This window comes from Gigantopelta aegis, chromosome 14, assembly GCF_016097555.1.
Source record: "Gigantopelta aegis isolate Gae_Host chromosome 14, Gae_host_genome, whole genome shotgun sequence".
NCBI lineage: Eukaryota > Metazoa > Mollusca > Gastropoda > Neomphalida > Peltospiridae > Gigantopelta > Gigantopelta aegis.
The window spans coordinates 28,260,903-28,381,998 of record NC_054712.1 but is presented as its reverse complement, the minus strand read 5'-3'; the positions used below and the strand labels follow the sequence as shown (position 1 = coordinate 28,381,998).

Below are 121,096 nucleotides of genomic sequence, written 5' to 3'. Positions count from 1 at the left end.
TGGGAAAGTGCATACAAAAGATCTCTTGCAGCATTAGGAAAAATGTAGTGGGTTAGAATGACCAAATGTTTGACATCTAATAGCCGATGATTAATTAAGAAATGTGATCTAGTGGTGTTGTTAAACAAAACAAACTTTAACTTTATAGTTTAGTAACAATTCTGTGTCGATTTAAAAATCCGTACATTGTAGGCCTATGCAGGCCTTTAAAATATGTTTGGGGGTTAGGGGAAGTAGGCTATAGGCCCCTATAATGGAGCAGCTTTAAAAATTAAGCTGATAAACAAGACATCCGAGAGACAGATTAATGAGTCAGTTTTTTTCTTTCTTTCTTCTGCCCATGTATGCCTACGACAATGTATCTGTGGCACTGCCCCAACCTTGAAGCTGAGTAGGGCCAATGTGTTGCCTTCCAACCGGCGATCTAAGTATGGTCTTGAATGTAGCTCATAATTATCCATCTGTGTGTCCTTTATAGCAACCTCGCCCACTTCTGATATGATAGCATATATCATGTACCGTACAGCCTTTGACATGGCAAGTCTGGCAGTGTAAAAAGATACTACATGCATGTTCTCTGTCGTCTGTTGTTTTAACTCATTTGTGTGGTGCTCCCACAGGTTTTGGAGGAATCTTAGATCGACTAACAAAAGGCAGTCAGCAATGGCGGCTTCTATGAGTTCGAAAGTTTTGTTGTCATGTTTTTCCACACGGTAATATTTCATATAGTGTTTTACTTGTTTTTATGTGTATTGTATATGGCATTTATCATAAGTAATTGCGAAACGTATCACGAAACAGTACAACTGTTACTACAGAACTGAAATGGCGGGATATAAGAATAAGAATAATTTATTTGCATAACACCCGAATATGGGCAGAGCAAAAATAACAATATAATATACATTTATCTGCAGTAACAGTAACATAAATATACATTAATTACATGAACAAACATCTGAATCAACAAATACATATGTAATTTAAGCCTTAATTAATATTTAGGTAAAAGCAAATATTGTCAGAAGTGCAGAGCCATAAAAAAAACCCCATCAACTATGGCATTCGTGAATTATTTTTCACGAATCCACACCCCCCCCCGCACATTCTCCATCAGCCTATACAGACGTGAAATGCAAACAATCTGAAATCACTTCCAACTCATATGCTTTCACGCAACTTAAAGCATCTCTTTACAAAATTGCAAATGATAGGGCATAATTCCGGAATATTGTTGCGTGTAAGAAATAAGAATTTTTCATTATTAGTCAAAAAAGAAAAATGTGATTCTTGTTTTATTATTTTATGATGTAAATCATTTCTAAAAGCATTATATACAGGGCACGTCATAATGAAATGATATTCGTCTTCAACTTCTAGGGGACAGTTGGGACAATATCTCTCATTCGCAGGGACAGGTGGTTTCTTGTATCTTCCCTTTTCAATCATAAGTGAATGTGAACTTAAACGAAGCCTACTAAAAGCTTTTCTGCTTTCATAGTCTTTGGTATATAATAAATAGGACTCAACTGAACTCGAAATTTGTTTGAATGACATATATGTGCGCATTTTATTACCATATTTGTTAGAATTTTTGTTTGATGTTAGCTGTGTTGTAATATACTGCAAAAAGTACTGTTCGCATTTAATTACGATTTTACCTAAAGTGCATGCAGTCGGTAATTCTGGAGTTGAAGATAGATGCGTAGGAATTCCAATTAGCTTTGCAGCATTAATAAGTTTAGCTACCCACGACGGTTTGTTATTCTGAGCTGACTTTGAGCTATCAATAAACGCAGCAGTTAACAGTGGGTTGTTTGAAGTCTGGATATGTAATACATATTTAAAGGCATTAATAATTATATCATACGTCAGTGGCAATCTTCCTAATTCTGCTAATGCTGCAGCATTACTGGTATATTTATTGACCCCCAAAACCCATTTACAGAATTTTATGTGTACTTTTTCTACATCAAGAGTAAAATAATTTGTGTTACAAACTTGTGGTCCCCAAATTTCACTCCCATATAACAACACTGCTTTAATTAATCTCAATCTGTTAAGACTTGAAACTTTTAGGACAGCGCAGCTCGAACCTTTTAATGAGGAATCATTTCTGTTGACTTACGTAAAATCCTGAACATGGCACACATCAAATTTGGTATATCTTGGTTCAACTCTCTGGCCTCCTCGGACGGCGAGCAAGGGGCAACAGTAACGTTTTTACGTACTGGCAAACAAGAGAGAAATATGTTTCATTGCCAACACACACACACACACACACACACTCCCCCCGGCACACACACACAGCCCAACTTTTTACAATAAAACTCAGAAAAAAGACAGGTAAGTAACAGTTGGAAACTTAGTACTTATGTTTTAGAGAAATTAATGAACTTTTTTTTTCTATACAAAAAATAAATAAATAATATGTGTGTGTGTGCAAATCATAATTTTTATTTCATTTCAATTAATTAATTAATGTTATTTTATTTTTTGTATTATCTTTAATTTCTTTTATTTTATTTGATTAACTTTAATTTATTTTTACTTTTAAGTTATTTTATTAACTTTAATTAATTTTTAGTTTTATGGTTTTTGTTTTATTCATTATGGAACGAGAAATGACTTCACCGATCCTTTTCCGCATACAAGATTGCTCCGAGTTTCATTTGCCTCCCATAATTCACAGCGCATTTAAAACACAAGTCATACAGTCGGTCGTTTTTCCTTTAATTCAAAGTGAAGCTCGTTTCAAAGTAAGTATTTCTTAGTGTCCATATGCTCGAAATAGATCACAGTACACGATTTGGGTGGAAAAACGTGATGACAATCGTTTTTCTTTTAGTTTGACCGCAATTCGGATTGAATTCTGTTCCGAGCAAAACTGCTCGGAAGGGCACTAATGGCGTTGTTCGTCCCCAGGATTAACTTTAATAGTGCTTGCACTTGTAGACAAAGTTAATCTTGATGAACTAAGGCAACTACATGAACAAATATATGTTTCTTAATTATGTACAGTTGCCGAACACTTAATTTATAAAAAAAGTTTAAAGGAAAAATTCAATTCATCAAGCCGTTTTATCAACACACATCGCTCACACTTGATGTCAATACTGATAGGCATTACATTCATACCTGCGAATAGTTTGTAAAATAGAATTTTTTTAATGAATTGATTCTAAATTAACATAATTTATATACTCAAAACTGTTATGAATGGATTATGAATACTATTCACTACAATAGAGGCACAAAAATGTAGCATATCTTTTGCAGATCGAATATAATAATTGAAAACAAATTCTAACAACAGGGGTCTTAAAAATCGTAAAAATAAATAAATTTGGCCTTGTTGATCTGGCATGTGTGAGGTCATGTGACACGCACCGAAAGTTAATTCATCTTTCTCCATTTTAAGTCAATTTCTACAAGTCATGTGGACCCGATATCGGTAATTTTAAGGAATAAATAAAAATGACTTAGTAAAATTAATGGTTTTAGGGGTTTGTAAAGTTTTGTATTTAGATACTGACTTTTCTCAACTTTATTGTTTATAAAAATGTTCCTGAAATGTGAAGAAAAACCTCATAAATGAACGACATGTCGATGACAACAATTGCGCGAACCGTGCACGAGAAACAAAGTGAACGAAATTTGAAGTATAACACAGTTAGGGACATTGACGATACCCCCCCCCCCCCTTTCAGTGGTTAGGGTTAGTCTTTAGAGCTTTTGATATAGAGTTATCGAATAAATATATAGCGATAGTATCATAAAAATTAGCATTTTGTATGGCTTCTCTAATAGTAGTAATACAGTATTCCCTTCATTTCAATTGCAGAGTTCCCTGTAGATTTGCCAGGTCTTGTAGGTTGGTGAGAAATGTTCACTGTACATCAGTGATAGCAACGCCAGCTTATGACAAAGAGTTTGAGGCTGCCAAAACTAAGCTGAACAGTCTAAAAGAAGATCCAGGCAATGAAGTCAAACTTCAGATGTATGGCCTCTTCAAACAGGTAAAACTTCTGTTATATGTATACTAGCCCGAGTAATCTTACTGTAAAATAGCTAGATGGACATTTGGACATAAATACACTCTCATTACAGTCAGAGACCACCAAAAAGTAGTCAAAGATTTCCGCTCTAATACCACAACAATCCTGTGTTTGACGTCAAATACATTTACATTGACCATTTTCGAGTTCCTTGATTACAAAAAAATTCAGATATTACTGATTCACTAATACACACACTACAGAAAGAAACTCGACAGCACCCACATCCTGTCTGTGGGATGGCAAGCCATGAAATAAGTGGCCGGTCACGGTCATTGTCCGGTACAAATTTGTAACTTGTCAGGATTTGACAGTAACAATGTCGATTGTGCTGGTCACCATGTCCGAAGCTCGTGTTGTAGTAAAAGCCGACTGTTTTGGAGTCGAATACACTTAATGCATCGATTTAAAAAAAAAATTGATTGCGAATGAAACAACACAAATGTGTACCAGTGGGATTCGAACCGGTTCGCGGGGAACTTGACAGTCCAACACAAAGTTCATCTACAGTCCACATACCCGTTTAGTAGGATTTTTCATGGTCTCGATTTTGCAGGAACTCACATTGTAAAAAGTGATGTCACGCATATTAGTAATTGACCTTTCGTACTTAGCATATATTTCCTATGGCGTTTTCGTCTAAAGTTTGCAATTCAGATTACCTCGTGGTTAACAATTAAAGGATGTTGAACAAAATAACTTCAGTCTTTGCTGTAAAAGAACAGACAGGTACCGATAATGACAAATCAACTGTCCCTGTTCCCAGTATCCGCGACGTGCAGCCGCCGATTAAATCGTGCCCCAAAAATTCCCAAACAATATCCTGCAGAGTAGTATCTTAAAATCTAGCACTGAACTAAAATGGTAAAAGGAGGATTTAGTTAAAACAAATGCCTCTTTGTGGCTACAGTTTGAAGAAAACTCCAAAGACGAGGTTACACTTATGATGTGCTCGCTCTACAAAAAGTTTCAAAAAGAAATGCAGTATAATCACAATTTTTCGGACGCATGGATCAAAGGGTCCACAAATCTGCATGCTAAAGTTCACTCGGCAACCAAACATATAGAATATTACCACAAACAAGACACTGATGACATTGAGTCAGATCATTATGAATCTGAAAGTTCAAAACAAAGTGATAGTAACAACAGTTTCATGGGTTTCTTAAGCCCTATCCTAACCGGCCGCGAGCGATTATTTCAGAAATCATTGATTTTCATTGCCACATCCTAACTGTACGCACGCGGCGCGACAGATTTATATGGCGTGTCGCACTCGTGCGGTTAGGATACAGCAATTGAAATCCATGATTTCTAAAACAATAGCTCATGTAGCTCGCAGCTGGTTGGGATACAGCTTTGCCAGAGGACATATATTAATCCATCATAGACTATTAAGTACGTAACAATAATAAATGTCATCATTTGGTGACTATTGCCTTAATTGCTGCATTGGTTATTTAGTAATTAAATTATATCAATTATTAAACAACATAAAACATAATTTATTTTATTTTTATTTGCAGTGCTTTGTGACAGGTACAATTTCTTTTATGTCAGGCACAAATTGATTGGTGCAGGACATTGTGTCAGGCTTGGGATGGTGCAAAAGATCACTTGCTACTAATGATAAAATGTTGCGTGTTTCCTCTCTAACACTGATAAAATTACCAAATATTTGACATCCAATAGCCGATGATTAATGAATCAATGTGCTTTAGTGGTGTCGTTACACAAAACAAACTTTTTTTGGTGATTGTCGTATTGAGACGGCCCCTGGAAGACGGAATAGCTGAGTAGGCGATCATGTGATGCAACGTCACGATATAGGTTGGCGAACTTAGAATTCTGCTGTCCTGAGTTTGCCGAAGCTTAGCTGAATGTGGGTGCTGTCGGGTTTCTTTCTGTAGTGTATTAGTGATTAATATCTGAAATTTTTTTTATAACAAGGAACTCGAAAATGGTCAATGTAAATGTATTTGATGTCAAGTATAGGATTGTTGTGGTATTAGAGCAGAAATCTTTGACTACTTTTTGGTGGTCGGCAATTGCCCAAACATTACATAGCGGATTTATGTCCAAATGTCCGTCTGGCTCTCTTACAGTCAGAATACTCGGGCTATATGTATACATGTATGGTACACAAATCAACAACGGCATGGAAGGGTAGGTCTCTGACCTGTTTTGCACTGATTATGTGGATGACGTAAAGTTTTTGGAGTTCTACAAGTTGTTGCACTGGTATAATGGCTGACTAATTTTTTTTATCAAATTCATCAATAACAACTTTTAAAAACAAATAGAAAAATGTATTTTAATTTGATGCAATAAATTCTTGTAGTGACGTGGTTTTAGATTTTACTGATTTGGGCACAACAGGTTTTGTTGTTCGGGGTGTAGCGAGCTCTTTTTAGGGCAGTACTGTTTATTTTGGGCACAACAGGTTTTGTTGTTCGGGGTGTAGCGAGCTCTTTTTAGGGCAGTACTATTTATTTTGGGCACAACAATTATTGCCTTGACTTTATTGCAATCTAAGGAGCTGAATAATATATCTTTTATTTTTATTTTAATCTCTGTGATTCTGCAATTTTTTATGTTTTGTATATAATTTGGAATTTTTTTGCTCACTTAGACAAAACAACTGTGATTTGCTAGTTGTTGGGTCATGTGCTTTACAGAATAAAAAGATATTTCAAGAAAATAAGAACCAACCCAATTGCCAGATAAGCCAATTTCTAACTTTTAATTACAGATTGGCTAATGTTTAATAAACTATATCTTGACACTTTTTCCTAAAAACACCATACATATTTTTAAATAAAGAAGCTTTCCTGGCAACACACTTCAGACAATTGTCCCAGACAGTGGTTAAAGGTTAGTCAGAGAGAGGTAGACGCAGTCCCTTAACATTTACTCCACTGACCACGGAGACATGTAAAGTTAATATCATCTCATGTTTTTTTAATCTTGGAGACATTGACTGGAGATTTGTGTGGCTGATATCGGATGTTTTAACCCTTGCTATTTATTTCAGGCAACAGTGGGAAAATGCAATACTCCAAAACCTGGAATGATGGACATGGTTGGAAAAGTGAAATGGGGAGCATGGAACACTCTGGGAGATATGTCGAGGGTAGCCTACTTTCTACAATGATAATGTTCTGTGTGTGGTAAACATTTTGGACTTGTTAACAAGCTAAAGAGAACCAGGCTTTGGTACAGCAGTTATTAGCTATATGATACATCTGGGAAACTTTGTAACCCGTATTAAATTTGTTATCTTGTTTCTTTAATTGGTTATTTCCATTACATATGGGAACAATTCTAGAACGTTTATTGAGATTACTAGAAGGTTACCACATGTCAAGATGGTCAAGAACAACATTTCATTCTACACAATTTGTTTTGAAAAAACCCACGTCTTGACTCTAATCTAGTGGCAAACGATTAATTAGTAGTTTGTTCTAGTGGTGTCAGTGGAAGAAAACAAACAATAACTTGTTTGTCTATAGGAAGGTGCATATAAAAGATCTCTTGCTACTAATGGCAAATTTTTAGCAAGTTTCCTAAGACTACATGTCAAAATTACCAAATGTTTGACATCCAATAGTTGATGATCAATAAATCGGTGTGCTCTAGTGGTGTCATTAAACAAAACAAACTTTAACTGTCTTCTTTTCTTTTTTTTTACCTTACAGGATGAAGCTCAGAAAAAGTATATAGAACTTGTCAATGAGCTGGCTGGAGCCGTAGCAGAAAGTGAAACTCCGACTCAGACAGGCAAATACAGCACACTCATTGTAGAACGAGACGGCAAGACGTTTAAAATCACTCTCAACAGACCTTCAAAGAAGAACGCTATCACATACGAGGTAGGATTATAGAAACTGGCCCCTGGAAATTAATTTTAACCAGCTAGAAGTAGAAGTATTCCATGCTGATAGGGTTTAAACCTGGTAAGAGTTTTTACATATTCTGTACCTACTGGGTATTTAACGAGTTGGCATGGATAAAATATTTTGACAAGCACATCAGTGTGATTGCAGTTCATTAGTTAATTACCAGACATTTTCATGCATATTTACGGTTTCTGTCTTTTCCCCAATTGTTGTAATGACAGTCTTACTTGCTGTCAGTCTTACTCAGTATCCTCTGCAGAGGTTCTAGAATACGGTGGCCCGATGTCCGAGGCCAGTGTTTTTTGGATTTGGGCCAGTAAAAGTTACTATGTGTGATAGCAAGTGATAAAAAAAAGAAAAAGAAGCAAACTCTATGAAAACAAAAGAAGCATCTACAAGTCACTTTTTTTAATTTGCTGTCACATGCAATATTTCACTAACAAATAGTTGGCCACCAGTAATCTTTGGCCCATCCATGACATCAATGTAACTTTATTTTAGTTATAAAGTGTAAACAATGAAAAAACAAAAAAGTTCATTATATTGCCACCATTTATTGTTTTTTGCACTGAAACCCAAACATTTGTTACTCTAATACTAATATTAGTACAGTGCAAGCGTAATATGCAAAACGGTAACCAGTCTTTTTTTAATTTAAAGGTTGCAAGCCACCATTGACTTTTGCAAAACTTTAAAAGTGTAAATTATTAATTTAATTTATAAAATATCTCATAAATTACAAAAAAAGAGAGTAAATAATAAAAATTAAATACACAATAGATAAATTTAACAATTTATCTACACTGAAAAATTACTAATTTGTTGTGGGATTGGAGTTTGAATGCTATAAACTGCAATACATACACAATTTATAAGTGATCAAATATATATATTTTTTAATGCTGTTAATTGTTGTAATAAGTAACATGAATTGTTTTTATAACTTGTTTTTACTAAACATACCATAAAATATACCCAATGAGCATGTTGTCTAAATTGACAAATTGATTAAACATGATCTTAGTGTGCAAAATGTACATTAAAAAGTTAATTATTTTAATTTACTGTTGTTTTTTTAGTTTTTTTTATCAACAGTTAAAATTGGGCAAGTAAATTTTTCACCATGGCCAGTGAATTTTCAAATCCAAAGGCCCTATGGCAAGTGAATTTTAATTTTTTTTTTAAAGCCCTTGCCTCTTTATATAAAGAAAATTAATTTTAGTGTTTGGTATCTATGACATAGTTATAATTAGTTGCGAAGTATATGACATATAGTCAAAACTAAGTGGTGTTTAATTTCCAGGTGTACATGTTTATTCCTATCATCAGCACCCATTTATTCAATTTAATCATTGCTTTGGATTTTGTCACCTTCATGAAAAGCAAGTCTATGCAATTACTATATATACATGTGGTGAAAATATTTATCCATTGGTTAGATGATATTACAGTACTTAGACTAATACCTTTTTTGTGTTTAATATGTATCTTATTTGCTTATTTGTAATATTTATGGATGTCGTACATAGAATGAAAAAGAATAATGAAATTTGTGTAGTGTGTGTCTGTGTGTTTGCTTATGTTTGTGTGAGAGAGAAAGAGAAATGCCAGTACCCTAAATAATATTGTCTTGCTTTATTACTTTTATGTATACAACCCATGTTTACCTGTGGCATGGTTTGTTTAATCGTAAACAAGGGGCTGGGTATAAATAAATAAATAAAAAAAATTGCAGAGAGCAAGAAGTTCAAATTAAGCCAGTCCATACAGCCTTTTAGATTATATAAAACGGACCTCTCCAGTTGGAAATAGTAGACAAGTTACTCACTGCTCTGATATTAATTTTAGGTGAAACATTTCAAATGAGAGCAGTATGATGCAACTATATAAAAAAAAAAGCAAAAAAAAAAGCATCATAACAAATAATAAAGCAAAATGATGAAAGGTGGGTGCAGAACCGCTCACCACTTAAATTTGAGGAATAATTTTCTTGTAAAAAGGTGAAATTAAATGTTAAAGCACAATAAAACAAGTGAGTTTTTTTCCCCAGATGTACTCTGAATGGGTGGCAGCATTAGAAGAAGCGGCTCAGGACAAATCTGTAACAATCGCTGTGATAACAGGTAATATCTACCACACAACCACCCCTACAAATATATAACACTCGCTGTGATAACGGGTAATATCTACCACACAACCACTCTTACAAATCTATAACACTCGCTGTGATAACAGGTAATATCTACCACACAACCACTCTTACAAATCTATAACACTCGCTGTGATAACAGGTAATATCTACCACACAACCACTGTTACAAATCTGTAACACTCGCTGTGATATCGGGTAATATTTACCACACAACCACTCTTACAAATCTATAACACTTGCTGTGATAACAGGTAATATTTACCACACAACCACTCTTACAAATCTGTAACACTGGTTGTGATAACAGGTAATATTTACCACACAACCACTCTTACAAATCTATAACACTCGCTGTGATAACAGGTAATAGCTACCACACAACCACTCTTACAAATCTATATTACTCTTTGTGATAACAGGTAATATCTACCACACAACCACTCTTACAGATCTATAAAACTCGCTGTGATAACAGGTAATATTTACCACACAACCACTCTTACAAATCTGTAACACTTGCTGTGATAACAGGTAATATTTACCACACAACCACTCTTACAAATCTATAACACTGGTTGTGATAACAGGTAATATCTACCACACAACCACTCTTACAAATCTATAACACTGGTTGTGATAACAGGTAATATCTACCACACAACCACTCTTACAAATCTATAAAACTCGCTGTGATAACAGGTAATATCTACCACACAACCACTCTTACAAATCTATATTACTCTTTGTGATAACAGGTAATATCTACCACACAATCATTCACAACACCACTAATCTAGTGTATGTTGATTCATTAATCATCGGCTATTGGATATCGGACAATTTGGTAATTTGGACATATAGTCTTACAGAGGAAACCTGCTACATTTTTCCATTAGCAGCAAGGGATCTTTTATATGCACCATCCCAAAGACAGGATAGCATATACCACAGCCTTTGATATACCAGTTCTAGGGAACTGGCTGGAGAAATTTGAAATAGCCCATTGGACCCACCGACGGAGATCAGTCCTAGACCAACCAAGCAACCGCTTTTTAACTGTGCTATGTTCAGCCCCGATCAATTCATTGTCTTTGTTGGTAAAGGGTGCGGGGTTGGTTGAGTGCTCACTTGGGGTGCTTGCATCGCAGGATCAAACTACGTCGGTAAATCCATTTAACTGATTGGGTATTCTCATGTTCCAACCAGTGCAACACAACTGGACAAAGGCCGTGGTATGTGCTTTCCTGTCTGTGGGGAAATGCATATAAAAGATCCGTTGCTGCATTAGGAAAAATTTAGCAGGTTTTCTCTGATGACTATGAGTCAGAATTGCCAAAAGTTTGCCATCTGATACCCAATTATTAATTAATCAATGTGCTCCAGTGGTGTTGTTAAACCAAACAAATTTTGTGGGTAAAGTGTAGGAAGAAGTGACTTGACTGCACATAGTTGTTGTACAGGGTTGAACAAGCCCTCGTGTGTACCCCTTTCGATTTACTGTTTCACTTTTCTCGCTGGGTGCAAATTAAAATCTATTGACTGCACATAGTTGTTGTACAGGGTTGAACAAGCCCTCGTGTGTACCCCTTTTGATTTACTCTTTCACTTTTCTCGCTGGGTGCAAATTAAAATCTAATGATAAACAGTACCACCTTCGTTGTTTTTATATCCCTCAAAAAATGAAAAACTTCTAATATTTTGTAAAGAATTGCTGAATAAACAAATGACAGTAAGTAAAAATCATCAGTTGTGACCAATTAAGTCTGCAATTGAGGACAATTTTTTCAGTCAGAGATTGTCGGAATGATATAAAAAATTTTTTTAATTCATTGCTCAAGTAAAATATAACTTTCATTGTGTGTATCAAACATACAAGTGGATACTGGAATGGGACATAATACAGACTCTTTAAAATATTGTTAAATTACGCGTTGATATTGATTTAATTTTTTTCAGTGTGAAAAAGTGTGCATTTTGATATAGCAGATATATAGATATATATATATATAGTAGGATGTTGGAAATTAAAGAGTGGTGCAGAAAATTAAATGGGGGGAGGGGTGTCAAAACACTAAAGCATGGTGGCAAAATATAAAAGTGGGGCCAGCTGAAATGGAGCAGCGAGAACACTGTATGTTTAATAGTACAAATGTATGCATTGTGCACTGCTTTGGTAATTTCTAAAACATAGAATATTCATTTTCTATGCCTTCACTAGTCTAACAATGTTATTGTCAGAAATTTGCAATTTATGGTGTAAGAGAGAATATTACTTGTGTTTGCACCATTTAAATGTTAACCTTTATAATTTTCAGGAGCTGGTGATTTTTTCTGCAGTGGAAATGACTTGTCAAATTTTGCTAATATCAACCCTGCTGAAATTGGGAAAATGGCGAATCAGGCCAAAGATGTCTTAATGTTAGTACTTTGTGAATCGAGGAATAATTAAATTGTTTGTCAGAATTACAGTGGGAACATCACAATTGTCAAAAATTCCAAAAACATCTTTGTTAAAGGGACACACCCTAGTTACGGCTATTTGTTAACCATTACGGCGTTGTTTTTCGCTATTAAACCCCATTTTTCACAAATAAAATTGCACTTTACTTACATTTTATTATTTAGAATACACATTTCCATTCACCTGAAGTGCTTTTTGGTAATCCTGATATTTGTAAAACCACGAAATGCATTTTTTGCATTTTTTCACAAGACATTTTGTCGAGAGAAAAAACGTTAAGCAAGCGAGGTCCAATCTATTTTTAGAGGGGCTATTTCCATTTCAGTGTCACAGACGTTGGTATATCACGTGACCGTTATCATTTTGGTTCGGTTTGTTTTCTCGTGCACGGTTCGTGCAATCAACATCCGATTTGTTGTTGTTCATTTGTGAGATTTTTCTTCACAGTTCGTGAACATTTTCAGTAACAATAAAGTTCAGACAAGTAAGTGTCTCAATACAAAACGTTACAAACCCTTAAAACCAATAATTTTGCTACGTCTTACGATATCTGGAGAGGGGATACAACCAGGACAGAACAGTTGGAACATGTCCAGGAGAGGTGAAACGAACGCACCCCAAGTCTGTGAAATTTGTCGTGACGTAGGCATTGTTGTGCTTCGAGCGACATCTACCGGTGACATCAGAATACTCACTTTCAAAATTATTTCAAGCAATTGGGACATGGGGATTCCCATGGTATTCATCGAAAAATAATTACTATTTACTTATTTTACATATTTAGAACTGCACCAAACAAATTCGTGATATGCAAAGCATTTAATTTTGCAGAATTGTTGTCAAAAGTATTTACTGGTCTTGGGAATATAATGACTGAACTGTCAGGGCCAGCTGTGGCACTCGCCAAATTTGCCAATTGCAAATTTTAAAAACAACTGGTGAATTTTATTTTAATTGGACAAAAGAATTTGATGCATTAATTGACATTTTGTTCCAAAATAGCTGGGTATCTATAAGATTTGGAATTTTAATAATCAGCTAGCCCTGAAACTAATCTTACAATAGTAAACATTTACAGGGGACAGGTAATGTATCTGTAAAAGAGAAAACACTCCAAGTTTTCTCCATTTTGTTGATTTCAGGAAATTTGTCACAGCCTTTATCGATTTCCCAAAGCCTTTGATAGGCTTGATTAATGGTCCAGCAGTTGGGGTTTCCGTGACAACGCTTGGTCTCTACGATGCTGTATACGCGTCTGACAGAGTGAGTCGTAAACTAATGTTACGTACATATATTTTTAAAACAACCATAAGAGATATTTCATGTTGCAATCATTATCTGTTTGTAGTGTGTATTATTGGATTGATTTGTTCTGTTTGAAGGCCAGTGCATGTATACTGGACAATAAAAAAATCATGAATATTTTAATCTATTTATTTATTGCTTGACTACGACGTTCATCAGTAGAGCTTTTCTAATTCTGAATTATCTGGTGTCTGGCCATCAACTTATCCTTTGAAATCTATCTAATACAGTTTCAATAGAATTGTTCTGAAACATAATACAAATTACAATCATTCTGGGGCACTGTACACAAACTAATAGTGAGAGATTTTCCAAAAAAGTTTTTAAAATGTTTTTAAAATTTAAATTAATAATTTGAAAGAATATCTTCTAGACTTTTGATTAGATTGCTTTGAAACTTAGTACTCTGATTCTCTGAGGGCAGTGTTCACAATAGAGAGAGATATTTAGGAAATTTTGAATTTGTGAATTTCTATTCAGTTTAAACATTATAAATAGAAATTTAACATTGAACATTTAAAAGTATATCTTCTCTAAGAGTTTTGATTTGATAGTTCTGAAACATAGTATTATATAAGGATTCTCAGAGACTTCACAAACTAATTGAGAGATATTTTGAATTCTTATTAAATTTAATAAAATTTAAATACAAATATCACATTGAAAATTTCAAAGTCTATCTTCTACAGTTTTGATGGAATAGTTCTGAAACTTGGTAGAATGATTGATTCACTGGAGCAGTCTTCTCAAACTAATAGAGATATTTTACAATTCAGTTTTACAAGTGTTTGTTTTTTAGCTGACACTGTACCTGCAGTCCCAGTTATTTCAGGGTAGATACAGCCCTGTATCCTATATTTTAACCTCTACCACTAAAATTAACAAATGTCTGACACATTTTCTTAGAGGAAAGCTACTGCATTTTTTCATTGGCAGCAAGGGATCTTATATTATATGCAATTTCTTGTTTCAGCCAATGCACCATAACTGATATATCAAATATGTGTTATCCTATCTGTGGGATGATGCATATAAAAGCACCTTTGCTACTAATGGAAAAAATGTAGTGGGGTTCCTCTCGAAATTACCAAATGTTTGACATCCATTAGCCGATGATAGATAAATCGATATTTTCTAGTGGTGTTGTTAAATAAAACAAACTATAAAAGCGTGGTGTTTGTTTTAAGTAAGTTTTAGTATAGCAGGAGTTAACTATTGTTTGTGTTTTAGTATAGCAGGAGTTAATTATTGTTTGTGTTTTAGTATAGCAGGAGTTAACTATTGTTTGTGTTTTAGTATAGCAGGAGTTAACTATTGTTTGTGTTTTAGTATAGCAGGAGTTAACTATTGTTTGTGTTTTAGTATAGCAGGAGTTAACTATTGTTTGTGTTTTAGTATAGCAGGAGTTAACTATTGTTTGTGTTTTACCAGGCCACATTCCACACACCGTTCTCTCATCTGGGCCAGTCTCCAGAAGGTTGTTCTTCATACATCTTCCCCAGGCTTATGGGCCTGGCTAAGGTAAACATGTTTTATCCTGCAGTCACTATGGGCCGAATTTACAAAGCCTATTTATGTCTTACACACTTGTACAATGCTTAAACACCTGTTTAAGAATAACTGACTTTTCGTAATTCGGCCCTATATGTTTTGTCAAGATATAATGACTAGATCAATTTCTATACTTTCATTCACTGACCTAAAATGTAGCTTTTTAGGACGGAACTACTTTTACACTAGTTAAGAAATATTATAATGTTTGAAGCTACTTCTTTAATTTTCCATTAGATCGTTTTGATTTTTAGAAAATATCATGAAGACAATTTTTTAGTTAAAGGTCCAGGCTTATCGAAAACACAATTCACTATCATTTGGTATCTACATATATCTTTTACAATATATATGAAGTATCAATAAAACAAATTCCAAAATCTTTTCCCCCATGCTTGCCAAAAAACCTCTCGACTCCTCGAGCTAAGTCACGTGACCCTGTGATGCGCTATGCAGCATACTATGAAAGCATTATTGTGCACAGCCTTTCACACCTGACCTGACCTTTACACACATTTGATTTGGAATGCGGTTTTTTAAAACGCGAAAATATTATGCCAGTGAATTGAATTGTATGGATGGAATATTCTTTTGGAGATCGTTTTCAAAAGTAAAATATGGTGAACCATTGTTTAGTCTTTGGATGTATCAACGCTGCAGTTTTTCCGAACTTTTGTCAAATTGACAGTCATAGGGTTTGCGTAGAAGTGGTTCTTAAACAGAACCCGTTGCTAATGGAAAAACCTTCATGATGCAATAGGACTGCAGTGACCACTTTATCCCTGGTGATTATAAAAAACAATCTAAAAAACACCTTTCCCGAACTTTTAAAATTTTAATAAACAATATAATTCTCTCTTTTTTTTTATTCTTTTTATTTAAACTGAAAAAGAAAATCCAGAAAAATGCAAACAAAACAAAAGTTTTAACACCTTACTTAACATTCAGTCCAGTTCACAATTGTCACAAAAAATTAAAGTGAAATAAGATCCACGTGTTCACACAATGTACCCGAGAGAAAAATCCAGGAAGGTATTTTAGCCATACATGACAATGAACATGTATGCATCTGCAGTAATGACAAACTGTGCCACTCAAAAAAAAACACCGATTTGGAAAGCGATCATGTGAAGTGTCATGTGTGATAGTTTATTTTCATAGTAATATTTTTAACACGTCAAAATAAAAAAGTGCTAAAATAATCCTGGGACAACAGTGCAGCGTTTATGGGCTACAAAGTGCAGTCATGGGCGGTCTATAAATAGCGGGGTCACCGATCCACATCTACTACGCCGTATCACCGGACATGCAAATCATTTTGGATACAAGGGGTTGTCTGCATTTATGCACAGTTTTAAAATATTTATTAACTACAGACAAAACAATTTGTAGTGTATTTCAGATTGTGCACTGCTTCGTTAGTGAGAGACACGTTATTAAGTATTTCACAGTGTTCACATAGAAAATGGTCTTTGAATGCTTCGGTGTGCCTATACACCGGACAGCACTGTAGTCATTTGGCTCGCCAGATCATCGTTGTTGTATTCCTGCTCAAAATATCCAAACTAGCGTCCGTTAAGAATCAGCTGTTTTTAAAAAAATCGCTATGTTGACCCACAAACAGCTACATCACAGATCTGATGTGATACAAATGACTGGATCGGTGTTTTTTTCCCTCAAGCATTTTACAAAAAGTCACTTTATTAATAATTGGGGTGGTATTTTTATTTTTTATTTTTAACAATGTAATCTTTATGTATTTTTTATATATACCTTGTATTAATAATGTGCCATGAGCCTGGCCCTTTAAAAATAAGAAATAAATTTAAGAACTACTTGACAATGGCACGAATGGTAGCCTCAGCTGTGGGATGAAAAGTTGGGTGCAGCTCGAACTTTGACCCAGCTGGATGTTATTTGGTTTAGTACTACCTATAGGATGTAAAATATCAACCTTGTCTAGTTAATCAGTATTTGTCTCGGCAGATATTTTTCCATTTTTAAAAAACAACTTATGAAGATTGCCCTATATATGTTATTGGGCTGTCAACTTTCGCTTCCATGTTTTGCCAACAGGCTACCAGAAATGATAGGTTCCTATGACAAAGGATCATTATACAAGTATGCTATAGAGTTTCAGCTGTTAAAGATCATTTTAGTTGGTTGTTGTTGATCTTTTAAATAATATTTGATAAATTGTTTAATTAACCATGGATATTACTTAGCTCTTGTTTTCCATTTGTTTTAGGCAAACGAGATGCTACTTTTTAACAAAAAACTGACAGCACTTGAAGCATTTAATAGAAACCTTGTAACAGAAATTATTCCAGAGCAATCTTTTGTGGAGGAAACTGATAAGAAGATGAAAATGTTCTCTGAATTACCTCCACTGGTAAGTGAAGACATTATACGGTCATTCTACAGAAAGCATCACTTTTCAAAATACAAATTCAAGATAAAACAATTAAAAGATATAAATATTTATTGTTAACTTTTGGAAACTAGATGAACAAAGAAACATAAAATTATATCTGGCCATGCAGAACTGTAATCGGGCAGACACATGTTACTCTGTGAACAAGTTCATTATGTCATTGGTGTTTCTGGACAAGTGGGGGTAGTTAAGCAGTGTGATCTAATTGGTTTATAGTGATCAAGAGTACATGGATGTGTTATTTGGGTGTCCCTAATAATATATACAGGGTGTGCACTTTACAGTCGCCCGATCGCCCATGGCAAGTCAAAATAGCGTCGGGCAAGTCAAAACCGTATCACGTGTCGCCCACTTGGCGACTGGAAATTTCCACATATTGTATTATGTACGAAAATGCAAATAACAGATCAAAAAGTTATTTTTTATTTATTGTTTTCAGCTGGTTTCCTATTAATATCTGCGCAACCAAACCCCTATAGGACATAATAGCAACCACTTCCTCAGTATATCAAACAGTCCAAAACAATTCGGAATGCCTCGTCCGGTTTTGATTATGTATTCGGAAAACCTCGGCCACGTAAAAGTATTTTAACAAAATCTGCTTTTTCAACACACTCCTGCTTTCTCTTGAACTAAAGGTTGACAGGTCTGTTTACTAAGCCAGTTTTTCTCAGTCTGGAGTTTAAGCATTATAGATATGTGTACTTAAGAGACAAACAGGCTTTGTAAATTTGACCCACAGATTCTTACATAATATACAAAGAAAACATTCAACCAAGCAAGGTAGGATTTAGCTCAGTCAGTTGAGTGCTCACTTGAGGTTCTTACGTCACAGGATCGAACCACCTCGGTGGATCCATTCAACTGATTGGGGTTTTTCTCATTCCAACCAGTGCACTACAACTGGTCAAAGGCTGTGGTATGTGCTTTGTCTGTGGGAAAGTGCATACATATAAAAGATCCCTTGCTGCATTAGAAAAAATATAGCAAATTTCCTCCGATGACTACGTGTCAGAATTACCAAATGTTTGACATACAATAACCGATGATTAATTAATCAATGTGCTCTAGTGGTGTTGTTAAACAAAACAAAGTTCAACTAAGCAAGAACTATTTCTTTTCTTTTTTTCAATGCAGTAATGCTATTAATTTTCTCTTTTTAATTTTCTATATAATGGCAGATGCATAATCCGTCTAAGGCCTAGTTTATTACTGGTGATTCAAAACTTTGTTTTGTTTAACGACACAACTAGAGCACATTGATTTAATAATCATCGGCTATTGTATGTCAAACATTTGGTAATTTTGACATAGCCTTAGAGAGGAAACCTGCAACATTTTTTGCTATTATTAGCAAGGGATATTTTATATGCACCATCCCACAGATAGGATAGCACATACCACAGCCTTTTGAATACCACTCATGATGAACTGGCTGGAATGAGAAATGGCTCATTGGGTCCACTAAAGGTGATCATTCCTAGATTGACCGCCACATCCCGCCCCCATATGATATTCAGATACAAGAGGCCTCATTCAGGTGAACTTGGTTTACAGTGAATCCGCAATCATGTCGACATTTTCGAGTGTGAAAGCATTCTGTCCATGGGAACATTTTCTTGAGATAGTGGGGGGAGGGGAACAGTCACAGTCTGTAGGTCAGGTACATTTTCCTCGGCAGTTGATTCTCTCTACAATTTTAAACCATTAATGAGAAATTGGGTCTAATTCTGATGTTTCATTTTTATTTCAGACAATGCAGTCAGCAAAGAATATTATTCGTAGTGTCGACCGAGAGACTTTACACAAAGTATGTGAGAGAGAATGCAACTTGCTCGTCGAGAGATGGCAGCACCCGGAATGTATGAACGCCATTATGAACTTCTTCACGAGGAAGTCAAATACATAATAAAGAAAATTTTCAAAGGACTCATTGACGATTTACAGAATTTTAGTGTTAAAAGATTGTTTGCATTTCTTGAGGAATACCAGTATTTGAGAAGCTTTTACTCAAGCACAAGTTGCTTGGTGGGGAAAATATATTTTGAAACCCAGCATATTTTGTAAAAAAAACCCCCAAAAACCCTTAATAGAAATGCTTATAATGCCAAATTACATGCGATTATTACATTATATACACTTTGCACAATATTTAATTTTCTAAATAGATATTTTTTACAAGTTTGGTTTGTTGTATATCGGGTATGTACATTTGATAAAATATGTATAAAATATGTATTTAATATTTACATTAAAATCATGAATTGCACTTTGTCTTCGAATTAATCATATAGAAAACCAACAAATGATACGGTGGAATATGAAAGTATCATGAATTTCAACATCTAAACATCACAAAGCACTTCATGATACATACAAAGTGTTTGTAAGGTGGTTCCTAAATTGGTTCTTTTTGATTGGCAACAATATTTATCAAATTATTTAGATTATGTGAATGTAAAGTTCCTTTTGGATGTCAGTATATATTTATTCATAAACTGTGTAGACAACAAATTATGGACATTTCCATAAGAGCCACACAGATAAAGAGGAAACCCGCTGTCCACTCCATTGGCTTCTCTTTTTGATTAGCAGCAAGGGATTTCATTATTTAACTAATTCGTACTTCTTCATAAATAATATTTTAATTGTTAAAAGGTCACTTACGACTACCGTACGGTATGCTTTGTGGAACGGCTGTAGTTTATGGTGCCAGTTGTAAAATTCACCAGAAGTCACTACAATTAACCTTAGCTACAATTCTTTTGTGGAACGGGGCCCAAACAGATATAGAAATGTTTTATTTAACGACGCACACACATTTTATTTACTGCTATATGGTGTCGGACATGGTTAAGGACCACATAGATTTTGAGAGGAAACCTGCTGTCGCCACTACATGGGCTACTCTTTCCAATTAGCAACAAGGGATCTTTTATTTGTGCTTCCCACAGGCAGGATAGCACAAACCATGGCCTTTGTTGAACCAGTTATGGATCACTGGTCGGTGCAAGTGGTTTACACCTACCCATTGAGCCTCAGGGTTTGGAGTCTGTATCTGGCTTAAAAATCCCATGCCTCGACTGGGATCCGAACCCAGTACCTACCAGCCTGTAGACCGATGGCCTAACCACGCCGTCACCGAGGCCGGTTGACGTGTAAGACACCAATTCAATGCTATGTGGGTCTAAGGAAAGTGCAATCCCATACAGACAAAAGTATAAATAATAATTACACTAATTCATGTCATAATACCTGTATTGCCTCCCTTTTAACAAAAACTACTATATTAAGCCATCTTTTTATGTAGTAATTTTGTTAAAAAACACAGTATTCAGTTCAAATATTTATTATGGGTAACCAATGCATTTTTTGCGTATAAACAACACTAACTGCATATAATCCACACAGCTGATAAGATTGGTTATTTTTTCATTCATAATAGAAACAGTCGAAAAAATGAATTTGTTGAAAAAAATCTTACAAGAATGCATTTAAACATTTTTCTAAATGCAACATTTGTTTTATCCTATATTTAGTGTACTCTCGTGTTTCAGAAATCTAAGCCAAAATCATGGTCCACATTAAGTCAAACCATTAAAAATAAAATCAAATACAACTGCTACATTAGTTTAAATATTTGATTTTCTTGTCGGAGAATGAACACATTCTGCCACCAATTGCAGGACTTGTATAATTTTTATACAATCCACTAGCCAATGAATCAGTGATTTTAAACATTTACAAGCCATGATTAAAAATTCACTAGCCCTACTGTACTTTAAGTTAAAACAATTTTACTAATTAATATTAATAATCGGATATGTCACCTAAAGAGGGAGATAGAGCTTAAAAACACTATCATTGGGTGGTGGTGGTGGGGGCATGATATTCATATTTACAAAATAGACTTAACTGCAGCATTTGACAAATTTCTTTTCACTAGCCGTCGGGTATGACGATAATAATTATTTACTAGCCCAACACTGAAATTCACTAGCCATGGGAGTGGGGCTACCATAATCTAGAAGCCCTGAATTGCACCGATTACTTGTATACTAGTCACAAGTTAAGAGCCAGTATAAATATTCACCCTACTTATAAAAAAGAAAGAAAAAAGTTACAGACATGGTCAAAACATTGCAAATGCATCAGCCTTTTCCTCCGTTTGGTCGCAGGTAGAAAGTGTATTGCAAAACTGTTTTTGCCGACTATGCAGGGTACCTGCCTGTTAACACTTTTGCATGTTTGAAATGGGTAGGGTGGGTATAAACTTTGTTGGAACCTAGCTTTTGATAACCATGCCAACAAGTGGTAATCCGAGATTGTGGCCTGTGATCAGAGTCCTGGTATGGTTGAACGATGGCGTATCCATGCATGAAGTGGCAAGACATCTACAAGTGAGCCGTTCTTTCTTCCAATGGAAGCAAGAGTGATTCTGTGTCACTGGCAAACCGACGGAGAAATCCCACTCCAGTGTTCCTGTGTTCCTTAACTTGTGACTATATATAATGCACCTCTTGTGGTATGTGATGTACATTACCCACACAATTAAGCAACAGCTTATTTTTTCAGATATTAACCATATAAATGTAAGTAAAAAGGGTTTTATTGAACAAGAAGATGCAGACTCGTATATACTATATGTATGATATGTAAAAGAACTTGGGTCACATGTAATTCCAGCTGACGCATACGAGTACTTTAGTGTGTTATTTACACAGTGTTTTAATACATCTCAATATCTACTGTAATCACCGGCTAGTTTGAAACAATGAACTCCACAGGCACTTGACAAAGATTAGTAAACATAAATAACATTGTTTTATATTGGTAAATTTTATATATTTTTATAATATTTTGCTTATACTATCTTCACACATGTCAATCTTATAGCGTGTATATAACATGTATGTATGTATTTGTAACCAAATTTTTTATCCCTACTATATATATATAATAGGGATAAAAATATTTGTTACAAAATATACAATTTACTAATTATGAGATAACCATATGGAGTTTTAAAATTTGCGGGTGTTGTCTATTTGATCCCGCAAATGTCATTTTTGTCCGAAGGCGTTAGCCCGAGGTCAAAAATGAAACATTTGCAGGCATCAAATAGACAATAACACTCACAAATCTAAAAACTCAATATGGTTATGTCCATTGTAAACTGAATCGTTTTTCTACGGAACTAATTGTATATTTTGTATTTCTTGAAAAAAATACCTGGCTACAATCTAATCTAACTGTAGACCCGTGAATCGTCAACCTGGCCTGTTCCAGTTGCTAATGACGTCATTAGCTTTCCGGGTGTTATGGTCTATTTGATCCCGGAAAAAGAATGTAATTAACCAATCACAATACAGAACACACTCACCATCAGTTTACAACATACACTAAATGTATTTGTGTATACCAATCTGGAAATATGTCACATTGATTTACCAATATACAACAATTTTATTTATGTCAAGTGCCTGTGCAAATTTATCGGTGTCAAGTGCCTGTGCAAAACTCTACAGTTTTCTAGAAGCGAAAACACTGTTAATTACAATATGGGTTTTTTTTAAATTCATATTCAAAGTAGGATTGAGCCTGTAGCCAACTGCAAATTATAATATACAAAATGTTTAAATAACATTATATTAGGCCTATAAAAATTTGCATAAATTCCATACTGACCTTATCAAAGACAAAAAATCTGTTAATATTCCAAATTTTTAAAATTGGCTAAGTAAAATAATTTCCACTGGTGAGAAATTAAAGGAAAATAAAACTACTGACCCAATTATAAACAGCTACAACCTGCACTGCTGAAAATATTATCATGTTAATCTCCAGTGGATTAGTTTTCTTCAGACCATTTGTTCACTTTGTGACTTCACTTGTAAGTAAATATATATCTATAAAAATACTAAAATACAGCAAATATAATGCTTGAACAAATTATATAAATCATGTATTTACAAATATGCCTCTAAGTATACATGGACGAACTATACACTACAGGGTAATATATCACAACCATTACATATAGGTTTCTAGCACACGGCAAGCACACACTACTAACACAAATCAATATGGCTTCTACAGTAAACAATTAAATAATATTGATATGTCATGTTGGGAACCTCTAAGTAAATAAAAAATAAGTAATTCTGTACTTATACTAGAATCTCTATTAACTGTATTTTTTATTTGTTGGAGACTAGTTTAGCATACATGTTCAACACATGAACATGCATTATTTGATTAACAAGCTCAAATTTACAACACAAAATGTTGATACCTTTTAATTATTGTCTCTTAACATGTTCTCATAATTCTTATGCAACAAAATAAAAATAACATGGAGTACTTTTTTGTCCAAACAATTTGGCATTCTCTGATCTTGTTTGAATCTATCACGTTATAAAATAGAATCTAAAATTATGAAGAGCCTTTGCTATTACATTCCTCCAATGACTTATATCCATGGCAATACATGTATTACTAATAACAAAGATTCTTTACACAATTCGGTAATATGATGGCATGCTATATTAACGGAGTAAATTACCAGATTATTTGTTTTTAACAATAACTTTTGTAGCAAGCTCATGAACTGGACGGAAGATGTAACACTTTGAAAAGCACTTAATGATTAACAAAAACTAAAATTATTTCTCAGAACACCAATAAAAACATTTCAACACATCTATGTGCCATAAAATCTTGAAGGCCTTTTAATTAAAGTCTGTAAACCGTATTTGAGAATAAAGAATAATAAAATATGCCATCAACATTAGCCGTTACTATGGGGCATTTTCCAAATTGGTCAGCCACAAATAGACAACAGACAAGCATGTCAAAGCCAAGGACTGGTTGGTGAAGTTAGTAAAATTAAAGAGACCGTCATGGTGTCTGAACAGAGGAAAATAAAAGTCAAAGAACATGATTTATGTTCTTACACCAACTACAGTTTTAACATATTTTGTGTTTAGAGGTAATAATTCATCATGTTCATTATCGCTAATAGTAAATATTATTTTTTTATAATATTATATCAACTTAGACTCCACAAAGTTGAAATTATGTTTATGATTATTAACACACTGTCGCCAATATTGTCTGATTATTCAGTTAAAAACTGTCGCCAATATTGTCTGATTATTCAGTTAAAAACCAACTGAACTCTGCACACATTAAATTCTGGGACTCGATCATCATACGTTTCTCACATTATTTGGTCCTCCTCTCAACCAACTGAATCAATAGCTGCATCGGCAACCCGTATTTCATCCTTGCCATCCACACGCACGCTATTCTCTGAATAGTCATAATCTGTGATTTCCAACTCGGCTTCTTCAAGTTCATTTGGCGGTGGACACTTCAAACACTTGGGCTGGCTGATGCCATAGTCCAGACAGGTGTTGCCAATACACTGGCAGCAGCCATACTCGTGGAACCAGCGGTACTTGGCGGCGCCCATAGACATGCACGAGGCTTTGCACTTTATGATCGACATACACTGCGAGAAGAAGGCCACAGAACAGTTCTTGTCTGGGGAATCTTCATTGTCAATGTACGACGGTTTCTTTTTACCTTCCTCGCCTGCAACATAAAACATTACAATATTAGTATTTACAGAGATGTACTGAATAAACCGACTTCCACCTCTCTTGTTGGTTAAAATTAAATACATGATTTAGATTGTGCATGTCTGGAAACTTAAACAATATATTTTCAAGTATTGGTACATGTCTACAGGTGAAAATATTAAACCATTAGATCAACAGAAAACATGAAGAGTAATCCCATGATTTGATGTCATTATTCTCACCAATAGCAATAGCATATCTCAAATCCACATTGAGACTGCCCGGCTTGAAGTACAGTGTATCTATGTGTCTAGGATAGGAGAAGGTTGTCCAGCGGTTTTCTTCATCTTCCATCTCTGTGAGTACATCAAACAGTTCAGGAATTGGGTCATTCAGGTCCTCTATGGAGCTGGTTTTGCCCAAGTTCATGTTTGGATCAGGTTTCGGACAAAGACCTGTGAAACAAATCACATACAGTAGATCAATATGTACAAATAACATCTGTTAAGTTGATGATGTATTATTAGGCTTTTAGGTGATTTAAGATACAGGTAGGGCTGCTTACCCCTATTGCAATTTCAAATTGAAACAAACTGTTCTGAGTTGGCAGCAAATTTTACGATGTTTTCAAATAACAGTCTGTTAAATGATTAAAATCACACATCAAACACATTTTCTTTTTTAGAAAGGCTTTATTAGTCTGGAACATGTTATAATGGCAACAAACTCTAAGACAATTTCTTTAATAGGGCGGAATATAGCCCAGTGGTGAAGTGTTCGCCTGATGCATGATCGACCTAGGATCAATCCCCATGAGTAGGCCCATTGGACAATTTCTCATTTCAGCCAGGACTCTACGACTGGTATATCAAAGGCTGTGTCAATTGGATGGTGCATACATAAGATCCCTTTCTACTAATGGATTAAGTTATATGAAGGGTCTACAGGAATAACATGTGATGTCATATTTTTAGAAAGGTGTTATTTTTTAATTTACAACTCTGCAAGCGTTGAATGTATTTATGCCTAAGAAAGCATAATTTATTATATAACATTTGTTGAAATATCTTAAAATATCAGTGAAATAAAAGTGTTATCAGTCAATCAGTGACAATAACACATTTTAGAGTAAAAATTTCACTATTTTACTCTAAAATGTGTTATCGTCACTGTAGAAAGTGTTATCTTCACTGTAAGAAAGCTGGAACTATTTTGCTGCTGGCATTTTAAAAATAAAGGTAAATTGACAAAAGTTATATAATAAATAGAAAATTTCATGTTTTTTGTCAAATATGATTTATATCTCATCTCGTGACGTTTGCAATCATATCACACTCGTCACACTAGCCCGACTCGTGAGATATGATTGCAAACATCACGAGATGAGATATAAATCATATTTGACAAAAAACATGAAATATCCTCTTATTTACCAACTGCTTTTAATGGCCTACCATAATTATAGGTTTTTAATTTAGTGTGTCATTGTGACCTTGACATACATGACCGTTTGGACATCATAAGTTATTCCTGTGGACCCTTCATATTATGTCAAAATTAACCAAAGTTTGACATCCGATAGCCGACAATTAATAATCAATGTGTTCTAGTGACGTTGTTAAACATTTTGTTCATTATCACAAAACAATTTTAAAACATTAAACAATAGTTGCTAATCAATTTTCAGTTGAACAGAAATATTAATTAAAATTTTGCAAACAAAATGTTTCCATCACCCATCCTCTCTCACTCCTGCTCTTTCGAAATGGAGAGGTCTGCAGTGCATGTAAATATCTTGTCGTCCACGGCATATTATAAAGATAAAGAAGACTGTATTAATTACCGACACAGGAGCAGCATTCGGTGAAGAGGTCACTGAGACAAACAGAACAGTCTGTGCAGCATGTGCAGTTCCTCTTGTTACTCATATTACACTCGCAACACTTGATGAGCATACACTTGCTGACACGACTTGCGCACACCGCTTCATTGCACGATGTTGCGCTGTGTAGAGTAGCTAGCAGGGTAGCTATGCCAGCAACTACCACCAATATCCACTTCATATCTGGAAAAAAACAAAAAAAACCCGCTGAATTTAAGGTACATGCAACTACCATATACCGGTATTGCCACCCCAACACCAAACAGGGTTTTTGCCCTAAAATCATGGCAATTAATGGCAATATAGCTGGTGTGACATTGTAATTTGAAGATGAATCTTAGTAAATGAACTGATTTTTCAAATTGTATCACAAAGTGTATGAAAAATGTAATCAAATTTCAAAACATTTCAAACCAGATGTACCTAGTAATGGCATTTATGGTCTGTTTATATTATGTACCCTCAAATTATTTTCTGCCAAAAAGCTTTCCAATCCGGTATCAAATTAACTGTGCTCGTATTTTTACCCCCAAGTGCTCACTATATATTTTTTTTTATCTAAGTCTAGTGTATATATTTATAGCTTATCACTTATGACAATAAACATATCATAATATAGAGCCCAAACAATTCATGGCACACTATCATTCCATATCAATATTTTTGTTTTTTAATTATTATTATTATAATAATATAAACAAACTTAAAAAGATAAAATCTCACAAAAAATCCTATCTGCATGGCTTTTGCCCCAAAGATGAGGCGGTAAACGTTGTGCCCAAAATCAACAAGCCCAAATTAAGTGCGAACACGCTAACCTCAAAACATTTCACCTCAAAATCAATGGAATGTTAAGCTGTAATTAAATTTAAACAAAGAGTACCGGTGAGGTACATGATACGCCCTTCAGGAGTTTGATGGAAAACCATAGATATTAATAAATATGTTACAGGTATGATTCTATTCTAATTATGTAATATTTTTGCAATGGGATGGATGAACAGTTTGTTTTGGACCAACTACATGTGAGGTTTAATGGTCCTGTCTGCAAGATATGATCCGGACAAGGATTTACTGTTATGCACAGTAGACAGTGAAAAGTAGGTCACAGTGACCTAGTAATAGTACACTACACATCGCCATCCCCAAGTTGTTCCTACATGTGAGCAGGCTATGAACTTAAGTTTTTTTAATCTAATAGCCCTCAGTAAAAATTGGTAGCCCCATAACTTTTAAGTTTGATGGAAAACCGTATCTATATTAATAAATATGTTACGGGTATGATTCAATTATAATTGTGAAATTTTTGCAATGGGATGGATGAACAGTTTGTTTTGGACCAACCACCATCCTAAGTTGTTCCTACATGTGGTTTGATGGTCCTGTATGCACCTGAATGCAAGATATGATTTGGACAAGGATTTACTGTTATGTGCAGTAGACCGTGAAAAGTAGGTCATAGTGACCTAGTAATAGTATGCAACAAACCGCCATCCCATGTTGTTCCTACATGTGAGGTTTGATCTGTATACAAGATATGGTCTGGATAAGGATTTACTGTTATGTTCAGTAGACCGTGGTGGTGGTTTAGATTTTTGTTTTCCATACCATGTTTATCCGTCCTTTGAGGCCATCTTTAAAAATATTTAGTTTTGTCTATTTCTGACCAGTAGTTTCAAATGTGGGTAGGTAGGTAGAGATGTTTTTTTTTTAAGGCCTAATTGCGTAATGAAGGCTTACGAAATATTATGTCACATATGAGACACTTCATTCTGTCACATATTAATGTCGTAGTTTTGAATATTTCCCCCAGATTCTGTTTAATGATTTAAACTAAAAACTTTATTGTTCATTAAGGGTTATCATGTAGTTTTAATAAGTGTATATTTCACAGTATAATGATTTACAAAAACCCACCCTAAAACATTTTTTTTCCTTCTTTTTGCGGGAGGTTATCGCGCAAAGCAATAGCAAATGATGAGAGAGGTTTAATTAAAAATAATTTGTAAGAAAGATTAATATTTTTAACAATGAAAACATTTGTCAATTTATACATTTCTTTAACATAATAAAATAGATATTAATTTTGTAAACAATAATCTGACAATTTGCATAGGTAGCCTAGAAGGAAATAAACCGCAATTGAGTTATGGTTTAGTTTAGACTTCAGCTGGCGGCAAATAGTCTTGATCATACAAAGCAACCGTTATAAGTAGGCGAAAAAACAACGGGTCATGCTGTTGACTGTCATAACTGACTACGAATAGATAACCCATGACCCAAATGAAAATTCCATGACCTGCACAAATCATGTATATCTGGGCACTAAATTACATCAAATTATTTGTATTAATCTGCTATGTTAAAACAAATCCTACCACTGGCAAATGTACTCCCTTTATTTCACTAAATCACACAACTGCAAATACCTGTTTTACCCTCTGGCAGAAACCATGGTAAATAATTGGGAATTTTCTGTGACATTTGCTTTTGAGGTGTCGATGTTCAGTACTGTACAACGACTTAATAAATCCCTGAATATGTATCCAATCATAATTTTTTATATGATATATTTAACAAATGATACTTTTTAATTTTTTCAACTTTTAAAACTTAACATTTTGTCTAAAATTATGAAAAATAAAAGCATACAGACATGTTGTTTGCTCAATACAGAACTCGGAACTATTTTGACAGGGGTTAAGGTAAGTAGACCAGTTTTTATTTTAATGTGGTAAATCTTTGTAATAATGCAGCTAATGTCGATGTCAGTATTCCAATGACATCACTTAGCTACTCCTTACAATAGCCATGAACTTGGTACATTATGTTTTCATTTTCTGAATGCTGGACAAATTTCAATGCAAAATTGTAGGGGTGTAGAAATGGAAAATATTTCACTAGCCCGCCAAACCAAAACCAACTAAAATTTACTAGCCAGCCAGAATTTCTACCAGTCTGCCAACCTATAGAAAATATACTTTTGTTTAGCAATATTACTGGCGTAGGAAGCTGGGGGGGGGGAGGAGAGAGAGCGAGAGAGAGAGGAGGAGAGCCCCCCACTTTTCTTGATCCAGTATCAGCATGTGTGTGTGTGTGCATATATGTGTGTGTGTGCCCCCACCCCCACACCACCGTATACAGTATATACATGTATATTTAATGACAAACAAATTAAGGACACTTGGTAAGTTATCAACATTATGCGGCAAATGAACGAAATCAGATCCCTAACCTTGATTGACAAATCAATACATGATGAAATATTCTGATCAAGACTACGTTATTCACATTTCTTTCATATAGATTTACAAAATTCAAGTGACATCTCACAAGTATTTAATAGAAGAATCTATTCAAAACACACTGGCAACACACTTTCAACATAAACAAATCATTATTTTAAAAGAACTACTGACCTTTGACACGCCCTGTTTCCTGGGAATTAGGCTAAATCAGAACCACTATCAAAACGGAACTGATTTGGATGTAATGGTACCTCAATGTAATAGTAAAAAATAATATCTTGTAGATATATACTACTCAAAAGAATTTAAGGGTCAAAAATGTATAACCAAATAAGTTTCAGAGTGTATTAGATTGATGATGTAAACTACACCAATTTTTTTATTTATTGTTCCATATTTACAAAAAAACACAAATAAACATCACTGTATACAATAAAGTCACATGACATGCTGTCAAAGTTGAAGGTTGTCAAACATGGATTTTACACATTAGAACATTCATTTAATAGTGTGTGAATCCACCCCTGGCGCGAATACACTCAACACATCGTTGCCTCATGCTGTTGATCAGACGTCTGAACAACTCTTGGGGAATGGCCTGCCACTCTGCCATAATAAGTTGACCCAGATAATGAAGGTTGGCCGGAGGGGCATGGTTATCCCAAACTCTCCAGCCTAATTCGTCCTAGGCGCCTCTATTGGGGCCAAGTCAGGCGAATATGCTGGCCAATCCATCCTGGCGATACCTTGTTGTCTGAGAAAGTCTGTTACCACCCTGGCGCGGTGGGGTCTGGTATTGTCATCCTGCAGAACTGCCCCGCCGCCAATCTGCTGAAGGCCTGGGAGAACCAACGGCCGGATAATCTCATTCAGATAGCGGATTCCATTCAGATTGCCATCCACCACATAGAGGGGGGTCCTGTGGTGGATAGAGATGCCGCCCCACACCATGACAATGCCACCACCGAACCGGTGACGTTGTCTAACGTTAACGTCAGCGAAGAGCTCCCCAGGACATCTGTAGACACGAACCCGACCGTCGTTGAACTGGAGACTAAACCTGGACTCATCAATGAACATCACTCGACCCCACTGAACACGTTGCCACCGCAGATGAAGCATGCACCAGTCACGTCTGGCCGTTCTGTGACGTGGTAGGAGTGGTGGTCGAACAGCCTGGCGACGGCAGCGTAGATTATTGGCTCTTAGACGATTGTGTATGGTTTGATCAGACACTCGAGTTCCAGTCGCAATCCGCAGATTGTCACGTAATCGGCGTGCAGTGGTTGTGCGTTGACGTAGAGCCATATTGGTGATGTAGCTGTCCTCTCTATATGTAGTGCTTCGGGGTCTTCCCGAACGTGGACGATTTCGAACAGAATTCGTTGCTTGGTACCGTTGCTACAGTCGGCCAACAACACTCTGACTGACACCAATTCTCAGAGCAACATTTCTTTGCGTATTGCCATCCTGAAGCCAAGCAATAGCCCTTCCTCGATCTTCAATAGTCAGTTGAAGTCGTACCATTGTCGAATTTGGAGTGTGCACCGTACACGAACGCAAGCTCCAATTATACGGAAATTCAGCATTGGGAACATGAAATACACGTGCAAAGCGTGCAAATGAAGCGCTTTGTGAAAAAGTAAGTTATGGGCACTTAGCAGACCTTTCGCTTTCGCCCTAATTTACGTGCAAATGTAAGCATGTTTTCGCCATTAGAACTAGTCGACAGTGTCAATGACAGTGGATTTTAATTCATTTATGGGTTGCTTAGACCCACTTTCGTTAAAATGGAACAATACCATGCGTGACATTATGGTCTAGCTAATATAATTGACATTCAGAAAATAATGTCGAAAATATCGTCTGACCCTTAAATTCTTTTGAGTAGTATATATAGATTGTGGTGTGCTGTTTTAATCAACGCTAGGTTCAATTTTTTCCAATTTGGTTCCATTTTTGTTTGGGCTGTTTTGGCATGATTCCATTTTCATTATAACCCGTTCCCGGAATGTCGTGCTTGTGCAGTTAGGAACCCTAAGTTGTTTATTGGCAATGCGTTGCATGTATTATTGTGTGTTTCGACATAATTCTAAAACGTTTGTTTGAATATTTTGGAATTCTTGCATGACTGATTCAATGCAAAAAACTTGCGGATTCAATGCAAAAAAAATAATGTAATAAATTAAAAAAATATATATATAAAATTATAATGCACCAGGGTTTCTGCCAGAGGGTAAAACGGGTATGGCGCCATACCCAGAATTTTTTTTTAAGTTAACCTTTTAAGAAAATTAATTACTCTTATCATTAACTGTGTGATTTTCTTAACCCTAGCCCTAAACATAACCCATTTTCTTTCTAGGGGAGCCACCCCCCCCCCCCCCCCCCATAACCCTGTTGATTGTGGTTGCATTCAATTCCATAGCGCCATACCCAAAAATATCTTTCTGACAGAAACACTGAATACAGTCAGTCAAAAAAAGATAGATTGCCCATCAGACTGGTAGTTGCATTTTTAAATTCGTCTGTCATAATTTTTACTCGCATTTGGCAAGCAGGCCTACTTTCTGCACCTTTGAATTGCTTTTGAAAACGTCATGGGGAAGAATTCCGCCCATTCCCCCTACCAAATATAATTCTGGGTTAGAGTTAGCGATAGCAATAACTAACATGGTAACGGTTGGAACTCTTTCCCAAGGGTGCAAAATGTTACCTCATGGGAAGGTGCTCGATTTAAAATTAACTGAACTTCTGAAGTTAATTCCGCTACTCAGTCTACTATGTCTATCGTCAGTGTCACTGTCGGCTATTGACATCTTTACAGCAATTACATTAATTGTGCTATAACACACTAACGACATTAATGCAGAGCGGCTCTAAGATCGCTCTACTTAAACTTTAGTTCCAGTTAAACTGAAATTTTTAAATTGCATGCTTTTCTACAGTCAAAACTCACAGTGGCTGGGTGGGCCAACAGAATGACTGTTTGAGTTCTGATTCATCAAGAAACAATGTAAACCCAAACCATAAAAAAAGTAACATAAAACAAAGTATAACTAATTACCCGTTTATCTTGGCATACACTTAGTTTCAATAAAAGTAATTAAAACAAAGAACTTTGGCAAGTTTTACCAAAAAATAAACAAGTGTCAATAACAGCGCCCTCTTCCCTTCAAGGGGGATAACTGAAATACAGCTATCTGGAACGTGTTAACAGTTTACTGACGCCACACGATACAAGAATAGCCAACTGGGGACGGGATTTAGCTGTCGATTGACTGATCGCTTGAGGTGTTTCGTCACAGGATCGAAGCACCTCGGTGGATGCATTCAACTGACTGGGCATGGGCGTACATGGGGGGGGGGGGTCGATGGGTTCGACCGAACCCCCCCCTGAAATCGCTTTTTTTATAATTTAATATATCTGACATTGATATTGAACATTATTATATTTACTCAACATAGAAATATATGCCCAATATCTCTGCAATCTATTTAGGAACCCCCCTTTTCAAAATCCTCTATTTTGGAACCCCCCTTTTCAAAATCCTATGTACGCCCATGCTGGGGTGGGGGTCACGTTCCAACTAGGGTACTCAAGTACTCGGAACGGCTCGAGTCTAGCATAACGAAAAGCAATCTCATTTAATTATATATTTTTTTACGTAATTTTGCCATATCATGTTTTCCGCCAATTACATTATAGGGCTATGAGATGGGGGGGGGGGGGGGGAGGAGTGTCGAATGCAATACATTGAATGCGATACATTGGGCATCCATGTTCAACGTTGGAATTAAGATACATAATGCTATTTCACTTTATTCCTTAGTCTCATTATCATCTAGTGTAAATAGCGGGTACTCGGGTCCGGGTAGAGTTTGACCCTCGAGTACTCGAGTCCAATATTTTGGACTCGTGGAGGCCCTAGTTCCAACTAGCTAATGAACCACAACTAGCCAAAAGCCGTACGTGCTTTCCTGTCTGTGGGGAAGTGCATAAAAGATCCCTTGCTGCATTAGGAAAAATGTAGCGGGTTTCCTCTGATGACTACGTATCAGAATTACCAAATGTTTCACATCCAAAAGTTAAGGGCAGGATGAAGCTCGTGTGGTAGAGCTGTCGCCCGAAGTGCATGTATCGCATGATCGACTGCCCTTCGCGATGTAAAAATATTTAACGTCAAACATATGATTGTTGTTTTGTTAGAGCAGGAATCTTTGACTGTCGTTTGGTAGGCAGCGATAACGCAGAATTTATATAGATTGATCTCTGACGGTAAGAGAGTATTGATAACCGTCCAAATAAAATGTCCGTCTAGCTCTCTCACCATCAGAGTACTCGGGCTAGTTGTTTCATGATTCGTTTTACTGCACTCTTAGTTATTTAGATCGATCTCCGTCGGTGGGCCATTTGGGCTATTTCTCGCTTCAGCCAGTGCGCCACGACTGGTATATCAAAGGCCGTGGTATGTGTTATCCTGTCTGTGGGATGGTGCATATAAAAGATCCCTTGCTGCAAATCGAAAAGAGTAGCCCATGAAGTGGTGACAGCGGGTTTCCTATCTCAATATACGTGTGGTTCTTAACCATATGTCCGACGCCATATAACCGTAAATAAAATGTGTTGAGTGCGTCCTTAAATAAAACATTTCCTTCCTTCTTGGTTATTTCAGGATAGGTACGAACCTGTATCCTACATTTCAACCTCTACCACTAAATTAAATTTTGGATACAAAAAAAACCAAAACACTATTAACGTGTCTCTAACCTCTAAAGGACCAGTTTAACGGCACAACTAGAGCACATTAATTAATTAGTTATCGGCTATTGGATGTCAAACATTTGGTAATTCTGACACGTAGTCATCAGAGAAAATTCACAACCTTTTTCCATTTCCAGCAAGTGATTTTTTTATATGCACTTTTACACAGGCAGGTAAGCACATACCATGGCCCTTGACCAGTTGTGGTGCACTGAAATGAGAAAAAAACAATCAGTTGAATGGATCCACCAAGGTGGATAGATTCTCCGACGCAAGCATCTCCGTGTGGATCGATCCTCCGACTGAGCTAAATACCCCCACCCCCACCCGAAACAAAAGAGAAAGAAAGAAAGAAATGTTTTATTTAATGACGCACTCAACACATTTTATTTACGGTTATATGGCGTCAGACATATGGTTAAGGACCACACAGATTTTGAGAGGAAACCCGCTGTCGCCACTACATGGGCTACTCTTTCCGATTAGCAGCAAGGGATCTTTTATTTGCGCTTCCCACAGGCAGGATAGCACACACCATGGCCTTTGTTGAACCAGTTATGGATCACTGGTCGGTGCAAGTGGTTCACACCTACCCATTGAGCCTTGCGGAGCACTCACTCAGGGTTTGGAGTCGGTATCTGGATTAAAAATCCCATGCCTCGACTGGGATCCAAACCCAGTACCTACCAGCCTGTAGACCGATGGCCTAATCACGACGCCACCGAGGCCGGTACAAAAGAGAAGGATCAGATGCGCGCCCTAATGGGCCCAACCTCTGGATTTCACACAATATTGGTTGTTTAGCAAGTCTAACAACAAAGGGAAATAACTCTAATAACATTACTGGTTTGTGCGTGTTGTCAATTTTACGAAAGTAATGTTTTTCCTTTTAATTTAGGGTATTTTGCGATGGCTACAGCTTCAGAATCATCCACGTTTAAGTGTTCGATTTGTCTTGATATATTCGACAAACCTGTCGATATTGGATGTGGTCATATGTAAGTTTGAATCACAGATATCACACCACAGTTGTAGACTTTCAGTTTGAGTGGAACTAAGTTACTGTTACTAAGGTTAAAGGTCCACGACAGTCACTTTTCGGACCCTTGTTTTGGCTTCGTACACAATAAATAAAACCTATTCAACAGTACTGTTTTGATATGAGGGTATAATGTCCGCCCGTGCTTATACTTGAACTGTTACTAGAACGCCTTCGCGTTTTCCATGGAAAAGTTTCCCATGTCTATTAATACTAATAGACTAGTCTAATTGTCCGAACCAAATTGTTAACAACTACGAAAAATTACTCTCCTACCTTTAATTGCCGTTAGATTTCCTCCAAAGTTTGTCCAGACACAAATCTTGAAAAAACCATTACAATGACACAGATTCAACATACCAGATGATAACCATGTCACCTATATCGACTTCGCTGAGAGCGCATAGGGGAAAAAGCATGTAATTTTGTATCAGCTGCCATTTTGACTTTTTATGGAATATTCTTCAAGAGGGGTGAAAGGATAGGACTTAATCTAACAACGTCATAACATGTTATGATATAAAAACAAACGTGATGATGTCATATTATAATTTTTTATTATTATTATTATTATTTTAATGATACCACTAGAGATCATTGATTTCACAGTAATTGTGTCACATACTTTGGAGGCTTTCACCCCTCTTGAAGAGTATTCCATAAACAAGCAACATGGCAGAAGGCAGAAAACTGCATGTATTTTTCCCTATGCAATCTCAGCAAAGACAATATCGGCGACATCGTTGCAGTCTCGTGTGTGGAATCTGTATATTTGTAGTGGGTTTTTTGCAATTGGTGTCTGGACAAACTTTGGATGAAATCTTAACGGCAATTAAAGGTAGGAGAGTAATTTTTTGTAGTTGTTAACAATTTGGTTTGGATAATAGTTCATCAAGATAAACGTCTCCGGCATGATATTTATTATTGTGATGTTTATTGCTGTGTCATAACGTTTATCCATTGGATCGAATTTTCCACTTGCAATCACGATTTAATAAAATCAGGCATATGTACTTTATTTAAGAGTCTCAACACATACAACAACATATTTTAATAAATTTTAGACTAAAATTTTAATTACAATACCTTTGGTAACCTTTCCAGAATTAGATATTTGAATATGACACATTTTCACATTTAAAAGTTATTTTTATCCTGGCACATAGAAAATGCGGAATGAAAATATGGCGGAACGACAATTATTCGTATCGAACATTTTACGTACAGCCAATAAAAAGAAATATTTCAGAACTGAATGGTACTGATTATTCATTTTGTTATTTTTGTTTCTATATATGTGTTTTTGTGTGGGTTGCATTATATGCATTATTAATATTTATGCCATTAAAGGTTGTTGTTTTTTTTTGGGGGGGGGGGGAGGGGGGTATTATTCTTTTTTATTATTATAAAAAAAAAAAAATATTGTCAGTACAGGTCATTACTTATTTTAAGGCTTTCATTTATTTACTTTTTTAAAAGTTATTTCCTTTAGAATATTTTTAAATATTATTATAGGTCATTGGTTACATGTGTTTCAAAGGTTTTTCTCTTCTTTTTTTTTCCTATTTTTAATTATTATTGCAGGTCATTAGTTATTTTAAGGGTTTTATTTATTTATTATTTATTTTTGCTCTTTTCTGTTTTAATTTTTTTAGTTATAATTACTGGTTATTAGAACTTATTTTAAGGTTTTTATTCAATTTAAAAAAAAATATTATTATAAATATTTTTTAATAAACCTGCACAACCCCCAACCCCACAACCTAAAAAATCTTTGATTATAATAGTTTCATTAGTCTTTCATAATATTTCTATTAATCTTTTATAGCAAGTTCTGGGAAAAGGTGTGCGTGTGTGTGTGTGTGAAGGGAGGAAGGAAACATTTATAAATGAAAAAAGCACATTTTTATTTTGTTAATAATTAATTAAATTAATTTATTATTATTATTATTATTAAATCAATAATTTATTTATTGTTATTTTATTATTTATCAATTAAGTATTAATTAATTTTATATTATTTAGTTTTTATTAATATTATTAATTTATTATTTATTGATTTTTAAAAAATATTAATTAATTAGGGTGACGGAACATGCTCTTAATGTTGTTTTCGCCTGTGGCGATATTAATTGTGTTAGAGGGCCGTGTGCAGTTTCATTGCACTTAGCCCAGGTGGGCAACTTGTTACGTAATATTTCTGCGCGACGGTCCTCGAGCTGTACTTCTAATACAAACCCAGCCAAGTGCGGAGGCCATGTGGCGAGTAGTTACGTAATATCTCAGCGAGTGCAGTTTTTACAACCGTGATTTGGCGACGATGGCGACAGCCAGTCTGACGATCAGAGAAAAATATACCGACTCTGGGAGAGGTGGAATATCAGATGATAGGTGAGGTACCGCGTTGTACCCCCAGGCGATATTCGCTGTCTCTGAGAGTTTTAAATAAATAGCTAGGGTTGAGAGATATCTAGGAGAACCATAGGAAGGTATCCCGGGGGAACGTTGTCCGTTTGGACTTTGCTCTGTTGTATAACCTTGATGTGATTGATGTGACTTTTAAATATTTTAATACTGTATTATACCAATATTCTTTAGACAGTGTCTTCGGTCATCTGATGAAGTAAATCGTAGACTTTTTGTTCTAACATTATACGAGTATTTGGTAATATAAAGCTTAGCCAGTCATCCTAGAAGACCTAGGTAAACTGTAGGTTATTGTCTTTATTGTGATAGGTACCAGTATTAATTCTGTGTTACAAGGTTACTGAATGAGTAGTTAGGGTTAATTTTTAATTAACCAGTTAGGAATAGAGCTGTAATTCCTTTATTAATTAAGTTCCCCTGGAAGCGTTTCTCAGTTATCACACGTGTGGGTGTTGTGTCACGGTGAAGTGATTAGCATATTGTGTAAACTAGACACCTAGAGATTAACTAATTAAGTGATCAGTTCTGGGTTGTTATTAATTAACTACTGCGGCAGTACATTGGTCTGCGTAGGTTAATACAGATTCCAAAGTGTATTGTGTTTTTGTTGTGTTTTCTAGTGAACTAAACGATTACATATACTTTATATAAGATCTTATCTCTGATCATACCTAGACGAGCCAACGCGGGTATATAACTGCCTGTTACAGAGAGATCTAATAGATATACAGTTAGGAGAGATATTTGGACAATCATGTTTTATTCAGTTACGGGTATTATAGAATCCCCGTGACAATTAGTTTATTTATTAATATTTATTTTGTATTATTATTATTATTGTTATTAAACGTGATATTCCATTAAATGTCGTATATTGTGGAAGAAAATCGTGAACCTGAGACGAATAATTGTAAAAATAATCCTATTCCGCCAACACTTTTTAATCACATTTTTAATGTGCTTATAATGGCTAGCGGGAATATTCGAGATTTTGTTGGTAACTGAAAATTGGATTAATGCAGGATTACTATTTGGACAAACTGTCTATTTATGCGTAAAACGTAATTCGGGAAGTTTTCTTTATACAGTAAATGTTTATATTTATTGGTACATCTCATATTTTGCCACAAAATAATTAATTCCATGATTGTATCAATTCCGCCTGAAATCTGGGCGGAAAACGCACGCTTGTTTTTGCTGTTAAACTTGTAAACATCGGAGGTCCAACAAATGTCAAAATGTTAAAAAAACGGACCGTAGATGTTTACCTTGGTGAACTATTAATAGACCCGAGGTAGCCGTATGTGTTGCAAATGGCTCAACGACCAACGCATCCTTTAAATGAATGTTTTGGCATATCCTTCCAAACTGAACAGTAGACGAATCATCTAGTTCCATTGTGTTTATTTAATGTAAATTGTACGTCTGACACCGCACGGTCATCATTTATGGCAGAATATTACCTTGGACGAGGCTCTGGGTTAGTTCAGTAGTTGTCACCAAGGTACCTTCATTTCAGCTTGTGTTGTATTTTTGACAAATGTCAATTAAGCATCCAAAGTTAAATGGAAACGTTTATTTTGAAGTAAAGTACAGAACACATTAATCAGTATGTTTATCACTAGCTTTGTTATTATAAAGTTATTTGAGTTGCGAACGTGACTGGAATTCATTTACATCTCGTAGGCCTTTCCGCAGTGACATTAGCTGTTGGGTGTCAAAAAAGATGGTAGAGTGCTCGCCAAAGGTGAAAATGGGACTTAGGAACAGTCCCATTTAGAGAACCCTTCAAGGACTTTTCCTCCATCCCATTACTGGTATATCAAGGAAGGAAATGTTTTATTTAACGATGTACTCAACACATTTTATTTACGGTTATATGGCATCAGACATATGGTTAAGGACCACACAGATATAGAGAGGAAACCCACTGTTGCCACTTCATAGGTGACTCTTTGTGATTAGCAGCAAGGGATCTTTCATATGCACCATCCCACATACAGGATAGTACATACCACAGCCTTTGGATCGATCCTAAACCGACTGCACATCAAGTGAGTGCTTTACCACTGAGCTGTGTCCCACCCCTGATATATCAAAGGCTATGTGTGGTACATGTGCTATTCTGTATGTGGAAAATACATATACTTTAAATCATGAAATTAATACGAGCAAACTATCAACGCGAAAAATGTATCCGATGTATAGGCACCATAATTACTTTATCCATTTTAACCAACATCACCACCGATAATTAAGGAAAACCCAACTAAACAAAAAAAAATCTCACCCAACACAATCAGACAGGTCCATCTGTTGGAATTCTTTTCCTTTTTTTTTGTTATTAAAAAAATTATCATGTAATGAATAAGAAAACAGAAATGTAAAAGAAATGCCTTCTGGACAAGTGAAACAAATTTTAGTTATTGTTCACACTAAATACATTCACCTTGTTATTTCTGTGGTGCTTTTAAGAGGTTTCACTGAAAACAAATGCCAACTGCTTGAGTAGAATAATTATTGATGTGAAAAAACCCCTAAACAACTCTGCATTTTTTGTTTACAGTGTGATCTTTAAAAGTTCCCTTGGCAATGCATTTATAAAAATATGCATTTTAGTGTATACCTGTTCCAATGCAGTAATATCGTGACACATTATTTTCCTGATTTACAATACCAATACATACATACATACATTTTGCAGTTTGCGGGCGATTCGGTGCCACAGGTTCGAGTCCCAGCAACGGCATGGAACAATTTGTGAGGCCAGAAAGGATTTAATTATCCCCTGCGCCAGTGCGTTAATATCTATGTATGTAACAGTCAACCTCGACATACATACAATATATAGATATTCATACATCAATACATACTAGCCAGTGCCAGGTCTGCCCACTGTTTCATGCACGTAAGCGGGATCGACCACGTAGATTGTAGGCCCCATGCATATGGTTGAGTTAAAGAACTTCCTTTTTATGGAAGCTTCGATAGCTCAGAGCGTATCATGGTTAGTCTTGCAATTTGCGGGCAATTCGGTGCCACAGGTTCGAGTCCTAGCAACGGCATGGAACAATTTGTGAGGCCAGAAAGGATTTAATTATCCCCTGCACCAGTGCGTTAATATCTATGTATGTAACAGTCAACCTCGACATACATACAATATATAGATATTCATACATCAATACATACATACATACATACATATATACATATATATATATATATATAAGATCTCTTGCTGATATTTGGTAGGAGTATTGACCTACATGTATGTGAAAGCTGGTGAGTTCTTTTTTCACCATCTAAAGTTTGTTTTAACGACACTACTAAGAGTACATTGATTTATTAATCATCGACTATTGGATGTCAAAAATTTGGTAATTAGACTGAAAACCCACTACATTTTTCCATTAAGGTCAAGGTCAAAGGGTTTTACGTGCACGTTCAGAGCAAGCTGTTGTAGCGCACGCCTGTTGTGGGCGTTTTTTTTTTTTTTCCATTAGCAGCAAGGGATCTTTTATATGCACCATCCCACAGACAGGATAGCACATACCACAGCCTTGGATATACAAGTCATGGTGCACTGGTTAGGGCGAGAATTAGCCAAATGGGCCAACTGACGGGGATTGACCCTAGACTGAACACGCATAAAGTGAGTGTTTTACCACTGGGCTACATCCCGCCCCTTTTCCCTATCTCAGTGTCACAGTCAGTAATCACGCATTAAACACAAAATAGTACTAGTTTAAAAGTGAAATGTGCTACGGTGAAAAAAAACTTTTTTTTACAGACAGAAGTTAATACTGGGTTGTAAAAACAAATTTACTTTTTTCATTTTAGTTTTGGTACAGACAATAATGATTTGCTCAATATATTTTACCATTGTCATTGTTTTTCAGATATTGTTCAAAATGTGTTAGCTCCCTTCCATCGAGCCCCCCACAGTGTCCTCAATGTCGTGAAGTTTTCGACATCAGGCGGATGAGTCCAGCTGTGGATATTGAGATTCAGTTGCATTCTACTAAATCCAATTGCCAATGGTGTGGAAAAGATGTAAGACTTGACATCGTAATTCATTATGCAAGTTTCAGAAATTACCACACAATTCTACAATGTTAAATAGTAGTTGGTAATCAATCATCAAATTGATTGGCATTATTACTAATCAAAATTTTGAAAAATAAATGCTCCCTGATAATAAATTAAAGATCATCATAACAAGCAAATTAGTAAAGCATGAAGTCAATATTTTGTATTACCTGATCATCAAAAAGAACTGTACCGGTAACCCACGTTGAGGTGATAATAAGAATTATTCCTCTTGGAAGAGCTGGCAAAATCTTTGTCCCATTGAGTTTTGTGTTTTTGTTTAAATGATGTATTTTAAGAATTTGATAGCTGGAGGTGGGGTGGGTGGTCAGTGGCGTAGCCAGGATTTTATAGTGGGGGGGGGGGGGAACCCATATTGGGGGGCCAGTACACACTATTTTATAAAATTTAATAGTTTTTAAAAAAATTTGATTCGGGCGGTCCCATCCCCGTACTCTCCACCTTCTACATCATGCAGACCTGTCAACCCTCCCGGATTCCGCGGGAGTGTCCCGGTATTTGATCAAATCTCCTTTTACCTGTGCGGGAGACAGTTTCTCCTGTTAAATGACATTTTTGTAAGCATAAAAAAAAAATCGATCCTCTTTTGTCAGAATAACAGAAGGGAAGTAACTCTGCCTTTTTTTCTCATTCGGAAAATGTCGACTACTTTCGGTTTCCGAGAATGTAACAGGCCGAATTGTCCCGACTGTTTAACCTTTGCCGAAGTGAGAATTGTGGGATAGCCTATTTATATTGTTAAAAAAGCACATGGAGTTTATAAAATGAAGTGTTATTATAATGTTTGTTGTCATCGTAATGGCTACGAAGCGTGTTGCCGCTAATTCAACAGGCATTCTTGTTCAACTTTGACATTCAGTGTTGCCATATAAAAAAAAAAAAAACTATCCAATTTAGTTCTAATAACGCCTCTGAATTGTAAAATGTCTTCCCACTGGATTACATAATGCAACTATGACAAGTCTGAACTGCCAGACTCCCGAGTTGACAGCAATACACACGATGCATGTTAAAATCACATGTCACAGCAAGACAACGAAAAGACCAATTAGCTGTATAAACATACTTGTGTCAGTTAATTTTGTATGTTTGTGCGGTAAAATGTTGGTTATAAGGGTACACTTCAAGAAATTATTTTTGTACAATTAAAAAATGTTGTGTGTGACATTGACATAAAGTTACTCACGGAAATGGGTATAATTCCGGTATATTTCACACGATGTCCGTAATGAGGTTTTACTTATGATTAATGAAAATACAATGTTTATTGCATCATTATAATGATTTTAAATAAGTACCACGCCACCGTTCCTCATTATAGTAAAAACTGAATATTAATTTATAAGATTTATATAAATGTCTTTGGTACTTAGGTACACTAACCACAAATGATAATGTAACGCAACCTGTAAGGCTGTAAGTGTAATACCGTAAATGTACTAATTAATTTTTTTATTTCTTGTTCATGTTCTTAACATTTTTGGATAAAATATTTTTTTTTTTTTTTAAATATGTATTAAATCATAATAATATTTAAACTTAAAAAAAAAAAAAAAAACATTTTTTTTTTTTTTTTTAATGCCAAGATCTAAGGTTAAGAAGTATATATGACATTATAAAGTATTCATATAACTTATTGTAATAATGTTTTTTTTAAATCTTGCGATTTTGGGTTAAATTGTGTGAATTTAAAAAATCTCCTGCTTTTTGACAAAATCTCCTGCTTTTTCAACACACACCTCCTGCTTTCTCTTGACTAAAGGTTGACAGGTCTGTACATCTATCTTGCTTATATTCAGGTAAAATACTGCTGAATATATAACATCATTTACTAATACAAAACATAACTACAACCACAGTGTGTTAATAAACTGAAAACTATGATGGCTAACAGTTTATTATTTTTCGACTTAGATTGGAGATAGCCAGCATAAATTGAAGGTACTTAAATATTAAAAATAATTGAGAATACAGCTTTAAATATTAAAAATATATTTGAGATTGTAGCTTTAAATATTAAATATATATTTGAGATTGACTGAAGCTTTAAATATTAAAAATGTCCCCAAGATGGTAACTTTAAATATTAAAAATATCCCCGAGATGGTAACTTGAAATGTTAAAATTATCCCCGAAATTGTAACTTTAAATGTTAAAAATATCCCCGAGATGGTAACTTTAAATGTTAAAAATATCCCCGAGATGGTAACTTTAAATGTTAAAAATATTTTTGTGATTGTTAGGCAAAAAAAAAAGCCGTCTCTGGTCAGACCAAAGTTCATGAATTAATGCTGTGATGCAGCTTTTAAATAAATTGGGTTTTTTAAAGCATAGATTGCACATAAAGGTGGGTATATTTGATACTGAAATAAGGGGCATATTTAAATTGAAATCAGAATGCACGTCCTACTAGTTCATGTACGATGGCATTTTGGCTCCAAATGCGATTTTACATCATAGCAAGAAAAGCCTAGCAAAAATCAATATCATACCGCGGAAAATTAAAACAATTTTTTTTTGACGCACAAGGGTCAAAATCGACATGCATCCTGACTAGATACCAGAAATTTATTTTGTTTGGCCTTACCTTAAATATTAAAAATATATTACAGATTGTAGCTTTTATTATTACATATCTATTTGAAATAGTAGCTTTAAATATTAAAAGTATGTTGAAGATTGCAGCTTTAAATACGGTACTAGAGATGGAGCTTTAAGGATGACCATGTTTTTTTCTAGCCAGTATGCGTCATTTTCATGCCTATAGAAAACATGTAAGCAACTTGTTTTTCTCATTGTAGATGTTAATGACCCAACTGAGAAATCACAACACCAAGTGCTCTATGGTGGACCGATCTATTCCAAAGTTTAAGCCAATCAAGATGACTTCTCAGGAAATACCTAGGTTAGAAATTGTCAAATGGATTTTACTATAAAAAAATTTCACGACAGTACAGTATTTAGAATCCATATTCAGTTGATGATGTGTGTGTGGTGTGAAAATATGCAGGTACCGAACAATAGAAAATGAATTATTTTACATTTATTACCTGAAGCATAGATGGATGGATAGATGAAATGGATGAAAATATGGATGAATGAACAAATAAACAATGACAATATATTAGCTGTTGATACATTGAATGAATACTTTATTATCTGAAGCTGTTGCTATACCGATGTATTAGTGTATTATGATACCACTGCTGACGATACGATTCACGATACCATTGCTTGTGTATCGATTCCTATTCTGACCATGTATCGATTCATATATTAATTTCATATCGATTTACCACCACCAATTTGTACCGACACATACTTAATTTTTTCAAGGAAAAACCGTGAAGTGGACAGAGAATATCAATATGTCTATTATGTGGTGTTTCTACATTCAACTGTGTTTAATCAGTGTTTCACTATTATCATGTTTATTTCTTATTTTAAATTATTTCACCGAAGCTTCAACTTGATACGGCACTGATAATTAAAATATATTAACTTTAAGAAAGGCCTCAATTTAAAATAAAAAAATTGTAAACGATAAATTAAATTGGGCTGCACATTTTTAGAATTGTTAAAATATATTTCAGATCTCAGCGGGTTTCCTCTCTACAGTATCTGTGTGGTCCTTAACCATGTCTGACGCCATATAACCATAAATAAAATGTGTTGAGTGTGCGTCATTAAATAAAATATTTCCTTCCTTCCTTCAACTTCTTGTTTCACTGGGAAAAATACTGTGGATCGGGTATTGTGATACATATAGTGTTGTGGGTTTTGTATTGTGATAAATATCGTGAGGTAGGTGTATCATGACAACCTAATATAAAGTAATAATGAATGAATGAATGAAAGAATGTTGTGCAGTGACACCCTAGCTTAAAAACAATTCTGATTATTCATCTACTGGGCATCAAAAAAAGAAGAAAAGAACAAGTGATCTGACTAAAGACATTGTGTTGAACATTAAAATAGTGCATATTTGTCACTGTAATACAAGTGGTACATAAAGTGACCTGAAGGTGACATACCAGTATATAATGTTAGTGGGTTTTTTTACTATATATTTAATTTTCAGTCACCTTCCAAACCGGTCAACGTTTGACTGTCCGTATTGTAAGAAGGGCAACTTGGACAACAGTGATCTTGTGAAGCACTGCAATAAACACCACAAACATGACCCGTCTAATGTTGTAAGTGTCTTTATCACAAAATATATGTGGTCTGAAATGTCACTTATATCAAACTTTTCCCTGCTGTCCCAAACAGTGCCCTGCGACTAATATATCAAAGATTGCGGTGTATGCTGTCCTGTCTGTGGGATGGTGCATATAAAAGATCCTTTGGTGCTAATGGAAAAATGTAGCAGGCTTCCTCCAAGACTGAGTAAAAAAACAATTACCAAATGTTTGACATTGTGTCGCCAATGATTAATAAATCAATGTTATAGTGGTGGTGTTACACAAAACTAACTTTTCATACCAAATGTTTGACATTGTGTCGCCAATGATTAATAAATCAATGTTATAGTGGTGGTGTTACACAAAACTAACTTTTCATACCAAAGAAACAAGATGTAGCTCAGTGGCAGTTTGTTTCTTCATTCCAACTAGTGTGCCATAACTAGTACATTAAAGGCTATGGTATGTACTATCCTGTCTACAAGAATAAAAGTGCCTTGCAGTTCGCAGCACCGGGTCTCCTCTCTTTCTTTCTTTCATTCCAATGTTAAGTTAACCATATGACACCAAGTAAGCACAGTTGAAAATGTTATCAGGTGTTAAAACAATATTCCTTTCCTTTACTTGTCCAAATTGAAGTGATAATCCCACTGACATCATGACATCTCAAAAAATAATCTGTTCACTTCATCAGGTTTGAATGTGTATGTCATTTGTTCACATTTGGAAAAAGGTCATCTGAAAATTTTACATTATGTATGCCATACTTGCAAAACTTCTATTTATTTACCAGAAAATTTGCATTTAAGCCCTTGGGGATTTTTTGGAGAACAAAAGTTAAGCTCTGGACTTTGACTGCAAAACTACTAATTATGGTACTGTTCGTTACTCATAATACCATTAAATTTGATTATACTGTACTTCGGATGCATAAGGGAGATTATACCATAAACCATTATAAATATTGTGTTTAATTTTAAGCCCTAGGCCTGAATACAAAAAAAGCTAATTTTTAATGTCAGTGGCTAAAAAACAGATAGGCTTGAATAAGAATTCAAGGTAGATAAAAATAATTTTCACATTGTTTTGGGGAGTCATGTTATCAAACGTATATCTATTTTCCCCCCATAACTGATGAAATGTGTTTGTTTTTCCTGCCAGATTTGTCCCATCTGTGTAGCAATGCCGTGGGGAGAGTCGGATCGAAGAAGCGCTAATTTCATTCAACATCTCAATCTTCGGCACAAGTTTGAGTATGAAACATATGTGGTGAGTGCATACAGACTGTACACCTCAGCGCATTGTTTGCTTACTGACCATCAGGTTTCTTATAAACCAGGGCCGATATTTTCAAAGCTATCTTAGCTATACAATATTGTAAAACCATAGCAAGCTATGATGTCACTATGGCAGGTGTTGTAGTGACGTCATAGCCTAGTGGTTTTGTGATATCGTAGGGCTAAGATTGATTAGAAAATCTGTAGCCAGGCTCCTGATTCTTAAATGTACTAAATTCAATACATGAGACTTGTCTATACTGTAAATCAGGGAAATACTGTGTGTGTATAAAATTCATGTGGTTTGCATCTGATCTCATGTTGCAAAATATACACCTATGCATTATTTTTACTGTAGATACCAATGATTGTTTGGAAAATTTACACATTGCAAACATGCACTTTTGTCCAAAAATTAAAAAAAAATAATAGTACAATATTAATCCAGTTTACAATAAGTAGGTAGATAAATATCATACGAATCATTAAAGTATGTTTATGAATACAAAGCCAGGAATTGAATTTATAAAACATCCTAACTTAACGTTTATGGTTAGCAGTCAAACATTTAAAAGTATTTGGTGTCCATTTCAAATAAAAAAAGACATCAATATAGAAGATAAGTCATGGTAAGGGCAAAAGATAGTTATTCATGTATATTTTGAACTCTATTATTTGTACAGATTGTAATTACAACAATAGTTGTTTTATAGATTTGTCTGTTGACTGATGTGTTATGTACTGTATATCACTAATCTCCGTGTTTTAGGATTTCAACCAGGATGATGATGCTATGCTAGAGGCAGCACTCCAGGCTTCATTGAATGACTGATGTGTTGTGTACTGTATATCACTAATCTCCGTGTTTCAGGATTTCAACCAGGATGATGATGCTATGCTAGAGGCAGCACTCCAGGCTTCACTGAATGACTGATGTGTTGTGTACTGTATATCACTAATCTCTGTGTTTCAGGACTTCATCCAGGATGATGATGCTATGCTAGAGGCAGCACTCCAGGCTTCACTGAATGACTGATGTGTTGTGTACTGTATATCACTAATCTCCGTGTGTCAGGACTTAACCAGGATGATGATGCTAAGCTAGAGGCAGCACTCCAGGCTTCACTGAATGACTGATGTGTTGTGTACTGTATATCACTAATCTCCGTGTTTTAGGATTTCAACCAGGATGATGATGCTATGCTAGAGGCAGCACTCCAGGCTTCACTGAATGACTGATGTGTTGTGTACTGTATATCACTAATCTCTGTGTTTTAGGATTTCAACCAGGATGATGATGCTATGCTAGAGGCAGCACTCCAGGCTTCACTGAATGACAGATGAATTTTTCATCATCATGCTGCACTATTAGTAGAGATGATTTGAAGACAGATCAAGGCATGTCCTCATCTAGGTGGAAGTGACCTCTATTAACAAACATGACACCATCGTTCTAGATGGGCATCCAGGCATGGATTCGGATTGGATTCTAGGAGTCTCCAAACCCCTCCATGTACACACACACACACATGCGCAAGCACGCACGCACACGCACTTACAATTGCTCATTTTAAAAGTGCATTTTCCTAAGCCCAAAACATTTTTTTTCTTCTATTTGTTTTCATGTATAAATAGTTTTGGACCTCACCTGCAAAAACATCCTGGATCCATGCCTGGCATCGCAGCTGGGTTTACAAACCATGAATCTTTAGGTATAAAACATCTGTTGTTTAATATGAATAACTGTTATTCACAGACATTGTTTTAAATACATCTGCATGTGTACAGGACTCGTCATACAAATATGAACCCTCTCATTACCTATATGTGAAGATCTTCATTAGGTACACAGATTTAAAGACCTGTAACACACTTGAACCCTCTCATTACCTATATGTGAAGATCTTCATTAGGTACACAGATTTAAAGACCTGTAACACACTTGAACCCTCTCATTACCTATATGTGAAGATCTTCATTAGGTACACAGATTTAAAGACCTGTAACACACTTGAAACATGGGTTTTATCTTGGACTATATTAAAGTTTTTTTAAATGGCAGGTTTTTTTGCCGTGGACATTTTCTTAATTGCAGGGGTTGCATTAGGTGATGGGATGCCAATGTTTTCTAGTTCGTTACAGAAAACAAACTCCTTTCAAACTTGTTTTGGTAACACCTCTGTCTGTTGTTAGTATAAATTTAGGGAGTTGCCAGATCATCCTCGTGTTTAATACAGGTCTGTTTGTTTTTAAAACAAATCTAGAATACTGGTGAAAAAATAAAATCTGCTAAAACATTTAGGTATGGTGCCATACCCAAATACTATTTATTGGGGATGCTATTTTAGCCTCAGAAACTGGCAGACAACTGCTAATTAAAAAAATTATATTAAAATTGACTGTTTTTTCCTTAGGAATGTGGAGATGCATGCAACTGAATTTTGCATTTCTTTGATTCACGGACAAGAAGTCTGGGCTTACACATGTAGTTTATTACTATCTTGCATATTGGGTTGCAGTGTGTGTACATAGTAAACAGTAGCTTGCATTATTTCATTAAAAATCGTCTGTGTTTCAAATAGAAAAAAATGTCTACTCACCTTAGTCCTACATCTTCCACATTAACCAAGACTACTGAGGCCAAATTTATGAAGCCTGTTTTTTTTAGATGCAGGTGTTTAAGCATTGTAAATGTATGTAATTACACATGTGTAAGACAAACAGGCTTTGTAAATTTGGCGTATAATATCATTCAAGTAGTCTTGTAACACTGTTCAACAATACATTATATTTTATGGTGCATTTAAATGTTGCATCACAAATTGTGTATACAGTAAATAATGGTATGTACCTTTGTGTCAAACCTGTAAATGGATAAATGCAAAATATCTCATCAAATGTGATTAACCTTAAAGAAAATCCCAAATTATTGAGAGAGAAAAGTTTGTTTTATTTTAAGACACCACTAGAGCACATTGATGTGTTAATCATTGACACCACTAGAGCACATTGATGTGTTAATCATTGGCCCCACAAGAGCACATTGATGTGTTAATCATTGGCCCCAAATTATTGACAGATTGTGTTCTGCATGTTGTAATGCTGTACAATACATTGATGGTATAAGAAATAATAATTCTAATACCAAAGACCACACAGCTAAACACCTAATTTGCATCAGAGCTATATGTGGCTATCACATCACTATATTTTAATCCATACCTGTGATGTCACACTATTCTAGGTGTATATTATTTTTTAAGATTCATCACCTGTGAAACAAAGGAATTTGAACTTCTTACGCATTTGAACCCACTACTGACAGAACTTCTCAGTGATAGAAATACGCAGAATTTTTTTACTAGTCCACCGGACAAATACATCTAAAAATCTACTTGTCCATCAATATTTTCACTTGTCCAAATAAATGGTTTATTTTATTCAAGTATCAGGATGTTTGTGATTGCTAAACCACGAGGCACATTTTGCTTGTCCGAATAGATTTTCACTTGTCAGGACAAACAGACAAGTGCTTATTTCGAACACTGCTTATTCATTGTAATCATCAGATATGTAATTTAAGCCTCAAACCTGATACTAGTGATAGTAATGTATTCTGTCAAAGATTGTTGGAAACGTAAACGTAATGCCAGCAATCCACTGCTAAGGATTTCCTCACAGAATCGTTCAGGTTACATCCGAAAGGATCCTATGGTTTTGGGTTATTAGTTTTGTAAATATTTTTTGCCATTTTAACCAATATTTTATTTAAAAAGATAAAATAGTATTTAATTTAGCAGTCTTGTAATTTGTTGTGAGTGTCGGAAGTGTATTCATGAAAAATTGTTTTTTATATTAAGATGATGAGAATGGTAGGCAGATAGTTGAGAAAGATGAATGTCGTAAGTGTAGATTCCTGAAAAATAATAACTTGTTGGCTTGTGAATATTTCGTATGAATCTATACTCCCTCGTGTTCCCCATTACCAGGGTTTCTAGATTATGGTAGCCCCACTCCCATGGCTAGTAATATTCAATGTTGGGCTAGTAAATAACTACTATTGCCGTGCCCGACGGCTAGTGAAGTTTGTTTTGGTCAAATAACTCCATTTAAGTCTGTTTTGTAAATATGAATATCCTGCCCTCACCCTCGGCCCCACCCTCCCAATCTTACTGTTTTAAAGTTTTATATCCCTCTTCAGGTGACCTATCTGATTATTACTATTAGTAAAATTGTATTAACTAAAAGTAGGGCTAGTGAATTTTTAATTGTGGTTAGTAAATTTTCAAAATTGCTGGTCCCATGGCTAGTGGGTTTTCTAAAAATCCTGGAAGCCCTGCCATTACTTATAGTCCATCCCACAGGGGATGCCTTTTTTCATACTATGGAATTTACTAGAACTTATTGATTTCTGGGCCGATTGATTTGTAAATTGCACGCAAAAATAGGGGTTTTTTTGTTGTTGTTATTTCCAAAACGTCAAAACAAACTGAAATTATTTACATTTTTTTTTTTTATAGAATGATGGGATAGACTATAAGTGATTTGATCATTTAGAGGATATAGCAGTTGAATTATGTTTAACTTCTGTTCAGTAAACCATGTACAAGTTGGTGATTCACTGGGAAGTATATTTACCAAACATTTTAGTGAATAAACTACATTTTGTAAACAACAGTTGTATATAGTGTGTGTATATATATCACATGTATTTATTAATAATTAAAAACAATTCTGCAATTTGTGTTGGTCTTTTGTATTGATGAAACAATGTCACAGTGACATGTTTGCATGTTCTAACCAAGGTGGCATGAAGTTCTATGTTAGAGCGATGAGTAGGATGACTGACCTCCTTAATAGATTGAGTATGAGGTTTCCCATTCCAACCAGTTATCCATGACTGGTATACCGCATGCATTGCTGAGTTACATCTTATATGTGGTGAAGTTTATATTGGTGTTATTCAGTAAGAGAAGGAATTAGTGTTGTTCCATTTCATCATGTTGGTGCCATCTGATTAATTTACAGTTAAATCAACTTTAACAGCACAACCAGAGCACAGGATAGTTCACCTTTTAGTAGAAACTTGTGTTAACTGCATCCGTTCACTTTTGATGGGGATGCTGTATTGATTTCAGTTCATTAGGTTGCTTCTTCATGTAGACCGTGCTAGCTTCGTGCTGCCATTGTGAAGCTGTTGTGTCAGCAAGTTCTGTTCTGATCAACAATCGGTGTGTAAGGCGTCACGTCAGAGGAAGTAATTTAATAACATTGTCTGTGAACTCGTTACTCTTCCCTGGTTCACTAAAAACCTAAAATAAAAACATCTGGGATATAGTGTCGTAAGTTAATTGCCCAGTAATTAAATTATGGGCACAAATCACACATTTATGAATACCTATTCATTCATTTCATTTCAACTTGTTTCCGTGCTTATATCCAATTAAGGTTCAAGCACACTGTCCTGGGCACACCTTAGCTATCTGGGCTGTCTGTCCAGGACAGTAGGTTAGTTGATTGTTCGTGGTTAGCGAGAAAAAAAGAGGGTGTAGTGGTCTCACACCTACCCACGGAGTAGTTAAAACCCACTCTGGGTGGGAGTCTGTACCGGGCTGCAAACCCTATACCTACCAGACTTAATTTTGATGGCTTTACCACAAAGCCACAGAAGCCGGTTGAATACCTATCCTGACCTCTTACTAATATGCATACACTTGCCTCTACTTAACCAAGACCGACAAGATCATATCGTTCACGCATCATTTAAGTAAATCTAATTTTTCATAGTCTATTTTTTGTTTTCCATGTAAACTTGGGACATCATTTATATGTACATTATGCATTATAAGGAAAGCAATTACCTGAATTTACTCTGTGTAACCAAAGATTCAATTGTCCGAGGCGTGCCAGACTGTTCTGAACATCTCCCAGTCGGATAGCTCTAATTTACTCTGTGTAACCAGATATTCAATTGTCCGAGGCGTGCCAGACTGTTCTGAACATCACCCAGTCGGATAGCTCTAATTTACTCTGTGTAACCAGATATTCAATTGTCCGAGGCGTGCCAGACTGTTCTGAACATCACCCAGTCGGATAGCTCTAATTTACTCTGTGTAACCAGATATTCAATTGTCCGAGGCGTGCCAGACTGTTCTGAACATCACCCAGTCGGATAGCTCTAATTTACTCTGTGTAACCAAAGATTCAATTGTCCGAGGCGTGCCAGACTGTTCTGAACATCACCCAGTCGGATAGCTCTAATTTACTCTGTGTAACCAAAGATTCAATTGTCCGAGGCGTGCCAGACTGTTCTGAACATCTCCCAGTCGGATAGCTCTAATTTACTCTGTGTAACCAGATATTCAATTGTCCGAGGCGTGCCAGACTGTTCTGAACATCACCCAGTCGGATAGCTCTAATTTACTCTGTGTAACCAGATATTCAATTGTCCGAGGCGTGCCAGACTGTTCTGAACATCACCCAGTCGGATAGCTCTAATTTACTCTGTGTAACCAAAGATTCAATTGTCCGAGGCGTGCCAGACTGTTCTGAACATCACCCAGTCGGATAGCTCTAATTTACTCTGTGTAACCAAAGATTCAATTGTTCGAGGCGTGCCAGACTGTTCTGAACATCACCCAGTCGGATAGCTCTAATTTACTCTGTGTAACCAAAGATTCAATTGTCCGAGGCGTGCCAGACTGTTCTGAACATCACCCAGTCGGATAGCTCTAATTTACTCTGTGTAACCAAAGATTCAATTGTTCGAGGCGTGCCAGACTGTTCTGAACATCACCCAGTCGGATAGCTCTAATTTACTCTGTGTAACCAAAGATTCAATTGTCCGAGGCGTGCCAGACTGTTCTGAACATCACCCAGTCGGATAGCTCTAATTTACTCTGTGTAACCAAAGATTCAATTGTTCGAGGCGTGCCAGACTGTTCTGAACATCACCCAGTCGGATAGCTCTAATTTACTCTGTGTAACCAAAGATTCAATTGTTCGAGGCGTGCCAGACTGTTCTGAACATCACCCAGTCGGATAGCTCTAATTTACTCTGTGTAACCAAAGATTCAATTGTTCGAGGCGTGCCAGACTGTTCTGAACATCACCCAGTCGGATAGCTCTAATTTACTCTGTGTAACCAAAGATTCAATTGTTCGAGGCGTGCCAGACTGTTCTGAACATCACCCAGTCGGATAGCTCTAATTTACTCTGTGTAACCAAAGATTCAATTGTCCGAGGCGTGCCAGACTGTTCTGAACATCACCCAGTCGGATAGCTCTAATTTACTCTGTGTAACCAAAGATTCAATTGTTCGAGGCGTGCCAGACTGTTCTGAACATCACCCAGTCGGATAGCTCTAATTTACTCTGTGTAACCAAAGATTCAATTGTCCGAGGCGTGCCAGACTGTTCTGAACATCACCCAGTCGGATAGCTCTAATTTACTCTGTGTAACCAAAGATTCAATTGTCCGAGGCGTGCCAGACTGTTCTGAACATCACCCAGTCGGATAGCTCTAATTTACTCTGTGTAACCAAAGATTCAATTGTCCGAGGCGTGCCAGACTGTTCTGAACATCACCCAGTCGGATAGCTCTAATTTACTCTGTGTAACCAAAGATTCAATTGTCCGAGGCGTGCCAGACTGTTCTGAACATCACCCAGTCGGATAGCTCTAATTTACTCTGTGTAACCAAAGATTCAATTGTCCGAGGCGTGCCAGACTGTTCTGAACATCACCCAGTCGGATAGCTCTAATTTTCCACTATCCAGAGTACCAGTTTCTATTAACATGACTACCACTTCTTTCTTTACACATTTGTAAAAATTTTCACACATTAAATTTAGGACATCATTTTCATGGTCATGGCAGGTTACACAAAAGAGAAATGGGTTACTTTAGTTTTTGCATCATTCAGAAATGGCTTACGCAAATTTTCAGTTCTCAGTGGTGTGATTGTTATGAAGTACGAACCTTGACTGGTTTGAAACATGGTGCTGGAGGGACGAGGTCGCTGGGAGAGTAGAGTCGGTGGAGAGACAGCCACATCAGATCGGGCTCTAGCTGTATCAGGTGCTGCACACTGGTCATACTCGCCTAACACAAACCCAAAAGCAATTCTTTTAACAACACTTTTAACAACTTAAACTTTGTTTTGTTTAACAACATCAATACAGCACATTGATTTATTAATCATCAACTATCGAAAGAAAGAAAGTAATGTTTTATTTAATGACAACACATTTTATTTACATTTATATGGTGTCTGACATTGTTAAGGACCACACAGATATTGAAAGAGGAAACCCGCTGTCGCCACTTCATGGGCTACTCTTTTTTTTTTTTCAATTAGTAGCAAGGAATCTTTTTATATGCACCATCCCACAGACAGGATAGCACGTACCACAGCCTTTGTTTCACCAATTGTGGTGCCCTGGCTGGAACGAGAAATAGCCCAATGGGTCATCAGTTATCGAAGTCAAACGTTTGATAATTAAAGGAAACATTTTTCCACTTGCACTTCACATAAACGATAGCATATACATGGCCTTTGATATAGCAGTTGTGGGGATGGGATGGAGAAAACCCCAATTTGAGAATGGGTGCACCAAGGGGGTTCGATCCCACAACCCAAGCCCCTCGGACAAGCACTCTACAGCATAAGCTAGGTCCCAGCCTCTGCTTACTTCTAAACTGCATAGTTGGTGTCTTACATGTGGAAATTTTGACAGTTGGTTTAGACCGTGAGAGAGGAAAGAAATGAAGGAATATGTGATATGACATCTCAGCACTTGTTTAAAACTATGGCTAGTTAGTGTGATGGTTATGGTTATTTTGACACTTGGTCTAGATAGTAACAGCCTTTGATAACTAATGCAAACTACCACTCTTTATAGATTAATAACTTGAAAAGGGTTTCTACCAGTATTTGAAGTATACAGGTCAAATGTCTTTGAAATAGATGGTGACTAGTCACATTGTATTTTGACTTATTTTCACTGGAGCATCTCTGAATGGTGATCAGTGAGGACAACAAAGCTCCTACTGAAACTTGTTTTACTGAAGAAAGATGAGAGACAAAAATTAATAAGGAAGGATTTTCCTAAAAAAACATTGGAAGATTAGTTCTGTAAACAGTTAAACTGCCGTATCAGGAAGATTAAAACACTGGATCTACAAGATACTGAGATCAGTGTGTGAACTAGATGGGGAACACTGATCATCTCTGTAAGTAAACACAGGTCAGTAAAACTTCAGTCGGCTTTCTGGCAAAACATCTTTTGACATGCAATTTTGATTCTGTAACTAATTAAAAGGCATTCGACTTGCTAACTTGAATCTTTTACCACAAAGGGGTAATAGTCGTGATATTGGATGCAAAATATTATTATTCTGGTACAAGTATGTTCCTAGGTATTAATCAGTAGAGAGGTAAAGTTTTTTTTCAGACTACCTGCTTTATTAGTTACAGGGCACTGGAAGGGACAGTACATGAAGCTCAACTGGTCCACAGAGGGTAATCAATCCTACAACCCAGTGCACCTCGGGCTCTTGTTACTGTTCTACAAGCCACACACACCTGAACACAGAACCCCATGAAATTAGTTACAAATAATATAAATATTGTACAACACACATGAGGTTTTTCAAAAATAAATGACACCTGAAAAAACTTAATAATAATTATTTTATTCCCTTTGAAATTCAAAGATATATTCCACAGCACACATATGTTACCTCTTGCAATGGTTTGCACTGATGGACACTCAAATAGGGGAGACAACTCTTGGCCAGCTTCTCAACATCAATAACGGAAGCACCAATCTATAAAAACCATAATATAAACACGTGCAGTTTATTTATTTATAAATCCTGGCTCAAAATAGGAAGAAAAAAATATGTCCTGCCAAGATAAGAATAACTGCTGGAAATAAGGCAACATGGGAACATGGGTGGGTTTCAGAAGTGTGAAAAAAGTAAACATTTGAGATGTATTTTAGAGCAGTCTATAATTAAAGTAACAGAATCACAAGCTAAATAGCAGATGGGATGACGTTGTACACACATCTGTCTGTTTTGGTGGGTTTCACGGGTGAATTTCTGCTTCACAGATGAATTTCTGTTTCACATGTGAATTTCTGTTTCACAGATGAATTTCTGCTTCACATGCTCGGTCTTAAAAATATTTTCGCAGGCCACTATTTTGAGCCTTTCAAAATGCATGTGAACAGCCACAGTGAAATAACTGACCACTTGCATCTAATATATTAAGTCAATGCTATTTGATTATTATAACAAAAAATAGTCAAGTGTAAGTATATTTCACCTTTAGCATAAACAAATAAAACAAAACTGTTTACTACAAAGCTCTACTTTTAATATATTTAATAATTTAAAAAATGTAGGGAGAGGCCTTAATATAGGCTCATGCCTGTTGGCAGATCCCAAAACAGCATATTTAATGGTTAATAAATATTGTTTAAGCCAATATATTTAATACATTTAAGGATTGTCTGTTATTTCTGTCATCGGGGTATGAACAAAAACAAATCATCCACAAACTGTGAATCAGTGACGCCATGCTCACCTGTCGTGCTATGTATCCTATGTGAGCGAGACAGGCCAGCTGGTATTTGTAGTTGATGGTGTACTGGTAAGCTGGGGAAGACTTCACACTGAAACAGAAGCAAGGTCAAAGTCTTACACACTGAAACAGAAGCAAGGTCAAAGTCTTACACACTGAAACAGAAGCAAGGTCAAAGTCTTACACACTGAAACAGAAGCAAGGTCAAAGTCTTACACACTGAAACAGAAGCAAGGTCAAAGTCTTACACACTGAAACAGAAGCAAGGTCAAAGTCTTACACACTGAAACAGAAGCAAGGTCAAAGTCTTACACACTGAAACAGAAGCAAGGTCAAAGTCTTACACACTGAAACAGAAGCAAGGTCAAAGTCTTACACACTGAAACAGAAGCAAGGTCAAAGTCTTACACACTGAAACAGAAGCAAGGTCAAAGTCTTACACAATGACAACAGGAAGATGTGAATGTCATCACGAACAACTAACAGCATATGCTTGCATTTTTATATACCTGATATATACTGATGGAAAGAAATTATAAGGGAAAATATAAACAGTAACAGCAAACACTGACTACAACCAAAACCCTAATCGACAGTATCAGGAAGTTAAGCGCATTACTTGCAGTCAATACCTCTGTACTGACATTCAGTTCCACATTATATCTCTGCATTGTGTACAGGTATAACCATTCGGGCACCTTTCATGCATATCTGTAGCTTTGTTTGACACACAATAGTCAATGTGCATTTTTGTGCTGGGGTGTTGTCAAACATTTACTAGAAATCCTAAAATTAATGTGTCCCTAAATTAATGCGAGTGACGGTTGGCAGACTAAAATGCGACATGAAATTAATGCAAGTGGCCTCCCTATGAAATATTACTTTCCTAATAACACATGTCTGTGTACTTTCCAATTAAATCTGAGTTACAGGCGTCTTCATTGAGATCAACTCACTAACATGTCAGTGTATGCGTCAATTAACCTGTTTAGTCCCAAGTGTTTTTGATGAGATCAACTCAAAGCGTATTGTTGCAGCAATCATTTACCTAACGTGTATAGTTATCTAAATCTGGCTAAACATTAGAAGACATGTATCTTCTTTTTAAAATGTGTATGTAGCTATTTTGAATTATGTTTGTATATATTCTACCAAGAACTCCTGTTATCATCTTGTCACTGTAAATACCCACTGTACAATAATTCCTCATATGCTGTTGTTTGACGGCCTGAGAGTACAGAAATAAAGTTTCAAAGTTTCATGTACCATTACAACTGTATCTTCCTAAGATATGCCGACAAGTTGCAGTGAACTTGGAACAGTAAAAACAAAGAAATGGTCAATCTCAGGATTAGCATGCTAAAACCCATTTATGGGCGATGAATCTTTGTTTGTTTTAATAGTATGCGACACATAGCTTGCTGATTATTGCTAGGCTCTGCCTGTTGTGCAATCCTTTTGACTTTTTTCTGATCAATAAAATATCTCAAAACAATTATTGCTGGACAAAACATAAAAATAAATGTGCCATATTATTAATGCAAATAACACAAACTCACATTTTTCGCATTAATATTATGATCGCATTCATTTCAGGATCTACAGTATTTATTCATTCATTTATTCCATTCTAGCAGTGAAATAAATTTGATCTCCAATGCCACATATTCCTTGAGAAAACATATTATCAGTATATTCGAGGTCTGATAATCAGAACTCAAATTGGTAATTGGAATAATGCAAAGTAGTTGATGTGAATTGCAATTTTTTTTTTAAAAGTCTGATTTGATGAAGGACACACGTCTAAATCACACCGATTAATTAATCATCAGCTACTGGATATCAAGCAATTGGTAATTTTGACATAAGTCTTCAAAGGACATGTGCTACATTTTTTCTATCGGCAGCAAGTTATTTGTATATGCACTTTTCCATAGACAAGACAACACATACCATGGCATTTGATATACCAGTCTTGGGGCACTAGTTGGGACAAACAGAAAACCAATGGGTCTGCTGAAGTAGTTCATCCTATAACTCAAGAATCTCAGGTGAGCGCTTCACTGATTTGAACTACATCCCATCCTGCTACTTGGTAAAGTAGTGTCAGTAAGACAGCAGTTTTTCCAATCACTGACTTGAACTACATCCCGTCCTGCTACTTGGCAGAAGTAGTGTCAGTAAGGCTGCAGTTTTTCCAATCACTGACTTGAACTACATCCCGTCCTGCTACTTGGTAGAAGTAGTGTCAGTAAGGCTGCAGTTTTTTCTCTCACTGATTTGAACTACATCCCGTCCTGCTACTTGGTAGAAGTAGTGTCAGTAAGGCTGCAGTTTTTCCTCTCACTGAATTGAACTACATCCCGTCCTGCTACTTGGTAGAAGTAGTGTCAGTAAGGCTGCAGTTTTTCCTCTCACTGAATTGAACTACATCCCGTCCTGCTACTTGGTAGAAGTAGTGTCAGTAAGGCTGCAGTTTTTCCTCTCACTGATTTGAACTACATCCCGTCCTGCTACTTGGTAGAAGTAGTGTCAGTAAGGCTGCAGTTTTTCCTCTCACTGATTTGAACTACATCCCGTCCTGCTACTTGGTAGAAGTAGTGTCAGTAAGGCTGCAGTTTTTCCTCTCACTGATTTGAACTACATCCCGTCCTGCTACTTGGTAGAAGTAGTGTCAGTAAGGCTGCAGTTTTTCCTCTCACTGATTTGAACTACATCCCGTCCTGCTACTTGGTAGAAGTAGTGTCAGTAAGGCTGCAGTTTTTCCTCTCACTGATTTGAACTACATCCCGTCCTGCTACTTGGTAGAAGTAGTGTCAGTAAGGCTGCAGTTTTTTCTCTCACTGAATTGAACTACATCCCGTCCTGCTACTTGGTAGAAGTAGTGTCAGTAAGGCTGCAGTTTTTCCTCTCACTGATTTGAACTACATCTCGTCCTGCTACTTGGTAGAAGTAGTGTAAGTAAGGCTGCAGTTTTTCCTCTCTCTTTCTCAACTAAATGCTAAAATGGCTGTAGTTGAAAATGTGCTGAATAACTTTCTTTTTCTTCCAATTTATACTCTAATAAATGTTTAATACTATGGCTGGATACAATGTAAGTCACTCCTCCTCCTCTCTCAACCAAGTATCGAAATAATAACATGTTCAACTGTAAATAGCTGTAATTTATAATGTACTGAGGTGTTGCCAAACAAAATACCTATAATTTTCTTATACTTCATACTCTAATTTAATAAGTGCTTAATGTTATGGCTAGTGCAATGTACTATTTTTGCCACATGCAAAATCAAGGCGAGCTGATGATAATAAAATTTATTTAAAATGGTATTGCAAGGCAAACAATTTGCCACCCTTCTAAAACTTTGCACAGAGATGTGGAGGGGAGTGTGCGTGATCACTTGCCTTTCCTAGCGAAGAGGGTTGTAACTCACTGCTTGACAGACATTCTAAACTATGATGGCCAACTTCTGGGTTTTAAACAAAAGGCTACCAAAATAATTACTATGACTTTATGAAAGAGGACACACACACACACACACACACACACACGCACGCACACACGCGCACACGCACGCACACACACGCACACACACGTGCACACACGCACGCACACACACACACTTGTACGCACACACACACAAGCACACACACACACAAGTGCACAGACACACACACACACACACACACACACAGACGCACACACACAGACGCACACACACACAGACACACACACACACACAGACACACACACGCACAGACACACACATACACAGACACACACACACACACACGCACAGACACACACACACAGACACAGACACACACACACGCACACGCAGACACACACACAGACACAGACACGCACACGCAGACACACACAGACGCAGACACAGGCACAGGCACAGGCACACGCACACGCAGACACACAGACAGACACACACACACACACACACACACAGACACACACAGACACACACACGCACAGACACACACACACACACACGGAAAGACAGATGTAGTCAGATAGATGGATGGCCTGATAAATGGATCTCTTTTCTCAATACTGATTCTAACCAGAAATGCTTTTTGGGAACAGACTGACTCAGTAAGATGATGAGTACAGAGTTTATATTTTTTCAATGTGAAGTGTGAGGAAACCTTACCTTAGATGTGCTTGTTTTGTAAACCTTACCTTAGATGTGCTTGTTTTGTAAACCTTACCTTAGATGTGCTTGTTTTGTAAACCTTACCTTAGATGTGCTTGTTTTGTAAACCTTACCTTAGATGTGCTTGTTTTGTAAACCTTACCTTAGATGTGCTTGCTTTGTAAGAAAATTAACCATTTTTGGAATCACGTCCTTAAAAGTCCTGCGACAAATGAAGTCTCCACAAATGTCAGCCATTTTTCTGAGAGTTGACACTGCCTGCAAAAACAGATTTGCTAATTTTATAATGTATAAACACATGTTATCACTGTCAGGAGAAATAAAAACAAATATAGTAACAGTCGCAAACAATTTACATAACATTTTATATTTAAATAATTATTCAGGTTATGCTGTTTGTCTTCTAGCTTTTACACACCTATTTCAACAAAAACTAGCAAAAAATACAGTTCTCAAATGAGATCAATAAATTTCAAATGATGACAGAAATAAATTTCAAACAAAGACATTATACTTATTACTCTTTAATGCCAACCCGAGTTAAGCAATCTTCCAACCGAGCTAAAAATTATAATAACCTCCGCTGCCCACAAAATAATTCAGTTATATAAATGAATTCTACATGTATGACACCGCAATATGTCTAAGTCAGTTGTATATGAAATTTGCTATAATGAATTATGCACTCAATTATTTCATTATTTGACGTGCAATAAGATATTAATAAACAATTTATTCTGGGCTGTATTGCTAATACTGGCAATTACATACAACCCACTTATTATACCTACTTGTATTGCAACTAGTTTTTCTTCATCATCAAACCTGAGAGAGAATGGCTGCCACAGCTGGTGAATAAGAGGCAGAAGTTCATCTATAAACAGAATTTATAATTTAAAACATCTGGGGCTATATTCTCAAAAGTAAATTTATAACTAAATATATAAATATTGTAATGATAAGTTATGTGTAAATGTGGATGTAAATTAACATCTGTTTTCAGATACAGCAAATGTCTGAAGCAAACACATTTTTTTCACATACAGTGATGTACATAGAGGATTCGTCACTAGTATTTTTTAATATGGAAAATATCAACTGAGTCTATGTTAATCGGTATTTGTCGAGGCTCTGCCGTGACAAATACCGATTAACTAGACAAGGTTGATATTTTACATATTAAAAAACACGAGTAGCGAATTCTATTTATCCTATAATACTTCTAAAATAACATTGTAATTAGTTTTTTAGTAAACCACAGTACTAAAGTCGCCGCTATCGACATTATGACGTCATCACAATTAGCAGAGATTAGTTAGACGTCACGCATTTTAAACAAATCTTTGAAAACGTTACGCTCAGGTACACGGGTCTTGTTGGCTTGTAAGCAAAATGTCTCATCCACAACAACACATAACCTAGAGACCTTGCAAATTTGCATACCATTATTAACTGGCTTAATAAAGTAAATTATCACATGGGTTTATGACATGGATATCATGGGTAAGTTATAGGATAAAAAATATTATAATGTTGATGGATAAACCATTCTTTGTCTATTTAAAAAAAAATCAAACCAGCAAGGCTAATAAGTAGTTAGCACCAACATTTATACAATAATCCTAACGTTATTTTTATTCTTGATAAAACAGTATGTTAGTTGTTATTACTGCAAAAAGACTGATAATATTAATCCCTCTCCTGAATAGGTACACCATTAAACAGACACATTTTAATACAGTCCCTGAATATACATTAGCTGAAAATGTAACACAAGATAATTTACCTTTCCAGTCCTGTAGAGCCGTACATGCATCACTGACACAGTCGAGAACGAGCAGACGCAGCTGTGCTGAACTAGCAGACGACAAGAGATGTCTGCTGCGGAGCAACACCTTAAGTAAAGTGAACACTACTGTTTAGTTTCGTATTTTAAACATGAAAACACAGCTGAAATTTGCTGAAATATTAGAGGACAGGTACTTGTGGTACTGTTATAAAGACATCTGGAGCATGAAAAACAAAAGGAAAGATGGCTTGGATTAAACAGAGTAATGGAGAAAGAAGGAAGACCTGATGACATGACTGGAAGGAGGATACTCATAACACAATGGAAGATTCTAACCAGTCTCTCGGGATGTTTGGACCAGTTCATTGGAAAGGGAGGGAATGCAATAATGCTGAGAAGTTCAGTAACAGTAAGAAAAGGAAAAAAAACCTTTAACCTTGTAGTTTAATGTATTGTATCTAACATTTTAGTGCCTAAATATGACATAAATGGAAATATGTTCTATTCCCTACCACAAATCACTACTACAAGTTGTTACTATGTTAGAATGCTGATTTAACCTTCTGACTACTACAGGCGAGATATCTCACGCGATGTCATGCTAGTCGACATACTGTACACTGTATACAGCGCATTCCCCAATTCATATTTCCCACCATTTTGCACACAGGACTCACCGGAAATAATAATAGACCAACAGAAAATACATTACTTAAGAGAATGGCAGCTTTAGTTTTTTGTTTTTCTAAGTAAACACAACTTTTTTCTTTTTTTTTGCCAAATTTTAATCAATAATAACTGATCTAAAATATCATAAAATTTTTAAAAACCCACGGAAATAATACTTACCAATTCAAATATAAACTTTATTTTATGTATTTATAAAACAATTAAGTGAAAATATGTGAGTAAAGGTTATAAATTTGTACCCCCTCAACGTGGTTTTTGTCAAAAATTAATCCAGTAGTCTGAAGGTTAACAATGCATGAAAGAAATATGGGTGTAAATATGATCACAGTTGGAAAAGCAATCTGAAATGTGAGAATACAAAAACTGTAGCAATGTTTAAGTTCTGGGGTTGTTTAAGTATTAGCATATTTTTCCCTACAACTAATTGTAAACTATGGACTAATCAAACAGCATACAACAGATGATTTTTTACAAGACGCAGCATGAAAAAAGCTGCAGAATTTGCAAAATATTGAAAAGCAAAAGATTATTGTGAACCTTTCCTCAATGAACAAGTCCAGGAACCGTTTTCATGGCTCTAAAATCTAACATTTAATAACAATCAAGATGTTTATCACACAAACAAAAGCCTCCAAAACAACAAAGAACAGACCTCTTTAACAGCTACAATGTGTTTGGGCAAGTCTTTCTGATTTGTCTTATTTTCATCCTCGTCCTCCTCTTCAACATCACCAGCATCTGGACCCTGTGTTGCTTCATCAGTATCCTCATCCTCAGAGATGATGCCCTTGGCCAACTGTTTCTGCTTGTGATAGTCCAGAAAGAAATCTTGTATGTCTGCCAGTGACTTCCTCTCTCTCTCAGACCTCGATTCACTTGTATCCATCAAAGAAGCAGACTTTGTCTCTTTACAAGTTTCTTCCTTTTTCTGTAATGACAAACATCTGATTGCTTGTAATATTTGTCAAATTTGTTTGACACCACAATGGGTTAAAAACTGTTAATGACAATAGGAATGAGGCTATTATATAGAGGATAATAAACGAGTTACCAGTCCCGAGTGAAATAATTTTCAGTTGTCACGAGCTTTAGCGAGTGACAAATGAAAATTATTTCATGAGGGGCATACATTTGATAATAACTGGTAACAAGTTTGTTATTCTATTTATTACCTCAGCTATTTTTTCTCTAAAAGCCTTTATTTTCGATGCACATGCATGAAGGCCAACCTGTATAGGAACGATGTAAACCACTTTATGCACTGTTCTGAGAATTACTATAACGTTGTAATTTAATCACGTTCATAGATAATTTTAAAAAACACAATTTCTCTTTATTCTGCTTCCAAATCTATAATGAATTGCATTAAAATTACATTTTGTTATTAATTTAACACCAAAAACAGAGACCCATAAAAGCAAACTCTTTAAACTACATGATGTCATTTTGTGTTTGTCAAATCGTGATGACGTCATATGTAGTACCGACAAAGTCATTGGTTTGTAAGCGTCAAATTGTCCAATACTATTGTTCGTTAGACCAATGCAGAATATTTCTCACTGAGAAAATATGGAAAATATTTTCCCTGTTATGACTGACCGCTGGGGTAATAAATATCTATTTCAACACTAAGTGGGACCACACACAATGTCTACGAGTGGTGTTATGGGGATACAAGCAAATATAACAGGTGGTGAGGGGAGGTGTTTACACCAGTGATAGAGAGGGAACTGGGGTGGCGATCACTGCTGACACATTTTAAACTATGGCTACTTGTTTAGTACCGTAACATTTGGTTATTTTAACACTTGGCAGGGTTGAAAATTAACATAAAAACCATGATCGCCAGCAGGGCCAGTTGAAGACAAATCTTACTGGCCCTTTTCAAATTCAACTAGCCCTCCAATTAACATAATGAAATCTAACTGCACAGCCAAAATCAAAACTAGAATATTCTTTCTTGAATAATAACCATGTGCTCACCATATATAGTTTGTTTCCTTCAAAAGGAAACCAATGAATTGGCATGTAACTTCATAATGAATAGTTAAAATTCACATAAAAACATGTTATTAAGTTTTAAATCCATACCAACTCAAATAAATGTTTTTGAAAAAAAAACCTCAAGTATACATAAAAACAATTTATTACAAGTTACCATTAAATTATAATCATTAAATCTCATTTTTAATACAGGGGTGAAGACAAAATGCTAGAACAGCCGAGGTATACAGCTTGACTTAAGTCAAAAATAATGCAGTACAAAGAGAATAAAGGTAGAACTGTGCGTGCTCTAGTATATAAACCTAGTCTGGGGTGGCAGTCCTCTTTGTGACAAAGCAAGAGGGATGAAATAAACTGGCGATGCAAGAAGGGATACAATCTCCAGTAACAAATTTTATTGGGAGTGGCAGTCCTCCTATAGAAGAAGCATGCACACGTGTGCGTGTAATTTGGATATTGTAAAAGCTACAATAGTAGGCTACTAATAAAATAAATATCAAAAGAAAAATAAATCTGTGAAACAAACAAAAACATTTTACCAAACTATACGAAGTACTTTGTTATTATATTACAAAGCATAAACACATACTTATTGTTTATTACAGTAATATTTGGACAGTTTTGATTTTGTCCCAGAATAATGTACGCTAATTAAATACGATTACTTTTTACCATAACACTGAATAACAATTGTCAAATAGTAGCTCTACTTAGGTCGACGACAGTCACTTTTCACACCCCTTATTTTGGTTTCGTACACAATAAATATATATCTCACCATAATTTCACTTGAAATCCATATTTCGTGAAAGGTATAATTTTTTTATCACAAGACTTTCTTCAAAAACATACAAGTGCATTAGTAATGTTCAAACAAACAAAAATTCAAAAGCAATTTGGCATTGGAATTTTTCCAGCGTTTTGAAAACAGAAACGTCATGTACTTGGTTTATGGTTATTGTAAGGAGATGCAAAGTGACGTCATTGGAATATTGTCGTCATTCAAATTCAAAATTAGCTATATTATTATAATGCTTCACCAGATTAAAATAAAAACAGTCTACTAACCTTGACCCCTGTAAAATTTCTATAACATACAGACAACGCTGTTTAAGTTTTAAAAGATGAAAGAAATAAAAAGTACCTTTTGTCAAATATATCATATCAAAACATTACTGCTGGATATGCTACATTTATTGTGTACAAAGCCAAAACAAGGGTCCGAAAAGTGACTGTCATCGACCTTAGATAATTCTGCAGTATCCAGTCCATTCTAATAAGGCGACGACTTCCAGATTTTAAAAATACATGCAACGTCTACAATACATTTTGAGCTCTACTTTTAGAAAGACTGCCCAAAGCCACAGCAGCTGAGTCTGATGATGTCAAAATATAGAGCATGTTCTATGTCTTCTGCTTCTGTAGTTCATGCCAACACAGACGCGATGTGTTTTGTCACATTCAATTCAGTTTCAGTTTCTTTGTTTTGTAACTGGTACCATACTCACCAGACCCTAAAATCGACTGTCGCTCAAGGGACTACCTTTGTAAAATTCTTAGTCGCCCGTAACCAATAAAGGTCATCATGAGCGACCGGGCGACTGCTAATTTTCAACCCTGACTTGGTCCACAGAATGAGAGGGAGGGACAAACCACAGCTGCCTACTGAATAGCTGCAAGTGATCCTTCATATGCACTTTCCTCATCTAGACAGGACAGCACATACCATACCATGAGAACAATCGTTACAAATAAATCTGAGGTGACTGATTCTATGACCCATCCCACTTGAGGCGAGTACTCTATTAATGAGCTAACCCCACATCTGTTCATCCTAAGGCCCACTTTCCAGTAATACAATTCCATGCGTGATTCTTTGTGTGTGTTTCCACATGCAGAAATGTGCTTTTCCCTACATGCATTTTCACAATCTGTTTACTATACAAAACATGACATCATCGTCATCATATAACACATTGACACACACAAAAATTGTTCACTGATCCTGCGCATGGATTTGCATCTATGGAAAAAGTACTGTGTGCATACACTAAAAATGAATAACTCGCAAGCCGAATTGCATGTGAATCACTTTAATGGAAAGCAGGTCTTACTATGGGCCATCAGTAACGAGAACACCACTTATTAGTGATCTGAGACATCTATAAGTAACGAGCAGTTGTTTCTGCCACAATTCAGGCCCTTTTAAGGGCCCCTATGGGCAACCTACATGTCAGCACCATATAGGTCCAATTAATGAGCTACTCTCGGCCTACTAAATTCCAAACCTATACGTAGCTCCCTACCCTTCCATTAGATCGATTGTTCAAAATTGCACCTAAATTCCTTCATCAAAAATGTGCATCCATTCTCTTTGGCTTAATCCTATGGGACATTCCAAATTACATAGCACCATACCACCATCCACCTGTTACCGGCTACGGTCGAACTGCTGGTGCTCCCTTGCACCTACCAGTGCAGGTGGTCCACCCTCCTACCCACCCCATTTTTCCTGTCCTGGATGGAGGAACCGGCCGAGGCAGGCACCTGTACCCAGGACAGGCGTGCGCTACAATTAACAGCTTGCTCTGAATGGTGAACGTTAAACAATCCATTCCATTCTGCCACTAAGCCTGATCAAAAGGTCCCAACTGCAAACAGTGTAAAGCACATACTGCAAAGATACTATCATACTGAAAGAAAATGGTATGCACTAAATGGAAATCACTGTACACATGTGTAGAGGCTAAAACTAATTTTTACATTAGAGATGGACTGAACAAGGGAGACAATTATGAGCACCTGTGATTGTCCTACTATTCCGATCTGTCACATACAGTTAACTTTTTAGTATTCTTTGATAATTTTCTATAATTACTGAAAATATGTAAGGGTAAACAGGGCTGATCCCACCTCCTACAAATATATATCCTCGTTTAATCAAAAACCATACGACCAAGAGGAAATGGCTGGTGCACATGCTCAGTCATGTCAGGCTATCAATTTAACGACATTAATGTTTACCTTGTTCAATTTAGAAATAAAATGTATAAAAAGGTAAGTACATAGTCACATGTTATCTCTGTTCCATCAAGAGTTGCACCAGGTGGTTAGAAAACATCACTTTAAAAGCACTAGCAAAAACCGTACTATGACGTTATCAGCGTAATTACAACAGCATAAAAATCGGCTTTTCCCACGAAAACAATCACGTGATCTGAAAGCAGCTATCTGGAAGTGACCAGTCATTCAATTGGCAGTGCTAGCAGACGTGTTTGGTTGTGTGGATTCCGTCGTTCACTTGTTGCTGTTTAGGCATGCATTTGCATTGCATTCAGTAAGATTCCAGGGTACAAATTAACTGTAATAATACATTTCATTGTGCATAAAACTTATTCTTACCTTTTTTTCTGCATTTTTAAGGAAATTTGTTTTAAGTGTACTTCCTTAACAAGAAGTTGTTGTTGTGTCAATGATCGAAGATGCACAGACATTACAAAATACCCAGAAGTAAAATAATACAGTTTTCAATTTCGTACGGTTTGTGACAATTATTTTTTAAACAACATTATCTTGAATAAATGTACCTGACTGTGAGGAAACCATCTGACCACTGCCTTGGTTAGTTCGGACAACACCTTCATAAAGAGAACAGCCTGATCGGTGTAGTGATCGTCAAGGGAGGACAAAATCTAAAAATAAACATCGATACTACCTCTTATCCAGTGTTATAACAAAAATATCTGTTAGAAAAAATAAAGTTAAAAATTAAAAGTTTGTTTTGTTTAATGACACCACTAGAGCACACTGATTAATTATTTATCATCTACTGAATGACAAACATTTGGTAATTATGACATATAGCAGCAAGGGATCTTCTATATATACTTTTCCACAGGCAGGATAGCACATACCACAGCCTTTGATATACTAGTCATGGGGAAGTAGCTGGGATGGAAAAAAAGCAATCAAAGAATGGGTTCACTGATGTGGTTTGATCCTACAACCTTAGCACCTCGAGTGAATACCACCAACCGCACAAATAAAATAAAAAATGCACTGGGATTGCCAGGCCAGGGTTACATGGGATGAAGACACGGCACCTCAGACAAGCACTCTACCAATAGAGCTAAATCTGTGCTATCTCATGGAAATACCCTCTTTATAATGTTAAAGCTATGTTTCCATATGTACGTATTGCATGAAACTGCAAATCCATGTCCGTGTTGATCGTTTCTATACTTGTGTGGCTATAACCATCAGTGAAGACATAATCACAGAAAATAATTTTGAAAGGACACGGTATGAACATTGGTCAGTTAAGACTTCTTGCCCAAACTGATGTTGATGCTTTCTTCCGATGACATCATTTCTTGTGGGATTTCACTCTCCCATGATCTATGAAAAATTGCTCCAAAAGCGATTTCAAATTCATGTATACGAATCACGCACAGTTCGTGGATAGCATGAAAACACAGGCATGACGGACACATTATTTCAATAATTCATGGATTTACAGATTCACAGAAACGAAAGCATAATTTCTATCTACCTCTTGTATGGAAACAGATATGGCAGACATATTATTTCAATAATTCATTGTTTTACAGATTCACGGAAAATGGAAACATAACTTCAGACTACCTCTAGTATGGTGTCGTGAACCACCGGTAGTAGTCGCTCACTGCTGTGGTGTAACATGGCCTGTAGAACTAGTGGTGTCTGTAGATTGTCAGGGAGGTGGCGGAGACGGAGAGAAATCTCGTTAATCAGATAGTCAGCATTTTCCATTATCAGTTCTTCAATAGATCTGTGATAAAAAAAAACATTATCTTTGTTAACAGACAACTTATTGTTAGTATTACTTATCAATTTATTACCCCAGCAGTCACTCATGAGGTCATTATAAATTAAGTGTTACATTTGTATCCAATTTTTTTTTTTAATTTGGGGGGGGTGATGGAATTTATTTTTTATTTTATATTTTCAGGACTTTGGAAATACTGCATGTCGAGCATCATATATGTTCAAAGGGACTCGGTTTGTAGCCCTTTTAAAAGGTTTTTAGCAAATAAATATTTCATATTATTAAAATTACAATTAAATACATTAAATTAGCATATGAATATTCATATAACCAATGGATTTCTGGACATTATAATGTTTTGCAGCACCTCAATTTAAATGTTTGTCTAAAATAATTTTGTATGTAAGAATTTATTACTTCTTGCAACAGACAGATGTACAGACATATGGAAACAAAACCTGTCGGCTTGTCCCACATATACCTGTAGTTCTCCAGACTTTGTTTTTGCAATCACTTAAGATGAGCTGAAATTTTGTGTATGGCTTTATCATGTAGTTACACTTTCATGGGGATAACTGGTCTCGGTGGCGTCGTGGTTAGGCCATCTGTCTACAGGCTGGTAGGTACTGGGTTCGGATCCCAGTCGAGGCATGGGATTTTTAATCCAGATACCGACTCCAAACCCTGAGTGAGTGCTCCGCAAGGCTCAATGGGTAGGTGTAAACCACTTGCACCGACCAGTGATCCATAACTGGTTCAACAAAGGCCATGGTTTGTGCTATCCTGCCTGTGGGAGGTGCAAATAAAAGATCCCTTGCTGCTAATCGGAAAGAGTAGCCCATGTAGTGGCGACAGTGGGTTTCGTCTCAAAATCTGTGTGGTCCTTAACCATATGTCTGACGCTATGTAACCGTAAATAAAATGTGTTGAGTGCGTCGTTAAATAAAACATTAATTTTTTTCATGGGGATTTGCCAGAGTTATGGCCCTTGAACGTAGGAGATATGAAAATTTGTTGGACCTGGACGTGGATGTGTATTGATTTAGCAGTTCTCTCAGAATACTAGCTTACTTTCTTAATTATCCCACATTATGTACATTTATACAAAGAAAGCGTGTCAAATGATCAACTACTGTCATTTGTTTTAGCAGTACTCTCAGAATGCTTGTTTACATTGAGAAAATATCACTCCGTGTATTGTACCACATTACTGAGTGAATTGGTAGTTAGAAACCAACATAAGAAATGACATAAAAGGAACAACACAAACCTGCAGATGTTCATCAAAGTGAAGTAGTTGGAGCTGCAAATATACACTACTATCAAATATAGCAATGTACTGAGATATTCAAACATACACCAAACAAACCTGTAATGACATGCCTTGCAGATATCAATCAAAGTCAAGTAGGCGGAGCTACTAATGTAGGCACTCCCATCTCCCAACTTCTCCATAAGTGGATATAAAACCTTTATAAGCATCGGTTTAAAGTCTTCTCCAAGCACCTGTCAAGAAATTGTTTAAAAAAGTCAATATTTTATTTTATTTCAAACATCTGGATAGTAATGCATTCTTTTTTTAAACTCCATCTCTGTCTCAGTGTTTTTTTCATTCCAACCAGTGCACCACAACTTCACAAATGGACAAAGGCCGTGGTATGTGCTTTCCTGTCTGTGGGAAAGTGCATATAAAAAGATCCCTTGCTGCATTAGGAAAAATGTAGCGGGTTTCCTCTGATGACTATGTGTCAGAATGACTAAATGTTTGACATCCAATAGCCGATGACTAATTAATCAATGTGCTCTAGTGGTGTTGTTAAACAAAACAAACCTTAAGGGCCAGTTTCTCGTGCCGGGTTTATCAGAGGGTTATGGAAACCCCAGGTTAACCTCAGGTTAACCCATGGGTTATTTAGATTGCACGTTTCACGTTCCGGGGTTTCAATAACACCAGGCTAACACCAGGTTACAATTGCACTGCGCGATAAACCTGCTGTCGAGCTGTTTTTCCTCTGGGTTTTCTGCTTGAGATGGAACAATTTTGGCACAGTAATAGTTTTTTACGCCAATATCGACGGGCCATGCGGCGTGAACGTATTTTCAGGGACCGTTTGGAACCATTAGACATGTATGATGATGTTGAATTTCTAAAACGGTATCGGCTAACGCGACCAACAGCTTTACATTTAATCAATCTCGCAAGTGGACATCTGAAATAATATGATACGATATTAATTAATACTTATTATAATAGTTTAACATACGGTAAATTCGCACTCCTCTGTATGTAGGGCGCTGTCATCATCAAATGGATTAACCATTTCCACAAATTCACCAGGAATTATGCCTTGAATTGTATAGCTCATATCGTCAATGTCAGCCATAGGTGATCCACCGCCAGTCCCTTTCCACGGCCGTAGCTAGCGGCGGGGGGTTCAAGGGGGGTCAAGGGGGTCAGAAAAATTCCGGAAAGCATTATAGAAACTTAAAGAAAATTCTCTTCTTGACTGTTTAAGGAGTTTTAGACTATTAACTACTTAGTTGCCCCCTCCCCCCCCCCCCCAAAAAAAATCCTAGCTACGGCCCTGCTTTCTGACATGGGCGTACATAGGGGGGGTTCGATGGGTTGTCCCGAACCCCCCCCCCCCTGAAATTGCTTTTTTTTTAATTTAATATATCTGACATTATTATATTTACTCAACATAGAACTATATGCCAAATATCTCTGCAATCTATTTTGGAACCCCCCTTTTCAAAATCCTATGTATTGGAACACCCTTTTCAAAATCCTATGTATGCCCATGTCTGATGTTTTTTCAGCTAGGATACATCTTTTTTGGCTTTGCACTTCAAACGTTTCCAAAGTTCTTTCAGTTGTTCCAGGTCTCGTTTTACGGAAGACTGACTATTGCATTTTTAAAGTATTTCATGCCATACATTTTGTTTCACTAAATGTGTTTTCATATCAATTTTCTTACTTTCAATTATTTTAATATTTGCATTAATCAGATCTATCAATAGACGTTTGTCATCTTCACTGAAGTTTCCTTTTTTTTACCTCTAGTTTCAGCCATTGTGAAGATGTAACATGCATGTAGTGGATACGATGGTTTATATACCTTCCAAGCGAAGAAAACCAGGGCCCACAACATAGTGGAGCCGCGGGGGCCACCCCTTTCCATGGTTCTTGTATTAGGAAGGTTGGAAATGTCGCATTTGGACACCTGAATATAACTATGTGGGGGTGGGGGTCGGTGGGGGACATGTCCCCGAAATTCGTAACAATTTCGGCCCTTTGGGGTACTAAAATTTTCACCACCACCCCTGACAATTGCACTGACAGTGACCCCCACTTTCAAATGCACTCCGCGAATTCTTCAGATAACCCATGCAAAACCCGTGGTTTTCGTAACACGTCTATAACCCAAGCATGTGAAAAGCCGCCAGTCCACGGCTACAGGCTAAGGTTTTCGGCGTGTTACGTAGCCCCGGGTTAACCTAAGGTTATACGATAACCTGGTGTTACTTAGCACGCGCACGAGAAACTGGCCCTAACTGTTTCAGTGATAGTCTCTGTCTATCTGCCAGTGTCTCTCCCCTCCCTCAACTTATCTGTTTTTTCTAAAGAACTCGATAGTATTTCATTTCCTAATTATAAACTCCATCTCTGTCTCAGTGATAATCTCTGTCCATCCGTCTGTTTGTCTATCTGCCAAAGTGTCTCTACTCCCTCAACTTATTTATACAGAACACCAAACAAAACACAAATCAGGGTTAATGATAGTTTGTAAATAAGAGTAGGTTTACTTGATTACAACACTCAATTCGGTGAAATGATAAACTGTATATAAACCTGTAATTCTCCGGAATCTCAATATATGTTAATAAAAGCAAAATTTAATGTTATGGCTGAAAATTATAGTTGCGTTTCTTTTGGTCTTCAGTATATTTCCATCTAAGTCTTTTTCCTTTATTTCATTCTCTCTCTCTCTCTCCCTCCCTCTCTCTCTCCCTCTCTCTCCCCCTCTCTTTCTCTGTCTCTCTCTCTGTATGTCTTTCTATCTCTCTCTCTCTGTGTCTTTCTATCTCTCTCTGTCTTTCTATCTCTCTCTCTCTCTGTCTCTATATCTCTCTCTGTCTCTCTATCTCTCTCTGTCTTTCTATCTCTCTGTCTCTCTATCTCTATCTCTCTCTCTGTGTGTCTCTGTCTCTCTCTCTCTGTCTCTCTATCTCTCTCTCTGTCTTTCTATCTATCTCTCTCTATCTCTTGTCTCTCTCTGTCTTTCTATCTCTCTCTCTCTCTCTCTCTATCTGTCTCGCTGTCTTTCTATCTCTCTCTCTCTGTCTTTCTATCTATCTCTCTCTCTGTCTCTCTATTTCTCTATCTCTTGTCTCTCTCTCTCTCTATCTCGTCTCTCTCTGTCTTTCTATCTCTCTCTCTGTTTCTCTATCTCTCTCTGTCTCTCTCTCTCTGTTTCTCTATCTCTCTTTCTGTCTCTGTCTTTCTATCTGTCTCTCTCTCTCTCTCTCTCTCTCTCTCTCTCTCTCTCTCTCTCTCTCTCTCAAACTTTCAAAACATTATTAAATAATTAACTAACTACTCCGTCACCTTGGCAACTGTTCCTATTCCCTCAATGAAGAGACAGATCTGCATGATGTTTCTGTTTAACACTGCAACACTTGGAGTATCACTGCTTACAGCAAGTCTTGGAGAAGTAGTGACACCACTTTCAGCCAATAATAAGCTGTGTTTCACAGACGTCCTAGACTTGAACTGTGATTTTTCCTTCACTGATGTAGTAAGGTTGAAGGAGGAAAGATATTCATCTATCAACATTCTGAAAAAGAAGAGAAAGATATATAACTTAGTATCTTCAACAAAACAACAAGTATTCCGCAGAATTAAACGTAATCGGTTACATCCATAAGATTTATATAATTTGTGAGAATGCAAAACTTTAATGTTAAGCTAAAGACAAAAGTATTGTTTAATTAAAAATGTTGAATTAATTAATATTTAATTCTGTCACATCCACTGTGATGAATATCCATAGGTGCAACCATAAACAAAGTTTCATTGAGGTCGGAGTTATAGTTTGTGAGATACTGATCTAAACACAAATCTTTAACACAAAACTTTAACGTTGACAAAAAATCACATATATTTCTATTAAAATTGCAATTTAAAGGCAAGATTTTCAATAATTTTAAATTTATAGAATTAAAATAGCCTTTATTGTAAATGTAACCTGCTATTTGAGTACAACTTGACAAAACTTTATTTATCTGGTTTTAACTTTTTTTAATTAAAATAATTAACCTATAAAACATTTTGGGGGGAATGCATAGGCTTACCCCAAGGAGATGATAGAAACTTACCTAATGATATTTTGCACTGCCGATGGTGGATTGTATGTAGACCCTGTACAGTAATCTGGAAATAGTTCTTTTCCTGATTGAAAAAAGAAAGAAACTGACATTACAGGGTTGAAAATTAGCAGTCGCACAGTCGCCCGTGGTGACCTTTACTAGCTAAGGGTGACTAAGAATTTTACAAAGGTAGTCCATTGGCAGCCATCAATATGAGGGTCTGGCAAGTACGGTGCCAGTTAAAAAAGATAGCCACTGAAACTGAATTGAATGTGACAAAACACACCGCATCTGTGTTGGTGCGAACTACAGCAGCAGAAGACATAGAACATGCTCTATATTTTAACAGCATCAGACTAGAGCTCAAAACGTATTGAAGACATTGCATGTATTTCTTAAATCTGGAAGTCGTCGGCTTATTAAAGTGAAATGGATGTGCCATAATTTTCTAGTAGAACTACTATTTGACAATTGTTATTAAATGTTATGGTAAAAAGGAATCATATTTAATTACATGTAGCTTACATTATTCTGGGACAAAATCGAAATCTATCTTGTAGTTTTAACTAACACTAAAGTGAGAGCATGTGTATATATACAAATTACAATGACATCACTACAGGGCTTATTCCAAACGTCAGTTACCTGATTGTCATTGTCGGTATTGTTTTAAAGTTAAACAATTTGCATTAAATAAGAACATATCAGATCTAAAGTGACACCAAGACTTACATGATAACATAACTGTCTCAGCTGTTACGCTTTGTAATATAATAACGAAGTACATCGTATATTTTGGTAAGATGTATTTAAAAAAAAAAAAATTACATATTTATTTTTGTTTTGATATTTATTTTATTAGTAGCCTACTACTGTAGCATTTACAATATCCAAATTAAACGCACACATGTGCATGCTTTGTCTATAGGAAGACAGCCATTACCAAGGAAATCCGTTACTGGAGATTGTATCCCTTCTTGCATCACCAGTTTATTTCATCCCTCTTGCATAGCCACAAAGAGGACTGTCACCCCAGACTAGGTTTATACACTAAAGCACGCGCAGTTCTATCTTTATTCTCTTTGTATTGCATTATTTGTTTTTACTTCAGAGACAATGCAAGTCAAGCTGTATAACTCAGCTGTTCTAGCATTTTGGCTTCACCCCTGTATTAAAAATGAGATTTAATCATCATAATTTAATGGTAATTTGTAAAGAATTCTTTATATTTATACTGGATTTCTTCTTTTTTCCATTTTTTTTTATTTGAGTTGGTATGGGTTTACAACTTAATAAAAAAAAAATAATAATAATTTTAACTGTATTCATTATGAAGTTGCATGCCAATTCATCAGTTTATACGGTGAGCACATGGTTATTATTCAACAAAGAATATTCTAGTTTTGATTTTGGATATGCAGTTAAATTTCAATGTGATAATTGGAGGGCTAGTTGAATTTGTGAAGGGCCAGTAAGATTTGTCTTCAACTGGCCCTGCTGAAGATCATGGTTTTCATGTTAATTTTCTACCCTGCATTATTAATCTACAAAATCACAAGAAACATTGTCTGCTGAAAACCTTCTCCCCTTTCTCCAGTTGCAATAACACTGGGCATACACTGTTATCAGTGTACATAGAATGCACTGGATTCAATTGATGTTTAACAACACCCCGACTCAATCCAATAGCACGTGCTTATAAACCTTCTAGAATCTAGACTCTATTAAGAGTCTGAGACTTTAAAGTCATGGCAACGCAATACAGATTACATGTGTGTCAGGTCATTAAAGTCATGGCAACGCAATACAGATTACATGTGCGTCAGGTCATTAAAGTCATGGCAACGCAATACAGATTACACGTGTGAGGTCATTAAAGTCATGGCAACGCAATACAGATTACATGTGTGTCAGGTCATTAAAGTCATGGCAACACAATACAGATTACATGTGTGTCAGGTCATCAAAGTCATGGCAACGCAATACAGATTACATGTGTGTCAGGTCATTAAAGTCATGGCAACGCAATACAGATTACATGTGCGTCAGGTCATTAAAGTCATGGCAACGCAATACAGATTACATGTGCGTCAGGTCATTAAAGTCATGGCAACGCAATACAGATTACACGTGTGAGGTCATTAAAGTCATGGCAACGCAATACAGATTACACGTGTGTCAGGTCATTAAAGTCATGGCAACGCAATACAGATTACATGTGTGTCAGGTCATTAAAGTCATGGCAACGCAATACAGATTACATGTGCGTCAGGTCATTAAAGTCATGGCAACGCAATACAGATTACACGTGTGAGGTCATTAAAGTCATGGCAACGCAATACAGATTACATGTGCGTCAGGTCATTAAAGTCATGGCAACGCAATACAGATTACACGTGTGAGGTCATTAAAGTCATAGCAACACAATACAGATTACACGTGTGAGGTCATTAAAGTCATGGCAACGCAATACAGATTACACGTGTGAGGTCATTAAAGTCATGGCAACGCAATACAGATTACATGTGTGTCAGGTCATTAAAGTCATGGCAACGCAATACAGATTACATGTGCGTCAGGTCATTAAAGTCATGGCAACGCAATACAGATTACACGTGTCAGGTCATTAAAGTCATGGCAACGCAATACAGATTACATGTGCGTCAGGTCATTAAAGTCATGGCAACGCAATACAGATTACACGTGTCAGGTCATTAAAGTCATGGCAACGCAATACAGATTACACGTGTCAGGTCATTAAAGTCATGGCAACGCAATACAGATTACACGTGTCAGGTCATTAAAGTCATGGCAACGCAATACAGATTACACGTGTCAGGTCATTAAAGTCATGGCAACGCAATACAGATTACACGTGTCAGGTCATTAAAGTCATGGCAACGCAATACAGATTACATGTGCGTCAGGTCATTAAAGTCATGGCAACGCAATACAGATTACACGTGTCAGGTCATTAAAGTCATGGCAACGCAATACAGATTACATGTGCGTCAGGTCATTAAAGTCATGGCAACGCAATACAGATTACACGTGTCAGGTCATTAAAGTCATGGCAACGCAATACAGATTACACGTGTCAGGTCATTAAAGTCATGGCAACGCAATACAGATTACACGTGTCAGGTCATTAAAGTCATGGCAACGCAATACAGATTACATGTGCGTCAGGTCATTAAAGTCATGGCAACGCAATACAGATTACACGTGTGTCAGGTCATTAAAGTCATGGCAACGCAATACAGATTACATGTGTCAGGTCATTAAAGTCATGGCAACACAATACAGATTACACGTGTGTCAGGTCATTAAAGTCATGGCAACGCAATACAGATTACATGTGTCAGGTCATTAAAGTCATGGCAACGCAATACAGATTACATGTGCGTCAGGTCATTAAAGTCATGGCAACGCAATACAGATTACATGTGCGTCAGGTCATTAAAGTCATGGCAACGCAATACAGATTACATGTGCGTCAGGTCATTAAAGTCATGGCAACGCAATACAGATTACACGTGTGAGGTCATTAAAGTCATAGCAACACAATACAGATTACACGTGTGAGGTCATTAAAGTCATGGCAACGCAATACAGATTACACGTGTGAGGTCATTAAAGTCATGGCAACGCAATACAGATTACATGTGTGTCAGGTCATTAAAGTCATGGCAACGCAATACAGATTACATGTGCGTCAGGTCATTAAAGTCATGGCAACGCAATACAGATTACACGTGTCAGGTCATTAAAGTCATGGCAACGCAATACAGATTACATGTGCGTCAGGTCATTAAAGTCATGGCAACGCAATACAGATTACACGTGTCAGGTCATTAAAGTCATGGCAACGCAATACAGATTACACGTGTCAGGTCATTAAAGTCATGGCAACGCAATACAGATTACACGTGTCAGGTCATTAAAGTCATGGCAACGCAATACAGATTACACGTGTCAGGTCATTAAAGTCATGGCAACGCAATACAGATTACACGTGTCAGGTCATTAAAGTCATGGCAACGCAATACAGATTACATGTGCGTCAGGTCATTAAAGTCATGGCAACGCAATACAGATTACACGTGTCAGGTCATTAAAGTCATGGCAACGCAATACAGATTACATGTGCGTCAGGTCATTAAAGTCATGGCAACGCAATACAGATTACACGTGTCAGGTCATTAAAGTCATGGCAACGCAATACAGATTACACGTGTCAGGTCATTAAAGTCATGGCAACGCAATACAGATTACACGTGTCAGGTCATTAAAGTCATGGCAACGCAATACAGATTACATGTGTGTCAGGTCATTAAAGTCATGGCAACGCAATACAGATTACACGTGTGTCAGGTCATTAAAGTCATGGCAACGCAATACAGATTACATGTGTCAGGTCATTAAAGTCATGGCAGGTCAATACAGATTACACGTCATGGCAACGCAATACAGATTACAGGTCAGGTCATTAAAGTCATGGCAACGCAATACAGATTACATGTGTCAGGTCATTAAAGTCATGGCAACGCAATACAGATTACATGTGCGTCAGGTCATTAAAGTCATGGCAACGCAATACAGATTACATGTGCGTCAGGTCATTAAAGTCATGGCAACGCAATACAGATTACATGTGTGTCAGGTCATTAAAGTCATGGCAACGCAATACAGATTACACGTGTGAGGTCATTAAAGTCATGGCAACGCAATACAGATTACATGTGTCAGGTCATTAAAGTCATGGCAACGCAATACAGATTACACGTGTGAGGTCATTAAAGTCATGGCAACGCAATACAGATTACACGTGTGAGGTCATTAAAGTCATGGCAACGCAATACAGATTACACGTGCGTCAGGTCATTAAAGTCATGGCAACGCAATACAGATTACACGTGTGAGGTCATTAAAGTCATGGCAACGCAATACAGATTACATGTGTGAGGTCATTAAAGTCATGGCAACGCAATACAGATTACACGTGTGAGGTCATTAAAGTCATGGCAACGCAATACAGATTACACGTGTGAGGTCATTAAAGTCATGGCAACGCAATACAGATTACATGTGCGTCAGGTCATTAAAGTCATGGCAACGCAATACAGATTACACGTGTGAGGTCATTAAAGTCATGGCAACGCAATACAGATTACACGTGTGAGGTCATTAAAGTCATGGCAACGCAATACAGATTACATGTGCGTCAGGTCATTAAAGTCATGGCAACGCAATACAGATTACACGTGTGAGGTCATTAAAGTCATGGCAACGCAATACAGATTACACGTGTGAGGTCATTAAAGTCATGGCAACGCAATACAGATTACATGTGTGTCAGGTCATTAAAGTCATGGCAACGCAATACAGATTACATGTGTGTCAGGTCATTAAAGTCATGGCAACGCAATACAGATTACACGTGTGAGGTCATTAAAGTCATGGCAACGCAATACAGATTACACGTGTGAGGTCATTAAAGTCATGGCAACGCAATACAGATTACATGTGCGTCAGGTCATTAAAGTCATGGCAACGCAATACAGATTACACGTGTGAGGTCATTAAAGTCATGGCAACGCAATACAGATTACATGTGTGTCAGGTCATTAAAGTCATGGCAACGCAATACAGATTACACGTGTGAGGTCATTAAAGTCATGGCAACGCAATACAGATTACATGTGTGTCAGGTCATTAAAGTCATGGCAACGCAATACAGATTACATGTGTGTCAGGTCATTAAAGTCATGGCAACGCAATACAGATTACACGTGTGAGGTCATTAAAGTCATGGCAACGCAATACAGATTACATGTGCGTCAGGTCATTCAAGATTGAGTCGAGATTCTAAAAGTTTTATAATCATGGGACCTGGTGTACAGAAATTACAAATATATCAGTAGTCTGCCAGACAAGTCAAAGCAAAAAACTTACAAGTCCACATCTTTTAAAAGCACTTTCGCATGGAAGGAAAGCACATACCAAGTTTGATAACATCAGATAACGCCCTAATCAAGAATTGAAAAAGTAGAAGTGGCTTCTCCCTTCCCAGAAGAAAGGGAAGAAGTTTGATAAAAATAGGCAAAGTGAATATTTATTGGTACATTTCGTAACAATTGGGCATGTTCCGCGTTCATTCTGAATTATACACTCGGTTCTAATCGTAATATTTCGTTATAAATTACTAACACTTCTGGTAATAAAATTTAAACCAAAACAATTGTATGTTTTATTAAAAATATGATATTATTAAGTAGTTGATTATGTGTCATTAGGTTAAAAAGAAAGTAATAATTAGTATTTTCTGGCATTACTGAAGTCAATGTAGTCGAGAATTTACAACACTTGACTGGTCACTACAAACGGCACCAAAGTGAAAATATGGACAGACAAGGTGACAAATGAGCTATGACATTGGGCTCTTGATATCTGTTGTGTGACTTTCTTTTTTAATCGGATTTGGTCCAAAACATTACTTCAACTTCTCACTGCTCTCATTTCGCCAGCTAGATTAGGGCCGGTTAGTTAATGACTGGGAATTGAGGACAATCAATCCTACAATCCTACATGTGAGCATTCTACCAAGTGACTACATCCTGCCTCTCCTTCCTCAGCCCAACACAAACATTGGTTACTGACTGTTAAAGTTTCAGCCTGTTAAAATGGACACTTAAATCTGATTATTCTACAAACCTGTAACACATTTGGATAAAGTTACAACAGAGTGCAACAAGAGTCTGACGTTAAAACACAAATATCCTTAGGAAATAGACAAGAACTTGTCTTATAACTGTTACTTCTCAGAGGTACATACATTTCAGAAAATATGAAAATGCATTTCATGATATCAGGATAACTAGAAATACTCTGGATGTATGGAAAAGGATAATCGAAACAATAAACCCAGTAATGTCTAATGTACGTTACAAAAAACCCAGCTCTAAAAGTGGAAAATATACCATAGTTTTTAAAAACTAGGGTCTGTCACTTTAAATAAAAGCAGATGAAACTAAAAATGATGCATAACATTAAATAATTGATCATTAAACCAGTAAAAAAAATATCAAAGACAATTTTATTTTTTAATTTACAATAAAACCTTCTAAATTAATTGTGTGTGGAATCGAAATGATTACACAATATTTTTGCTTCCACCTACATTTGTTTCTGTGTTGGCACAAGAACATCAACAAGATCCCAGTTAATGAATAAAATGTGATGTGATTTTATTACCTGGATTCTGACAGAGAACAGTTCCAGCAACGATTTCATTCATGATCACTGTAGCTGCGAGACGATAAACCTGTGTCTCTTGAAACAAGTCGAGGAAATGATCAATAAGAATGTGGATGTCACCTGTTGAGAGAACACAAATCAGAGGATTGAAAGAAATGTTTTATTTAATGAACACATTATTATTTACAGATATTTTGTGTCAGATATATGGTTAACGACCACACAGATAATGAGATACGATCTTTTATATGCACCATCCTACAGACAGAATAGTACATACCATGGCCTGTGAAACCCTAGTTGTGAGCACTGGCAGGATCTAGAAATGGCTCCATGGGGCCACCAATGGGGATTGATCTTAGATGGATCAGGCATCTGGACTATGTCCCACCCAAACTAGAGTAATTAATGGATGAATGAATGGATGTTTAATGACAAGAATAATGAATGAATGTGGGAATGAATGAATGAATGAACAAACGAACGAACGACCGACCAACCAACCAATGAATCCACCAACCAACGAATCCACCAACTAACCAACCCAACCAACCAATCCACCAATCAGCCAACCAACCAATAAATGTTTAAGGATACCCCAACACAAAAAAATAAATTGGCTGTTGGGTGTCAAACACAGGTAAATATATTAATGAATTGTTGGCTGTTAGGCATCAAAGGCCTACACAAACTGTTTGTTGCCAAAATAATGCATGGAGAATGTCAGCATTACTTACATTAATGGTTTGTTTTATTAGTACAGTAATTGCTTATCAAAGAAAAGGAAGAAAAAAACCTTTGTCTATCACAGGTGATTGATCCTACATCCCATCATACCTCAGGCATACACCGAGTACATTTGCTAAAGATACCTACCATACTGTCCAAGCACATTGCACACATACAGCAGACCCTTTTCAATGTTTCTGTCACGGAAGTGCTGGTAGAACTTCCTTGGTTTCAAAATGTCATTCCATCTTTCTGAATTTACTATACCAATTTCTGAATTTAAAGAAAAGTAAAACATATTATGTACTGATGCAAATTGCCATCTTTTTTTGTGTTATTTTAAATGGACAAAAATTTATTTAAAATTTCTTTTTACATAATCCAGCTTTCCATGATCCAACTATTCCACTAATCAAGAATTGAAAAAGTAGAAGTGGCTTCTCCCTTCCCAGAAGATATCTTTTATCTGCACTTTCCCACAGACAAGATAACACATACCACAGCCTCTGATATATCAGTCGTGGTGTACTCGTTGAGACAGAAAACACCCAATCAGAAAATGGATCCATTGACGTGGTTCGATCCTACAACCCAAGCCCCTCAAGCGAGCACTCTACCAACTGACCTAGATCTCAAGACTCGAACTGAAGAATTTGGCTCCCACAGCAATTTTGAGCCCCCCTATGGCAACTTTTTATTTTAAAGTGACATTTGCAGCAAATAAACATGACTGAAAGGTTATTTTGCTGTATGTAGACATATTTCAAATGTACAAATGTTAAATATTGGCAAATAATGTACACCAGGTGCATACATTTTGTCATTGTTGAGGAGCTTTACCTACAGCATGAAAGTGCAGTCGGTGATGTTCCCTACCTATGGCAATTTACATTTCAACAACGGCAATTGCTGTCAGTGCCGTCATTAAGTTTGAGCCTTGAAAACTTGCACGAACATGTAATAAACAAATACTCCTTTCCTTTTCTTACCATGACCAGATATTGTGGTTCTCTCTTCAATAATCTTCAGATCCGTACAGTCAATCTCGAGAGACTGGACAAGAGCCAGGGACAACCGCTTAAGATGAGAGAACGACCTCAACAAAGAATTCACATTGGGACCTGAAACAAATACCACTTTAATCATTTGACTTAGGAATTAAAGTGAAATAATTTTTTAGGTTTTTTTTATTGGCCTGGGGACTTGGCAAATGGGGCGGACTTAAAAGTACGAGCAGTACTCAGTGAAGTGTGATGTATTTTATCAGTTCAGGCAAGATACTGGATTGAAACATGTATGTTTTTTTGTTTTGTGGGTACTTATTGTTTATTGTACTTATATTTTGGTCATGATGAATAATTTAAAATGTTTAATGATGTGTATCGTGAAAATAAAAGTCAGGTGTATCATATGAAATGCATTTATTGTATTTGTTTTATTATTTAGACTCATTTGCCCAGAAAGAGAAGTAACATTCTAAGTGTATAACACCCACAAAAATGTTATTTAAACGTAAGATTACTCCAGATAAATGTAGCAACAATCTATTAATTTCATAGTCTGCAGTTTTATATAGCCCAAATTGTACAAGATTAATTTTTTTAACATGCATTGAAATGAATAGTCATACATGCAGCTATAAACCAAGTTTTATTAATACACAACTATAATTGTAACATGCATTGAAATGAATAGTCATACATGCAGCTATAAACCAAGTTTTATTGATACACAACTATAATTGTAACATGCATTGAAATGAATAGTCATACATGCAGCTATAAACCAAGTTTTATTGATACACAACTAAAATTGTAACATGCATTGAAATGAATAGTCATACATGCAGCTATAAACCAAGTTTTATTGATACACAACTATAATTGTAACATGCATTGAAATGAATAGTCATACATGCAGCTATAAACCAAGTTTTATTGATACACGACTAAAATTTGTGAAAAAAAGAGCTAAACAAAAACACTTAACATGGAATTAAATACAAAAGTTGAGGGTGCTGCTGCCACCAGTCAGAAAAATAATACCTATAATCTCACATTTTGACTTTGTCAAGGCAAGAAAACAAAAGAAAAATTTAATAGACATACCAAGTAAGGCAAGATATCCTCCTAGAAGATTGACTACAGCAAGCTTTTCCTCCTCATCTGAAATATTAAAAATGTTTGAATAAAACTGGCATAATTTTGATTAAATAACAGACAATAATCTTAAAGCGTGGCATTTTAACTCTCTAACTTCAAATAGCTCAACTACTGGGCTAATGAAACACTAGAGCACACTGATTAATTAATCATCGGCTACTGGATGTCAAACATTTGGTAATTGTGACAGTTTTCAAAGAAAACCCATTATAGTTTTCCGTTAACAGCGAGAGATCTTTTACATGCACTTTGCCACAAAAAGGACAGCACATACCAAAGCCTTTGATATATTAGTCGTGAAGAAGTGGTTGGGAATTGGAAAAACCCAATGTGTCCACCGAGGTGGTTTGATCCTGCAACTCAACCCCTTGAGACAAGTGTTCTATCGACCAAGCTAAATCCCAATCCAAGGAATAGTTAAATGCTAACCAGCCATTCTGATCTGCCTAGGTAGTGATGTAGTCAGCGCGTAGAGGTTCTCCTCTAGTATTTCTGTGAGCGGTCTCGCCTCGCTGCTGTCCTCACAGGTCTTGTTGTATTGGGTTAGAACTCTGCGACACTGAGTGGAAACACTGTCGTACTCGTCGATAAGAAGACAGACCAGAACTTCCAGAAACACTGACACAGACTCGGACATCGACCTGAAGTAAGCAGACATAGAGAATACTAAACGAGTTCCCATGTGAGACGTTTATCTTACCACTCGTGTGTTTTTAATCGTACATGATGTACGAGTTGTAGTATAAACGGTCTCACACAGGAATGAGTATAGTATTTTATTTATTACATCGCACATCAGTAAACAAAAATCGCATAGAATGACTTCCAAAATAACCAAACAAGACATGAAAATGCACAGATTAAAGACTGGGAAAATTATGTCGCTTACCAAATGATGTCAATTAGCAAAATGATGTCATATTGTTGTCACTTCAGTTTTCTATTTATCAATGAAACTTTGCATTCCCACGCTACACATCTATCAATGAAGTTTACACAAACAATATTATAAACATATTCAAGGCTAAACAAAATTATTAAAATATATATTATGCTGGTAACATTAACTATAAGAATTGACAGCAAGTATTTTTTCCCAATTTAAAAATATGAATCAAAAGAACCATGCGCACACTTTTTGCATGAAAATCTATGCTGTATCGAGTGACACAGTCAATCGATCACCTGATCAGAGGTCATGACCTCTCAAAAGATGTATTTTCGCATGAAGAGACTATAAATATCACATGGGTATCTCTTACACCAGTCACAAATGTCAAATATTATTATTATTACTTTCACATTGTTACCTGGAACAAGACTTGAGTAACATCTCTGCCCATTTGACAAGTGCCATTCGAACCCGCCAGTTGGAGTGAGTTTTTAACGTGGCGATCTGTTTTACAAGAATAACAAGTTTTGATGTTGTTGATTTCACCCATTCTTCCGTTCTTTCAACTACCAAACCTTTGATTCTCTCGTCAACAGCATCTGAAAACACAAAAAAACATTATGTAGAGTAACACTGCATTTATCTCTTGGTTATGCACAACTTCCTAAATAGCTATGTTTAATAATTTACAATAAATACAAGTATTCAGTCATATGTACACATTTAACATTTTGTCCAAAGTTTGTTTTGTTTAATGACACCACTAGAGCAGATTGATTAATTAATCATCAGCTGTTGAATGTCAAACATTTGATAATTCTGACATATAGTCTTCAGAGGAAACCCGCTACATTTCTCCATTAGTAACAAGGGATCTTTTATAATATATTTTGCCACAAAAAACACCCCACAGCCTTCATTGTATGTTTTGTTCTATGCAATTGAAACACAACATTCATTGTTTTCTGAACATTTACTTTCTTATTTCAAAATTGCTACTGACAAACTTTCACAAAACACATGTTCTGACATCACATATAAAGCAGTCATACTAAACCCATCTATTGGTATGTGCTGAACTGTAAACAATTATCCAATATAAAACTACTAATCTTAGATCATAACCATGTACGAGTCATGAGGCAGTTTTGGAGATGGAAAAACCCCACCAATGGATCCACCAATGAGGTTTGATCCTATTACCCAAGCACCATAGGCCCAGATGAGCACTTCACCAACTAAATCCCATCATTTGTTTGTCTACATGTAAGGCTTAAATGTAGACAAAAATAATGTGTGATCATCACATTTCGTCAATCCAACCAATGTTAGCTTTAGCAGAACAAAGTACTGAAGAATTCCTAGGTTATTTCGTGAAAAAGGGAAAACTGTAGGGTGAGGACTTAGTAGTTTACCAGGGAAATTATTGTTTGTTGTTTGATGATGACTCAGCGCTGCATCCCCAACCACCAGACACACGATTTTCCACCACACTTCCAGGGCTTTCTACCAAATAGAAAAATAAATTTTAACATGATTTTGTTTCTCTTTGTGTTATCATTGTATGTTAATACCTATTATTCTTAATTTGTAAATAAAATCACCCTAGTATATAGTCACTGACCTCAGTGGTGTAGTTGTTGAGCCATCAGATTTAAGGCCTGTAGGTAATGAGTTCAAATCTCAGTACCTTCTTCCACCCAGATTGCATTTAATAGACCAATGGGTAGTGTAAGACCACAACACTGACTCCCGACTTACTAGGGCTCATAGGCACTAAGAACCAGAATGTAGGTATAGGATCTATCAGTTTAAATTTATCCAGTTGTCATACATATGGGCCCAGATAATTATGTTGTGTACATCCAGAATATCATGCTTGAACAGTAAAGGATATCAGTTAAAAAAAGATCTAATTAAACTGAATGATGAAAACAGCCTTATTAAACCATTCCATTCAGACTGAAATATAGTGGAGTAGATCTAATTAAACTGAATGATGAAAACAGCCTTATTAAACCATTCCATTCAGACTGAAATATAGTGTAGTAGATCTAATTAAACTGAATGATGAAAACAGCCTTATTAAACCATTCCATTCAGACTGAAATATAGTGGAGTAGATCTAATTAAACTGAATGATGAAAACAGCCTTATTAAACCATTCTATTCAGACTGAAATATAGTGTAGTAGATCTAATTAAAGTGAATGATGAAAACAGCCTTATTAAACCATTCTATTCAGACTGAAATATAGTGGAGTAGATCTAATTAAACTGAATGATGAAAACAGCCTTATTAAACCATTCTATTCAGACTGAAATATAGTGGAGTAGATCTAATTAAAGTGAATGATGAAAACAGCCTTATTAAACCATTCTATTCAGACTGAAATATAGTGGAGTAGATCTAATTAAACTGAATGATGAAAACAGCCTTATTAAACCATTCTATTCAGACTGAAATATAGTGTAGTAGTTGTGCACATACATCTCTCCTCCAGTTATTATTAATTTATTAGAAAATACAAAAACAGTGCCCTGCAACTGGTATATCAAAGGTAGTGGTATGTACTGTCCTGTCTGTGGGACACACTTTTTAAAAAATATAGAGAGATAAACAACATATTCACTTAAAGGAGAGGACAATTAAGGCATTTGGCTTGGTATGCATATTCAACGATATATAATGCACATTATTGCTTAATATCAACACGTATAATCGTATAGTTAATTAATAAAACGGTTAAATGTGATGACTATTATATATAACGGGCGCAGCAATTTTGTACCATCTCAGTGAGTACGCCCTCTGGCGAGCTGGTGGTTATGTAATACTTAACACGTCACGTCAGGAATGAGCTTTAGAACTAGAGAAACACAATCTACCTGGTTGATAAATAGTCATACATTGCAATGTTCTGTAATAATACACATCTCAGTAAGCCAACAGTAAGTATATCCAGCACTATATATATTATTTTTCAATATAAAATAAAATACCATTGTCAAAGTGGTTACACAACAAGTCGAAACAATTAACCATGTTTTCCCCATGCATTAATCTACGTACTGAAATGATACATGGAGTGTTTTCTTAGTTAATTGGTCTATGCTGTTAGTTGCTTCTACCTGTGATTTCTGATTGGCAGGTGTGTATTTGATTGGTAACCAGACGAGCCAATTAATTGATGCTGTCTAGACACAAAAATACATACCGGTATTGTGGAATATTACCTGTCGCCCCTAAAATTGTAATGGACATGGTTATTACTGTAAATAGTTCTGTAAAACTATTGATTAAGTAGACTTTTCCATCTACAACCACAGAACTGACCAATTACGTAGTCCCAAAGAAAAGAAAATTATCACTTGGGTATCGTGGGTTGTCGTTTTTGCTCCAACGTAGCATATCAATAGGCCTAATAGTGTACATTTTTCCTTTGGATTATTTAACAGAGAAAAATACTATAACCCCATTTTGTTCCGTTAATGCAACTTGAAATATATTTAGTTAAATAGTTTTTTATATTATTACGTCATTTATGCTGTTTTACAAGCAGGCGCGGATTTAGTGGGGGGCACAAGGGGCCCGGGCCCCCCCTATTTTTGGGGTCAAGTTATTATTTTTGTTTAACTATAGCATACAATAGAGTGGAATTACACAAAAATGCACTTATTTCCCAATTTTGAAGACAACAAAAACAGTATTACAATACCAAAAACATACGTTAATATAGCTATTTTGTTACTCAGTTGCAAGGAAATCGTGTTTCAGGCCACTTAAATTTCAAAATTTTGTGGGGGAGCATGCCCCCGGACTCCCCTAGGAATCTCGGCCCCCCCCCCTATTTAAAAATCCTGGATCCACGCCTGACAAGTCAGGTTGATCAAAGAGAAGCGCCTTGTCGAAAATTACTGCTTTTGTTTACACTGTATATACAGGAGATGGTCAGGAGCTGACGTCACTTCGCCCCAAGCTATCCCACCGGACGTCACAAAAACGAAACAAAATGGCTGCCCCCAGTTAGCAGGAATAAACATGTTTTTTTATTAACTCTAAAATTACGCGTTTTTCATTTGCTAAAGTGTCAGTATGTGTTGGTGGTCTGGGTATGCATCTTTCCAACACATAAGGCTCTTGTTTGAGTTGACCCTACCTTTAATCTACTTTTCACAAACTGTAAACCTTCCAAAGACCAAACATACCACTATGACCCCTTGACCTTGGCGTGAATCTCCCTTGACGATACGACACAAGCTCATTGAGATCCCAGGCAGGAACGAAGAAAATGTGTCCCCATACATGGACATGGAGTCTTTATCTGCATCAGAGAGCACAAGTAATGATAAATTAATTATTAACCGACTCATTATGTATTATATATATATATATTTAATGTTATTTATGTTCAACATTATCTGTAAGATAGTGATTCAGGGCCCCATCCCTGACACTATCGACATTTCTGGGCTAATAAAAAAAAAAAAAAAAAAAAAAAAAAAAAAAAAAAAAAAAAAATTATTAACTGACTTGGTAAACAAATATATAAAAATTTAAAATTTAATGCTCGCAAGTTCTATTAATTGGTTCAAAGTTTCATAAAATGTATTTTTAACCAAGAAAGAAAGAAATGTTTTATTTAACGACGCACTCAACACATTTTATTTATGGTTATATGGCGTCAGACATATGGTTAAGGACCACAGATTTTGAGAGGAAACCTGCTGTCACCACTACATGGGCTACTTTTCTGATTAGCAGCAAGGGATCTTTTATTTGCGCTTCCCACAGGCAGGATAAGACAAACCATGGCCTTTGTTGAACCAGTTATGGATCACTGGTCGGTGCAAGTGGTTTACACCTACCCATTGAGCCTCAGGGTTTGGAGTTGGTATCTGGATTTAAAATCCCATGCCTCGACTGGGATCCGAACCCAGTACCTACCAGCCTGTAGACCGATGGCCTACCACGACCCCACCGAGGCCGGTGTATTTTTAACCAATGTTGGTAGTAATATGTGCTTGACATGATAATGTTGTTGATGAAAACAGTTGATAAAAAATTTAATTCCTATCAGATGTTAATGGTTTCCTAAGGTGATGATCCATTACAGTAACTCCAAATGTAAACATTCAAATATAATCAGATAATTTAAACAGAAAACTACTTGGTATAAATATCAGCTATATTCACATTATTCAGCCCAATAATTTTTTTTAACTCTATACAATGTAAATGGTGTTTTTAACAAGATGTGTTTTGGTTTAGCTGTAAAAAAATCAAAATCTTTTAATCCAAGATCTTACAAATTAATCTTGTGTTTAAACATTATCAATTCTAAATGAAAGGTATATAAAGTACATTTGTTGTCTGCTTGTGATAGTTGTAGCAGGCATTCCATGGCAACAATTTTTAATTCTCGTGCCTGTTCGTGTTCGGCCAACCACAACAACACAGTGACTGCGTGTCCCATAGGCGGTAAGCTGGCAGCACTGTACAGCTTGTTGTGAATGCTGCAAGAAATAAATACTTTACAATAAATATTCATTGTAAAACAATAGAAAAAAAAGAAGTTTGTTTTGTTTAATGACACCACTGGAGCACATCGATTAATTAATCATTGGCTATTGGATGTCAAACATTTGGTAATTCTGAAACCAGCTACATTTTTCCTAATGCAAATACAATGGCCTTTGAGCAGTTGTGGTACACTGGTTGGAATGAGAAAGACAAAAAACCTATATCAGTTGAATGGATCCACCGTGGTGGTTCGATCCTGCGACACAAGCCCCTCAAGTGATGTAAAACAGTAAACTGCAGGCCACAGAATACTGAAAGAATGAATGCATAGCTAGTACAGGTCAAGTTTTGTATAATCCATTATTTGTTTGTGTATTAAATTTACTTTTTATTTAGGGAATCATTTACATGGTCACTGCAAAAACAAAATGGGTTGTCTGAATTTGCTTTTTGAAACCCAGAAATGGTCTACGCCAGTTTTCAATTCTCAAAACCCTGAAAATAATACTAATAAGCCTACATATTATATATCAGAGGAAATTTGCCAACTGTTATTAAAATTTGTATTTGGCGAATTTTGGTGAGTACCAGAGCTAGGCCTGAATGGGCTTGACTTTGTTATGTACACCATCACTACAGTACAAAATCAAAAAACTGAAAATATTGTCAAATGTTTTCCAACTCTATAACAAGTCAAGGGAGGTAACTCCAGATTCAATGCTTATAGAGATCCCATCTTTACTTCAGTGATTTTACTTATGTATTTATTTATTTCAATTTTTAAAATAGTTTAACATTAAAAATGCAATAACAGCACACAGCTAATCTGAACAAACCTCTTGGTCCCACTTCTGACCAATGCTTGGAGAACTTTAACAATGGCCAGCTTCAGCTCCTCGGACAAATCACAAACTAAAATGAAAGAAAAACAACAATAATATGCTGAGCTCTTGATTAACATTGTAGAGCAGGAAGTTGTTTCAGTAATTGGGACATGCAAGCAAGAACAAGAGAGAACAAATGTGTCATTCATTTAAAGGGACATACCCTAGGTTTTAAACACTAAGGGATATTTTTTACTATTAGAGCTATTTTTGATAACTGAAATCATACTTTACTTTGATTTTATTGTTTAGATTATTCATTTCCATACATTTGAAGTGTTTTTGGTAATCCTGGTGTTTTTAATATCACAAATTTCTCATATTTTTAAAAATACACGTGCATCTGAGAATTAACAGTTATGGAGTCGAGTTTGGGTCTATTTTTAGAGGGTATTTCACCATTTCAAAGTCACAGACTCATGTTTCACTCAGTTGTAACTTTATCCAAATGTGTTACAGGTTTGTAGATGAACTAAACTTAGTGTGCATTTTCATGGGCAGAAACCAAAGTCTGTCCCTTTAATATACAGTAATTTGGATAATTTTGCTATTTAGAACACATACACTCAAAGGAACATTACCGATTTATTTGGCCTTACTAGCCAAGTTTCTAAACTCTATAGGCTACAAGCACATATAGGCTGGCTAGTGTTTGGACCACCATTTACCCCTGTAAATGTATGCAGACACATAAACAGAAAAAACAACACAAGTGGCCGTTAGATACCATTTATATTACAAGTTATTTTTAAAAAAAACAATTAATAGAAAAGAAAATATCTTTGCCAACAAAAACATATTAACAGAATTTGTTGGTGCGTAGTTAACTTGTACATATGAGGCTGTGTTAATTTCAGTGGATGCTTTTGCTGTGACATCTAGTTCATCATGATGGAGAAGTCAATCAGGTCTTTTTTAAATTGATCTCCAACACATGGATACGTAGTATTTTTCCATGTGATACCACAAATTTCACAGTGTTCTCTCCAAAAGGGGCCAAATTCACAAAACTCCCTAACTTTATGTGTTTTATGTGTTTTGTATCTATTACAAGCAGACAATTAAGATGAAAGATAATTAGTTATGTATATTTTGAACTCACTGTAATTATAAATATTGTTTATAATTGTGGATTTAGTGGCAATGGTTTGCACATAAACGCAGATTACAAAATATACATAAACCGCTTTCTTTTGTCTTAACCATGACACATCTATACTCACACCTACAATTAAATGGGAAGCTGTCATTATAAATATAATTTAACACTACAAATTAACAAGATAGCTTTTATAATGAAGGTTTTAATAACAAAATATTGATCTAAAACTAACCAACTAGCATATATATGACATCATATATTACCAACGCCGTAATACTCCCCATGTTAAATTCAATGACGTCATAGCCCATGTAAGACAGATTTATTCCGCATGGGCTAACGTCATGGAATGGGTCTGTCTTGCATGGCTAGGGATGGGAGAATAATTACTTTTCATAAAATCAGTATAACACACAAGCTCATATAATAATCTCTATCCATGAAATACATACCAAACACTTGTAAACATATAACTGCCAAGTGTGAGCATAAACGTATGTTTTATGAATTTGGCTCCAGTTATGTAAAGAGTACAAAGAATACCAGACCTCATCATTTAAGGGGAGCTATCACTCTCGCTCCCCAGCACTCCCTTGAGACCACTTCAAGGGAAATTCCTTTTAGCTCTCATTAATGTCTCACTTTATATGCTATCAATATGATATCTTAAATGGCTCCCCATCATTTTAGTTAGGGAAGCAATTAATCACTCCTCTCATTAACGTCTCACTTTATATGGTATCAATATGATAATATCTTAAATGGCTCCCCATCATTTTAGTTAGGGAAGCAATTAATCACTCCCCTCAAATTTTTTCCAGTCGATGTGTGAATTACCTCTTCCTTTAGCTTCGGGAGATCCCAGTTTACAGGTGACACAACTGAAAATATCTCTGAAGATGTCCCACTGTGACACAGTCGTCCGAGAGAGGAAGTACTCAAGACATCTGCAGATGTCAGTCAGAAGATCCTGTTTGCTGTAATATTTTTTAAAAGGAAGTGTTTAATAAATAAATATTTTTAATGTAGTGTTTAATAGTAAAGAGTATAATAGTGTTAGTAATTGGTTGGAATTTCATCATTGGTTATAATCGGTTGGCACCAACCGATTAATTTTCGATTACACAATCGGTTAGAATTAGATGAACTTTAGAATCATAAGGATCATACACATATTGTCATGTTTACCCTACAAATGATTAATTTTACCCTTAATACCTATTTAATATATTTTTTCTTTAGTTACACATGAAAACAAACCCAAACTCCGGTGTATTAATAAATTCTATGATCTAAACTGAGGGAATTATTACAGCTAACATTTTTTAATACAATCGATTAAGGATTTTTATAACTGATCATCACATTGGTTGAGCCAAACCGATCAATTTTCAATTATAACTGATCACTGGAACATCACTAGAATATACCATGCAAAATAATGTTGTTGAAATATAGATAAAGAGGGCAGAAGTCAGATAGAAAAGTATGAATACAGAGAGACAACAGAGGCATGCACACACGCATGAGAGAGAGCGAGAACATGAAGGGAAGTAAGAAAGACAAAGAAAAAGACAGATGGATAGACAGAAACAAGATAGAACAAAACACCACCTATAGGATAATTTACATGTATTCTTTTTGTTTCAGTATTTGGAATATTGTTGATATTCTACATTCATTAAACTGAAATACTTACTTGTTATCCTGCAGCGGCAGTCTCAGTGTGTAGAACAAGGGGAAGATCACATATTTACCAAGCTCCTGCAGGACTGAACTGTCCAGCGTTTGTATTACGTCATGTAGGGCCGAGACAGTCAGTCGACTCGGTTCATTCAGTAAAGCAGTACTTATCGGCATCAGTACTGAAAGAACTTGTTGCTTGTCAGTCATCACTTCTTTAAAAAAAAAGCAAACACAATTCTACACTATATGAATGGAAACTTCCATCTTGTCCCCCTGATTTGTCTACTGTTTGTTTAACATTAATAAATCTGTATATCAGTCAAATATAATCTGCTTAAATGTTGTTCCTGTGTCATTCACACATCTCTTGCTATAGTCAAATTTTGCGAATCCATTTTTTGATTTAATTTTCGCATTATATTTCGATCATTTACATGGTTAAAATTGTTACACAACCAAGAAATGGGTTATCTTAATTTGTTTTTGTAGAACCCATCAGAAGTTTTATAACTAGTCATTAATCAAAACAAAAGCATATGTTCAGAGAAAAGATAAGGAAGTTTTTCACATTACATCTTATTCAAAAGTAGTACATAATTATTTTATTCTAGATGTAACCCATGCTTAGCATGGAAAAGTTTAGATATGGTGTTGTAGCCATACACTGGATTTCCCTCAAAATATGAATGCCTCATTACACGAGGAGCGGAGGCTATATACATGGGCACTGTGTATATCTATAGCCACTTCTAAGTTCTATTCTAATTGACAAAGATGGTGGCTGCCTATTGCTGTAGTATTTATGGAAATTATTTTGTATGCAATCTTTAGCATGATGTTTGTATGGGAGTCGACTGGAACTGAGCACAAACTGATCCTTGCAAAATGCAGCATTGGACAAGTACAAAGAAGGCTGTACTAATCAAAAGAGAAGTGATCAGAATGATCACAAACGGTTACAAAAAAAGCCTTACTATTATATTATCAGTGTTTCTGCCAGAAAGAAATTTTGTATAGCGCTATGGAAGTGAATGTAACCACAGTCAACAGGGGATATGGGCACCTCCCCAGAAGGAAAATGGGTTAAGTTTAGTGTTAGGGTTAAGAAAATCATACAGTAATGATAAGAGTAATTAATTTTATCAAAAGGTTAACTTAAAAAAAAAATTGGCAAAAGAATGTGGGTATGGCACCATACTCGTTTTACCCTCTATCAGAAACCCTGGTTATAGATATATTTTATTCAATAGTGCTCAGGCAAAGACCTGCCAAATGTACCTCAAATCATATTCTGTTTATATGTGACAATACAACGAATGCTGGTCAACTCACCCCAAAACCAGCTTGCTCCTACCAACTCACCTCAACACTTGCTCAACTCGCCTCAAACAATTTAGTCAACTCACCCCCTAAAGGTTACCAACTCGCCCCCAATTTCAACTTTACTGTCTGTAAATAATTTTTATGATATCATTAAAAATGAATGTCTACAACTTCAGTGTATCATTTTATTTATTAATATTGCAGTGAAACTCTGCTATTACGACCATGTGTGTCTTATTAAAACTGGTCTTATATTAGAAAGGTCCTAATATTGGATAAACAATAATCTATTATTAATAATGATTACAGCAGATGATAGCAGTTTAATCTAATTGTTCCTTGATCCTTTTACTACTGTGACATTTACAATTTTGAACTCCCAGTGAATGTTCTGGCGTGAAATATGTTACAGTTCTATCAGTTACTTCGAACATAATAATGTGCAATTGGGGCAAGTTAACCAACCACTGGGGTGAGCTGGTAGGCACGAGTTGGTTTAGGAGCAAGTTCAAAGTTGTCCTGCTCCCAATACAACATGAACATGCATCATTGTACGAGTCCACTTAGTGTTATAAACTGTCAATTTTGACATTTTCCATGACCAAAGAAATGAGTAGTACTGTCTAAAAAGTAAAATACGTTTATTTTCTTATATATGATTCCACAGACCTCTAGTTTGAATATAAAGAGAATATGGTTGGTGGTCACGCAAGCTGAGATAGACAATGCATATGAATGGTTCCTTAAATACAAAAGGAGGAAATATCCAATAAGAATCAGCCTTCACCGCCTAAATTTTTACTGAACGCATGTCACCACTGAGACAGCAACAAAACTAACATGATGACAATCTAATAACCTGAGTTTTTTGTACAATATTAGAATCCCATACTGTTTAAATAATGTAATCAGTTGTTTTCTTCATACATTCGCAAACTGATGGACTTTTTCTTTCTCTTTCGTTGTAGTTTCCTCCTTTTATTGGAGACCCGCAACAGTGTATTATTAGACCGACCTCGGTGGTGTCGTGCCATGGTTAAGCCATCGGACATAAGGCTGGTAGGTGCAGGGTTCGCAGCCCGATACTGGTCTCCACCCAGAGCGAGTTTTAACCACTCGATGGGTACGTGTAAGATTACTACACTCTGTTCTCTCTCACTAACCACTATAACATACAGCCCAGATAGCCGAGGTAGGTGCCCAGGACAGCGTGCTTGAACCTTAATTGGATATAAGCAGAAAGTTAAGTTGATTTGAAAAGTATTACCAGTTGCAAGTGACATCTCGCTCTATTTCCGTTTACAATATTTTGTTTTCGTTCGTTCGTTCTTTTTTCTTCTTTTTCTTTAATTTATTTTTTAACAAATAATTTTAACTGAATCAACCCAACACAGTAATTCGAAAATATCAAATTTGTAATGCAGACTGAGAAAGCGTTATAACTATTCGAATGTCCGTCTGGCTCTCTACTTGGGGCTGGACGTAGCCCAGTCATAAAGTGTGATCGAACTGAGATCGATCCTCGTCGGTGGGCCCATTGGGCTATTTCTCGTTCCAGACAGTGCACCACGACTATTAAATGCCGTGGTATTAAATACCATGGTATTAAATACCATTCTGTCTGGAGCATATAAAAAGATCACTTGCTACTAAAGGAAAAATGTAACGGGTTTCCTCTCTTAGACTATATGCTAAACTTGCTATGTTTCATATCCAATAAATAATAAATCAATGTCATGCACAGCGGAGCAGGGGGATTGGAGGGGGGGGGGGGACTCTAGCCCCTCCAGTAATTCTGAATTAAAAAATATTGGTAGTGAAGATGGATTTTACTTGTAGAATGCAGGAATAGCCTCCCCCCCCCCCCCCCCCGCCATGTCAACTTGCTTCCGCCGTGCCGGAATGTACTCTAGTGGTGTTGTTAAAACAAAATAAACTTTAACGTTTAACTGGTGTTCGATAAATGGACGGACATTTGGAGTTACAATCGCTCTCTGCCGTTAGTTAAAATGTTTGTTTTGTTCAACGACACCACTAGAGCACATTGATTTATTATCATCGGCTACTGGAGGTCAAACATTTAGTAATTTTGACATATAGTCTTAGGGAGGAAACCCACTATATTTTTCCATTAGTAGCAAGAGATCTTTTATATTCACCATCCCACAGACAGGATAGCACATACCACGGCCTTTGACAGACAAGTCGTGGTGCACTGGCTGGAACGAGAAATAACCCAATGTGCCCACCGACGGGGGATCGATCCCAAACCGACCGCGCATTAAGCGAGCGCTTTTCCACTGGGCTACATCCCGCCCCACAACGTATTTAACCGAAATATTGTTGAAAGGGGGTGGTGTCGGGGGGTTTTCTGCAATTAGAGCCTCTACGAGTCCAACATATTTGACTCGAGTACTCGAGAGTCAAACTCGACTCGGACCCAAGTACCCGACATGTCACCGATAGTCCGGGATCCACAGGTCTCAAAGCCCTCAAAAATGGGTTGAACCTGACTTCACCTAACACCTTTATTTTGTGTTTTATTTGTTTGAATAGGCCTTATTGTTATAGAATTGGGTGGTCTGCCCACAAATTGTATTATTTTCTTCCATACATAACCACTTGTTGTAGCTCATCAGTGTATCTTAATAACGAAAAACAACCAACCATTAACCCACTGATCTGCACAGACAGCCCAGATAAAGTGCCCAGGATAACGTGCTTGAACATTAATTGGACATATACACAAAAATTAAGTTAAAAAGAAAACTTCAGTTCATCAGACTTACAAATACAAGTACCAGGAAGATTGTGAACAACCATGTAGCCTACCCATTGTCAATTTACACACACACACACACACACACACACACACACACACATACACACACACACACACACACACACACACACACACACACACACACACACACACACACACACCGTGTTAAACTGTTATTTTATGATGCTAACCAATTCTATACCAAAGGAAATTATCTAAGCCTGAGTGATCACTTCCTAGCTCAATTAAACACAAATCTGTATTGGTGTGACTATATATGTGTGTGGATCTTTTGACCAGCATTAATATTCTGGATTCCCCCTCTGCTTTGGATCTACAAAGAAGAAAGTAATGTTCAAACAATTAGCCGAAGAAACAATGGCTATGCAATGAGAAATGGAAGTAAAGTCAAACCTGCACATGTCGCTATCCATAGTCAACAGCTACGTGACCTGTCTTAGTTGATTGTTTTGTTTCCCCTGGGTGATTTGTCTCGCCTTTACGAAGTAAATATACGAGCTATAGGTATTACTTTTACGACGACAGCGGCCTCGGTGGTAACAGCATTATCTTTTACATTTAGCTCAACATTAAAGTTTCGCGTTTAACTCCATTTCTCATAAACTATAAGTCCTACATCATTGACACTTGGTTTATAGTTTCTATGAAAGTCCATCTTGGTGCATGTTGAAACAATTAATTTATTAAATAAAATATTAATTGATGAGGTGGGTTTTTTTGTAAAGTTTGGTTTTTTAACATATATTCAGAAAACAAATCTATGGATGCAAACATCAGTGACATTGAATACTGAACAAGTTTATAGTAGACATTTAATTTCTCAGAATTCTTGATTGATAAATGACTTTATTAACCTTCTACCTGTCTAGCACTGGCAGCAGCAGCAGCCTAAACTGGATCCAAAATCAGTATACCTGCATTATGTGTCCACAATAATAATTTAAAAAATGCCTGTAAATATATTATTTTACACAACCAAGAGTACAGGCATCAAACCCTAATCCAAAACGAAAATACAAGTGAGGAATGCATTCTTCGAGTAAACTAAACTACAATGTGGGCCTTAGGGAGGTTAATATTCGTTTGATAAGATGTTTTGTGTGATTCAAACTGAATCCACAGCCACAGTATTTTTTTAGTTTATGGAGACAGTCCACAGTCTAAGAGGAGATGCCCTAGGAGGCAGAGGTAACCAGGATCAGCACAGTGAGACGACAACTAGTTGCACCACTACCAGTAACTGGCCTTTCTACAATGCAGGTCCTCTGTCGTCCTGCGAAGATAGCTGGTACTCATGTTTACACATCGGGCAGCTAGCCAGTTCACTTATACTTTATTTAACGACACCACTGGAACATATTTATTGATTATTGGCTATTGAATGTTAAATATTCTGCCGATTGTGTTATATTCCCCTTACCCCAACCCAGCTCAATCATCGCCAACTCCAGCTCCAGAGTGATTCACATATATACTCCAAGATACTGGTCATAGCAGCAGTCGGTGTCATACTGTTATGCAAATTGTGAATTCTTTATCCAGAATCTGGGCCACAAATAGGCCATAGCTATGGCAGTATGCAGTAAAGAGTAACATGTATGCCATATCTTCTCAATACATCCTAACTGGTGTGATACTATGACCTCTTTCTACAGGTGAGGAAATAATGTGGCGTATAAGGCTATAGTTGCAAACACTGGCAATCCACCCTTAATCTCGTTTGGTGAAATGGTTCTTGGCTAACAGACACCTGTTCAAGTGTCTGTATGGACGAGATGACTGATGACAACCTCAATGTATTATTTTATCACCAAGGAAATTTTGCTATGCCTTCTTCTGCCGAGACTGTATTTTAATGAGATGTGCTCCAACGTTTGTAACTGGTAGTTTTAACCAGGTTCATAGTTAATTGCTATCACATATTAAAGTCAGAGACTTTGGCAGAAATGTTCACCCTGGAGAGCATGTGTCAACAGTGATGCTGAAGGAGTCTGATCACTATCGATGCAATATAAGTTAAGGTTTGCGAACCTGTATATGAACACAGGCTAATGTGAAATTATGAAGAAAAAAATTGTCTTTTCACTGGTTACCTAAGGAAATGTGTTGGACAACAGTGAATAATTAACTATTAACAGTTCTGATAAGCTTGCTGGATAGTTTCCATGAACAGTAAAATTTGCTGTACCAGTTTCCAGATTTCAAATAATACCTTCTATCTTTTTGACTAATGACAAATGTTACTAAAATATTCTTGTGAAGCATTACCAATAACATGAATGACAGCTTCTGCACAATAAAGTGGTGCGGAGTTGTGTCAAAATTCAGTACGTTAAAACAGAAGCCATTCAATTTTGTGACTATTGGTAAGGGTAGAAAATCTACCCTTTTATGACCTTAAAGAAGTGCAGTAACAGAAAACAAGAACAGTGCTTAAACCCAAGATCGCAAAATAATGTGTTGATTCAATACCTAAATATTGCCATTTTTCTTGAGAGGCATACTTTAATTAATTTATTTATTCTCATATTTTCTACTGAACTGTGATATAACCAACTACCTCTATAGAACGTAGTACAAACTTGCATATTTTGTTTTTTCTCTCACACACAAATAAAAATATGAATAATTAATAATAATAATAATACACAGTAGCATGGAATATCATTGAATCATGATTCTTAATAATTGTATTACTATATATTCAATAAGGGTGCCATAAAATTGTCAAAACTATTGCGATACATTTGATTTTATTTTATTTAAAAAAAAGAAAGTTAAGAACCACACCGGTATTCAGGGAGGAAACTCGCTGTCGCCACTTCATGGGCTACTCTTTTTCGATTAGCAGCAAGTGATCTTTTATATGCACCATCCCACATACAGAATAGTACATACCACAGCCTTTGCCACACCATTGGTGGAACACTGGTTGGAACGAAAAATAGCCCAATGGGCCCACCGACGGGAATCGATCCTAGATCGATCACGCACCAGGCGAGCGCTGTACCACTGAGCTACGTCCCGCCCCTGGATTCTCAAGGTATAGTAGTTATTTATTGGGGGGGGGGGGGGGGGGCGCTATTTTCTTAAATTTACAACAACAAAAAAAGACATTAGCTTATTTCTGGTAAAACATATTACAAGGAAACAACAACGTATAAAAATCGCGATATGCAAAACTGTACCGTGGTCGTATAGATTTGCAATACTGTGGTATACCGCTTTATCGTTGCAGCACTAATATTAAAACTGACTGGCAAATGTATTATTATTAATTAATTAAAAATGCTTTCTAAATTCGTAAATGGACCAACAAGGTCAAGAAAGATCCCAAGAATTGGCCGATGACGGCGCACTGAATGAAAAATGGTAACTGTTGTTTCACGTTATTTATATTCTCAAGTATGGAAGCAGAGAAACATCATAACAATTAAAATAATAACTGGCATTCGCACAGTTGAATATATCTTATACAGTAGACGTTTAAAAGGGAACTGTTCCAGTAGTTATTCCTATAAATTTAGCAGTGTTTAGACTGCTGCAAGGTGTTTAAATACTACCTCCAAGATACGATGGTACAAACTTCATTTGTTTCTCCATAGCTTTGATGATTTTTATTATTAGTCATATATAAAATCTAAATAACCATCTAATATTTATTTGAATAAAACACTGAAATTATATGCTGTATTAATAGAGAGTATTTTGATGTGAAGTTCATTACTGATCTGCCTTTTATTTTACGGTTTTAATTTTTACAGCTCTTATCTGCGTCCATAAAAAGAACGACATGTAGCCTAATTTTACAGTTCCACTGATATTACTAATTTGCATGTAAATATAAACATGCACATATATACAACAGTTTGGCATATTGTTAGGGTTTGATAGATATAAAATACGAAAACTACAGTTGTTTTAATGTACATACAGAATGTTGGGCTTTTGGCCAATTTAGGTTCATGTATAAAACAAAATTATTGAGAAAATAAAATTTAAAAACAACGTGGATATACTTCAATTTTCATGGCTGGTTGCTGTCTGCAGTTCAGCTTGTCCAACTGAGAAAGTAATTCAACTCTAGGTGGGTTAATTGCTAAAACAATTGATGAAATCTCAAATGCCCCGATTCAATGGAGACCGCGATTTAACAGAAAGCAGTATACATGAATATATGGTCATATTTTTTGTTTGCAATGTTTCCAGCAAAGCAGACCACCCAATTGTTTACCCTGAAAGACTGTTCTAACAAATAAATAACAAAGCAAAATTATGTTGTGCGGAGTCAGGTCCATCCAAATTCAAGCCCTTGGATCCCGGACTACGATATAATGATTTGAGACAAAAATTTATTAAAACGTATCAATACAGACAACCCATGGGCGTCGATCGGCGGGGGACAGGGGGGACGCATCCCCCTCACTTTTTAACGCCGGGGACAATCTATATAAATGTCCCCCCCCCCCCCCCCCACTTTTTCGTTTAGCACACACACACACACACACTCACACATACACACACACACAATGTACACACACACACAATGTACACACACACATACACACTAACACGTCCCCCCCACTTTTAAAGCCGGATTGACGCCCATGAGACGACCTAGCGTTTTTAAGCTAATTCAACTACTAACTACTGAAAACATTAAAGAGCTCAATACCGGTAACCTTGGGAAATATTTAATTCGGGCAAATAATTGAAAAATTAATTTGATTTAATCTAGTTTTATACTGTGTTTTTGACATTTACCATATTATGTAAAACACTGTACATGTTGAATATATCCATGTATTTATTATGTATGCTGATGAGTTGTAAAACTTAAAGCTGTTACGCCATTGAGGACGATCAGGGTAGTATTGTGTAAGAAACAAATACGGTAGCCTACTGACATTTGCTTTGTTTATAGATGTAAGACAACGCCAGCTAGTCTAAATGATTTATGATTCAAAGACCAACCTAGAGGCTGGAGAGTAAGGATAAAGCTAAATGAGGGGGGGGGGGGGGCTCGGGATCACCCCCAAAACATAGGGAATCTTGTCCTTATTAAATTTGTTGAATTTCTCGAACCAGTGAACGTTATCATACATCAGGGGTGAGATCTAACTCAGTCGGTAGAGCGTCTGCCTGGGGTGCATGGGTCATAGATCTAGCTCAGTCGGTAGAGCGTCCGCCTGGAGTGCATGGGTCATAGATCTAGCTCAGTCTGTAGAGCGTCCGCCTGGGGAGCATGGGTCATAGATCTAGCTCAGTCGGTAGAGCGTCCGCCTGGGGTGCATGGGTCATAGATCTAGCTCAGTCGACAGAGCGTCCGCCTGGAGTGCATGGAACATAGATCTAGCTCAGTCGGTAGAGCGTCCGCCTAGGGTGCATGGGACATAGGATCGAACCCTCTCGATGAACCTATTCTCTGGTTGGGCTTTTCCGCGTCACAACCAGTGCCACACAACTCCTATATTAAAAGCAATGGTGTGTGTTTTCGGTATGTGCGGAAAAAATGGTATTGTTTACTGACACCAATAGAGCACATTGATTAATTAATAATCGGCTATTGGATGTCAAACATTTGGTAATTCTGACACGTAGTCATCAGAGGAAACCCGCTAATTTTTTTCTAATGCGGGAAAGGATCTTTTATTGGCACTTTCCCACAGACAGGAAACCACATGCCACAGCGTTTGATCATTTGTGGTGCACTGGTTGTAACGAGGAAAAAAAACAATCACTTGAATGGATCCACCGAGGTGGATCGATCCTGCGACACAAACACCTCAAGCCAGCACTCAACCGATTGAGCTAAGTCTGTTAGAAATGGGTAGAATTTGGAATAGCAATTAAGAAGATTAATAATTAAATATCATCCTTCACTATTGATCTCAAAATGTTTCCATTATATTAAGCTGTTTCTGCTTAAATAACAAAATAGTCTTCTAAAAGTTTGGTCGTGTTATAAATTCCTTTTTGCAAATATAACTGTATTTCTATTTTTAAAAATGCAGGACATTCAAACACAGCATGATTCTCATTTCCTACACCTTGATTCTGGCATAATGTTCAATATCTTTCAAAATAAAGGATGTTACACCATCGTCCTCGTACAAATAATAAGTGGTTGCCAGTACGACATTTAAGCAACGAAAATTATACAGGTAACTGGTTTTGGCAAAGATATATAAGATCCTTGGTTAAATTCTGGTTTAATACAATTAACAGCAGTACTGTAGCCCATTCAGATAATGTGCTTAGTCAGCCCTTTTGTCTCTAGTCGTCTGTAAATGATCCATCAATCATCTGAAACATCACGGGCTACACCTGTCAAATTACGACTTTGTGCAATTATCCAGATTTTAAAGTGACAGACCCTAGTATTTAAACACTACGGCTGTTTTTGATAATTGAAATTAGATATTACTTAGATTTTATTGTTTAGATTATTCAATTTCGTACACCCAAAGTGTTTCTGGGCAATCATGTGCTTCTAATACCACGAAATGTATTTTTTTATATTTTTGAAAATGCACTGAAACTCGGGCTGCTGATGCAACCGCTCCGCCTGTTACCGACCTCGGTCGGGCTGCTAGTGCGACCCCTCCGCCTGTTACCGACCCCGGTTGGGCTGCTGGTGCGACCCCTCTGTCTGTTACCGACCCCGGTCGGGCTGCTGGTGCGACCCCTCCGCCTGTTACCGACCTCGGTCGGGCTGCTGGTGCGACCCCTCTGTCTGTTACCGACCCCGGTCGGGCTGCTGGTGCGACCCCTCTGTCTGTTACCGACCCCGGTCGGGCTGCTGGTGCGACCCCTCTGTCTGTTACCGACCTCGGTCGGGCTGCTGGTGCGACCCCTCCGCCTGTTACCGACCCCGGTCGGGCTGCTGGTGCGACCCCTCCGTCTGTTACCGACCCCGGTCGGGCTGCTGGTGCGACCCCTCCGCCTGTTACCGACCCCGGTCGGGCTGCTGGTGCGACCCCTCCGCCTGTTACCGACCTCGGTCGGGCTGCTGGTGCGACCCCTCCGCCTGTTACCGACCCCGGTCGGGCTGCTGGTGCGACCCCTCCGCCTGTTACCGACCCCGGTCGGGCTGCTGGTGCGACCCCTCCGCCTGTTACCGACCCCGGTCGGGCTGCTGGTGCGACCCCTCTGTCTGTTACCGACCCCGGTCGGGCTGCTGGTGCGACCCCTCCGCCTGTTACCGACCCCGGTCGGGCTGCTGGTGCGACCCCTCTGTCTGTTACCGACCCCGGTCGGGCTGCTGGTGCGACCCCTCTGCCTATTACCGACCCCGGTCGGGCTGCTGGTGCGACCCCTCTGTCTATTGCCGACCCCGGTCGGGTTGCTGTTGCTCTATGGCACCTGCCAGCGCAGGCGGTCCCCTCTCCCAACGACTCCAACCCTTTACTGTCTTGGACAAAGGAGCCCATGACAGGCGTGCGCTAAAACAGCTTGCTCTGAATGTGCACGTTAAACCCTATGACCTGACCTGACCAGGGTCTGCGACTTTAAGGGGCTGTGTGTTTTAGCATGCGCTCAAGGCATTATTTAATTTAAATAAAACTAGAAGAACGTAACATAGCCATCCACGGTGATGGGGTGGCTTTAAGGTTAGTGGATAATGTGTTCGTATCTTGATTAGTGGTGTTCCAGTGATCGATTATAATCCACAGTGATGGGGTGGCTTTAAGGTTAGTGGATAATGTGTTCGCATCTTGATTAGTGATGTTCCAGTGATCGATTATAATCCACAGTGATGGGGTGGCTTTAAGGTTAGTGGATAATGTGTTCGTATCTTGATTAGTGATGTTCCAAAGATCGATTATAATCCACAGTGATGGGGTGGCTTTAAGGTTAGTGGATAATGTGTTCGTATCTTGATTAGTGATGTTCCAAAGATCGATTATAATCCACAGTGATGGGGTGGCTTTAAGGTTAGTGGATAATGTGTTCGTATCTTGATTAGTGATGTTCCAAAGATCGATTATAATCCACAGTGATGGGGTGGCTTTAAGGTTAGTGGATAATGTGTTCGTATCTTGATTAGTGATGTTCCAAAGATCGATTATAATCCACAGTGATGGGGTGGCTTTAAGGTTAGTGGATAATGTGTTCGTATCTTGATTAGTGATGTTCCAAAGATCGATTATAATCCACAGTGATGGGGTGGCTTTAAGGTTAGTGGATAATGTGTTCGTATCTTGATTAGTGATGTTCCAAAGATCGATTATAATCCACAGTGATGGGGTGGCTTTAAGGTTAGTGGATAATGTGTTCGTATCTTGATTAGTGGTGTTCCAAAGATCGATTATAATCCACAGTGATGGGGTGGCTTTAAGGTTAGTGGATAATGTGTTCGTATCTTGATTAGTGGTGTTCCAGTGATCGATTATAATCCACAGTGATGGGGTGGCTTTAAGGTTAGTGGATAATGTGTTCGTATCTTGATTAGTGGTGTTCCAAAGATCGATTATAATCCACAGTGATGGGGTGGCTTTAAGGTTAGTGGATAATGTGTTCGTATCTTGATTAGTGATGTTCCAAAGATCGATTATAATCCACAGTGATGGGGTGGCTTTAAGGTTAGTGGATAATGTGTTCGTATCTTGATTAGTGGTGTTCCAAAGATCGATTATAATCCACAGTGATGGGGTGGCTTTAAGGTTAGTGGATAATGTGTTCGTATCTTGATTAGTGGTGTTCCAAAGATCGATTATAATCCACAGTGATGGGGTGGCTTTAAGGTTAGTGGATAATGTGTTCGTATCTTGATTAGTGATGTTCCAAAGATCGATTATAATCCACAGTGATGGGGTGGCTTTAAGGTTAGTGGATAATGTGTTCGTATCTTGATTAGTGATGTTCCAAAGATCGATTATAATCCACAGTGATGGGGTGGCTTTAAGGTTAGTGGATAATGTGTTCGTATCTTGATTAGTGATGTTCCAATGATCGATTATAATCCACAGTGATGGGGTGGCTTTAAGGTTAGTGAATAATGTGTTCGTATCTTGATTAGTGATGTTCCAAAGATCGATTATAATCCACAGTGATGGGGTGGCTTTAAGGTTAGTGGATAATGTGTTCGTATCTTGATTAGTGATGTTCCAAAGATCGATTATAATCCACAGTGATGGGGTGGCTTTAAGGTTAGTGGATAATGTGTTCGTATCTTGATTAGTGATGTTCCAAAGATCGATTATAATCCACAGTGATGGGGTGGCTTTAAGGTTAGTGGATAATGTGTTCGTATCTTGATTAGTGATGTTCCAAAGATCGATTATAATCCACAGTGATGGGGTGGCTTTAAGGTTAGTGGATAATGTGTTCGTATCTTGATTAGTGATGTTCCAAAGATCGATTATAATCCACAGTGAGTGATGGGGTGGCTTTAAGGTTAGTGGATAATGTGTTCGTATCTTGATTAGTGATGTTCCAAAGATCGATTATAATCCACAGTGATGGGGTGGCTTTAAGGTTAGTGAATAATGTGTTCGTATCTTGATTAGTGATGTTCCAAAGATCGATTATAATCCACAGTGATGGGGTGGCTTTAAGGTTAGTGGATAATGTGTTCGTATCTTGATTAGTGATGTTCCAATGATCGATTATAATCCACAGTGATGGGGTGGCTTTAAGGTTAGTGAATAATGTGTTCGTATCTTGATTAGTGATGTTCCAAAGATCGATTATAATCCACAGTGATGGGGTGGCTTTAAGGTTAGTGGATAATGTGTTCGTATCTTGATTAGTGATGTTCCAATGATCGATTATAATCCACAGTGATGGGGTGGCTTTAAGGTTAGTTGATAATGTGTTCGTATCTTGATTAGTGATGTTCCAAAGATCGATTATAATCCACAGTGATGGGGTGGCTTTAAGGTTAGTGGATAATGTGTTCGTATCTTGATTAGTGATGTTCCAAAGATCGATTATAATCCACAGTGATGGGGTGGCTTTAAGGTTAGTGGATAATGTGTTCGTATCTTGATTAGTGATGTTCCAAAGATCGATTATAATCCACAGTGATGGGGTGGCTTTAAGGTTAGTGGATAATGTGTTCGTATCTTGATTAGTGATGTTCCAAAGATCGATTATAATCCACAGTGATGGGGTGGCTTTAAGGTTAGTGGATAATGTGTTCGTATCTTGATTAGTGATGTTCCAAAGATCGATTATAATCCACAGTGATGGGGTGGCTTTAAGGTTAGTGGATAATGTGTTCGTATCTTGATTAGTGATGTTCCAAAGATCGATTATAATCCACAGTGATGGGGTGGCTTTAAGGTTAGTGGATAATGTGTTCGTATCTTGATTAGTGATGTTCCAAAGATCGATTATAATCCACAGTGATGGGGTGGCTTTAAGGTTAGTGGATAATGTGTTCGTATCTTGATTAGTGATGTTCCAAAGATCGATTATAATCCACAGTGATGGGGTGGCTTTAAGGTTAGTGGATAATGTGTTCGTATCTTGATTAGTGATGTTCCAAAGATCGATTATAATCCACAGTGATGGGGTGGCTTTAAGGTTAGTGGGTAATGTGTTCGTATCTTGATTAGTGATCTTCCAAAGATCGATTATAATCGAAAGTTGATCAGTTTGGCTCCACCGATTTGATGATCGATTATAACAATCCAGAATCGATTGTGTGGGAAAATGTTACTGTAATTGTACTCCCAATTTAGATGATAGAATTGATTTAAATATTTTGGGGTTAGTGTTTATTTTCATCTCTACATAAATAAAAAGATATATTAAATAGTTATTAAAGGTAAAATGTATCATTTGTAGGGTCCAGATCCTGGTGAACACGGCAATATGTCCCTTATTATTCAAATTCTTCATATGTTCATATAATTCTTAAACTCTTCTTATATTCATATAATTCTCAAATTCTTCTTATGTTTATATAATTCTCAAATTCTTCTTATGTTCATATAATTCTAACCGATTGTGTAACCGAAAGTTGATCAGTTGGTGCCTATCGATTATAACCGATGATCGATGATGAAATTCCAATCGATTCCCAACACTAATCTTGGTATCGGCTTTGAAAGTCGCTTATCTTAGTATTATGCAGTATACAATATACTGAACCTAAAAGTAACGCGGATATTTATTTAGATTTATTTAATTTATTTAAAATTATTCAGTTTGAATGCCATTAGTTCTTGTGTCTATTAAGATTACCAGTTCCTTGTGAACATTTTAGGTCCACCTTTTGTCGAGCTATCTGCCAATTAATTGTGTCTTGAAAAAATATCTATATTAAAATATTCGCGTCTCTTATGTTGTTCAGTATAGTTTTGGCTGTCACGACTTTTTGCTGTTACATTACTTATAACATTTTGACTATATGATGATAACACTGGCAAACCCAACGTTATTAATAGTCCTGGTGTTTGTAGTGGTTCAAAATTAAATTTGTACGTCAAACAAAACATTTACGTACCTCGAAACTAGTCGGCAGCTTTAATTGCCTTATATACTCTTTAAAAAAAGTAAGGGAATCTGAAATATTAATGTTAATATCAACTATTAGACCGAACATACGTTTTGACCACAGACATCCTAGTAAAGAACGTTCAATTCTGTTTATCAACACACCGAAACACATTCCATAGTTTGCACATGCATCATGCAGTATACGTGCGTGGGGTGATATTCTCGATTTTGACAATTTCCAGGAAGGTCCATTAATCACTGTGGAACATTATTTCTGTCAATCTTTTTCATTCTGTTGATCATACAGTTGATATTGTTTTGTTTTTGGTAATTTTTATAAAAAACGTCAACTTTCAAATTTCATTTCTGACCCCAATCGTCCTTCAAGATCTTTGATGGTCATAAAACCTACTGTAATACTGAACTACCGGTTGTAATGTTTGCCCTATTAATTCACTATTATGATATAACCATTCCCCACAGCTAATATACCGTATAATTTTGGCAATTGTAAATTCTTATCAGAGTTCCTCTACTTTTTGTAACAGTAATATACAATGACTAGGGGCACATGTGTAGCTCAGTAGTAGACATGAGCATACTTGACGGGAGGGGACGGGAGGGGGGAGGGTAATCGCCCAACCCCACCCGCCAGTGTTTCGTATTCGCGCAAAAACGATGGAGACGCTCTAGAAAAATAAGTTGAAACCTTTTTCTCAAAGGGGCGAGACGTAGCCCAGTGGTGAAGCGCTCGATCGCTTGATGCGCGGTCGGTTTGGGATCGATCCCCGTCGGTGGGTTCATTGGGTTATTTCTCGTTCCAGCCAGTGCACCACGACTGGTATATCAAAGGCCGTGGTATGTGCTATCCTGTCTGTGGGATGGTGCATATAAAAGATCCCTTGCTACTAATGGTACATGGGCAGAATTTTGAAAATAGCAATTAGTAAAAAAGTTAATAGAATAAATAAAAAAAATAAAAAAAGGTTACAAGCAAACAATTTTTTTTTTGAATTGACTGCTCGGCCGAATATTTATATAATTTGGAGCATTTTAGAAGGACAGTCCAAAATTAAATAAGAGAAAGAAGAGAGGATCGGACTATTTAATAATATTAAAAAGAAAAAGTAATTTCGACATAAAATTTTGAACGGAGATCTAAAAGTTTAAAGTCCGATCGATATGTCCACGCGAGTGGTCTCGTTAAGGCCGTTTGGGTGCACAGCTTAAAGGGACGAGATGGGTTGCATCCCGTCAAGAAAACCCCTAGATTGACAGTCGATAGACGTTGAAGGTGTAGTGCTGTGCTGAAATACAGATCTTGAGAAGCCGGATCCGTCTGAACGAGAGAGAGTATCAGACTAGGGTATAGTCCAGTCGTCATGGGTTGGTATAGTGGTGCGGACGGGCCCGACTCCAGAGGATACGAGATGGTATCACTATAAAGCAAGGTAAAGTCTAGAAAAAGAGTAGTAGGGGCCGACCCCGCTTCCTATTTCTTCTTAGAGTGGGGCGGTCAATCTTCCAGTGCTGCTAGGACAGGCTCGGACATGTAGAGGCTAAACGCGAACAACCGTGGCGTTCTGCAGAATGGCGGGTCATACAAGTCACGAAAAAAACAAGTCGACAGTCAGACGGAGAAAGACGTGGAGGCAAGGAATCTCGCTAAAAAAAGAATCCAACCTGGTGGTGCAGGTTGTCGAAACGAGACGCGTTCCAACGTTCAATCAGTTCCAATGGCCGCATACATCCCAGTAGAAAACTTCATTTCGCTGACAAAAAGAACGAAATGAAGTACCCCCAAGTCGAGCACACGAACGCACGTGCAGTGTGCACAAGCGAGACAAACACGTCTTACCGCGTGGAGCTCCAGACTGGGAATGCTTGATACACAAGCAAGGGTATCGTGAATCGTATCGTCAGCAGTAGTATCGTGATACAGCGATGCATCGGTGTATCGTGACACCCCTATTAAATAGCCCCTTCCACTGCGCCCTTACCCCTTCCCTGTCATGGGTTGAACTCTAGCGAAGTCAGACGTTGTGCCCACGGCAGGCATGCTTGAACAGTTTTCTAATGGAAGCACGCCCACAATGTCCCATACCTATACCCGCCCTTGGCCATAAACAAAATTAAAGATTAGGGTGAATTAGTAGATGATGGATTGATCTTGAAAGTGTGTGTGTGTGTGTGTGTGTGTGTGTGTGTGTGTGTGTGTGTGTGTGTGTGTGTGTGTGTGTGTGTGTGTGTGTGTGTGTGTGTGTTGCGGGGGTGGGGTGGGGGGGGGGCTTAGTTTTGTTTTGTTTTGTTTTTTTGTTTTGTTTTGTTTTTTGTTTTTAGTTTTTTGTTTCGTTGGGCTTTTCTTGGTTTGTTGTTGTTTTTACCACATTTTGAAATAATGTTAGATAGCATGGAAAAGACCTACATTTTCCTGGCAATGTAGACAAACAGGATTACAGAAAGATTACGAACTATGTATACGAAACTTACAAACAAAAATTCCTCCATAGATTCTTATAACGACTGCAATAAAAACAATATTGTGGACATAAATTGGAATAATATGCTAGTAATATACAGGCTTAGTCCATTTCAACAAAAATCATCGTACTGTAACATAGTTTGTTTGTTGTTGTTGTTTGTTTTGTTTTTTAGGGGGTAATTATTAAAGGCCGTGGTATGTGCTGTTCTATTTGTGATAAAGTTCATATAAACGATCCCTTGCTGCCAATGAAAAATGTAGCGGGTTTCATCTGAAGACTACGTGTCAGACTGTTCAAATGTCTGACATCCAGTTGTTGTTGATTATTAATTAATTAATGAGCACTAAAATATCATTAAAGAAAACAAACTTTGTTTTTATGTGTCATCAAAACTGGATGTAGAAGTGAAATTAAATTGAATAATGTCACGTCATTGGAATAATCTTGAACTGGAAGACCTAATCTAAATGTTGAAATATTAAAAATAAGCTCGATATTGCAGCTTTAAAATAATAGTAATAAATGAAAACCAAAGCCAGAGGTATGACTTGAGTGAGTCCCCTGCTTAAAGCCACAGTGTTCGTGCTCATCTGAGACGAACTAAAGTCGCCCCTGGGTACAAATATGCTTAATGTAGCACCCGGGGCTAGTTTTGCAAATGCTTCAGTATCGACATTTGCCGCGGGACTGTGCGTGATGAACGGAAATGAAATCGCTTTAGGCGACTCCAGGGGGAAATGAAAGAACGGAATTTGATGGAGTAGGGAAAGCAGACGACACAAACGATATTAGCTTTGGTCTTCTTGCGGCTCTAGCCGAAAGAGCTATCGACAAATACAAAGATAATTTCTGGATTTTTTCTCTTTTTTTCTCCCCCCCCCCCCCCCCCCCCCATATCTTCGTTTAAATTAAAGAGACTGTCCTGAGTTTGCAGCCATTTAAGATGTGTTCGACTAATACAACCTTTTTGGTGATTCAAATTACATATTAAAATACATTTTCGTGTTTAAAATACCAGTATCTGTATATGTATCTGTATGTGTTTGCGGTCGTGGGCTAATCTTTGTAGCAGTGTTTATTTTCTTTGCAATAGATATTTTTTGTACGTATGAAATTATTGGTAGGTAAAATCCGGTTTGGGCTGCTACAAACATTAGGATGACAAAAGTCACGACAACAAACACCTGCCTTATACAGACAGTGTTATTCTAAAGAGGAAAACATCTTTAATGTGTACTTTTAATCATCAAAATAGAACGAATCTGAGTCTGAAAGCAAACTCAGGACAGTCCCTTTATCAGATGTGGAAAGTAGATTCAGAAACAAAACAAATATTATAAATTTAACATTACGATTTATTAAAGTGACGGGCCCTAGTTTTTAAACACCATGACATATTTTTCACTATTATAGCTGTTTTTAATAATTAAAATTCGACATTTACTTGCATTTTTCTTGTTCAGATTATCCATTTTTGTTCATCCAAAGTAATTGTGGTCATCCTGGTGTTTGTAATATCACGAAATGCATTTTTTTTGTGTATAATTCTAAAAAAACCGCACATATCTTTGAGAAGTAATGGTTATTTTTAGAGGGTATTTTCTCCGTATCAACGTCACAAGACTCATTTCATTATATTGTAATTTTATCATGATGTTTTTGCAGATTAACTAAACTAAGTGCCCAGTTTTAGGAATTTAAACTAGGGTCTGCGACTTTAAAGGAAAGGAATGTTTTAGAGCTGGGCGGTGTACCGTATATACCGTTCTGTATTGGTATCATGTCAATACCGATTTACCGTACCGAGCAAATTTCAAAATACCGAAATTTCGGTATTGAAAAAAGTTTCCCGCCATTTAGTAAAGCACTAACAATATATATCTGACAAACGGACTCCCCGCCATTATACATATTGTATATAAACATGTATTTATTATGTATGCTGATGAGTTGTAAAACTTACAGCAATAAATAAACTTGAACTTGAAAAAAGAGAGATGAAATTAGCGGGTGAGCGTTAACTCAGGCATGCAGGTATACCGAAAATACTGCTCGATATCGGTATCGGTATTGTGTCAATACCGAATATCGTATCGATACCGAGGTAAATCACCCCCAAAATACCGATACCGGTACCGAACCTGAAATTTCAATACCGCCCAGCTCTAGAAAGTTTGTTTAACAACACCTGAGTTCATTTTAAACTATAGCTATAATTATTATATGGATATCAATATTTGGTGGTGAGAGCGGAAAGCTATAATTGTTGCCACAAAGACTACTCCTACCGATAAAGCAGCAAGGGATCTTTTATATGCACCAATCTGATTAGTCGGCTCCACTGTCACTGGTCTGTAACTATCACTGCTGGTAGACCAGTAGAGATGATTCAGTCAGACTGTTACATGCACCAATCTGATTAAAGTCAGCTCCACTGCCACTGGTCTGTAACTATCACTGCTGGTAAACCAGTAGAGATGATTCAGTCAGATTGTTACAAGCACCAGTCTGATTAAAGTCAGCTCCACTGCCACTGGTCTGTAACTATCACTGCTGGTAGACCAGTAGAGATGATTCAGTCAGATTGTTACATGCACCAATCTGATTAAAGTCAGCTCCACTGCCACTGGTCTGTAACTATCACTGCTGGTAGACCAGTCGAGATGATTCAGTCAGATTGTTACATGCACCAGTCTGATTAAAGTCAGCTCCACTGCCACTGGTCTGTAACTATCACTGCTGGTAGACCAGTAGAGATGATTCAGTCAGATTGTTACATGCACCAGTCTGATTAAAGTCAGCTCCACTGCCACTGGTCTGTAACTATCACTGCTGGTAGACCAGTAGAGATGATTCAGTCAGACTGTTACATGCACCAATCTGATTAAAGTCAGCTCCACTGCCACTGGTCTGTAACTATCACTGCTGGTAGACCAGTAGAGATGATTCAGTCAGACTGTTAGATGCACCAGTCTGATTAAAGTCAGTTCCACTGCCACTGGTCTGTAACTATCACTGCTGGTAGACCAGTAGAGATGATTCAGTCAGATTGTTACATGCACCAGTCTGATTAAAGTCAGCTCCACTGCCACTGGTCTGTAACTATCACTGCTGGTAGACCAGTAGAGATGATTCAGTCAGATTGTTACATGCACCAGTCTGATTAAAGTCAGCTCCACTGCCACTGGTCTGTAACTATCACTGCTGGTGTTGTAAAAAGTGTCTCTGTGTTGGATGCTGTACAGTGGTTGAAAGCTGCAGTTAAAGATGTGAGAACGGAAACTGTGAAGCGATGTTTTGCAAAGGCAAGTATTCGCAGTACTGCCACGCCAACAAATGAAGATGATGATCCCGATGATGATGTGCCCCTAAGTGAACTTCGTGAGCTAGCTGTCATGGCAAATGGTAGACTTGAGATAGATGATCCCATGAGTGTTGAGGAATATTCAAACATGGACTTTGATTTGCCCGTTTGTGAGAATTTAGAAGAAGACTGGGAGGATACACTGGTGCACAGAATCAATGGAAAGGAAAGTGAGGAAAATGTGGAACCATCTGTAAATGACAGCGACGATGACGACAAAACTGAGGGTAGCTTGATTACCAGCCACCAAGATGCGCTTAAGTGGCTAAGAGAGATTAATATGTTCTGTTTGACAAAAGAGATTGATGGTGTCCCAGAATTGATGCCGAAAGCACAAGAGGAACTTGAAACTCGGGCTGTTCATGTTAAGTGTTCATCTAAGCAGTCAACAATAGACACGTTTTTCAACTAAGATCCAGAGTTCACACATGCATACTGACTGACTTTATATACATGTACATTTTTAATTTTCATTTTCTTAGTGCTCAGTTATATTGTACGGTTCATTTCATGTTGACAAATATATTATGTAAAATTATTAAATGTTTAACATCCAATAACAGGTGTGCTCTAGTGGTGTCGTTAACCAAAACAAACTTTATAATGTTAGCAATGAAAAGCTCGTCTTTATCACTGTTCTGGGGTGTCGTTAAGCATTCATTCTTTCATTCATCCATTCATTCATCCATCCATTCATTCATTCATTCATTCATTCATTCATTCATTCATTTCTCAAAGGCATAGTCCAGTGATAAAGCGGTCGCTTGATGCGCGGTCGGTCTCGGGTCGATCCCCGTCGGTGGGCCAATTGGGCCGTTTCCCGTTCCAGCCAGTGCACGACGACTGGCATATCAAAGGCCGTGGTATGTACTACCCTGTCTGTGGGATGGTGCATATAAAAAGATCCCTTGCTGCTAATCGAAAAGAGTAGCCCATGAAGTGGTAACAACGAGCTTCCTCTCAATATCTGTGTGATCCTTAACCAAAAGACTGACGCCATATAACCGTAAAATAAAATGTGTTGAGTGCGTCGTTTCCTTCCTTTCTCAAAAATAATTGTTTTCGCTGCAGTATTTTCTCTTTATATGAAAAAAGCCATCAAAACCTTTCTCCACTGATTCTTCCAAAGGCTATATCGTGTCGTTGCCTGAATCTGTTTAACCAGCCATTTGAAGCCTTAAACTCACTTTCTGCAATTCCAAGTTCAGTTGCATATTTCAAAGCTTTCATTTTTAACATGGGGCCTGAAGTCGGTACATCTTGACCGCGCATGCGTTGAAACCATTCCCACATTAATGTATTCAGCTGTTCTACGGGAGAACGTACACATAAACGTTTTCGATCATTATCTTTATTTTTCTCGTAGCCATCCAAAATCTCTGCCTTTCTTTTCAATATTAACTATAGGCCCCCTACTTGCGTTTTTCCGATACCGAATTTCTCTGCAAGCGTGCGTTGACTTTTTCCTGGACTGTCATTTATTAAAGTAACTTTTTGTTTCAAAGTCAATTCACAGCGTGATTTACCCTTTTTGGGGGTTCCCATTTAAAACGTTGATATTATCTCTGCCGATATAACGGAAGAAATACGGCATTCGTAGTGTTTACCGTTTACCTCACTTCGACAGGGTCAAAAAAAAAAAC

The 121,096-nt window shown here is 36.7% G+C and overlaps 4 protein-coding genes across 10 annotated transcripts; 2 read left to right on the top strand and 2 right to left on the bottom strand.

Annotated features, from left to right (window-relative positions):
• The first annotated feature begins 636 nt into the window (after window positions 1-636).
• LOC121388858 (enoyl-CoA delta isomerase 2-like) lies at window positions 637-20,129 on the top strand. The gene is made up of 10 exons (XM_041520375.1): window positions 637-713; window positions 3,845-4,019; window positions 7,093-7,191; window positions 7,757-7,930; window positions 10,008-10,080; window positions 12,425-12,527; window positions 13,713-13,833; window positions 15,307-15,396; window positions 17,675-17,818; window positions 19,614-20,129. The coding sequence occupies exons 1-10, from the start codon at window positions 664-666 to the stop codon at window positions 19,767-19,769; spliced, it is 1,185 nt and encodes a 394-aa protein (XP_041376309.1). The 5' UTR covers window positions 637-663; the 3' UTR covers window positions 19,770-20,129.
• Window positions 20,130-23,808: 3,679 nt separating this feature from the next.
• Window positions 23,809-33,756, bottom strand: LOC121388736 (twisted gastrulation protein homolog 1-like). 2 transcript variants are annotated; one of them, XM_041520216.1, is made up of 4 exons: window positions 33,644-33,756; window positions 27,290-27,511; window positions 25,689-25,901; window positions 23,809-25,459 (listed from the first exon to the last, which is right to left on the bottom strand). In XM_041520216.1, the coding sequence occupies exons 2-4, from the start codon at window positions 27,507-27,509 to the stop codon at window positions 25,104-25,106; spliced, it is 789 nt and encodes a 262-aa protein (XP_041376150.1). In that variant the 5' UTR covers window positions 27,510-27,511; window positions 33,644-33,756; the 3' UTR covers window positions 23,809-25,103. The 2 variants fall into 2 exon arrangements, with proteins under 2 accessions (XP_041376150.1, XP_041376151.1); XM_041520217.1 differs by having other exon boundaries at window positions 33,712-33,740.
• A 2,386-nt stretch (window positions 33,757-36,142) lies between these two features.
• On the top strand, window positions 36,143-53,118 carry LOC121388088 (E3 ubiquitin-protein ligase RNF166-like). Of its 5 annotated transcripts, none has more exons than XM_041519303.1 (6): window positions 36,143-36,339; window positions 42,707-42,860; window positions 45,719-45,822; window positions 46,999-47,113; window positions 48,263-48,370; window positions 49,352-49,648. In XM_041519303.1, exons 1-6 carry the CDS (start codon window positions 36,251-36,253, stop codon window positions 49,412-49,414), a joined length of 633 nt encoding a protein of 210 aa, XP_041375237.1. In that variant the 5' UTR covers window positions 36,143-36,250; the 3' UTR covers window positions 49,415-49,648. The 5 variants fall into 5 exon arrangements, with proteins under 5 accessions (XP_041375237.1, XP_041375238.1, XP_041375239.1 ...); XM_041519304.1 differs by lacking the exon at window positions 49,352-49,648 and adding an exon at window positions 49,250-49,336; XM_041519302.1 differs by lacking the exon at window positions 49,352-49,648 and adding an exon at window positions 49,148-49,242 and having other exon boundaries at window positions 36,144-36,339.
• Window positions 53,062-100,311, bottom strand: LOC121388087 (TELO2-interacting protein 1 homolog). 2 transcript variants are annotated; one of them, XM_041519299.1, is made up of 26 exons: window positions 100,245-100,311; window positions 98,043-98,241; window positions 97,181-97,320; window positions 95,194-95,269; window positions 94,199-94,350; window positions 93,043-93,158; window positions 90,250-90,340; window positions 89,253-89,433; window positions 88,372-88,583; window positions 87,889-87,945; window positions 86,770-86,901; window positions 85,928-86,053; window positions 85,049-85,171; window positions 77,804-77,876; window positions 77,034-77,262; window positions 73,794-73,930; window positions 72,262-72,427; window positions 71,205-71,309; window positions 66,266-66,541; window positions 64,921-65,029; window positions 63,926-64,008; window positions 63,277-63,392; window positions 58,972-59,059; window positions 58,122-58,208; window positions 56,358-56,480; window positions 53,062-53,690 (listed from the first exon to the last, which is right to left on the bottom strand). In XM_041519299.1, exons 2-26 carry the CDS (start codon window positions 98,234-98,236, stop codon window positions 53,622-53,624), a joined length of 3,261 nt encoding a protein of 1,086 aa, XP_041375233.1. In that variant the 5' UTR covers window positions 98,237-98,241; window positions 100,245-100,311; the 3' UTR covers window positions 53,062-53,621. The 2 variants fall into 2 exon arrangements, with proteins under 2 accessions (XP_041375233.1, XP_041375234.1); XM_041519300.1 differs by having other exon boundaries at window positions 100,212-100,302.
• Between the last annotated feature and the right edge of the window lie 20,785 nt (window positions 100,312-121,096).

What these genes read in the sequence shown, in the direction of transcription:
- LOC121388858 (XM_041520375.1), top strand. Translation starts at nt 664, where the DNA reads ATGGCGGCTTCTATGAGTTCGAAAGTTTTGTTGTCATGTTTTTCCACA. An exon ending in CAGGCCAAAGATGTCTTAAT is followed by an intron (nt 12,528 to 13,712) that starts GTTAGTACTTTG and finishes TGTTGATTTCAG; the next exon opens with GAAATTTGTCACAGCCTTTA. An exon ending in CTGTATACGCGTCTGACAGA is followed by an intron (nt 13,834 to 15,306) that starts GTGAGTCGTAAA and finishes GTGTTTTACCAG; the next exon opens with GCCACATTCCACACACCGTT.
- LOC121388736 (XM_041520216.1), bottom strand. Translation starts at nt 27,509, where the DNA reads ATGAAGTGGATATTGGTGGTAGTTGCTGGCATAGCTACCCTGCTAGCT. An exon ending in CGAATGCTGCTCCTGTGTCG is followed by an intron (nt 25,902 to 27,289) that starts GTAATTAATACA and finishes TTTGTTTCACAG; the next exon opens with GTCTTTGTCCGAAACCTGAT. An exon ending in GAGATATGCTATTGCTATTG is followed by an intron (nt 25,460 to 25,688) that starts GTGAGAATAATG and finishes TTTATGTTGCAG; the next exon opens with GCGAGGAAGGTAAAAAGAAA.
- LOC121388087 (XM_041519299.1), bottom strand. Translation starts at nt 98,236, where the DNA reads ATGACTGACAAGCAACAAGTTCTTTCAGTACTGATGCCGATAAGTACT. An exon ending in GGCTCTACAGGACTGGAAAG is followed by an intron (nt 64,009 to 64,920) that starts GTAAATTATCTT and finishes TTCTGTTTATAG; the next exon opens with ATGAACTTCTGCCTCTTATT. An exon ending in AAAAACTAGTTGCAATACAA is followed by an intron (nt 63,393 to 63,925) that starts GTAGGTATAATA and finishes CTGTTTTTGCAG; the next exon opens with GCAGTGTCAACTCTCAGAAA.
- LOC121388088 (XM_041519301.1), top strand. Translation starts at nt 36,251, where the DNA reads ATGGCTACAGCTTCAGAATCATCCACGTTTAAGTGTTCGATTTGTCTT. An exon ending in GATATTGGATGTGGTCATAT is followed by an intron (nt 36,340 to 42,706) that starts GTAAGTTTGAAT and finishes ATTGTTTTTCAG; the next exon opens with ATATTGTTCAAAATGTGTTA. An exon ending in GCCAATGGTGTGGAAAAGAT is followed by an intron (nt 42,861 to 45,718) that starts GTAAGACTTGAC and finishes TTCTCATTGTAG; the next exon opens with ATGTTAATGACCCAACTGAG.